Source organism: Hyperolius riggenbachi, chromosome 6, assembly GCF_040937935.1.
Source record: "Hyperolius riggenbachi isolate aHypRig1 chromosome 6, aHypRig1.pri, whole genome shotgun sequence".
Lineage (NCBI taxonomy): Eukaryota > Metazoa > Chordata > Amphibia > Anura > Hyperoliidae > Hyperolius > Hyperolius riggenbachi.
This window is the reverse complement of record NC_090651.1, coordinates 361,330,230-361,474,408: the sequence shown is the minus strand read 5'-3', so window position 1 is coordinate 361,474,408 and position 144,179 is coordinate 361,330,230. Positions and strand designations below refer to the sequence as shown.

Genomic DNA, 144,179 nt, shown 5'->3' with positions numbered 1-144,179 from the left:
TTTGACTGGCGAAACCTCACCGTCAACGCCTCCCCTTGCTTCCACACATTTTCCACCGAAATTCCGCCTTTCAATTTACAATTATCTCTAACCAATTCCCCAATTCGCATGGCCCCGTAAAACGCCAACGAAAAAGCCAGTTTAAATAACAATACTTCGAAACCCGAAAAGCAGACGTGATCTAACTGTCTAAACAATGCCCCCAGAATTTCCCAAGAAACCGGTCATCTGTGATCCCTCTTAACTGAACCCTTCCTTAACCCCTTTAACGCTTGTCGCACAGCAAAAGTTTTAGTGAAATCCCCCCATTCCATTAACTTTGCCAGAAAAGAGCTCTGCCAGCCTCTTTGCAATGCTCGCGTGCGATGCCCTTTCCTCTAACCATGTACCCATAAGCCAGAGCATCAAATCCTTCCGACCGACTTCCGAGTCCGAAAGGTAAAGAGCTCCCCTCCAATAGAACCACATACTCCATACCTTTTGATATACCTCCCATGTTGACAATGAGACCGAACGTCTAATATATTGCCACAAACCATCTAAATTAGCCTCCACAGGTATTCCAGGCACGTGTCTCCCACCGCTCGAGCCTCTGGTGCCAACTCCCAGAAGCGGACCCACTGTGAACGAGAAAGTGAATCTGCTATGCCGTTAGCCACACCAGGAATATGCACTGCTGATACATTCAAATTAAACTGCAAACATAACGAACCGAGGAAGGAGCTTTATCACTGGCAGCGACGAAGCCGACGTGTTGAATCAGAATCAGAAACTTTATTTCGCCAAGCACGACTGGGTCGTGCCCGGAATTTGGCTTGGCACGTACAGGGTACTGATACACACAGGGGTGCCTCTAGCCATTTTGTCACTCCAGGCGAGAAAATCTGTGGCGCCCCCCCAAAGTGCCCTTCCATGCAAATAATCGTAATGCAGCAGCGTTTCACCAGGAAATAAACATAATGCGGCAGTGTTTCATCAGAAAATTTGCAATGAGGGCAGTGTTTCACCAGAAAATACACATAATGTAAGACTGCAGATTAGATTATTAGAAGCCGCAAGCTTGTTCATCAGCTGGGGACACAACATCTGGCAGGGGGGGTGATCACGGTCCCCCCCGAACAGCACTCATGACCGTCTGGTCGGCCTGGCACCCTATGAAATGGGTCAGAAGGAGGCACAAAGGGGGACAGAAAGAGTCACAGGGGGACTAAAGGAGGCACACAGGGACAGAAGGAGGCACAAAGGGGCACAGAAGGAGGCACAGGGAGACAGAGGAAGGCGCAGGGGACAGAGGTGGCCCATGGGGACTGAAGAGGCACATGGAGACAGAAGGAGGCACAAAGGGATATAGAAGGAGGCACAGGAGGACAGAAGGAGGCACAGTGGGACTAAAGGAGGAACAGGGAGGCAGAGGTAGCACAAGGGGACAAATAAAGGCAAAGGAGACAGAAGGAGGCACAGGGGACAGAAGGAGGCAGAGATGGCACAAATATGAAAGAAGGATGCACAAGGCACAGAGGTGTCAGCTGCCTGCAACTTACGCTAAGTAGATGCAGCAGAAGCAAGTAATAGAACACCCACAGGGGTGTGGCTTAATTTTGGGTGGGGCTTAATTTAGGGGTGGGGCTTAATCCAGCAACATGGCGCCCCCCCAGGACCAATGGCACTCCAGGCAATGGCCTGTACTGCCTATGCCTAGAGGCGCCCCTGGATACACAATATAGTTACAGATAAAGGACAGGACATGCAGTAGGAACAGAACATTTACAGATTACCGAACATTATATAACCTTTATGCAGAGGGAGACAATGTGGCATAAGTTACAATACAAAAAAAACAGAACGGTATGCTTGAGATGGAGCGCCGTCTATGCGCAGAGTGCTTCAGTGCGTCATGGTATTGTGGGGTGGGGATGGGCATTCCCATGGAGAGAGTTCAGGAGGTTGACAGCCGAGGGAAAGAAGCTGTTCTTGTGTCTTGAGGTCCTGGTGTAGATGGATCGGAACCGGGGCTTCCGGCTCGAGGGGAGCTGATGATTAAAGAAGCGGTAGCCTGGGTGCGAGGGGTCGTTTGCGATCTTTAAAGCTCTGGTGTTTAGCCTGGAGGGGTAGAGGAGGTCCAGAGTGGTAAGGGATCTCCCGATGATCCTCTCCGCAGATCTGATGACCCTCTGCAGTTTAAACCTGTCGCTGGCGGGGGAGCTGGCGTACCAGACCAGGATGGACGAGCATAGGACGGATTAGATTGTGGTTGAGTAGAAGTTTGTCAGAAGTTTTTGGACCACACCGAAATTTTTCAGTGTTGATTGCCGAAACTACCGCCATGTTGTCTGAGCGAAAGCGAATTGCCAGATTCTGCAATATCGGGCCCCATACGGCCACCGCCACCAGCACTGGGAATAATTCCAAGAACGCCAAGTTCCTGACCAAGTCAGTTCCCTGCCAAGTATCCAGCCACCTTGAAGCGCACCATCTGCCCTGAAAATAGGACCCAAAGCCCCCCGAACCTGACGCGTCAGTGAACAATTTCAACTGATCGTTGTTTACCACCAGGGCTAACAAATAGGCCAGACTGTTGTATTGAGAAAAAAATCCGCCCACACCCCCAGATCATCGCGTAATTCCCGAGTGACCCGGATGAAATGATGCAGTTCCCTCACACCGCTTGGTGCCAGAGCTAAACGCCTACAAAAAACTCTTCCCATCTGTATAACTCAACAGGCAAAATTCAATTTTCCAAGAAGCGACTGTAACTGCTGCAGCGTTACTTTTTTTGCCCCTCTGACTGACAGTACCATTTGGACCAAATCCTGCAACTTGTCAGCGGGCAGGCAACAAAGGCGTTGCTCTGCGTCAATCTCGATACCAAGGAACTTCATCCCCGACCCGGGACCCTCGTTTTTTTCAGCCGCCAATGGCACCCCGAACTCTCCAAAAGTGGTCTGAATTTCATGCAAAACCAGAGCACACAATCGCGAACGCGCTGGTACCACCCAGAAAAAGTCATCAAGGTAATGCGTAATAGAGGAGAAACCACACTTCTCCTTAATTACCCATTCCAAAAATGTGCTAGAGGTTTCGAACCTAGAGTTGAGCTGAAATTTTCGTAATTTCGCATTACTATAATTACGCATGCGAAATTTGCGATTACGATGCGAAATTAGCGTAGCGAAATTGCCATTAAAATCGTAATTGAAAATACCGTAAGCGTAATTTTCAATGCGAAATTTCGCGTTTCGTTCATGCCGTAATTTCGCATTAAACGCTACCGTAATTTCGCGTTAAACCGTAACGCTCCGTATAATATAAAAAAGCCGCCGACTTTAAGGGTTAATAGCAAAGCCCCCTTAAATGCTAAGAGCCTCAAATTTGGAGAATATATTAAGGAGATCAGGAGGAATAAGAGGAAAAATTTTTTTTTCAAAAAGACCTTATAGTTTTTGAGAAAATCGATGTTAAAGTTTCAAAGTAAAAATGTATACATTTAAAAACCCGCCGACTTTAACGGTTAATAGCAAAGCCTGCTTAAAGTTTAGGAACACCAAATTCCTAGGGTATATTAAGGGGATCAGTGGGAATAAGAGGAAAAAATTTTTTTCAAAAACACCTTATAGTTTTTGAGAAAATCGATTTTTTAAGTTTCAAGGGCAAAAATGTCTTTTAAATGCGGAAAATGTCAGTTTTTTTTGCACAGGTAACAATAGTGTATTATTTTCATAGATTCCCCCAAGTGGGAAGAGTTTTACTTACTTCGTTCTGAGTGTGGGAAATATAAAAAAAAAACGACGTGGGGTCCCCCCTCCCAGACCTCTTTAACCCCTTGTCCTCCATGCAGGCTGGGATAGCCAGAATGCAGAGCACCGGCCGCGTGGGGCTCCGCACCCTGACTATACCAGCCCGCATGGTCCATGGATTGGGGGGTCTCGGAAGGGGAGGGGCAGCCAAGCTTTCCCCTCCCCCTCCGAGCCCTTGTCCAATCCAAGGACAAGGGGCTCTTCTCCACCTCCGATGGGCGGTGGAGGTGGAGGCCGCGATTTCCTGGGTGGGGGGTTCATGGTGGAATCTGGGAGCCCCCTTTAAAAAGGGGTCCCCCAGATGCCCACCCCCCTCCCAGGAGAAATGAGTATAGAGGTACTTGTAGTACCCCTTACCCATTTCCTTTAAGAGTTAAAAGTAAATAAACACACAAACACATAGAAAAAGTATTTTAATTGAACAAAAAACATAACCACGAAAAAAGTCCTTTAATATTCTTAATTAACCATTAATACTTACCTGTCCCTTTAAATAAATGATCCCACGCAATATCCTCGGAAATGTTCTATCAGTTACAATGTAACAAAGTTATTACAATATAACAACTTTGTTACATTGTAACTACGCCGCACCCGACGTCACTCACCGCCGCCGCCGCCGCCGCGTCTGCGCTGCAGGACCCGACAGAGCTCTGAGCTATAGCTCAGAGCTCTCAAAAGCATCTTTGTATTTGGGCTCCAAGGAGCCCCATTGGTCCTTAGCAGACCAATGGGGTTCCTTCTGATTTGAAGGAACCCCATTGGTCTGCTAAGGACCAATGGGGCTCCTTGGAGCCCAAATACAAAGATGCTTCTCAGAGCTCTGAGCTATATAGCTCAGAGCTCTGTCGGGTCCGTGCAGGACGCTAAGTCCCCGCCGGCTCCGCTGTCCTCCCCGCCTCTCCCACATGTCACCCACATGTCACCCACATGTGGGTGACATGTGGGTGACAGATGTGGGCGGGGTGGACAGCGGGAGCTGCGGGGACTTAGCGTCCTGCACGGACGCGTATGCGGCGGCTGAGCGGCGAGTGGCGTCGGGTGCGGCGTAGTTACAATGTAACAAAGTTGTTACATAATAACTTTGTTACATTGTAACTGATAGAACATTTCCGAGGATATTGCGTGGGATCATTTATTTAAAGGGACAGGTAAGTATTAATGGTTAATTAAGAATATTAAAGGACTTTTTTCGTGGTTATGTTTTTTGTTCAATTAAAATACTTTTTCTATGTGTTTGTGTGTTTATTTACTTTTAACTCTTAAAGGAAATGGGTAAGGGGTACTACAAGTACCTCTATACTCATTTCTCCTGGGAGGGGGGTGGGCATCTGGGGGACCCCTTTTTAAAGGGGACTCCCAGATTCCACCATGAACCCCCCACCCAGGAAATCGCGGCCTCCACCTCCACCGCCCATCGGAGGTGGAGAAGAGCCCCTTGTCCTTGGATTGGACAAGGGCTCGGAGGGGGAGGGGAAAGCTTGGCTGCCCCTCCCCTTCCGAGACCCCCCAATCCATGGACCATGCGGGCTGGTATAGTCAGGGTGCGGAGCCCCACGCGGCCGGTGCTCCGCATTCTGGCTATCCCAGCCTGCATAGGGGACAAGGGGTTAAAGAGGTCTGGGAGGGGGGACCCCACGTCGTTTTTTTTTTATATTTCCCACACTCAGAACGAAGTAAGTAAAACTCTTCCCACTTGGGGGAATCTATGAAAATAATACACTATTGTTACCTGTGCAAAAAAAACTGACATTTTCCGCATTTAAAAGACATTTTCGCCCTTGAAACTTAAAAATCGATTTTCTCAAAAACTATAAGGTCTTTTTGAAAAAAAATTTTTTCCTCTTATTCCCACTGATCCCCTTAATATACCCTGGGAATTTGGTGTTCCTAAACTTTAAGCAGGCTTTGCTATTAACCGTTAAAGTCGGCGGGTTTTTAAATGTTTACATTTTTCCTTTGAAACTTTAACATCGATTTTCTCAAAAACTATAAGGTCTTTTTGAAAAAAAAAATTTTCCTCTTATTCCTCCTGATCTCCTTAATATATTCTCCAAATTTGAGGCTCTTAGCATTTAAGGGGGCTTTGCTATTAACCCTTAAAGTCGGCGGCTTTTTTATATTATACGGAGCGTTACGGTTTAACGCGAAATTACGGTAGCGTTTAATGCGAAATTACGGCATGATACGACTGTAATGCGAAAATTACGCGAAAATTACGCTTACGCGAAATTTCGCGAAATCCTTCTTCATTACGATTATGTACTTACGGCCATAATCGTAATTACACTAATTACGCGAAATTTCGTAAAATCGTAATTAGGTCATTACGCTCATCTCTATTCGAACCATGAACAGGAAATGGAACATCCCATGGGTAAGCAGCAGTCCACATAGAATGCCCCGTCAAAATAACATCCATGAACAGGAAATGGAACATCCCATGGGTAAGCAGCGGTCCACATAGAGTGCCCCATCAAAATAACATCCTAACAACCTCATGCTCTCCGGGTGCACCGGAAGCAGCCGAAACGCAGATTCAATATCTGTCTTCGTCATGAGAGCCCCTGGACCAGCTTCCCTTACCATATCGAGCGCCACATCAAAAGAAGCATAAGACACTGATGACAGCCTCTTGTCAATCCCGTTATTCACTGACTCACCTTTTGGGAAAGATAAATGATGAATTAACCTGAACTTGCCCCTTTCTTTTTTGGGGACAACCCCCAAAGGGGAGACCAATAAATCCTCAAAAGGTGAGTCAACAAAAGGGCCCACCATCCTGCCCAACAAAACTTCCTTGGCCAATTTTTTCCTTTCCACCTCCTGGTGCATCCTAGCTGACTTCAGATTTTTTTTTTCTTAACCGCCCGATACTGCACTCCGAATGGGATCCTGAAACTGTCAGTAAAGCCTTCCCTAATCAACCGCACAGCCTCCCGATCCCCATACCTATCTAACCAGGGATCCATCGCCTCTACTCTCACCGGGGTCGTCCCTCTTACCAGAGCGGTCGATTGATCTTTGCATACCGGGGGGCCCCTTTCCTTTCTTAAAACACTTTGCGACCGGGTGTAATCCCCCACAAAAAGAGCACTCATGCTTAAATCTACAATTGCCTCCCCATCTGCATGTGGAATCATTGAAGGACCAACAAAGGCCCTTTTTACCTGTGGAGGCAGCCCCTGACCCTGCAGAGGCACCGCTGGTGGGAAAAGGGGGAACCCCAGAGGATGTGGAGTAAGAACTCCCTTTACCACTCATCACCCTAAGCCAGATGCCAATATCCTTATGGTGCCAGTCAAGATCTGGCTGCACCGACATCCTCTGACAAAATTGCTCATCATACCGTAACCAAGCTAAACCCCCGTCAACCCTGTGGGCCTCCCAGATGGCATCTAAGTAACAAAACAGAGGTGTACACTTCTCAGGGAACTTTTCCCCCAACACAATGCCCAGGATAGTAAAGGCTTGAAGCCAGTTCCCGAAGGTCCTAGGAATAAGCCTGAACCTCCTCCTATCTTCATCCTCTTCCTTTCTGTGCTTCTTCCCCTTGACCCATCCAGTGGCGTAACAATAGGCCCTGCAGCCCCTGCGCCCGCAGTACACATTGGACTTTGGGCTCCTTAGCGCAGTTAAGGTGCAAAAAAGTGCTACACATGTGGTATCGCCGTACTCAGGAGAAGTAGTATAATGTGTTTTGGGGTGTATTTTTACACATACCCATGCTGAGTGGGAGAAATCTCTCTGTAAATGGACAATTGTGTGTAAAAAAAATCAAACAATTGTCATTTACAGAGATATTTCTCCCACCCAGCATGGGTATGTGTAAAAATACACCCCAAAACACATTATACTACTTCTCCTGAGTACGGCGGTACCACATGTGTGGCACTTTTTTACACCCTAAGTGCGCTAAGGGGCCCAAAGTCCAATGAGTACCTTTAGGATTTCACAGGCAATTTTGCGACATTTGGTTTCAAGACTACTCCTCACGGTTTAGGGCCCCTAAAATGCCAGGGCAGTATAGGAACCCCACAAATGACCCCATTCTAGAAAGAAGACACCCCAAGGTATTCTGTTAGGAGTATGGTGAGTTCATAGAAGATTTTATTTTTTGTCACAAGTTAGCGGAAAATGACACTTTGTGAAAAAAACTATTAAAATCAATTTCCGCTAACTTGTGACAAAAAATAAAATCTTCTATGAACTCACCATACTCCTAACAGAATACCTTGGGGTGTCTTCTTTCTAAAATGGGGTCATTAGTGGGGTTCCTATACTGCCCTGGCATTTTAGGGGCCCTAAACCGTGAGGAGTAGTCTTGAAACAAAAATGACCTGTGAAACCCTAAAGGTACTCATTGGACTTTGGGCCCCTTAGCGCAGTTAGGGTGCAAAAAACTGCCACACATGTGGTATCGCGGTACTCAGGAGAAGTAGTATAATGTATTTTGGGGTGTATTTGTACACATACCTATGCTGAGTGGGAGAAATATCTCTGTAAATGGACAATTGTGTGTAAAAAAAAATATCAAAAATTGTCATTTACAGAGATATTTCTCCCACCCAGCATGGGTATATGTAAAAATACACCCCAAAACACATTATACTACTTCTCCTGAGTACGGCAATACCACATGTATGGCGCTTTTTTTGCAGCATAACTGCGCTAAGGGGCCCAAAGTCCAATGAGCACCTTTAGGCTTTACAGGGGTGCTTACAATTAGGCACCCCCCAAAATGCAAGGACAGTAAACACACCGCACAAATTACCCCATTTTGGAAAGTAGACACTTCAAGGTATTCAGAGAGGAGCATAGTGAGTCCGTGGCAGATTTCATTTTTTTTTTGTCGCAAGTTAGCAGAAATGGAAACTTTTTTTTTTCTTTTTTGTCACAAAGTGTCATTTTCCGCTAACTTGTGACAAAAAATAAAATCTTCTATGAACTCACTATGCCTCTCAGTGAATACTTTGGGATGTCTTCTTTCCAAAATGGGGTCATTTGGGGGGTATTTATACTATCCTGGAATTCTAGCCCCTCATGAAACATGACAGGTGGTCAGAAAAGTCATAGATGCTTCAAAATGGGAAAATTCACTTTTTGCACCATAGTTTGTAAACGCTATAACTTTTACCCAAACGAATCAGTATAGGCTGAATGGGTTTTTTTTATTAAAACATGTTTGTCCACATTTTTCGTGCTGCATGTATACAGAAATTGTACTTTATTTGAAAAATGTCAGCACAGAAAGTTAAAAAAATCATTTTTTTGACAAAATTCATGTCTTTTTTGATGAATATAATAAAAAGTAAAAATCGCAGCAGCAATCAAATAGCACCAAAAGAAAGCTTTATTAGTGACAAGAAAAGGAGCCAAAATTCATTTAGGTGGTAATTTGTATGAGCGTGCAATAAACCGTGAAAGCTGCAGTGGTCTGAATGGAAAAAAAGGGTCTGGTCCTTAAGGGGGGTAAAGCCCACGGTCCTCAAGTGGTTAATAAATGTGATTGCTGCTATTCAGACAGTCTTTCGTGTCTGCTTTATGGAAGTAAGTCCACCACTTCCTCCCAGCAAATTTTAAAGTTTTTATCCACTTTTACCCTGCTGGTGCCTCTGTTCTCCTACTGCTACCACTTTGTATTGGTCTTTCATGTGGAATTCCAATAAAATTGATTCATGTTTGTGGCAGTAATCTGACAAAATGTGGAAAACTTCAAGGGGGCCGAATACTTTTGCAAGCCACTGTATTTGTGTGCTAGGCACTGTACATACACATGTCTATCTCATCATGTCACATGTCACTTCGGGTATCCTTTAAAGTTTACGTCAGCCATTTCGCCGCAGGCACTTATTCTCATCCTTCCGGAAACCAGTTAGGCCATTGTATCCGAGTTAATGGGAGAATACATCAACGTACGTTTTCACTGTTTCATAATTTACCTATTGAACAAACAAAGTTTCAGTGCACAACAGTGTAGTGTATATCTATATATATAAAATCGGATGTATGTGTGTGTGTGTGTATGTGCCGCGATCACGCAAAAACGGCTTGACCGATTTGAACGAAACTTGGTACACAGATCCCTTACTACCTGGGATGATATGTTCTGGGGGTCTTGCGGCCCCCCTGCACATGTGGGCGGAGCTACAAACAGCTAATCAGATTCCACCCATTCAAGTCAATGGAAAAAATGTAAAAGGCTGCCATTCTCACAGTAATCAAGCCAGAGTCCCCACACTTGGCACAGTTGGTCACTTGGTGACCGAGGTTACAAATCCAGGAAAAGTGGGCGGAGCATAAAACAGCAAATCAAATTTCAGCTGTTCATTTTACATCGTAAAATGTAAACTGCAGCCATTCTTAGACTGTTAATCACAGGGTTCTCAAACTTGGCACACTTGGTCACTGGGTGAATGCGATTAAGATTCAAGAAAATGGGTGGAGCCTACAACAGCCAATCAAAATTCACCTATTGATTTTCAAGGGGAATATTTAAACTGCTGCTATTCTTACACTTTTAATGGCAGAGACTTCAAACTTGCTACAGTCAGTCAGTGGGTGACTGGGGTCCAAATTCACTAAAGGGGCGGTGCCACATACAGCCAATCAGATTTCCTTGGTGGATAAACTGCTTCAAATCACACATTTTTGATGCCAGTAACCTGAAAACTCACACACTTGGTCACTGGGTGACTGTGTGTCAAGGTTACAAAAAGTGGGCGGAGCTAAAAACAAATTTCACTGGAAAATATCAACTGCAGCCATTCTTACACCGTTAATAGCAGGGTTCTCAAACTTTGCACAGTTGGTCATTGGGTGACAGATTAGGATTTTGGAAGGTGGGTGGAGCCTACAACAGCCAATAAAAATTCACCTTTTGATTTTCAAAGGGAATGTTTCATCTGCTACCATTCTCTTATAGTGGTAATAGCAGATGCCTCAAACCTGGTACAGTTGGTCACTGGGTGATTAGGGTCCAAATTCAGGAAGGGGGCGGAGCCACAAACAGCCAGATTTGTTTATTTTTCAATGGGAATATACAAAGTATTGATACCAAGGACCCCAAAGCTGATAAACTTGATGATTGAGTGACTGTATGTCATGGTTAGAAAAAGTGGGCGGTGCCAACAACTTCATTTTTTACATTGCAGGGTTCCCAAACTTTACACAATTGGCCACTGGGTGACTGGGATGAATATTCAGAAATGTGGGTGGAGCCTACAACAGCCAATCAAAATGTACCTATTGATTTTCAAGGGGAATATTCACATTGCTACCATTCTTACACTGTTAGTGGCAGAGGCCTCAAACCTGATACAGTCAGTCATTGGGTGACTGGGGTCCAAATTCACTAAAGGGGTGGAGCCACAAACAGCCAATCAGATTTGTTAGATTGATTTCAGCCATTCTGTTATTGGCAGGGTTCTCAAACGTGACACAGTTGGCCACTGGGTGACTGGGACTAATATTCAGAAAAGTGGGTGGAGCCTACAGCAGCCAATCAAAATTCACCTTTTGATTTTCAAGGGGAATATTTACATTGCTGCCATTCATGCACTCTTAATGGCAGAGGCCTAACATCTGCTACAGTCAGTCACTGGGAGACTGGGGTTTAAATTCTGATGGTAGCGGGCCAAAAACAGCCAATCAGATTTGTTTAATTTCAATGGTAAAATGCAACTTTTTGATGCCAAAGACCCCAAAGCTCATAAACTTGGTCATTAACTGACTGTATGTCAAGATTAGAAATAGTGGGCGGAGCCAAAAACAACTAACTTTTTACATGGGGAAATGTAAACTGCAGCTTTTCTTACACTGTTAATGGCAAGGTTCTCAAACTTCACACAGTTGGTCACTGGGTGACTAGGATTAATATTTGGAAAAGTAGGTGGAGCCTACAAGAGACAATCAAAATTCACCTATTGATTTTCAAGGGGAATATTGAAACTGCAGCCATTCTCACACTGTTAATGGCAGAGGCCTCAAACCTGCTACAGTCGGGCGTTAAGTGTTTGGGGTTCAAATTCAGTAAAGGGGCGGAGCCAAAAACAGCCAGATTTCTTAGCTGGATAAACTGCTTCCATTAGCACAATTTTGATGCCAGGAACCCAAAAGCTCACAAACTTGGTCATTGAGTAGTGACTGTGTGTCAAGGTTACAAAAAGTGGGTGGAGTTAAAAACAGAATTTTCTGGGAAACTGCAGCCCTTTTTCACAGTTAATGGCAGGGTTCTCAAACTTAGCATAGCTGGTTACTGGGTGACTGGGATTAATATTCAGAAAAGTGGGTGGAGCCTAAAAATGCCAATCAAAAATCACATGTCACTTTTCAAGGAGAATATTAAAATTGCTGCCATTCTTGCACTGTTAATGGCACAAGCCTCAAACCTGGTACAGTTGGTCATTGGGTCACTGAGGTTCAAATTCAGAAAAGGGACAGAACCACAAACAGTTAATCAGATTTGTTTCATTTCATGGGAAAATACAAATTATTGATGCCAAGGACCCCAAAACTCACAAACTTGGGCATTGAGTAGTGACTTTGTGTCCAGGTTACAAAAAGTGGGCGGAGCCAAAAACAAATTTCACTGGGAAAGTGAAACTGTAGCCATTCTTACACTGTTTATTTCAGGATTCCCAATCTTTGCCCTGATGGTCACTGAGTGACTGAGATTAATATTCAGGGAAGTGGGTGGAGCCTATAATAGCCAATCAAAATTCACCTGTTGATTTTCAAGTGGAATATTTAAATTGTTGCCATTTTTACACTGTTAATAGCAGATGCCTCAAACCTGCTACAGTTGGTCATTGGGTGACTGGGGTTCAAATGCTGGAGAGGGGTGAGCCACAAACAGCCTATCTGATTTGTTTAATTTCTATGGGAATATACAAATTATTGATGCAAAGGATCCCAAAGCTCACAAACTTGGTCATTGAGTGTTTGTGTGTTAGGGTTAGAAAGTGGGCGGAGTCCACAGAGGATTGGCGTACAGCCCACGTTTTCCCATTATTTAAGAAGGGCAAAAAATCTGATCCAGGAAATTATAGACCTGTAAGCTTAACATCAGTTGTATGCAAACTATTTGAGAGGTTACTAAGAGATACTATACATGACTTCATAGTAGAAAATAATCTTATTTCTCAGCATCAACATGGGTTTACTAAAGACAGGTCCTGTTTGACTAACATGCCCAGCTTTTATGAGGTAGTGAATGCTAATATGGATATTGGGAATGCTGTAGATGTGATATACTTGGACTTTGCAAAGGCCTTCGACACTGTTCCCCACAGAAGTCTGGTGCAAAAGTTGAGGATGCAAGGACTGGGGAAGAGTTTGTGTGCATGGATAGGGAACTGGCTAATGGACAGAAAACAAAGAGTTGTGGTCAATGGATCGTACTCAAAATGGGAGACTGTTAGCAGTGGGGTCCCACAGGGGTCTGTACTGGGTCCAGTGCTCTTCAATTTATTTATTAATGACCTAGTAGATGCAGTAGTGAGCAATGTTGCTATTTTTGCAGATGATACAAAATTGTGCAGAATCATCAACTCTCAGGAAGATAGTGTCATATTGCAACAGGATCTGGATAGGATGGCTATATGGGCACATACATGGCAGATGAAATTCAATGTTGACAAATGTAAAGTCATGCATTTTGGTCGTACCAATGGTCTAGCACCATACAAAATAAATGGGATACAGTTGGGAACATCAAACTTGGAGAAGGACTTAGGAGTACTCATCGACAACAAGTTAAATAATCGTACTCAATGCCAAGCCGCTGCAGCTAAAGCGAACAAAATTTTGGGATGCATTAAAAGGGAAATAAAAACTCGAGATGCTAGCATAATATTGCCCCTGTTTAACTCTCTAGTAAGGCCACATCTGGAATATGGAATTCAGTTCTGGGCACCACATTACAAAAAAGATATTGCAGTTTTAGAGCAGGTGCAGAGACGAGCTACAAAATTGATACGTGGGATGGAAGGTCTCGCTTACCAAGAAAGGTTAGATAAACTGGGTTTATTTAGTCTAGAGAAAAGACGCCTTAGAGGAGATCTAATTAACATGTATAAATACATTAGAGGGCAATATAATAGCTTGGCGGATGAGCTTTTTGTCCCTAGGCCTTCTCAAAGGACTAGAGGACATGAGCTGCGCATGGAGGAAAAACGTTTTAGCCATTTATTTAGGAAAGGGTTCTTTACAGTAAGAGTGGTTAAGATGTGGAATGCATTGTCACAGGAAGTCGTTATGGCAAACTCTATACCTGCATTTAAAGGGGGCTTAGATGCTTTCCTTGCGTTGAAAGACATCCATGGCTACAATTACTAGGTTATGCCTAATGATGTTGATCCAGGGATTTTATCTGATTGCCATCTGGAGTCAGGAAGGAATTTTTCCCATTTGGGGCTAATTGGACCATGCCTGGTGGGGGTTTTTTCGCCTTCCTCTGGATCAACAGGGGTATGTGGGGGACGGGCTGGAGTTGTACTTTGTACTAGTTGAACTCAATGGACGTATGTCTTTTTTCAACCAAAATAACTATGTAACTATGTAACACCAGTCAAATACATACACAGGCAACGCCGGGTCATCAGTGGCTGGAAACAAATACAAATTTCACTGGGAAAATGTAAACTGCAGCAATTCTGTTAATGGCAGGGTTTTTAAACGTTGCACAGTTGGTCACTGGGTGACTGGGATTAATATTCAGAAAAGTGGGTGGAGCCTACAAAAGTGAATCAAACTTCACCTATTGCTTTTCAAAGGGAATATTTAATTGCTACGATTCTTGCACTGTTAATGGCACAGGCCTCAAACCTGGTACAGTTGGTTATTGGGTGACTGGGGTTCAAATTCAGAAAAGGGGGTGGAGCCACACACAGCCAATTAGATTTGTTTAATTTCAATGCAAATTATTGGTGCCGAACAATGCAAAGCTCACAAACTTGGTCAGTGAGTAATTGTGTGTTAGGGTTAGAAAAAGTAGGTGGAGCCAACACCAGCTAAATACATACCCGGGCAACCCTGGGCAATCAGCTAGTACTACATAAAAGCAATAGTGTGCTTCCACCATTTGCGGCAATGTCTGGTGCTTGGACAGCTTTGTTTATCTTGCACCATCTTGTAGACAAAGGGCTTGATTCACAAAGCGGTGCGAACTGTTAGCACGCATGTGAAAACCCCCTTAGCACGTCTAAACGAGCTTTTTGCGCGCAAAACTTAATGCGCATAAAACTTTACGTGCGCACTGCACAGAGCGCAGGGCGATCCGCGCGAAGTGCCCATTAAAGCCTGTGGGACTTAGCACGCGCATAGGACTTTGCGCGCGCAAAACTTTGTGCGCGGTACTTAGCGCGCGATCTGATTCAGAAATTCGGTGCTAACCTGCTTAGCACGTCTAAAGACTTTAGACGTGCTAAGTAGGTTAGCACCGCTTTGTGAATCAAGCCCAATGTCTGATGTTTAAACAGCTGTATGTGTAAAGGCCCATACACACGTCGGATTTCCGCGAACGACGGGTCTTTTGAACGGCCCGTCGTTCGCCCGCTAAATCGGGCGTGTGTACAGACTATCGTTCGCTTGATAAGAGTGAGTTTGAGCGATCTGCCCGGTGGATCGCTCAAACTCACTCTTATCAAGCGAACGACAGTCTGTACACACGCCCGATTTAGCGGGCGAACGACGGAACGACGGGACGTTCAAACGACCCGTCGTTCGCGGAAATCCGACGTGTGTATGGGCCTTAAGCGTAGCGCCCTCATTGCTTTGTTCTGTTGTCAGCCATGGTTCCATCCCACAGCAGACTGTCCCTCCACTTTGCTTTGAAAAGCACTAGCAGTGTTTATCTTCCACCATTTTGTAGACAATATGTCTGGCGCTTAACCACTTCAGCACCACAGGGTTTTTTTGCTTAAAAACCAGAGCAATTTACACATTTCAGCGCTCCTCCAGTTCATTCACCAATAACTTTATTGCTACTCATCAGATGTAAATGATCTATATCTTGTTTTTTTTGCCACAAATTATGCTTTGTGAGGGTGATATTTGCTTTTAGTAATTATGTTATTATAGCTGATTGCCCGGCGTTGCCCAGGTATGTATTTGGCTGGTGTTGGCTCCACCTACTTTTTCTAACCCTAACACACACTTACTCACTGACCAAGTTTGTGAGCTTTGCATTGTTTGGCACCAATAATTTGCATTGAAATTAAACAAATCTAATTGGCTGTGTGTGGCTCCACCCCCTTTTCTGAATTTGAACCCCAGTCACCCAATAACCAACTGTACCAGGTTTGAGGCCTGTGCCATTAACAGTGCAAGAATCGTAGCAATTAAATATTCCCCTTGAAAAGCAATAGGTGAAGTTTGATTCACTTTTGTAGGCTCCGCCCACTTTTCTGAATATTAATCCCAGTCACCCAGTGACCAACTGTGCAACATTTAAAAACCCTGCCATTAACAGAATTGCTGCAGTTTACATTTTCCCAGTGAAATTTGTATTTGTCTCCAGCCACTGATGACCCGGCGTTACCTGTGTATGTATTTGACTGGTGTTGGCTCCGCCCACTTTCTAACCCTAACACACAAACACTCAATGACCAAGTTTGTGAGCTTTGGGATCCTTGGCATCAATAATTTGTATATTCCCATAGAAATTAAACAAATCAGATAGGCTGTTTGTGGCTCCACCCCTCTCCAGCATTTGAACCCCAGTCACCCAATGACCAACTGTAGCAGGTTTGAGGCATCTGCTATTAACAGTGTAAAAATGGCAACAATTTAAATATTCCACTTGAAAATCAACAGGTGAATTTTGATTGGCTATTATAGGCTCCACCCACTTCCCTGAATATTAATCTCAGTCACTCAGTGACCATCAGGGCAAAGATTGGGAATCCTGAAATAAACAGTGTAAGAATGGCTACAGTTTCACTTTCCCAGTGAAATTTGTTTTTGGCTCCGCCCACTTTTTGTAACCTGGACACAAAGTCACTACTCAATGCCCAAGTTTGTGAGTTTTGGGGTCCTTGGCATCAATAATTTGTATTTTCCCATGAAATGAAACAAATCTGTATAACTGTTTGTGGTTCTGTCCCTTTTCTGAATTTGAACCTCAGTGACCCAATGACCAACTGTACCAGGTTTGAGGCTTGTGCCATTAACAGTGCAAGAATGGCAGCAATTTTAATATTCTCCTTGAAAAGTGACATGTGATTTTTGATTGGCATTTTTAGGCTCCACCCACTTTTCTGAATATTAATCCCAGTCACCCAGTAACCAGCTATGCTAAGTTTGAGAACCCTGCCATTAACTGTGAAGAAGGGCTGCAGTTTCCCAGAAAATGTTGTTTTTAACTCCACCCACTTTTTGTAACCTTGACACACAGTCACTACTCAATGACCAAGTTTGTGAGCTTTTGGGTTCCTGGCATCAAAATTGTGCTAATGGAAGCAGTTTATCCAGCAAAAAAATCTGGCTGTTTTTGGCTCCGCCCCTTTACTGAATTTGAACCCCAAACACTTAACGCCCGACTGTAGCAGGTTTAAGGCCTCTGCCATTAACAGTGTGAGAATGGCTGCAGTTTCAATATTCCCCTTGAAAATCAATAGGTGAATTTTGATTGGCTCTTGTAGGCTCCACCTACTTTTCCAAATATTAATCCTAGTCACCCAGTGACCAACTGTGTGAAGTTTGAGAACCTTGCCATTAACAGTGTAAGAAAAGCTGCAGTTTACATTTCCCCATGTAAAAAGTTAGTTGTTTTTGGCTCCGCCCACTATTTCTAATCTTGACATACAGTCAGTTAATGACCAAGTTTATGAGCTTTGGGGTCTTTGGCATCAAAAAGTTGCATTTTACCATTGAAATTAAACAAATCTGATTGGCTGTTTTTGGCCCGCTACCATCAGAATTTAAACCCCAGTCTCCCAGTGACTGTAGCAGATGTTAGGCCTCTGCCATTAAGAGTGCATGAATGGCAGCAATGTAAATATTCCCCTTGAAAATCAAAAGGTGAATTTTGATTGGCTGCTGTAGGCTCCACCCACTTTTCTGAATATTAGTCCCAGTCACCCAGTGGCCAACTGTGTCACGTTTGAGAACCCTGCCAATAACAGAATGGCTGAAATCAATCTAACAAATCTGATTGGCTGTTTGTGGCTCCACCCCTTTAGTGAATTTGGACCCCAGTCACCCAATGACTGATTGTATCTGCCTCTGCCACTAACAGTGTAAGAATGGTAGCAATGTGAATATTCCCCTTGAAAATCAATAGGTACATTTTGATTGGCTGTTGTAGGCTCCACCCACATTTCTGAATATTCATCCCAGTCACCCAGTGGCCAATTGTGTAAAGTTTGGGAACCCTGCAATGTAAAAAATGAAGTTGTTGGCACCGCCCACTTTTTCTAACCATGACATACAGTCACTCAATCATCAAGTTTATCAGCTTTGGGGTCCTTGGTATCAATACTTTGTATATTCCCATTGAAAAATAAACAAATCTGGCTGTTTGTGGCTCCGCCCCCTTCCTGAATTTGGACCCTAATCACCCAGTGACCAACTGTACCAGGTTTGAGGCATCTGCTATTACCACTATAAGAGAATGGTAGCAGATGAAACATTCCCTTTGAAAATCAAAAGGTGAATTTTTATTGGCTGTTGTAGGCTCCACCCACCTTCCAAAATCCTAATCTGTCACCCAATGACCAACTGTGCAAAGTTTGAGAACCCTGCTATTAACGGTGTAAGAATGGCTGCAGTTGATATTTTCCAGTGAAATTTGTTTTTAGCTCCGCCCACTTTTTGTAACCTTGACACACAGTCACCCAGTGACCAAGTGTGTGAGTTTTCAGGTTACTGGCATCAAAAATGTGTGATTTGAAGCAGTTTATCCACCAAGGAAATCTGATTGGCTGTATGTGGCCCCGCCCCTTTAGTGAATTTGGACCCCAGTCACCCACTGACTGACTGTAGCAAGTTTGAAGTCTCTGCCATTAAAAGTGTAAGAATAGCAGCAGTTTAAATATTCCCCTTGAAAATCAATAGGTGAATTTTGATTGGCTGTTGTAGGCTCCACCCATTTTCTTGAATCTTAATCGCATTCACCCAGTGACCAAGTGTGCCAAGTTTGAGAACCCTGTGATTAACAGTCTAAGAATGGCTGCAGTTTACATTTTACGATGTAAAATGAACGGCTGAAATTTGATTTGATGTTTTATGCTCCGCCCACTTTTCCTGGATTTGTAACCTCGGTCACCAAGTGACCAACTGTGCCAAGTGTGGGGACTCTGGCTTGATTACTGTGAGAATGGCAGCCTTTTACATTTTTTCCATTGACTTGAATGGGTGGAATCTGATTAGCTGTTTGTAGCTCCGCCCACATGTGCAGGGGGGCCGCAAGACCCCCAGAACATATCATCCCAGGTAGTAAGGGATCTGTGTACCAAGTTTCGTTCAAATCGGTCAAGCTGTTTTTGCGTGATCGCGGCACACACACACACACACACACACACACACGCACGCACGCACGCACGCACGCACGCACACACACACACACACACACATACATCCGATTTTATATATATAGATCTGTGCATTTTAAAGGGAAAAATGAGGAAAAAAAAGAAAAAATACACTATTTCTCCATTTCCATCCACTATAGTTTTCAAATAAACAATGTTACCATAGGTAAAACCCACACATTGTATTTGCTAATTTGTCCTGGTTATCTCAACATTTAAATAATGTTCCTAGTACAATGCATGGCGATAATATATTAGTTTTTGGTTTGTGTTTTTTGTTTTCTCATTGTACTCTATCAGTAATTAAAAGCCCTTATCTTTATGATTAACAGTAATACACTCTCATGGCATACATATTTTAAAAGCTAAGTCCCTAGGGTAACTATGTATTCTCTTTTCAATGCTGTCACTTTTGTTTTGTTTTTTTACAAGTATTTATTTAGGGGTATAGAGTACATGAAAATAACAGTTTTATTGCTTTTTATTCAGTTTTCCGGTAAAAAAAAATCACATGACTTAGCCCTCAGTTGTCAAACAACACAAAATCTATTCTCTCACTTGTCACGGTTAAAATGATACCCTATATACATAATCAGATAGCTTATTGGGCATACAGCACACTGTTTACCACAAGTACGCCTATCTACTCCCCTGAGCTTCAGATGAAGTTTTGTGGGGAGTAGATAAGCGTAGCAAGGGAGGTGAAGTGGTTAAACACATTGAACCCTCATTGTATTGTTGCTTTGTTCTGTTATCAGCCATTGTTCCATTGTTCCATTCCACAGAAAACAATGGTGTTTGAATAGTTGTCACCTTGAGTTGGTACAGTATATGTTTGTGCTTCCAGAAAAGCAAATAAACTGAGATTTAAATGGAGTTTATCATTATTATTATTATTATTATTTATTGTATTTATAAAGCACCAATCTATTACACAGCGCTGGACAATAAATAGGGATACATACATTGCAACAAGGGGTGACAGACAGAGAGGTAGGAAACGGTTATACAACATAGCACAAGGTTATACATACAATCAGGGTATAAAATGCGTTTACAGAGACCCGGCAAAACAAGTACGAGTTAGTCCATGGGAAGGGTGTCATTGCTGGGGTAGTAAAATTAAGAAGGAAATTTAAGAAGATGGAATAAGTACATTTAAGAAGGACACACTAGACTAGGGGGGAGGCCCTGCCAAGGCTTACAATCTAAAGGAAGGGGGGGGGGGGGGGCACATAAGGTAGGACTGTGGAAAAGGTGATTGACTGAGAGAGTTAGAGTGTGGTAGATGTGGGGTAGGCCATTTTAACCACTTGCCGACCGAACACTCATACCGTGCGGCGGCAAAGTGGTAGCTGGAGGACCAGCGACGCACATCTGCGTCGTCAGGTGCCTCCCTAATTAATCAGGAAAGGCCGCTCGCGCGAGCGGCCGTTTCCCGTTAGATCACGGAGCGGGTCTCCGTGAATAGCCAGCAAGCCGCTGATCGCGGCTGGCAGACTAAATGTAAACGCAGGAGACGTTTTTCTCCTTTGTTTACATTGAACGGCGCTGCTGCGCAGCAGCGCCGTAAGGCAGATCAGCGATCCCCGGCAAATCAGCGGCCGGGGATCGCTATCATGTGACAGAGGACATCCTGTCACAGGCTGCACAGGACGGATAGCGTCCTGTGCAGCCCCGATCACCAGGGGTGAGAGGAAGGAGAGGGAGGGGGGGAATTTCGCCGCGGAGGGGGCTTTGAGGTGCCCCCCACCCCGCAACATGCCAGCCGGCAGGAGCAATCAGACCCCCCCTGCACATCATCAGCATAGGGGGGAAAAAGGGGGGGGCGCGATCTGATCGCTCTGCATGCAACCTGATCTGTGCTGGGGGCTGCAGAGCCCACCCAGCACAGATCATAAAAAAACACGCTGGTCCTTAAGGGGGGTAAAGGCTGAGTCCTCAAGGGGTTAAAGAAATGTGTTTTGAGGGCTTGCCTGAAGGTGTTGAAGGAAGGAGCGAGTCTGAGGGGGAGTGGAAGGGAGTTCCATAGGGTGGGGGCAGCTCTTGAGAAGTCTTGTAAGTGTGCATGGGAATGAGAAATGCGTGGGGAGGTCAGGTGGAGATCATTGAAGGACTGGAGGGGACGGGCAGGTATATATCTGTTGACAAGCTCAGAAATGTAGGTTGGGCAGGTCTTGTGCACAGATTTGTAGGTAAGACACAAAACCTTATCAGTAATTTAATTTAGTGTGGAATGTCTGAACATGTGGATTTCAACTTGTTTTTGCTGTTGCGTCTTTCATCACATTTGTAAGTGCACAGTACATGGTTTGTTTAGCCACTTAATGTGTTTGTCTCTTTTTTGTTTCTACAGTTCCCTCAAACCGCTGCAGAGGGGCAGTTGGTGGCGGAAGATTTTAACACCATGTAGAACTTCCCGAACTGTGGTGGGGCGTTAGATGGGAAACATGTGAGCATCAATCCCCCCCCCCAACAGTGGCTCATATTTTTACAATTATTATAAGGGGTTCTTCAGTGTCGTCATGATGGCCTTAGTGAACACCTGGTATGAATTCCTGATGGTTGATGTCGGCAAAAATGGGTGAATCTCCGATAGTGGCGTCATGGAGGATACAGAGTTTAATAGGCGCCTCAAAAACAACTAACTGTGTTTACCAACCAATGCAGAAACTGTTGAAAATATGAATTTTGTCTTTGTGGCAGACGAGGCGTTTGCGTTGGGGGAACACCTGGTTAAGCCATACCCACAATGCGGCCTGGATAGGGAAAAAAGGATTTTCAATTACAGCCTCTCCAGAGCCAGGCGTGTGTTGGAAAATGCTTTTCGGATTTTAGCTCGACGCTTTTGCATTTTCTTGTCCTCTATCAATCTCGAACCCAGCAAAGTTAAGTTAATAGTTTTGGCCGCTTGCACACTGCATAATTTTCTACATCGACAAACTCCACTGCATTATTGTCCACCAACCGTGGTCAGGGCAGCCATCAGGGGGGGACAACTGACACTGCATTGAGGGGCCCAGGGCCTCTGGGGGCCCTGGTCCCTCCCAAAGCGCTGGAAGGGCCGCATGTGCTGGCTGCGGGCCTGTGGCTTTCCAGCACTGAGAGAAGAGTGACAGCGCAGATGAGTGAGCCCGCTAGAGCAGATTTTCTATACTGGGGCACCACCTATATCTGGCTACTGGCTACCTATACTGGGCCACCACCTAGACCTGGCTACCTATACTGGGGCTGGAACCACCTATACCTGGCTACCTATATGGTGGCAGCACCTATACCTGGCTACCTTTACTGAGGGCACCACCTGTACCTGGCTACCTACACTGGGGCACCACCTATACTTGGCTACTTATACTGGGACGCCTATAGCTTGCTACCTATACTGGGGGCACCTGTACCTGGCTAACCTATACTGGTGCACCTCCCATACCAGGTTAGCTATACTGGGGAAAAACTATACCAGGCTACCTATACCGGGGTATCACCTATAGTAGAATACCTATACTGGGGCACCTGTATCGTGCTGACCTAATCTGGGGCACCAGCTATACCTGGCTACCTATACTGGGGGCACCTATGCCTGGATACCTATACTAGGGGCACCTATACCTGGCTAGAGCAGGGGAACAAGCTGAGACAGAAGGGGACAAGAGGTAACACAGGGGAATAAAAGAGGCACAGGGGTAACAGAGACGGACAAAAGAGGCACAGGGAGAAAAGAGATGAGACGGGAACATGAGGTCACACAGAAGGACACAAAAGAGGCACAAAGGGAGGTGAGACAGAGGGGGACAAAAGAGGCACAGGAAGAAAAGAGGGGACAAAAGAAAACGGATAAAGGATAAAAATGGACCTACAAGTCCCTATCTCATTTGTTAACCGGGGACTATCTGTATTTTGCTTGTATTTGGTTCCACCCACAAATGCAATGGTCACATTTTTCACCGCAGCGCACTTCGTACACTGACACGCGGGTGGGATGGCTAGTGGGCGGGCACAGCAACCAGTGGGTGGGCTCGGAGGGGCCCAGGCCTGATGATGTGTGATGGGCTCCAAAATTTCTGATGGCAGCCCTGCTGATCCTCTGCTTCTAGCCATGAACCCCCGGAACAAGCATGCAGCAAATCAGGTGTTTTGTAAAATTTTGTAATCTGACAAGATTAGCAGCATTGTTGTTGAGAGACATGTCTGCAACCAAATGGGGCAGCAGGGGTGCCAGGGAACTGGTATGAGAATGTGAAGTGAATAAATATACCTCTTTTTAGCAGGTATTTCACTTCAGCATGAATGCCCTACCTGAAAGGCTGCATCCCCGCAGCTACACAAGCAGGGGCGGCGCCAGGGGGGTGCAAGGGGGTGCTCGAGCACCCCCTAGAATTGTCCAAGCACCCCCAAAGCACCCCCTGGAGTGAACTGACTTCAGGCGTCTAAAAGACGCCAAGTCAGTTGACAGCGGCAGCCCGAAGCAGCAGAGCAGGGCTACGGTAAGATGGCCGCCCGGAGCCCTGTTCGGGCGGCCATTTTCCCGTAGCCCTGCTCTCTGCATGCAGGCAGGAAGTCTCGTCGTGACGTCGGGAAGGAAGAGGATCGTGGGCGCGCGGGCGCTGCGCGCCACAATGAGGTCGGGACTCGGGACAGGAGGTCGGGAAAGAAGGTCTTCTGGCTGTAGGTGAGTAAATGGGTTTTTCTTTTCTTTTTCAGGTGATGCTGATTGTGCATATTGGGGTCATATCTGCTACGGATTGTGCATATTGGGGTCATATCTGCTACGGATTGTGCATATTGGGGTCATATCTGCTACGGATTGTGCATATTGGGGTCATATCTGCTACGGATTGTGCATATTGGGGTCATTTCTGCTACCGATTGTGCATATTGGGGTCATTTCTGCTACCGATTGTGCATATTGGGGTCATTTCTGCTACCGATTGTGCATATTGGGGTCATTTCTGCTACCGATTGTGCATATTGGGGTCATATCTGCTACCGATTGTGCATATTGGGGTCATATCTGCTACCGATTGTGCATATTGGGGTCATATCTGCTACCGATTGTGCATATTGGGGTCATATCTGCTACCGATTGTGCATATTGGGGTCATATCTGCTACCGATTGTGCATATTGGGGTCATATCTGCTACCGATTGTGCATATTGGGGCCATATCTGATAACGATTGTGCATATTGGGGCCATATCTGATAACGATTGTGCATATTGGGGCCATATCTGCTACCGATTGTGCATATTGGGACCATATCTGCTACCGATTGTGCATATTGGGGCCATATCTGCTACCGATTGTGCATATTGGGACCATATCTGCTACCGATTGTGCATATTGGGGCCATATCTGCTACCGATTGTGCATATTGGGGCCATATCTGCTACCGATTGTGCATATTGGGGCCATATCTGCTACCGATTGTGCATATTGGGGTCATATCTGCTACCGATTGTGCATATTGGGGTCATATCTGCTACCGATTGTGCATATTGGGGTCATATCTGCTACCGATTGTGCATATTGGGGTCATATCTGCTACCGATTGTGCATATTGGGGTCATATCTGCTACCGATTGTGCATATTGGGGTCATATCTGCTACCGATTGTGCATATTGGGGTCATATCTGCTACGGATTGTGCATATTGGGGTCATATCTGCTACGGATTGTGCATATTGGGGTCATATCTGCTACGGATTGTGCATATTGGGGTCATATCTGCTACGGATTGTGCATATTGGGGTCATATCTGCTACAGATTGTGCATATTGGGGTCATATCTGCTACGGATTGTGCATATTGGGGTCATATCTGCTACGGATTGTGCATATTGGGGTCATTTCTGCTACCGATTGTGCATATTGGGGTCATTTCTGCTACCGATTGTGCATATTGGGGTCATTTCTGCTACCGATTGTGCATATTGGGGTCATTTCTGCTACCGATTGTGCATATTGGGGTCATTTCTGCTACCGATTGTGCATATTGGGGTCATATCTGCTACCGATTGTGCATATTGGGGTCATATCTGCTACCGATTGTGCATATTGGGGTCATATCTGCTACCGATTGTGCATATTGGGGTCATATCTGCTACCGATTGTGCATATTGGGGTCATATCTGCTACCGATTGTGCATATTGGGGCCATATCTGATAACGATTGTGCATATTGGGGCCATATCTGATAACGATTGTGCATATTGGGGCCATATCTGATAACGATTGTGCATATTGGGGCCATATCTGCTACCGATTGTGCATATTGGGACCATATCTGCTACCGATTGTGCATATTGGGGCCATATCTGCTACCGATTGTGCATATTGGGGCCATATCTGCTACCGATTGTGCATATTGGGGCCATATCTGCTACCGATTGTGCATATTGGGGCCATATCTGCTACCGATTGTGCATATTGGGGCCATATCTGCTACCGATTGTGCATATTGGGGTCATATCTGCTACCGATTGTGCATATTGGGGTCATATCTGCTACCGATTGTGCATATTGGGGTCATATCTGCTACCGATTGTGCATATTGGGGTCATATCTGCTACCGATTGTGCATATTGGGGTCATATCTGCTACCGATTGTGCATATTGGGGTCATATCTGCTACCGATTGTGCATATTGGAGCCATATCTGATAACGATTGTGCATATTGGGGTCATTGGACGTTTTTTTGTTAAAATCTGCTCACATTACGTGTATTTTCTTGAGAAAACCTGCACAATTATGTGAATTTTCTGGGAAAAGGGTCACCAAAACTTGGGCCCTCTGTCTTTGCGTTGCACTTTTAAAGGGAACCCGAGGTGAGAATAATATTGAGGCTGCCATATTTATCTCCCTTTAAGCAATACCAGTTGCCTGGCTGCCGTGCTGGTCCTCTGCCTCTTATTCTTTCAACCATAGACCCTGAACAAGCATGCAGCAGGTCAGGGGTTTCTGACAATATTGTCAGAACTGACAAGATTAGCTGCATGGCTTGTTTCTGGTGTAATTCAGTTCACTACTACAGCCAAATAGATCAGCAGGGCTGCCAGGCAACTAGTATTGTTTAAAAGGAAATAAATATGGCAGCCACCATATCACTCTCACCCTGGGTTCACTTTAAATTACAGTTAGCCCCGCCCTCATCCGGTCATGACAACGCCCATCTTTCGCCGCGGCGCGCTTCGCGCGCCGCAGGTTGTAGCCACACCCATTTTTTGCCGCGGCGCGCGAACGTCAGCTCCCCCGGAAATTGGTCCAGCACCTGCATAGCACCCCCTAAAAAAATTTCCTGGAGCCGCCACTGTACACAAGCAATTAATTACCCCCCCCCCCGATCAAAATTAAACGACTTGGCAAAGTAACAGACTCTGCTGCACTGGGGGGGCCAGAGCTGTGTGCAGTAGCTCTGCCTCCAGACGCATCATTACCTCTCCCCGCCCCTCTCAGTGAAAGACGAATGAGAGTTCCGCGCAGATTGACGCGACTGGAGGCAGAGCTACTGCGCACAGCTCTTCCTCCTCCAAAAAGTACCGCATGATTTTTCACCTTTTCGGTTGTATTAATTGCTTGGTTACCCGTGGGGGTGTGACATTTCAGGTTGGGCATTGGCAGGGCCGCCATCAGAATTTTCTGGGCCCCATACTTGGCAAACCTACAGGGGCCCCCCTCACACCAAATAACAATCTGATAGGTAGATTGTATGAGGCAGAGCCACGGTATGTGGGGCCGTGACAGTTAATAATGGCGCACAGCGCCAGGGGAATACAAAGGGCGCCCCATAGACTTACATTATATAACGCTATTTAGCGTTATAAGTGTTAAAAAATGGCGCAGGCAGTGTGCCTTACACTTATAACGCTAAATAGCGTTATAATTGTTCAAGAATGCAGCGGGGGTCGGGGGAGGAGAGAGTCAGCGGGACACTGGAGGGCATAGGCAGCGGGGAGGATGTGTGCAGAAGCATACGTTACCTTGTCCCGGCCGCCGATCGCTCCTTCCCTCCGCTCCTGCACTTCTTCCATTCGTTTACTGTAGTCCTGCAGCCGACCAATCACCATGTGGCTTCAGTCTCCGCATGCTGATTGGCCGGCTGCGGGACTACAGCAAACGAATGGAAGGAGCGGAGGGAAGGAGCGATCACTGGCCCAGGATAAGGTAACGTATGCTTCTGCATACATCCGCTGCCTATGCCCTCTAGTCTCCCGCTGCCTCTCTCCCCCAGCCCTGCATGTTTATCATGGCGCACCTCTCTGCAATCAATGTAGCATAAAACGAAATTTACCGTTTTATTGTATTTACATTAAAACGGTAAATAGCGTTTTATGATACATTTATCGGCAGAACGGTGCGCCATTTTTCTCCCTGCGCCATTTTCGGATGGACCCATGTGGGGCAGAGTCAAAGCAACTTGCCTGTCGCCCATAACACCCTCCCCCCTGCATTGATGGGTGTTCACCAATCACACAGAAGGGAAGAGGAAGATGACCACACAACTCCTGTTATGCCATGGTAGAATTGCCAGTAGAGGCTCGAGTGGCACTGCCACTGTTTGGGCCCCAGACCCTTCCTGGGCCCCATACTGCTGTCCCTCTTGTACCCCCCTGATGGCTGCTCTGTGCCAGGTAATAAGGTCATAAATATGGCAGCCTCAATATATAGTTGTGTTGATGATGTGTGAACACAGCAGTACCAGCTACCTGGCTATCCTGAGCCACAGCCCCTGAAGGAAGTACATTCCTTCGAATTTCCGTTCGTTTATAATCCAACACTCCCTCTGCCAATGACTCCTCCTGCTGAGTCCTCCCACTGTAGATTACAAGTTGATTGTGGGTGGGTCTATGGAATTGCCTTATCGACTGTTATATCGAACTATTCGATTGAAAATCCATGGAAAAAGCAAACAAATGCTCGATTATGGACATTTCGATTGATTATTTCCAACATGTTCGATCGGGTTTTCGAACGAAAAAATATTCGATTTTTTTTCAGAGATTCGATCGATTAATTACACTTTTCACTATGTTTTCTCATTGATTCGATCGAATCTATCCATCGAATAGGAAATCAAGGTGAAAATTGTATGGTGTGTAACCAGCATTAGAGCAGAGTTCCCCAACCCTGTCCTCGAGGCCCACCAACAGTACTTGTTTTGCAGAAAACCACAAACGTGCACAGGTGAGGTATTCAGTGTCTCAGCAGAGCTGATTAACTACCTCTCTGGTTTTCCACAAAACATGCAGTGTTGGTGGGCCCTGAGGACAGGTTTGGGGAACACTGAGAACGGGCGTGTCCATTAGATGCAGCTGGTTTAGTGTCCCATAAACAAGTATTAACGACTTAAAGAGAGTCTGAAGCGAGAATAAATCTCGCTTCAGACCTCATATATAGCAGGGGCACGTGTGCCCCTGCTAAACCGCCGCTATCCCGCGGCTTAACGGGGGTCCCTTGACCCCCAAATCCCCCTCCGTGCAGCGGGGGAGTGCTTCCTGGTTGGGGCAGGGCTAACGGCCGCAGCCCTGCCCCACGCGCGTCTGTCAGCGCGTATCTCCGCCTCTCCCCCGCCCCTCTCAGTCTTCCTTCACTGAGAGGGGCGGGGGAGAGGCGGCGATGCGCGGCTGATAGACGCGAATGGAGGCAGGGCTGCAGCCGTTAGCCCTGCCTCCAGGAGCGACCAAGCCTGCGACCAAATGTCGCAGTGGGGGGTTTGGGGTTGAAGGGACCCCCGTTTAGCGGCGCGTATGCAGCGGTTTAGCAGGGGCACACGTGCCCCTGCTAACTATGAGCTCTGAAGCGAGATTTATTCTCGCTTCAGAGTCTCTTTAAGGACTGCAGCATTTTTCTATGATCTGTGCTGCGTGGGCTCTTCAGCCCCCAGCACAGATTAGTTTTCAGGCAGGGTGATCAGACTTCCCCCCCTTTTTTTCCCACTAGGGGGATGTCCTGCTGGGGGGGTCTGATCTCCTCAAAGCCCCCCTCCGCAGCGCTATTCTGCCCTCCCTCTCCATCCCTCCTCACTATGGGCGGTACAGGACAGCGATCCGTCCTGCACCGCCTCAGGTAGGATTCAGCCAGAGGCCGGGGATCACCGATCTCCTTTGCCGTACGATGTAAACACAGGGGATTTCTTCCCTGGGCGTTTACATTTAGCCTGCGAGCATGAAAGTAATGGCTATATGATAGACCTAACAAGATAATGATTGACCTAAATGAACAGATGTATCCTAAATTAACAGATTCATATAAGAGCAATGGCTACAAAAGCTACAAAATGGCTGCTGTTGAGTATGGCAATACGAGCGGTTGGAGGGAGACCCTGGCGGGCCCCTCTGGTCCAGAGATTCCAGTGCGGTTCTGCATCCCCTATTGCTGTGCCACTGGAAAAATAATGATACAATAAGCCTAATTAAAGAATGCCGGTATTCAATCAGATAACGCTACCAATCGGATCTTGTAAGCCAAGTTTTGGTTCATGTACAATGAGAACATCTCTATGTGCATTTATTACAGGATTACTACACAAACACTAGACCATCTTTGTTGGCCATAGCAGGGTTCCTCACCATTATGCAGATACCATGTCAGGTTTTCTTAGTATGAGTGGGCACCAGTCCTTGTCCCCCAAACAACTTACATTTTAGAGTGGACAGCATTTCTTTTGGGGGAGGAAGGCTTTGGCTAAAGAAATTAACCCCCATATTGCAAAGATTTAAAGGCAACTTAGCACCTATTTTACAAAACATATACAAAAGAACCTCCCCAAGTGAGGGTCATAAATAGAGTGGGCCTTGTGTATTACTTACCTTGGGGGCACAGATCCCTAGCCCCCCATCTTTATTAGGTCCTCCATCTCCTCCAGGAAGAACCTCAGATGACGCAGTTTCAAGCTCCCGTGGCAGTGTTATGCTGGGATATGCTGGGATATGTATATGAATACATCTCCTGGCCCGGAAATGTACACACATCTAAGGAGTACATTTCCCAACATGCATTATGGCAGCCGGGAAATTGTAACAAGCGGGAAGGGTGGGCATAATTTTCAACACGTCTGAGTTTCTCTCGCTCAACCTCCTTAGCGGGAAGCCCAAGTCAGGCTCGGGCCAGAAATCCACAGCTCAGAGCGGTAACCCCAAGCTAGATTCGGGGTAGCCGCTGGGAGGCAATGATGAACAGCGCAGCGTGGCAGCGTTTCTAACCTTCCCCGGGATCCAGACGCTGGCAGCCATTCTTCTTCTGGTCCTCAGAGACTCTCAATCCCACCGGTGAGATTTCCATCTGTCCTCATGACAACAGATGGCGATCTCACTATATGGGAAGAACGCCACCCGGTGGATGGAGGGAGAATTGCAGCACTGTACCCAGGGGAGGTGAGTAAGTGCTGGGCGATGCAGATCTCTGTAGTGGTATGATTTTTTTTCCCCCTGCTTTTAGACCCTAAAATCTGGAAGTAATCATACCACTAGGGAGGTTAAAGGCCAACAATGACCTGCTACAAAGAATAACTATAGACCATAATACCCATTCATCAGTCCAAACAATCAACCACAAATGACTGCAAGAAAACAATAATGAGTAAATGGATAAGACCTGATGTCTGGTTTAACAAAACCGCTGCAAGAAAATCTGAGCAAAAACTGATGCAGAAGTGGATCCATTCCTGAAAGCAACCTATAGGAATCCTCGATCTAGACATGTGCTCCACTTCTTTTTCACCAGTTATACCCCAGCTAGCCCCGTTATTCCTGTGCTGGAAGTTACTACTCTATTACAGTGTTCAAAAGCCACCACTGTTATGGCGATCTGGCGGTAACAATGCCTAGCAGTATAAACACTTTAAAGGATACCCGAAGTGACATGTGACATGATGAGATAGACATGGGTATGTACAGTGCCTAGCACACAAATAACTAGGCTGTGTTCCTTTTTTTCTTTCTCTGCCTGAAAGAGTTAAATATCAGGTATGTAAGTGGCTGACTCAGTCCTGACTCAGACAGGAAGTGACTACAGTGTGACCCTCACTGATAAGAAATCCCAACTATAAAACACTCTCCTAGCAGAAATTGGCTTCTAAGAGCAGGAAAGAGATAAAAGGGGTCAATCATTTTTTTACACCAGGAAAGAGCTTCTGATTGAAGAAAAATATATTCAAAACAACCAATTTCTCATGATCATGTAATAAGTTTATTGAGGGTATCTGCACAGAACATTAAAAACACTTAAAAACAATGGCGTGGCATTGTGGGGGGGGGGCAAAAAAATCAATATATAATAATCAGGAATCAGGAATTCTTTATTTCGCCAAGCCTGACTGGGTCATGCCCGGAATTGGATTTGGCACAGTACATAATAGCTCAGGAAGAACAACGATAGGTAGTATAGAACAGCAAGAACAGAAAAGTTGACACTTAACACTATACACAGAGGACAAGTTACATCTACATTATTGTAATACGTTTGCGTTACATACTAGGCCAGTGGTTCACATTACCCGTAACAGTTCCAAAAGTCATAGAATGGCCAGTCAGTCTTAGATGGCCAGTCAGCAATTAGTTTTTGTTTGTTGATGGGAGTATGTGAAGGGAATTAAGAAGGCTGACGGCCGGGGGGAAGAAAGAGTTACTGTGTCTGGCAGTCCTTGTGGAGATGGCCCGAAGCCTCCGTCCCAGTGGGAGCTGACAAAAGTAGCGGTGGCCCGGGTAAGAGGGATCATTAGCGATCCTCAGTGCTCTCACTCTCAACCTTCTCTTGTGTAGGAGGTCAAGTGCAGGGAGAGGTCTTCCAATGACCCTCTCCGTTGCCCTGATGACCCTCTGAAGTGTGAGCCTGTCGCTGGCGGAGGTGCCGGAGTACCAGACCAGGATGGAAGAGCAGAGAATCGATTCAATGGTGGCGGAGTAGAAGCTGGTCAAGATCTCTGAGGCCATGCCGAACTTCCTCAGCTGACGAAGGAGGTAGAGTCTCTGTTGGGCTTTCCTTTGGGTGGCGGTGATGTTGGGCCTCCAGCTGAGATCACTGGAGATGGTAGTGCCCAGGAGACGGGCAAGTAAATAAGGAAGCAGACCACTCAAAACAAGGGTCTATAATCACAGTACAATCAATAATATAATTCCCAGCATGGCAGGAACATAAATCTCTGCATCACTATGTACACACAGCAAGCCAGTGACTAACAAGTGTATATACTGAAAATAAACTTGCTGATAGTAATCCATAAACCTGCATTCCCACAGCCCTACCATAAAAATGACAAATTCAGACCTCCGTAAACATACAATTCAAATAGGTGGTTGGCTGTAAGAAAGCTCGCACTGACAAAAAAATAGATAGTTACAGAATGCAAATTATAGTTACCTGCTTTCTTGCAGCCAACCACCTATTTGAATTGTATATTTACGGAGGTCTGAATTTGTCATTTTTATGGCAGGGCTGTGGGAATGCAGGTTTATGGATTACTAACAGCAAGTTTATTTTCAGTATATACACTTGTTAGTCACTGGCTTGCTGTGTGTACATAGTGATGCAGAGATTTATGTTCCTGCCATGCTGGGAATTATATTATTGATTGTACTGTGATTATAGACCCTTGTTTTGAGTGGTCTGCTTCCTTATTTACTTGTTATCATATATTGATTTTTTGCCATCCCCCCCCAATGCCACGCCATTGTTTTTAAGTGTTTTTAATGTTCTGTGCAGATGTCCTCAATAAACCTATTACTTGTTCATTAGAAATTGGTTGTTTTGAATATATTTTTCTTCAATCAGAAGCTCTTTCCTTGTGTAAAAAATGTTATGCTATACTTCTGTTGAGGCACGTATCATGGTGCTATTTATTAGACCCAAATATATTCTTTGGTTTAGTAAAAAGGGTCAATAATTCATACATTTTAGCTCTGACATACTTCAATGAATGTGTCATTGAGCAAAAACAATAAAACAGTTAAAACTTAAGAAGTAGATTTAAAAATAAAATAAAACTGTGGATTATGTCAAAAAGTCATTTTTAGGAGAAGGAAGATAGATACAATCGTTTATTTCATTCGTTTATTTTTGCTTCGGGTGTCTTTTAACATCCAGTGGTTGTAGTTATTAGGTGTAACGATCGGTGTCAGCACACAGAGAGAGTCTGATTATTGGTGATCTGCAGTATCACCAAGAATACAGATATATACCTGATTATTGATGATTTGCAGAATCACCAATAATACAGATATAGTACTAACCTCTGGACACACATATATATATATATATATATATATATATATATATATATATATATATATATATATATATATATCGTGAGTGTTTGGTGTAACAGTATGGGCCTGATTCGCAAAGCGGTGTTAACAGTTAGCACGCTGGTGAAAAGCCCTTTATCACGCCTAAACTCAGTTTAGGCATGATACGTTTAGGTGTGATAAGTTTAGGTGTGATAAGTTTAGGTGTGATAAGTTTAGGCATGCTAAGTTTAAGCACCAACTGGGTTAGCACCGCAGTGCACAGCTGATCAAAAGTTTTGCGCTAGCAAAGTTTGGTGCACTTCGCATAGAGTTTAATGGCGCTGCTTTGCGTGCGGGACTTTGCGTGCGATCTAAACTTATCTAAACTTAGCATGCCTAAACTTATCATGCCTAAACTTATTACGCCTAAACTTATCACGCCTAAACTGGCTTTTCACCAGCGTGGTGCAATGGTTATCACGCCTAAAGTCTCTAACTGGGTTAGCACCGCTTTGTGAATCGAGCCCCTATGACTTTGAGTGGCCCACCTGATGAGCAGGTGATCCTAGGCAGTATGGGCAATATTGCTCTTAGAGAATACAGAAACCTTCCAGCAGCCTGAGACTTTCCAAGGGGAGGAGTCAGGCTGAAAGTAGGAAGGACCAGTAAGTGAGTGACACCTGAAGGTGGATGTCACTGACTGATCTGGAGACTATCTCTTAAAGGGGAGAGATAGCTCTCGAGGTCGAGCAAGCCAGGTCGGCAACACATGGACAGACAAAGTACGAAGACAGAGAGCTGATTCGGTATCCAAGGCAGGCAGGGTTTGGCAACGGAATATCAGATATGCGTGGTACCGAATCAGAAAGCAGAGGGATAGTCAGGAAAGCAAAAGGTCATAACAGATATCAAACAATGCCTAGTCTTGGGCGTGAGGTCCGTGGTCTCTACACCCTGGAACTAGTCTTATGTATAACAGAATGAACACAAGTTCCCTAGTCTTGGGTGTGAGGTGCGTGGTCTCTACACCATGGAACTAGTCTGATGTATAACAGAATGATAACACAAGTTCCCTAGTCTTGGGTGTGAGGTCTGTGGTCTCTACACCCTGGAATTAGTCTGAAGTATAACAGAATGATAACACAAGTTCCCTAGTCTTGGGTGTGAGGTCCATGGTCTCTACACCCTGGAACTAGTCTGAAGTATAACAGAATGATAACACAAGTTCCCTAGTCTTGGGTGTGAGGTCCATGGTCTCTACACCCTGGAACTAGTCTGAAGTATAACAGAATGATAATACAAGTTCCCTAGTCTTGGGTGTGAGGTCCGTGGTCTCTACACCCTGGAACTAGTCTGAAGTATAACAGAATGATAACACAAGTAATCTGGCTCAGTGTGAATTCCCAGGTCCTCCTGGTTCAAACACACTGTTGGATCTGACTAAGGTCTGAGTGCTTCCACGTAGTGTTCGCAACGGCAGACAACCAGCAACTTGCAAGCAAGCTGTATATATAGTTGCAGGACTCTGCCGCCCCACCCGAGCCACTCAGCCAATCAGGAGTCCAGCAGGAATCAGCTGATCGTCCTGATCAGCTGATACATCTCCTGCTGGTATAAAGGTCCTGACTTCTGGTGCGCGCGAGCGTAGCTCTCCATCCATCTGAGTGAACTAACAGACCCAGCCACACCAAACGCACGCTGCTGCGTGCAAACTGCCGCATTGGACGCGGAAACAGCCGCCTTGCTGCCAGTACATGCGGCGGCTTTTCCGCGATCTCTTACATTAGGTAGACATTAGGTAGACAGGCCAACACAAGTTTAGGCACCAATGCACACATTTTGTTTTAACCCATTAGCAGCTTCAATAGAGTTATCTCCTTTGAGATAAGCGCACAGCTTTTGACCTCAGTGGGTAGAACTTGTTGTGCTGTAAATTCTTGGGATGCTTTGATCTCTCCCTGCTAACAGGAAATATAGAAACTGAAAGCAGAAGTCTTACACTGCCCCCTAGTGACAAGTGCCATTAATACACATTACAGCAGTACTAATAAGAAGCAAGGAAATGTAACATGTAAGAAATAAAGAAAAAATGTACTAAAATAAATTGGCCTGGGGCACTTGCAAGCCTCTAAATACATACATTTTACTTGGAAAGGTTCATACTTGAACTTAAAATTATGTTTCTGTGATTTATTTTAAGAAAATAATGAATAGTGTGTGTGTGTGTGTGTGTGTGTGTGTGTGTGTGTGTGTGTGTGTGTGTGTGTGTGTGTGTGTGTGTGTGTGTGTGTGTGTGTGTGTGTGTGTGTGTGTGTGTTAACCCCCATGGCAGTCTGATTCTTTCCAGATTTTAGGGTCTAAAAGCCGTGCAAATTTTTTTGCATGCTTTTAGACCCTGAAACCGGGAAGGTATCATGCTGCCAGAGAACCTGCAGCAGCCCCAGCATTTACTCACTTCCCTGTGATCTAGCACTGCAGTTCTCCCTCCGTCCTCTGGGTGGCGATGTAACCCAGAAGTGAGATCACTGTCTGTCGTCATGATGACAAACGGCGATCTCACCCGAGGGATGCAGAGACTCAGAGGACAGGAAGAAGAATGACTGCCGGCATCTGGATCCCCGGGAGGTGAGTTAAAACACCCGCTATGCTCTGCACAGTTCTGCCGGCAGCTACCACGCTCGGGGTCACCGCTCCTGGCTTGTTTTTTCCACCCCGAACCTGACTCGTAATAACCACCAAGGAGGTTAACATATAAAGTCATGGAAAAAAGAATATGCACCAAAGGCTTTATGTATCCGGACAAACAAACATTTAGTCTTTTACTGGTTGTAAAATTAGGTTTATACAGCCTTGGATGAATATCAGCACATGACATGTCACACTGTGTCATTATTTGTTTAACAAAGGCTAAGTCAAAAGGCAGATGCAGAGTGTGAGAAATTAAACACACCTTTACAGGTGGCCATAAATCAGACGACTCGGCGACTATTCCATTTGATCGACCAATGATATGGTCAATTTCCAGGCGAGATCGGTCGCATTAATTGGCTGTACGTGCTGCAAGATGTCAGGCCAACGTGGTCAGTCGAGTGTGCATTGGTACTGGCGATCAATATCAGGAGGAACAACGAAGCCCCCTACGCTGCCCCCCCCAATGCTCAATACTCCCACCCACCCCCCATTACCCCCGGGTGCCTAGTGCGCTATGCATTACATGTCCACGAACCACGCTAGCTCCGTGCTGACTCTGGGCACTGTCCTCCGTCCATACACGCGCTCCACCTGGTTGCCGGCGTACACGTGGACACTTGAGTGATGTCCCCACCCACGTTATTCCGGCAACCATGTGAGGCGCGTGTATGGACAGAGGACCTAGCCTGGAGGCAGTGGTGGACAAGCAACGGACGTGGACAGGGAATGTATAGTGCACTGGGGGGCACGATAACCATTAGGGGGGACAGTGTATGACTGGCGAGGCGGTAGATGCAGAGGAAAGACATTAACAATGATCTAAGACAGTGCTGGGCCGAAATTACGCATTAGCGTAATTACGCATCGTAATTCACTATAAATGCACCGTAAGCGTTACGTGTAAGGTTACGGTATTACGCGTAATTAATTACGCGTAGACCGTGGGTTACGTTTTACGCGTAACAAATTACGCGTAAGACAGTAAACTCCCATTGAAATTACACAGTCTGCCGTAATCGCGTAATATTACGCTCCTGTATAATATAAAAAAGCCGCCGACTTTAAGGGTTAATAGCAAAGCCCCCTTAAGTGCTAAGAGCCTCAAATTTGGAGAATATATTAAGGAGATCAGAAGGAATAAGAGGAAAAAAAATTTTTTCAAAAAGACTTTATAGTTTTTGAGAAAATCGATGTTAAAGTTTCAAAGGAAAAATAGATACATTTAAAAACCCGCCGACTTTAACGGTTAATAGCAAAGCCTGCTTAAAATTTAGGAACACCAAATTCCCAGGGTATATTAAGGGGATCAGTGGGAATAAGAGGAAAAATTTTTTTTTCAAAAAGACCTTATAGTTTTTGAGAAAATCGATTTTTAAGTTTCAAGGGCAAAAATGTCTTTTAAATGCGGAAAATGTCAGTTTTTTTTGCACAGGTAACAATAGTGTATTATTTTCATAGATTCCCCCAAGTGGGAAGAGTTTTACTTACTTCGTTCTGAGTGTGGGAAATATTAAAAAAAAAACGACGTGGGGTCCCCCCTCCCAGACCTCTTTAACCCCTTGTCCCCCATGCAGACTGGGATAGCCAGAATGCGGAGCACCGGCCGCGTGGGGCTCCGCACCCTGACTATACCAGCCCGCATGGTCCATGGATTGGGGGGTCTCGGAAGGGGAGGGGCAGCCAAGCTTTCCCCTCCCCCTCCGAGCCCTTGTCCAATCCAAGGACAAGGGGCTCTTCTCCACCTCCGATGGGCGGTGGAGGTGGAGGCCGCGATTTCCTGGGGGGGAGGTTCATGGTGGCATCTGGGAGTCCCCTTTAAAAAGGGGTCCCCCAGATGCCCACCCCCCCTCCCAGGAGAAATGAGTATAGAGGTACTTGTACCCCTTACCCATTTCCTTTAAGAGTTAAAAGTAAATAAACACACAGACACTTTGAAAAAGTATTTTAATTGAACAAAAAACATAACCACGAAAAAAGTCCTTTAATATTCTTAATTAACCATTAATACTTACCTGTCCCTTTAAAAGCCAGTTCCCACGCAATATCCTCGGAAATATACTAATCAGTTACAATGTAACAAAGCTATTACAATGTAACAACTTTGTTACTTTGTAACACCACCGCACCCGACGTCACTCGCCGCCACCGCCGCGTCTGCGCTGACCCGACAGAGCTCTGAGCTATATAGCTCAGAGCTCCCTAAGCATCTTTGTATTTGGGCTCCAAGGAGCCCCATTGGTCCTTCCTTAGCAGACCAATGGGGTTCCTTTAAATCAGAAGGAACCCCATTGGTCTGCTAAGGACCAATGGGGCTCCTTGGAGCCCAAATACAAAGATGCTAAGAGAGCTCTGAGCTATATAGCTCAGAGCTCTGTCGGGTCAGTGCGGGACGCTAAGTCCCCGCCGCCTCCCGCTGTCCTCCCCGCCTCTTCCACATGTCACCCACATGTCACCCACATGTGGGTGACATGTGGGTGACAGATGTGGGCGGGGCTGACAGCGGGAGGCGGCGGGGACTTAGCGTCCCGCACTGACCCGACAGAGCTCTGAGCTATATAGCTCAGAGCTCTCTTAGCATCTTTGTATTTGGGCTCCAAGGAGCCCCATTGGTCCTTAGCAGACCAATGGGGTTCCTTCTGATTTAAAGGAACCCCATTGGTCTGCTAAGGACCAATGGGGCTCCTTGGAGCCCAAATACAAAGATGCTTAGGGAGCTCTGAGCTATATAGCTCAGAGCTCTGTCGGGTCAGCGCAGACGCGGCGGTGGCGGCGAGTGACGTCGGGTGCGGTGGTGTTACAAAGTAACAAAGTTGTTACATTGTAATAGCTTTGTTACATTGTAACTGATTAGTATATTTCCGAGGATATTGCGTGGGAACTGGCTTTTAAAGGGACAGGTAAGTATTAATGGTTAATTAAGAATATTAAAGGACTTTTTTCGTGGTTATGTTTTTTGTTCAATTAAAATACTTTTTCAAAGTGTCTGTGTGTTTATTTACTTTTAACTCTTAAAGGAAATGGGTAAGGGGTACAAGTACCTCTATACTCATTTCTCCTGGGAGGGGGGGTGGGCATCTGGGGGACCCCTTTTTAAAGGGGACTCCCAGATGCCACCATGAACCTCCCCCCCAGGAAATCGCGGCCTCCACCTCCACCGCCCATCGGAGGTGGAGAAGAGCCCCTTGTCCTTGGATTGGACAAGGGCTCGGAGGGGGAGGGGAAAGCTTGGCTGCCCCTCCCCTTCCGAGACCCCCCAATCCATGGACCATGCGGGCTGGTATAGTCAGGGTGCGGAGCCCTACGCGGCCGGTGCTCCGCATTCTGGCTATCCCAGTCTGCATGGGGGACAAGGGGTTAAAGAGGTCTGGGAGGGGGGACCCCACGTCGTTTTTTTTTTAATATTTCCCACACTCAGAACGAAGTAAGTAAAACTCTTCCCACTTGGGGGAATCTATGAAAATAAAACACTATTGTTACCTGTGCAAAAAAAACTGACATTTTCCGCATTTAAAAGACATTTTTGCCCTTGAAACTTAAAAATCGATTTTCTCAAAAACTATAAGGTCTTTTTGAAAAAAAAAATTTTCCTCTTATTCCCACTGATCCCCTTAATATACCCTGGGAATTTGGTGTTTCTAAATTTTAAGCAGGCTTTGCTATTAACCGTTAAAGTCGGCGGGTTTTTAAATGTATCTATTTTTCCTTTGAAACTTTAACATCGATTTTCTCAAAAACTATAAGGTCTTTTTGAAAAAAAAATTTTCCCTCTTATTCCTTCTGATCTCCTTAATATATTCTCCAAATTTGAGGCTCTTAGCTCTTAAGGGGGCTTTGCTATTAACCCTTAAAGTCGGCGGCTACCTAACATTGATCCATGCGTCAACTTTTCCGCTTGGCAGCATGACCTTACGCATTAATTGCTAGTAGGAATTTACGCGTAAGCCTATAACGTAACAACTTGAATTACGGTATTCTTACGCGTAATTGCGTAAGGGCAATGCGTAATTACAGACATGTACCGAAATTGAATGTCTATGCCGTAAGCGTAATTTCGTAATGCGTAATAGCGTAAAATTACGCGTAATGATCCGTAAGCGTAGCTTTTTCCATTACGATCAGCACTGATCTAAGACAAGTAATTGTTGCTGCCCATTTGTCTGGAAAGGGTTATATGGTCATTATAAATCCTTAGGAGTCCATCAGTCTACATTGAGGATGGGTGGCGCCTGATGATGGAAAGGCGGCCCACTCCCCTCCCTGAGTGTCTCCCTCCTTCCCTATGCAGAGTCCTGATGAGAGTGAGAGGTTACTCACCCAGCTCTCGGCATTCCACTGGCAAGATCTCCCTTCAATCAGGGAAACCTCATGCCACCTAATACTGAGGTTCCTCTAGCTACCTAATAGTTGGATAAACCTCTAGCTACCTATAATGGGCAAGGGTAGTAAGGAAAGAGTGACAGCTGGGACAACCAGCACATTTGTGGTGTGGTTTGCTGGGGGTTTGTAGACTCATGGAGGGCGACGCCTAAAGTGCCAGGACATGTGTGCCTATCTCCTGTGAGTAAAATCCGGACCTGCTCCTCCCTGCAGTCTGTCAGCTCCCTCAATGCCTCCTCTGTCCCCTCCAGTACAAAAGAGCGTTAGACTCCGTGACACACTCCTCTTTATCTATCATAGGATGTTCTGTGATTTCTGCAATTAAAAAATATTCCCTAAACTCCTGTCATTTATAGTCTCCCTCCTAGCCAGTAATAATCCTACAAAAGGTTCTCTATCCGGTATAAGGAACTACTACCTAATTATGACCCTCTAATTTGCAAATACTCCCAACATTTGGGTAAGAGACCATAAAGATGACATCATGACTGAATCCGTCAATAAACTCCCCAAACGTAACACCCTTTGGAAACAATATGTGAAGATATTCACTAGATGCCCCCCTTCCCCTCCCCCCCCCCCCCTTGCTGGAATTGCAAAACAGAATTAGGGACTTTCCTACACATGTTGGGAGTGTCCTAAATGACAAAGGTTTTGGTCAGAAGCAGAGCATTGGTTAACTATGCAATGCCGTCACTGCATGAAGGGTAATCTTCAAATAGTCCAGACCACATGGGGCTCGGCACTAGTGTTGGGCGAAAATCTAGATGTTCGGGTTCGGGCCGAACAGGCCGAACATGGCCGCGATGTTCGGGTGTTCGACCCGAACTCCGAACATAATGGAAGTCAATGGGGACCCGAACTTTTGTGCTTTGTAAAGCCTCCTTACATGCTACATACCCCAAATTTACAGGGTATGTGCACCTTGGGAGTGGGTACAAGAGGAAAATTTTTTTTAGCAAAAAGAGCTTATAGTTTTTGAGAAAATCGATTTTAAAGTTTCAAAGGGAAAACTGTCTTTTAAATGCGGGAAATGTCTGTTTTCTTTGCACAGGTAACATGCTTTTTGTCGGCATGCAGTCATAAATGTAATACATATAAGAGGTTCCAGGAAAAGGGACCGGTAACGCTAACCCAGCAGCAGCACACGTGATGGAACAGGAGGAGGGTGGCGCAGGAGGAGAAGGCCACGCTTTGAGACACAACAACCCAGGCCTTGCATGAGGACAAGAAGCGTGCGGATAGCATGCTTTGTACCGCCATGCAGTCATAAATGTAATAAAAATAAGTGGTTCAATAAACAGGGACCACGCGGCAACGCTAACCCAGCAGCAGCAGACGTGATGGAACAGGAGGAGGCGCAGGAGGAGAAGGCCACGCTTTGTGAGACACAACAACCCAGGCCTTGCATGAGGTACCGCCATGCAGTCATAAATGTAATAAAGATAAGTGGTTCAATAAACAGGGACCACGCGGCAACGCTAACCCAGCAGCAGCAGACGTGATGGAACAGGAGGAGGCGCAGGAGGAGAAGGCCACGCTTTGTGAGACACAACAACCCAGGCCTTGCATGAGGACAAGAAGCGTGCGGATAGCATGCTTTGTACCGCCATGCAGTCATAAATGTAATAAAGATAAGAGGTTCCATAAACAGGGACCGGCAACGCTAACCCAGCAGCAGCAGCAGCACACGTGATGGAACAGGAGCAGGCGCAGGAGGAGAAGGCCATGCTTTTTGAGACACAACAACCCAGGCCTTGCATGAGGACAAAAAGCGTGCGGATATAGCAGCAATGCTTTTTGCCGCCATGCAGTCATAAATGTAATACAGATGAGAGGTTCAATAAACAGGGACCGGAAACGCTACACCATCCCAGATGTTCATTGGTCATGTTACTTGGTTGGGGTCCTGGAGTGTTGCGTAGTCATTTCCAATCCAGGATTGATTCATTTTAATTTGAGTCAGACGGTCTGCATTTTCTGTGGAGAGGCGGATACGCCGATCTGTGACGATGCCTCCGGCAGCACTGAAACAGCGTTCCGACATAACGCTGGCTGCCGGGCAAGCCAGCACCTCTATTGCGTACATTGCCAGTTCGTGCCAGGTGTCTAGCTTCGATACCCAATAGTTGAAGGGTGCAGATGGATTGTTCGACACAGCTACGTCATCTGACATGTAGTCCTTGACCATCTTCTCCAGGCGATCGGTGTTGGAGGTGGATCTGCACGCTTGCTGTTCAGTGGGCTGCTGCTGCATGGGTGTCAGAAAATTTTCCCACTCCAAGGACACTGCCGATACCATTCCCTTTTGGGCACTAGCTGCGGCTTGCGTTGTTTGCTGCCCTCCTGGTCGTCCTGGGTTTGCGGAAGTCAGTCTGTCGGCGTACAACTGGCTAGAGGAGGGTATTGGATGTCAATCTCCTCTCTAAAGTCTCCACAAGGGCCTGCTGGTATTCTTCCATTTTGACCTGTCTGACTCTTTCTTCAAGCAGTTTTGGAACATTGTGTTTGTACCGTGGATCCAGAAGGGTATAAACCCAGATATTGGTGTTGTCCAGAATGCGCACAATGCGTGGGTCGCGTTCAATGCACTCTAGCATGAATTGAGCCATGTGTGCCAGAGTCCTACCAGAATCCTCATCATCCTCTTGTGAGCGTTGTGATAGTTGTTGTGATGCATCATAGTTGTCACCTTCCTCCTGGTCTGCTTCTGCTGACCATTCGCGCTGAATAGTGGAAGTCCAACGTGCACCGCTCTGGCCCTCGTCAGTGGTGGCATGAAATTCCTGCTCCAACTCCAGCTGTTTCTCCTCCTCTTCTTCGTCATAGCTGCTGGGGCCAGCGTTCCCTGAGGCGGATGGCCTGATGTTGGTACCATCACGCTGATCGTTTTCTCCTTCAGATTCCCCCAGTTGCATCATGACAGCTGTTTCCTTGATTTTCAACATTGACCTCTTCAGTAAACACAGCAGTGGTATGGTAATGCTGACTGAAGAGTTGTCACTGCTCACAAGCAACGTGGATTGCTCAAAATTTTGGAGGACTTGGCAGAGGTCCAACATGTTGGCCCAATCGGATCCACAGAAGCTTGGCAGCTGTCCGGATGCGCCTCGGTACTGCGCCGTCATGTACTGGACCACTGCACTCTTCTGCTCACAAAAGCGTGCTAGCATGTGCAGCGTAGAATTTCAGCGCGTAGGGACATCACACAGCAAGCGATGGTGGGGGAGATTGAAGCACTCCTGCATCTTGGCGAGTGCCCCCGAAGCAGTACTGGAAGTTCTACAATGTTTGGCCACTCGACGCACCTTCAACAGAAGATCGGCCACGCCTGGGTATGTCCTCAGGAACCGCTGAACTACTAGGTTCATCACGTGCGCCAGGCAAGGGATGTGTGTCAGCTTAGCCAACCTTAAAGCGCGAATGAGATTACTCCCATTATCACACACAACCATGCCCGGTTTCAGGTCCAGCGGTGCCAGCCACAAATCCGTCTGTTCCTTTATTCCCTTCCAAATTTCCTCCCCTGTGTGCTGCTTATCCCCAAGGCAGATCAGCTTCAGCAACGCTTGCTGACGCATGCCAACAGCTGTGCTGCACTGCTTCCACGATCCTACTGCTGCTGGGTTAGCGTTTCCGGATGAGGTACAGCTTTGAGATGCGTTGGAGGAGAAGGAGTCAGAGAGGTAGGTGCTGCTGTTGTTATCCAGTGGGAGGGACGGCGGTGCAGCTGTTTGCGGCGTGGGCAACACCCGCGCCGTAGCAGGTGAGGAATCGCTGCCAGGCTCCACAAGGTTCACCCAGTGCGCGGTAAGGGAGATGTATCGACCCTGTCCGAACGCACTCGTCCAAGTGTCAGTGGTGAGGTGAACCTTGCAGGCAACGGCATTCTTCAAGCTTCGGGTTATTTTGCTGACCACGTGCTCATGCAACTCAGGCACTGCAGAGCGCGCAAAGTGGTAGCGGCTGGGAACCACGTAACGTGGGATGGCCACTGACATCATGCCCTTGAAGCTGTTTGTCTCCACCACTCGATATGGCAGCATTTCGCAGGCCAGAAGCTTGGCTATGCTGGCTGTTACTGCTACGGCCCGGGGGTCATTTGCTGGCAATTTCCTCTTGCGCTCAAACATCTCCGACACAGACAACTGAACCGTAGCGCTGCACACGGAAGGGCTGTTGGTTGTTGTGTTTGATGAACACTGGGAGACCTCAAGAGCACTACTCCGGAAAGTGACAGTGTCAGCGTCGTCTGATGTTTGTGAATGTTGTGAACCACGCAATGGCTGGGCTACTGCTGCTGCTGAGGCGGGTCTGGTGGTGAGTCTGGTGAACCCAAGGGAGGCAGTGTTGCTGGTACCCTGTCCTGCCGCGTTTGCCCACAGAGTGGGATGTTTGGATAGCATGTGGCGGCTCATGCTGGTGGTGGAGAGGTTGTTAATACTTTTCCCCCTGCTCAGGCGGGTCTTGCACACCTTGCAAATCGCCATGGTAACATCCTCAGTGCAGTCTTTAAAGAAAGCCCAGACTTTGGAGCACCTGCCTCCTTGCTGGCGATTTCTGTTTGCTCCTCTTTTGCCTCTCACTTGAACTTCCACGCTTGTGGTGCCTGAAATTGCGCGCCGCCTACCTTGTGGCACAAGGCGAACTCGTGCAGCAGTGGGTTCTTCAACAGACTCATCTGTGCTGCTGCTACGACGGCGATGTTCTCGTTCACAAACAAAATCTGGGTCTATGTCCACATTGTCCATACCCTCCTCTTCCATCTCCTCAAACTCGTCATATGTCATTGTGGGGGGCCGCCGCCGTGGAGTAGAGCTCCCCAGAACAACCTCTGCGCAGCTCACTCCAACGTCGTCTTCCAGATCTTGTCGGCCGACCTCCTGCAATTGCAACCCCTCCTGCCCAACTTGCTCTGGGATTTGGGTTTCCGAGTCCTCCTCGGACTCGCCTTGTATTTCAGTGCGCGGTGCATTTCCCACAGTTAATGGTTGTGAATCCGGGCACAACATTTCTGGCTGTTCCTCCATTGACCTTTGAAAGGTGGAAGTTTGTTGGGCTGGGAATAGCTCCTGCGAATACCCCATTGTGTCCTGAGGTAATTCATCGGACTGGTTATCTGGCAGTTGTGTGCGTGGTGTCGCTGCCGGTTGTGTCAGCTTTGTACCCACTGGCTCCTTGTAACTGGCTGAGGACTCGGACCTCGTGCGTGATGTGCTGGTGCTGCTTAACCCACTGCTGGACGCTTGAGAGGTCATCCAAGTAATTATCTGGTCCTGTTCTTTTGGATCTGTGAGGGTTGTTGTCCTGGACAACATGGGCGGTATTGAGTGGGTTTTCTTGGGTGCTCCCCTGTGGCCTGTATGTGAACCGTCAGGGGAAACACCTCTTCCCTTGCCCCTTCCTCTTTCACCGGATTTCTTCCTCATTTCACTTATCCTTACAGTACACGCTGACTGGCAGCAGTACAGTGGCAGTACAGAAATGCTATACAGTACCACTATTCCCAGCAGCGACACGGAGCACAATGCTATACAGTGGCGGGTGAGCGGTGTACCACTATTCCCAGCAGCGACACAGAGCACAATGCTATACAGTGGCAGGTGAGCGGTGTCCTACTGTTCCCAGGCCCAGCAGACACAGAGTGGAAGTAAACACAATGCTATATAGTCTGGCTGAGCGGTGTACACAGAGTGGCAGTACACACAATACTATATAGTCTGGCTGAGCGGTGTACACAGAGTGGCAGTACACACAATGCTATATAGTCTGGCTGACCCGTGTACACAGAGTGTCAGTAAACAATGCTATATATAGCGTGGCTGAGCGAGGTACACAGTGGCAGTACACACAATGCTATATAGTCAGGCTGAGCCGTGTACACAGAGTGTCAGTAAACAATGGTATATAGTCTGGCTGAGCGGTGTACACAGAGTGGCAGTAAACACAATGCTATATATAGCGTGGCTGAGCGAGGTGCACAGTGGCAGTACACACAATGCTATATAGTCAGGCTAAGCCGTGTACACAGAGTGTCAGAAAACACAATGCTATATATAGCGTGGCTGAGCGAGGTGCACAGTGGCAGTACACACAATGCTATATAGTCAGGCTAAGCCGTGTACACAGAGTGTCAGAAAACACAATGCTATATATAGCGTGGCTGAGCGAGGTGCACAGTGGCAGTACACACAATGCTATATAGTCAGGCTAAGCCGTGTACACAGAGTGTCAGAAAACACAATGCTATATATAGCGTGGCTGAGCGAGGTACACAGTGGCAGTACACACAATGCTATATAGCCAGGCTAAGCCGTGTACACAGAGTGTCAGAAAACACAATGCTATATATAGCGTGGCTAAGCGAGGTACACAGTGGCAGTAAACAATGCTATATATATAGTGTGGCTGAGCGAGCGGTGTACTACTGTTCCCAGCAGCGACACACAATGACTGGGGGGGACCCTGGCTAGCGTGGCTGGAGAGCGAACTACCCTGCCTGCCTACCCAAAGCTAAACCCACAGAGAAATGGCGGAGATATGACGTGGTTCGGGTATTTATTTACCCGAACCACGTGACCGTTCGGCCAATCAGAGCGCGTTCGGGCCCGAACCACGTGACCCGTTCGGCCAATCACAGCGCTAGCCGAACGTTCGGGGAACGTTCGGCCATGCGCTCTTAGTTCGGCCATGTGGCCGAACGGTTTGGCCGAGCACCGTCAGGTGTTCGGCCGAACTCGAACATCACCCGAACAGGGTGATGTTCTGCAGAACCCGAACAGTGGCGAACACTGTTCGCCCAACACTACTCTGCACCCTGGGCTATACTAGCTTGCATGATCCATTTTATGGTGGGCTCTGGAAGAGTGGGGCGGACAAGGGGCTCATCCCCGCCATGAACCCCATGCTCTGAATTCTGGTTGTAACAGCCTGCATGGGTGACAAAGGGTTGAAGATGCTTAGGAGGGGGGACCCCACAATGGGCCTGATTCACAAAGCGGTGCTAACAGTTAGCACACTGGTGAAAAGCCCTTTATCACGCCTAAACTCAGTTTAGGCATGATACATTTAGGTGTGATAAGTTTAGGCGTGATAAGTTTAGGTGTGATAAGTTTAGGTGTGATAAGTTTAGGTGTGATAAGTTTAGGCGTTATAAGTTTAAGCGCCAACTGGGTTAGCACCGCAGTGCACAGCTGATCAAAAGTTTTGCGCTAGCAAAGTCTGGTGCACTTCGCACAGAGTTTAATGGCGCTGCTTTGCGTGCGGGACTTTGCGCGCGATCTAAACTTATCTAAACTTATCACGCCTAAACTTATCATGCCTAAACTTATCATGCCTAAACTTATCACGCCTAAACTGGCTTTTCACCAGCGTGGTGCAATGGTTATCACGCCTAAAGTCTTTTACTGGGTTAGCACCGCTTTGTGAATCGAGCTCAATGTATGTTTTCTGAACCTGAAGGGGAAAAAAAGAGCCCAAATGGGTACTTACCCCAGTGGATGGAAGCCTCTGGAAACCCAGAAGCTTCCCCCTGTCCCCCTTGCCTGCACTGATCCGGTGCTAGGAACCCCCGAACCTCTTTGACAAGGCCTTGTTGAAGAGCTTGTCTGTGAATTAGCACAGGTACTCGCACCTGCGCCTGTACCATGGAAGCGGACTACTAATGTTCTATTTATTATCCAAACTACACATACAATTCGTCATCACATAATTTTTTTTCTGCTTCAGATTCGTTTTCAGTGGCAATCCACACAGTGAGAAGTGGTAGAGAGCCGACTCTTCAGGTCATCTGCAGTACATTCAAAGCTGATTAGGGATAAACACACATTTCTCATAGACGTAATTACGCATTGAAATTTGCAATTACAATGAGAAACTGTAATTTTCAGGGGATAATCTTAATGAATTTCGTCTGGAATTGTATCCATTTGTAATTTTGCGTAATTTTTTTGCATAATTTTGTGCCGACAGTTAATAGCAAAGCCCTCGTTCATGGTGTTAGCTACCAAAATTGCTATGTTAGGGAGAATAGTGGATACAAGTCAAAAAATAATTTTTCAAAAAGACCTTGTAGTTTTTGAGAAAATCGAGTTTAAAAATGCAAAGAAAAATGCTTTTAAAACTCAGAAAAATTACATTACATTACTCTTTTTCTTTGCAATTTTAAAATCGATTTTCTTAAAAACGACAAGGTCTTTTTGAAAAATTATTTTCTTAAAAACTACAAAGTCTCTTTGTAAAATACATTTTTTGACTTTTACCCACTATTCTCATTACCAAATGTAGCAATTTTGGTAGCAATAGCGTGTATGGTGGCTTTGCCGCTAAAGTGGGCACAAGATTACAGGAAAATTAGCCACAAATTAAGCAAAATCACAAATGATTACAATTACATTAATTTTGATTTTAATCACATTAACTATGATTTTTAATTACATTAATTATGAAATTAATTAATTTCCTGAAATTTTGCATTACGATTACGATGCATAATTGCGAATTACGATGCGTAATTATGCATAGGCGTAATTTCTGTCGGCTCCCATGCAAATGACAAAGATTTCATGGGCGTTGATTGACAGACCACATATACATTCAGCGAGGCATAAGGCTCCCTGCACACTGCATGCGATTCCGATTCCGATTTCTAATCGGTTTTTACATCCGATTCCGATTTTTAATCTTTACTGCATGCTGCGTTTTTTGATCCGTTTTTCTGTTGAATGTATTCAGGGAAAATCGGATTTGCAGTGTGCAAGGAGCCTAAGATAGGTTCAGTACCACAAAAGCTACCAAAAAACGGATGTGGGAGGCTAGGGAATTTTGACGGGGAGGAAACTCGAGTTCAGAAGAATTGCTTGAAGGAGGAAGGTGTTTCTGTGCCTGGAGGTTTTGGTGGGAAATGTTCTGTACCGGCTGCCTGATGGGAGAAAAAATAAGTAACAATTTCCAGGGTGGGAGGGGTTGTTCATTATTCTGGTGGCCCTGGTCCTAGGTCTTGATATGTGGAGGAGGTCCAATGAAGGCAAGGGTGTCCCGGTGATCCTGTCCACAACGTTGAAGACTCTTGGAAATTTTTACTACCTTATGACTATCTTTGTGAGCCTGCTCTACAGTCTCTTTTCTATCCTCTACATTTCTCTACATTGACAGTTGACAGCTGTATGCCTTGACGTGACATGAGTAGAAACTTAGTGCCATGAATTAAGGTCGGTGAAAACTGCATTCCTTGATCTAAACTCAACCTTCTCAGAAACTGCATAATGAGACTTAAAGCTGATCCAAGATGAAAAAGTAACTATAACAAGTAACGTTTCTATATAACTTATCTAAAGTTCAGATACGGTAGTAAACAAGGAAGGATGTCCCGCTGTACTGTTGTAAGGGCAAAAGGATTTCTCCAACTTTATTTAACACATCAGCAAATACACAGAAAACAGCTCACGCGTATCGGAGCTCTACATGGCTCCTTAATTACAGCTCAGCTATGATTAAGGAGCCATGCACAGCTCCGGTACGCGTGAGCTGTTTTCTGTGTATTTGCTGATGTGTTAAATAAAGTTGGAGCAAACCTTTTACCCTAACAATGGTGCAGCGGGACATCCTTCCTTGTTTACTGCCAGAATTGATGCTTTGGGATCCCAGGCTCCCGTTGCTTATGCTGGTGGTTGCAGTGATCCATCTTTTCACCGCTAAAGTTTAGATAGTTTACACAGCAAATATAGCTGCAAACAGCTTCAATAGTTTATGATTATTTATCCCTGTGATGCAATGAGGGCAGCCATGTTCTGCTTGTCACAGGCTGAGGGCTGGAGATGCTATCAGCTTGCCTGTGTGTAATGTGACAAATTCAGTCCCCTCTCCTCCTCCCTCCTCCCCTCTGCCTCTGAAATCTCTGGCTAGTAACCTCCTCCTGCCCAGACTGAGCTCCCATAAGCCCTTGCTACTGCCAAGGCACTCTAAAAAGCTGTGGGTGAGGCTTTATATTTAGTTTATAGGGAATTAGAGTATTAAAACAAACAAAAAAAAAGTATTTGGCTTGAGGAATGCCCTATAAACTATATGAAAGGAACGCAATTATACAATGAGTAAAAGTTTATCTCTGATCCACTTTAAGGTGGGTAAAAACTGCACAGCTACATCCAATATGGGTAAAAACTGTATGTTGTCACCTAAGGTGGGTAGAAACTACATGTAGTGATCTAAGATGGCTAAAAATGCACGCCTTGAACTATGGGGAATAAAAGCCACATGCCTTAAAGGGAACCTGAAGTAAGAGTGATATGGAGGCTGGCATATGTATATTTCATAATTGCAGCTGCCCAGCAGTCCTGCCTACCTAGCCTCTGCCACTAATACTTTCAGCCATACACCCTGAACAAGCATGCAGATCAGGTGCTCTGGCTGAAGTTTGACTTGATTAGCTGAATGTTTTGCTTCAGGTGTGTGATTCAGACACTACTGCAGCCAAAGAGATCAGTAGGACTACCGGGCAACTAGTGTCTATTGATTGGGTCACAAATCTGCTCAGTCCCGAATCGTCTTACTAGCACAATAGAAGTAGTGGAACAGACTGTAATTGGGCTAGGCCAGACATGGGCAAACTTGGCCCTCCAGCTGTTAAGAAACTACAAGTCCCACAATGCATTGCAGGAGTCTGACAGCCACAGTCATGACTCATAAAGGCAAATGCATTGTGGGACTTGTAGTTCCGTAACGGAGGGCCGAGTTTGCCCATACCTGGGCTAGGCATCCAAAATGAACTGCTGTTCATAACGACTTTGCCTGATCTAAGTCAAATATTACTTTATAGCAATCAGTTCACTCCTTACAAGTATGTTTGTTTTGTTGTAGCTTGTTCCAGCAATGTATAATCTCCTCAGGGCTCAGCTCATGAGCGGTCACAATCTGGTTGTATTTACAATCTGAGTATTCAACATTCCCATGATTGAAATCACTGTCCTTTGGTGGTGCCACGGGTTCCATTCCAAGCTTCTTAAGGCAAAGGCCTACAAAAACATCCTCTAGATAAAGCCACCTAACAGTTGGTGAGATCATCACTATCTTGCAAGCCAGGTCTGCTGAGAAAACATAGCCTGTCCCGGAGCAAAACAAGGGATAGCTTTCTTCTGGATATTCCTCTGGAGACACATACCACTTAATGCCCTTGTCACGGTAAGGTGCAAAACCAACCATTAAATCACCTGTAAAATAATTCTGTCTCCTTGGTTGGTCTGGTTTCAGGACTGTCTTGATTAAATATTCCGTATTGACAAACATGTCACTGTCAGTTTTCATCACATAGGAAGCCTTTGGACAATACGTGGCTACCCAGTGTAAGCCCATGAGGACTTTGGTGGTCAGGTTTCTGTAGGTATCCAAATAATCCTGCTGAATAATATCATGGTATTCCTGACTTTCCCTCAGAAGATCCTGTTGGTCCTCATTAGTAAAGTGAACGTCCTTTCCTAACAAAAACAGGCGTAGTATCTTCACCCCAGGTACAAAGTCCTCCTGTCCCCAAGCTTGCCTAATGGCCTGTCTGGCTTCTTTCTGCCTTCTCTCCACAGTAATAAGTAAGGCCAGAAACGGTACTTCTCCTTGACATTTATTAGGCTCATTGATGATATAGTCATATATGTGGAGGGTTTTTTGAGGTTCTGCAAGAGAGTCATTATCTGGCTGAGAAGTTCTACTAAGAGATGAATTTTCGACTGTAGTCCGTGTTTTATAATGGCTGTGATCATCTTCCATAGCTAACTGGTTTTCTCCAAGATTCCGAGCGACAACAGAAAATACATTGTAGACTCGGAGATTGGTGCTAACCAAACTAACTGGAGACAAAGGACTATAAACAATGGTCAAAAGGGTCAATATCAAAAAAAGTGAGAATAGTTTTAAAATCCTTTTGTTGGGCAAATTGCAGATGGCTATTTTCAGCAAAGGCATGGCGAGTTACTCATCAAAGGTGCTTCAGATGCTGCTAGATGCTGTCCTTCTGCATACTGGCAGTGTCTTCATTTTTTAGGCGAGTGCTCTGAAACACACATTAAAATGAGAGAAGAGATTAATACTGCAATCCCAAGCATACAAAGTAATAGAAAATGTGATTTCACGCTCACCATAATTTGTATCTGAAACTATAATTTGTGAAATTTTCATTCACCAATTTCGAAATTCTAAGTCAGGCCTGGGCAATGTTTACACAACCTGGGCCGCATTCTTAAAATCCCCCCTCCCCCCTTGTAAAATTGCGCGCGGGCAGCTGGGAATTTGAAACTGACTTCGCTCATGGAAGTCTGGCATCCAGGGCCAGATTTACCATGAGGCACTATAGGCTCGTGCCTACAGGCGCCTGATGATGGAAAGGTGTCTCACTTCCCTCCCCACGTGCCCCTTCCCTCCTTCCCTATGCAGAGTCACGAGCAGAGCATAAGGTTACTCACCCTGCTCTCGGCATTCCACTGGTGAGATCTCCCTTCAGTCTTAATACCCAATACGGAAGGAGGGTACCTCTGGCTACATAATGCTAAGTGACACCTGTAGCTACCTATGGCCATAAAGGGAAGTAAGGGAGACGTGACAGCTGGGACAGCCAGCACACTTGTGGTACGGTTTGGTGGGGGTTTGTAGATTCATGGAGGGCGATGTCCAGGGTGCCAGGACATCTGTGTAAATGTAAATTCGGGCCTGCTGGCGTCCATGGAAGTCCATCGCAACAGGACGTCATATGATGGCTGGCGCTTCCTGACAGTGTAACAGCGCATGTGGACCGGATATGGTACGTCTTTTGCCCAGTGCTGTTCTAGGCCGTGAAAGAGAAATAAAATTGCTTTCTTTACTTTAAAAAGTACTATTAACATATCATTTCTGTTCAAATGTAGAGATGGCCCGAACCTCCAATTTTAGGTTTGCGAACCGAGTTCTCGAACCTCCGCAAACGTTCGCGAACTTGCGAACTTTTGTGAACCGCAATAGACTTCAATGGGGAGGCGAACTTTGAAAACTAGAAACATTTATGCTGGCCACAAAAATTGATGGAAAAGATGTTTCAAGGGGTCTAACATCTGAGTTTTTGCATGGATGAGTGGGATAGATGCCAAAAGTCCCGGGGAAAAATCTGGATTTGATGCAAAGCAGCTTTTTAAGGGCAGAAATCACATTGAATGCTAAATTGTATGCCTAAAGTGCTTTAAAACATCTTGCATGTGTATACATCATGCAACACGGGAGTCAAGATCTGACTCAAGGTTCCTACAAATGTTCTCGAGTGGTGTCGTAGTTCACACCACCTTGTTGTCACAGGTCTACTAAAAGACTACTACATCCTTTATTTGCAATACTTATAGGTTTTAAAATATATGTTGGAGCATAGATTGCAGACCAAAGCGGGTGTCTTTGCCTATCCCCCCCACAGTTCACTGTCAGAATGTGCAAACAGTTAGCTGGTATGAGCGCACAAGCTGTGGGGTGTGGCTAACCCTGAAGACTTTGGTTGCACAGCACTATTATTTCTTTTATAAAATCAAAACAGTATTGTGTGGGGTGTACAATTGAACCACCCTGCAGCAAGTGCAATAGATATGCAAAAAAGCTGTCCAGAATGCTCAAATATGGCAGCTCTTTGCATCTACAGAGTCGCTGCAGGTCTCCCTCACACAATTACTGAAAACAAGGCAGGGGAATAGTACAAGGATTAGGGAGTGCAATACATACAGTATATACACTGCTAACAGTGCTCAACATGTTTCATCTTAAACAGATTTCGTCAGGAGCAAGATAAAGTGCAAAAATAATAAATAGAGAACCCCCAACCACCACCAAAGTATCCCCCAGCATCACACGGCTCAAGTCAGAGCTGAAGTGCCCATCTATACAATGGGTTTAAATATGTTGTGGAGGCTGGGACTGACCTACCCCTTCCAGGCGACGCCCTCACACATCTCCGCCCATTCCCATTAGCTCATGCAGGGATGTTAACTGTGAGTGTGCTGGCTGGCTTTTAGCCCAAACCTGTGCCACGTATAATTCAATTGGTGCTGGCTACACACTGCTGTATGTGATTAAACGCCAGTAGTCTCAGCTGTTAGCGGCCGTCACGTACCGCTGATGAACTTACGACTCCATGTGACGTCACTTCCACGTTGCCTCGGCAACGCGTACACATGGTCGGGTTCAATGCGTACAAAAGTATGCGTCCCGCTCTGGCGGTTGCATGGTAATGAGAAGCTTTTGCCCGTGATCAGGCTAATGCTACCAATTGGATGTGGCGGATTGTTTACAAATGTGCGCCTCGTTTAGATCGCTAGGACTACACATACCCTATGGGTGCACTACAGATGGAGTGTAGTAATATTACTCTGGCCCTAAACATGCATATCTATGCATGGTGTGCGACCACATCGTCTCATGTACCTGTATTTATATAACTGTGGAAAAATCTCTCCATGCAATGTGAATGCACAACATAAACAGCAAAGTGCAATACTCATGCATATTCCCACCACTGTGGACGCGACCACATCGCATTTAGTCTAAACCTGCACCCTGTATAATTCACATGGCACTGGCTACACAATGCTGTATGTGATTAGACGCCAGTAGTCTCACCTGTTAGCGGCTGTCACGTACCGCTGCTGAACTACCGATTCCATGTGGCGTCACTTCCGCGTTGCCTCGGCAACGCGTACACACGGTCGGGTTCAATGCGTACATATGTATGCGGCCCGCTATGGCAATTACCATGATAATGAGAAGCTTTTGCCCGTAATCAGGCTAATGCTACCAATTGGATGTGGCGGATTGTGTACAAATGTGCGCCTCGTTTAGATCGCTAGGACTACACATATCCTGTGGGTGCACTACAGATGGAGTGTAGCAGCATGCATATGCATGCATGTTGTGCGACCACATCATCTCATGTACCTGAGACGATGTAGTCATACAACATGCATGCATATGCATGCTGCTACACTCCATCTGTTGCCGAGGCAACGCGGAAGTGACGCCACATGGAATCGGTAGTTCAGCAGCGGTACGTGACAGCCGCTAACAGGTGAAACTACTGGCGTTTAATCACATACAGCAGTGTGTAGCCAGTGCCATGTGAATTATACATGGCACAGGTTTGGGCTAAAAGCCAGCCAGCACACTCACAGTTAACATCCCTGCATGAGCTAATGGGAATGGGCGGAGATGTGTGAGGGTGTCGCCTGGAAGGGGTAGGTCAGTCCCAGCCTCCACAACATATTTAAACCCATTATATAGATGGGCACTTCAGCTCTGACTTCAGCCGTGTGATGCTGGGGGGATACTTTGGTGGTGGTTGGGGGTTCTCTATTTATTATTTTTGCACTTTATCTTGCTCCTGACGAAATCTGTTTAAGATGAAACATGTCGAGCACTGTTAGCACTGTATATATGTATTGCACTCCCTAATCCTTGTACTATTCCCCTGGCTTGTTTTCAGTAATTGTGTGAGGGATAGAGTTGGGCCGAATGGTTCGCCTGCGAACGGTTCCATGCGAACTTCAGTGGTTCGCGTTCGGGTCCCGCAGGCGAACTTTTGCGGAAGTTCGGTTCGCCCCATAATGCACCATGAGGGTCAACTTTGACCCTCTACATCACAGTCAGCAGGCCCAGTGTAGCCAATTACGCTACACTAGCCCCTGGAGCCACTCCCCCCCTAATAAAAGGCAGGCAGCGGCGGCCATTACGCTCACTTGTGTGCCTGCGTTAGTGAGAGTAGGGCGAGCTGCTGCAGACTGTCTCTCATAGGGAAAAATTAGTTAGGCTTAGCTTGTTCCTGGCTGCATACCTGTTCTGTTGCATACCTGTACTGTGATCCCACCACTGCATATCTGTTCAGTGAACCCACCACTGCATACCTGTTCAGTGAACCTGCCACTGCATACCTGTTCTGTGAACCCACCACTGCATACCTGTTGTGTTCAGTGAACCCGCCACTGTATACCTGTTCAGTGAACCTGCCACTGCATACCTGTTCTGTTCAGTGAACCCGCCACTGCATACCTGTTCTGTTCAGTGAACCTGCCACTGTATACCTGTTCTGTTCAGCGAACCCACCACTGCATACCTGTTCAGTGAACCTGCCACTGCATACCTGTTCTGTGAACCCACCACTGCATACCTGTTCTGTGAACCCACCACTGCATACCTGTTCAGTGAACCCACCACTGCATACCTGTTCTGTGAACCCACCACTGCATACTTGTTCAGTGAACCCACCACTGCATACCTGTTCAGTGAACCTGCCACTGCATACCTGTTCTGTGAACCCGCCACTGTATACCTGTTCTGTTCAGTGAACCCACCACTGCATACCTGTTCTGTTCAGTGAACCCGCCACTGCATACCTGTTCTGTTCAGTGAACCCGCCACTGCATACCTGTTCTCGCCATGGTGCGCACCAGTCCAGCACGGCCGTCACTACACAAACAGCTGTTTGCGGTGCGTTACACGGTGAGTTTGGTGTGTCAGTGTGAAGCAGTACCTTAATTACACTACCTGATTGATGTATGCACATGCAAGATGTTTTAAAGCACTTTAGGCCTGTCATTTAGCATTCAATGTGATTTCTGCCCTTAAAACGCTGCTTTGCGTCAAATCCAGATTTTTCCCGGAGACTTTTGGCGTGTATCCCACTCCGCCATGCCCCCCTCCAGGTGTTAGACCCCTTGAAACATCTTTTCCATCACTTTTGTGGCCAGCATAATTTTTTTTTTTTCAAAGTTTGCATCCCCATTGAAGTCTATTGCGGTTCGCGAACTTTTACGCGAACCGAACCTTACGCGGAAGTTCACGAACCCGGTTCGCGAACCTAAAATCGGAGGTTCGGCCCCACTCTAGTGAGGGAGACCTGCAGCGACTCTGTAGATGCAAAAAGCTGCCATATTTGAGCATTCTGGACAGCTTTTTTGCATATCTATTGCACTTGCATAAGCCGCTGCAGGGTGGTTCAATTGTACACCCCACACAATACTGTTTTGATTTTATAAAAGAAATAATAGTGCTGTGCAACCAAAGTCTTCAGGGTTAGCCACACCCCACAGCTTGTGCGCTCATACCAGCTAACTGTTTGCACATTCTGACAGTGAACTGTGGGGGGGATAGGCAAAGACACCCGCTTTGGTCTGCAATCTATGCACCAACATATATTTTAAAACCTATAAGTATTGTAAATAAAGGATGTAGTAGTCTTTTAGTAGACCTGTGACAACAAGGTGGTGTGAACTACGACACCACTTGAGCACATTTGTAGGAACCTTGAGTCAGATCTTGACTCCCGTGTTGCATGATTCATTTTTCCTGTACGAATACCGGCCTTGTTTATGTGTATACATCAATCAGGGAGTGTAATTAGTGTACTGCTTCACACTGACACACCAAACTCACTGTGTAACGCACCGCAAAACAGCTGTTTGTGTTGTAACGGCCGTGCTGGACTAGTGCGCACCATGGCCATAGGCAGGCGATAGCGGTTTTCAAGCCCATATGGTCGCCAGGCTGAGGTAGCTCAATCACAGAACAACAGTGATTGTCCAGCTGATCGAATTTGGTCTGTCCACAATGAAGCAGCGACCTTATTATCTTTGGTGTGCCACCCCCGAGACACTCATATAGCCGGCGGTCATTGCTTCATTGTGATACGCAAGCCCCTTCACCGAGGCAAGGTATTGATCATGAAGGGGAATTGACACATGTACATCCCTTTTGTTTTGTTGTTCCAGCCGCAGTGCAGCCAGAAAAATTAGGCAGGCATGTACTCGCACCAGAAAAATTACTATGGTGGACCCTGTTGGTGGTGGCGGAGAAGGCAAGCGGTCTGCAGGCAGAGATGCTGTGTGGGGACTTAGTCTTGGGGCAGGCAGCCAGCAGTCACACGGCGTGCAGGCAGAGATGCTGTGTGTGGGGACTGACTTAGTCTTCGGGCAAGCCTGAGCGTGCTTTGTGTAACGATTGTGGGATATCTCCGTGTTCAGCGCACAAAGATGTGCGCTGACACTGCGGAGGTCCTCCACAAGTGTGTCAAGATACTAGAACCCAGCTTTTGGTGTAAGCACCAGTAGAGGGAAATTCCTGTCGGCAGATGGCGCTGGGGAGTGCAGAGGAACCAATCCTCTGTACCTCCACAAATGCCAGACAGGAATTGTACGAAGCGCAGAACGCAATCGCAAGAGAAGCGATTGCGAATGAGAACGAGCAAAGGTACAGGTTGTATGTGTGTGCGCCAATCCAGTCGCCACCCCGCGACCGCGCACACACAACACCAGGTGCGAAACAGAAACGCAACCGCCAAGAACGGCGATTGCCAGAAGTGACACAAGGCAGATCAGAACAGAATACGAGGATAGCAAAGGCACAGCAAATCATACAATGAGAAGATACGGAAAATAATAAACGCTAGCTAACCGCGAACACCGCACTCATTCGCAACAGTGCACGCGGTTATGCGCGGTCTCCACGTGATAAGCACAATAGAGACAAGCACGCCTAACTAACCATCAACAGACAAACACGAAACAAAGAACGTGAACGCTTGCTTAACGGTTACCTCATCGAGCCTACAGCAAGCGCCCGTATCAGACAAGACAGACAAACGAGAAACAGGAACTAGGCAGAAAGGATCCACCGCTCTTCCGCCAGAGCAAGTGGGATCCAAGCAGGGACACAGATCAGAAAGATCCACAGCCGCTAACGCTAGCGGCTAGTGCGATCTAAACAAGACAGATCAGATGAGGTAGCTGGTAGCAACCGCTGCTCCAGCTTACACTCCAGGAACTAGATCAGAAGGATCCACAGCCGCTACCGCTAGAGGCTAGTGCGATCCAAACAAGACAGAGCGATTCGCTATCAACCGCCGCTGGCGACAGCGCAATCGCGACAGACAAGACAGGACAGAATAGGCAGTACAAATTATACACAAACTGACTGCACTAACTAGGAATGCAAGGAGCACTCCCCAAGAATTAACTATACTAAGATAGCAGTGGCTGACACTGCAGGTGAGTCCAGCAGGAACAAACCTCTATGAGCAGCGAAGCATTGTGGGACACACATAGTACTTATAGTACACGCCTCCAATGAATGTGGCCAGGCAATTTGCATGACAACGTATGCAAATTCCTCAGCAAGCACAAGCTGCAAAACTGACAGAAGGTCTTCTTTCCAGAGTCCTGCAGCATGCAGACCTGAATGATGATCAAAAGGCCTGCGCAGGCCTGAATGATGATCAAAAAGCCTGCGCAGGCAGCCGAGCGGATCGTTACAGTACCCCGCCTGCATCTGAGTACGCTGGTAACCGAGGCACACTTGGGCTTTCTGGGTCACAGAGCACACTGGGGTACACCAGCACAGGAGACACCTCAGTACATGTCGGGGAACTGCCAACCTCAGAGTCCGGCACGACAAGACTAAAACCAGTATCGGACAGAGAATCATTATGAGTGGAGGTCACAGGCACTGGACTTTCACAAGAAGACTTGGATACAAATTCAGAAATTTCTGTGGCAATAATATCATCATTGACTACATATGAGTGAAGCTCCATCAGAGCTGAAAAGGTAGCCAGCAAGGCAGCAATGCCTACGGAAGAGGGTAACACCTCAGAAGGACTTGGGGGGCAGGAGACATCTCCTACAAGTTCTGCACCCTTTGAGAAGAACTCGGAGACCTCCAGAACATCAAACAAGACCTCAGGAACATCATTTTTCAAGTTTTCTCGGAAGGATTCTGAACTATCCATGTTACAGGGCAAAACTGGAACTTTATTTTGTGAACAGGGCAGATGTCCCAGGAATGGTTCCACCATAACCTGAGACTGGATCTCATCATCATGAGGGGAATGTACAGGTGTATTTACTGGAACACACACTGACTCCCTAACTTCATTCTCACTGTACCCAGAATTCTGTGTGGCAGTCAAACTAGCTTGTAACTCCAAAACTGCAGAGAAACAGGTGAGTATAGTGGCAATACCTAGACGAGCCTCTAGGGACACTGCAGGAGACTCTAAACAAGGCCATCTTAACTCATCCAGAGTACAGGGTGCAGAATCAGCACTTTCCTCAGAACAAGAAAGGGACTCACAAATGTCAGTGTGATTGGACATTGTATTGTTATTCATGGTACAGGGCAGGCTCAGAGAAACTTTCTCTGGACCCAGCAAAGATGTTTCAGAGTCAGATTCGCAAAACCGAAGCGCTGTCTCACTCTTAGATTCGGCTAACAATGTCAAATCCGAGGAGCCAGAACGCAAAGCCTGCGAATCCAAGATCACTTTAGGTTGTGAAACTGACGCTTTCATAGCGCAAATCTCCGCGATCTGCGGAGCAGACTGCAAGGCATCTAGGGTCGAAACACTGGAGCAATTGTCCCCAGGCAACGGGCCCTTACAGGTGTGAACAGGGTGAGACAGAGACTCATCTGCAGAAGAAATAGCGACATCAACAGAATAAACTTTATTAGGCATATTAATTTCACTTTTGATGCTGCATAGTTTAGGAATTTTTCCCATAGCAGGATCATAGATGGAAGATCTTAAAGATCTGTTCTTAGATGACAAGGAATCCCACATCTCTTTGAGAAAACTGGCACATTCATGTTGATCACAATCTGCAGGAACATCTGAGAAACAGGCATTACATCGCATAGATTCAAACTTCACGCAATCAGGAGAGAATCTTTCAAGATTTGCACAGGAATCAACCACAGTAGTGCACCCATTCATGTCAGGTCGCACAATATCTAGACTACATGCTTTACCCCAGAAAGGCAGGAACAATCATCCGATAACGATGTCTCTTTATTGAAGTCAATTGATTGGTGTGTGTGCAATTCATCCAAAATCGTCTGCCACACGAGTCACCGGATTCACAAAACATTCGTCACACTCATCAGAGTCAATCAAAGCGTACACCGAATCAAGACAAGCATAAAGAATCTCTGCGCTTTTTGCGATGTAAAAATCGCAAAACGCCTTCCAATCAATCTCGAACTCCTCAATTAATGCTCCAATATCCCATGGAGCAAATGGGGGTTCAAACAACTCGGTTTCCAAGAAACCCTCATAAGGGTTGGGGTCAGGAACATGCAAAGACTTTCTTACTCCTTTAATATAGAAAATAATTCTGCCTATCAAAGGATCCACAAATGCCCTTTCTTGGGGTAATGAAACCTGAGACTGAGAAATTTCAGACTTTACAGAAACAATTTTTTTATTTGTAGTTGCTATGGGCAACGGATTTTTCAGCTGAGAAGTCTTCCTTTTTTTCCTGCTTTTAGTCCTTGCTGCTTTAGGTGGCTGCTGTTTAGACACAGGGGAATAGTTACTGCATTCATTTTCAAACTGAATGGTTTTGCATGAAGTAGGTAGAGCAGCTGACTCATTAGCAACTACACACTCATACAGGGCAGGTGGCAAGCAAGGCAACTAAAACCAGTAGGAGAATGTAAATGTAAGAAACCGATACAGATTATCATTCCAAGAATTGTCTTGCAAGATTTCATGAGCCCATACAAACAGATCATCTTTCAAAAGCACATAAGCTAATTGGAGAGCAGACGTGGACGGATCAGTAATTTGAAAAGTAGGATTCAGACAAAATTTTACGCATTCAGAGAGAAAATCCTCTTTCGTCTCTGAATTTAATATTTTGAAACTCTTAAAGACACAGGAACCATACTCAGCAAAATCGTACAAATCAGAAATTCCCTCTACACTGGGGTTTTGGGTTTGGCTGCTCATAATGTAACGATTGTGGGATATCTCCGTGTTCAGCGCACAAAGATGTGCGCTGACACTGCGGAGGTCCTCCACAAGCGTGTCAAGATACTAGAACCCAGCTTTTGGTGTAAGCACCAGTAGAGGGAAATTCCTGTCGGCAGATGGCGCTGGGGAGTGCAGAGGAACCAATCCTCTGTACCTCCACAAATGCCAGACAGGAATTGTACGAAGCGCAGAACGCAATCGCAAGAGAAGCGATTGCGAATGAGAACGAGCAAAGGGACAGGTTGTATGTGTGTGCGCCAATCCAGTCGCCACCCCGCGACCGCGCACACACAACACCAGGTGCGAAACAGAAACGCAACCTCCAAGAACGGCGATTGCCAGAAGTGACACAAGGCAGATCAGAACAGAATACGAGGATAGCAAAGGCACAGCAAATCATACAATGAGAAGATACGGAAAATAATAAACGCTAGCTAACCGCGAACACCGCACTCATTCGCAACAGTGCACGCGGTTATGCGCGGTCTCCACGTGATAAGCACAATAGAGACAAGCACGCCTAACTAACCATCAACAGACAAACACGAAACAAAGAACGTGAACGCTTGCTTAACGGTTACCTCATCGAGCCTACAGCAAGCGCCCGTATCAGACAAGACAGACAAACGAGAAACAGGAACTAGGCAGAAAGGATCCACCGCTCTTCCGCCAGAGCAAGTGTGATCCAAGCAGGGACACAGATCAGAAAGATCCACAGCCGCTAACGCTAGCGGCTAGTGCGATCTAAACAAGACAGATCAGATGAGGTAGCTGGTAGCAACCGCTGCTCCAGCTTACACTCCAGGAACTAGATCAGAAGGATCCACAGCCGCTACCGCTAGAGGCTAGTGCGATCCAAACAAGACAGAGCGATTCGCTATCAACCGCCGCTGGCGACAGCGCAATCGCGACAGACAAGACAGGACAAAATAGGCAGTACAAATTATACACAAACTGACTGCACTAACTAGGAATGCAAGGAGCACTCCCCAAGAATTAACTATACTAAGATAGCAGTGGCTGACACTCCAGGTGAGTCCAGCAGGAACAAACCTCTATGAGCAGCGAAGCATTGTGGGACACACATAGTACTTATAGTACACGCCTCCAATGAATGTGGCCAGGCAATTTGCATGACAACGTATGCAAATTCCTCAGCAAGCACAAGCTGCAAAACTGACAGAAGGTCTTCTTTCCAGAGTCCTGCAGCATGCAGACCTGAATGATGATCAAAAGGCTGCCTGCCTGCGCAGGCAGCCGAGCGGATCGTTACACTTTGCAGACCAGGCATCCGTGGTCAGATGGACCCTTGACCCAACGCTGTGTGCCAGAGATGTCACCACTTGCCTTTCAACATCACGGTACAGTTTAGGTATCGCCTTTTTTGAGAAAAAATTGTGGCCTGGTATCTTTCACTGTGGTGTGTGGCTTTGCTTTTGTGTGCTGCTTTTCCTCAGGTGGTCATCCCATTGCAATTTGTGCTTTGTAATCATGTGCCTTCGTAAGGTAGTTGTCCCTACGCAGGTCTTGGTCTTTCCACGGCTCAATTTTCGGTGGCAGAGAGTACAGATGGCATTGCTCTCAATTTAATTCAGACACACAAAAAAATGTCCACACCGCCGAGCCCTGGGGTGATGGCACGTTGGTGGAGGCGGCCAACTGAGTGTTAAGTGGGGTGCCAGAATCAGAGCAGGAGGAGGAAGATATGTCACGCTTCCGTGCATAAGCTGAGAAAGATGAGGTGTTCTGTGTTAAATAGTCAACTACGTCCTGACAATATTGGGGGTTGATGGCACGTGCCTTCTTTTGAACACTGTACTTTGGTCGAGGGCCGCACAAAATCACGACAGCGCAACCTTGAACAGACCTGCTAGGTGGCCTGCCTCTGGCTTTGCCTTTTGTTTTGTCCATATTGGGGGGGTGAAGTGAAAGGTATGCACTGACTTGACTAATACAATGTATGGTTACACAGGTGCAGTGAACAGGTATGCAGTGACTGCTGGTACAACAATGTGCGGTTACACAGGTGCAGTGAACAGGTTGTAGTGAGTGGTATTACAAATGTGCAGCTGCCTGTCACACACACACACACACAGGCACACTGAACAGGTGCAATGACTGGTGGTATTAACAATGCGTGCGCTCATGTAGGTATAGGTAGGTAGGTGCACTGAACAGTGAATAGGTGCAGTGATTGGGATTATAAAATGTGCAGCTGCCTGTCACACACACAGGCAGTCACTGAATGTGCTGGGCCTGGCAGTGGCACAGTATGAATTAGGGCTGGTTCACAGGGACGTCTGCGCGGCGTCGCGTTTGATGACGTGCGGTGGCTGCGCAATCAGGCTTTCAGCAGCCTTCGCATTGCGTTCGGATGCGGTTGCGTTTTTTCTTCCCTTGGGGGACATTACCCGTCGCGGTTGGCCGCCCCTGGTAGCTACATGTAGCTTCCAGAGGCACCTCGAACGCAAGCAAAAATTGGGACCAGAACGCCGCGTTCGTGTAAACGTGTGAAGCAAAAGCTCGGTGCAAACGCTCCCATTCACTTGAATGGGAGCGTTTAACGTGACGTTCCAAACGCTTTCGGTAAACACTCTGCAAGCGTCCGTCTGAACCAGCCCTTAAGGTGCCAAAGGCCAGCTGCGACTGACTGACAGGGCTGTATATAATGCAAGTGGGCCACAAAAAACAAAAAAAAAAAAAAAAATAGATCACAAGAACAACATTACCTCTCAAAAGAGCTGTTGAGGGGTGCTTCTTTAGCAATAAGAATCAGCAAGGAGCAAGCTAACAAGCCTACAAGAGCCTAACTAAGCTTTCCCTATGTGAGTCTGCAGCAGCTCTCCCTTCTCTAATTACTGCAGGCACACGAGTGAGTCCAATGCCTGACGCTGCCTGCCTTTTAGAAGGGGGGGCTCCAGAAGGGAGTGTTGGCCAATCATTGACCTCCTACCTCCATGTAGTATGAGCATTTACTTACATAATCTGTTCATAGTATTCAAAATCTGCTTACCCTTAAGCCTGGTACACACTGTCAATTAGGATTGGTCCATCACTGACCAGTTTTACCACCTCTATGTACTATGAGAGTCAACAGATATTGGGCTTGATTCACTAACCGGCACTAAGCCGGTTAGTGTGCCTTATCACTTAGTGGGCACAAACTACAGAGCTAACCATGTGCCTTATCTGCGGTTAGTGTGCCTTATCTGCAGTTTGTGATGTAGCTTTGTCCATCTGTTAGTGTGCACAAAGCTATTTAGTGTGCACAAAGCTACTTAAGGCACACTAACTCAGATAAGGCACACTAACCTCAGATAATGCACACTAACTCAGATAAGGCACACTAACCTCAGATAAGGCACACTAACTCAGATAAGGCACACTAACTCAGATAAGGCACACTAACTCAGATAAGGCACACTAACCTCAGATAATGCACACTAACTCAGATAAGGCACACTAACCTCAGATAAGGCACACTAACTCAGATAAGGCACACTAACTCAGATAAGACACACTAACCTCAGATAAGGCACACTAACCGGCTTAGCGCCGGAAAACTATTTTTTACTCCGGCACTAACACTTAGTGCCGGTTAGTGAATCAAGCCCATTGAATACTATGAACAGATTCTGTAGTTAAGCCCTCATACTACATGGGGTTTTTAAAATTGGCCAGTGATTGGCCAATCGTAATTGAAAATGTGTACCAGGCTTCATACTACATGATGGCAGTAAAATTGGCCATGGCCAATCATTGGCCAACAAATTTGATGTGTGTAGCAGGCTTAAAGAGACTCTGTAACAAAATTTTGAGCCTTATTTCTTCTGTCCTATTACTGTTCTAATGTGGTCTGTCTTACTGCAGCCTTTCCTACTTGCACTGTCTCTGTAATAAATCTTATCTCCTTTCCTCTGTCATGTCTGTCGGCTGAGGCTGGAATGTGTGGAATGTGCAGCACTGCTTGTCATTGGCAGAAGCTTTACACACCCCCTCCAAGCTCTGCATGAGTCACACAGTAAGCTAGTTCTCAGCCTATGATACTCTGGTTAGAAGCCAGTCTTTTGTTTGTAAACACTGCCTAAAACTGTTAATTACAAGCCAGGATTGCAGCAGGGAGTGGCAGAAACAGCACAGAGGGGCCCAGGAGAACATAATGAATAGAATGGTATGCTTTTTATTGTAAGAATTTTAGAGTACAGATTCTCTTTAAGGGTGCATATACAATGTTGATTGTCCAATCACTGACCAGCAGGGATGAGCAGAAACTATGCCAGTGCACATTTACGCATCGTAGTTCGCATCTACGCATCGTAGTTCGTAGGTGAAGTTTCAAAACTACGCTTACGAATTTACGCGTAGCGAAGTACCGCTACGCGTAGCTTATGCCCACTATGCGTAGTTAACAAGTGTATTGCGTAGTGAACTACGAATGCGTTACTCGCGTCTAATTTTCCGTGTGCGATTGTATGCTTATAAATTTACCCATTGGAAAGGGGAATGTACGCATAGAAGAGTTCCCGGCATACACTACGCTTCGCACTACGCGTAATTGCGTATTTTAACGTGTAGTCTACGAAATGCATACGAAACGAATATTTGATTTCGAAGCTGTAGTTTGGGGAAGCGTAATTGCGGAAAACTACGCGTAGTTCCAGCGTAGCGAAGTTGGCTGGCTACGACCATCCCTGCTGACCAGTCTTACCACTTCCATGTAGTATGAAGGCAACAAGTTTGAACAGATTCTATAATATACAATCCAGGAAACAGGTCGCTGCAACCACTGCGCCTACTGAGCTGTGACTAAGGAGCTATACCTTTATACAGCGTGGGCTGAATTGCTGTTTGTCCACAATTGCCTCAATAAAAATTGGACTTTTATCCTGAGATTGGTGCAGCTGAATTCTTATCTACTACAGATTGTGTAATAATGCACAAGAAAAACAGAGACAGGTCCTACAATCGCTAGTGCAAAAGAAAATACTGCAGGGATATCCTTTTTAGAACTGGATCTGGTGGTCTTAAAGAGACTCTGAAGTCTCCCTAAAATGAGGTTTTTATTTTAAAAACCTCATTACCATTATTGTCCGACCTAATACATGCGTCAATTCCCCTTCGTGATCGTTACCTTGCCCCTTGCTGCGGTGAAGGGGCTTGCGTATCACAATGAAGCAATGACTGCCGGCTATATGAGTGTCTCGGGGGGGGGGGGGCATACTCAAGATAATAAGGTCGTTGCTTCATTGTGGACAGACCAAATTCGATAAGCTGGACAGTCACTGTTGTTCTATCACTGAGCTACCTCAGGCTCATATGGGCCTGAAAACCGCCAAGGCCTGCACTCTCGCCATGGTGCGCACCAGTGCAGCAAGGCCGTCACTACACAAACAGCTGTTTGCGGTGCGAAGTGTGAATCAGTACACTAATTACACTCCGATTGATGTATACACATGCAAGATGTTTTAAAGCACTTTATGCCTCCAATTTAGCATTGTAATGTGATTTCTGCCCTTAAAACGCTGCTTTGCGTCACATCCAGATTTTTCCCCAGGACTTTTGGTGTGTATCTCACTCCGCCATGCACCCCTCCAGGTTTTAGACCCCTTGACATGGATGGATGAAAGTCATGACTGGATAGCCAATTTAAAAGGATACAATGTGTTCAGGAGGGATAGAACAGGGAAAAAAGGTGGAGGGGTTTGTCTCTTTGTTAAGAATTCTTTTACAGCTGTCCTCAACGATGAGATGGAGGAAGATTGCGAAGATGTGGAGTCCGTTTGGGTAAATATTCATGGTGGAAATAAAAGTTGCCAATTGCTTATTGGGGTATGCTACAGACCACCTCATATTAATGAAGCTGCAGAACTGCAATTACTACAGCAAATTGAAAAAGCGGCAAGTAAAAATGAGGTCATAGTTATGGGCGACTTCAACTTTCCAGACATTGACTGGGGTATTGAGGCTACCCATTCTGGTAAAAGCAGCAGATTTCTGGCAGCACTACAGGACAATTACTTGACTCAAATGGTAACGGAACCAACTAGGGGGAATGCGTTACTGGATCTGATCATTTCGAATAGACCAGATAATGTATCAAATGTGCAGGTTCAAGAACATTTGGGAAATAGTGATCACAACATGATAACGTTTGATCTGGTGACTGATAGGCCACGGGGCAGCGGGACCACTAAAACTATGAATTTTAGAAAAGCAAAGTTCAATCAAATCAGGCAGGCACTAAGTTTGGTGAACTGGGATAATATACTACAAGGGGAGGACACTGAAGGGAAATGGCAAGCTTTTAAACGTATTCTCAATCAATATTGTAGTATGTATATCCCATATGGAAACAAAATGTCTAGGAATAAAAAAAGGCCTCTATGGATGAATAGAAAGGTTAAAGATAAAATGAAGAGGAAAAAGAATGCCTATAAGGTCCTAAAACAGGAGGGGACCGAGGCTGCACTAAGCAATTATAAGGAGTGCAATAAAAATTGTAAAAAAGAAATTAGGCTGGCAAAGATCGAAGCTGAAAATCAAATCGCTAGGGATATCAAATCTAACCCAAAAAAGTTTTACAAGTACATCAACTCTAAAAAAAGAAAGGTTGACTGTATAGGACTCCTAAAGGATGAGGGTGGGAACTCAATGGTGGATGACCAAGGTAAGGCAGAGTTATTAAATGCTTTCTTTGCTTCTGTCTTTACAAAGGAAACAGCACTGTTGCAAATTACAGAGGCGGAAGAGTCTCAATCTTCTAACTGTAATATTAAATACTTAACGCAGGAAGAAGTAAAGGCAAGACTAAATAAATTAAAAATAGACAAGGCACCTGGCCCGGATGGCATGCATCCTCGGGTCCTAAGGGAATTAAGTTCAGTTATAGATAAACCCCTTTATCTTATCTTTTGTGACTCTCTTGCAACTGGCAGAGTCCCAGTGGATTGGCGTACAGCCCACGTTTTCCCATTATTTAAGAAGGGCAAAAAATCAGATCCAGGAAATTATAGACCTGTAAGCTTAACATCAGTTGTATGCAAACTATTTGAGGGGTTACTAAGAGATACTATACATGACTTCATAGTAGAAAATAATCTTATTTCTCAGCATCAACATGGGTTTACTAAAGACAGGTCCTGTTTGACTAACATGCTCAGCTTTTATGAGGTAGTGAATGCTAATATGGATATTGGGAATGCTGTAGATGTGATATACTTAGACTTTGCTAAGGCATTCGACACTGTTCCCCACAAAAGTCTGGTGCAAAAGATGAGGATGCAAGGACTGGGGAAGAGTCTGTGTGCTTGGATAGGGAACTGGCTAATGGACAGAAAACAAAGAGTTGTGGTCAATGGATCATACTCAAAATGGGAGACTGTTAGCAGTGGGGTCCCACAGGGGTCTGTACTGGGTCCAGTGCTCTTCAATTTATTTATTAATGACCTAGTGGATACAGTAGTGAGCAATGTTGCTATTTTTGCAGATGATACAAAATTGTGCAGAATCATCAACTCTAAGGAAGATAGTGTTATATTGCAACAGGATCTGGATAGGATGGCTATATGGGCACATACATGGCAGATGAAATTCAATGTTGACAAATGTAAAGTCATGCATTTTGGTCGTACCAATGGTCTAACACCATACAAAATAAATGGGATACAGTTGGGGACATCAAACTTGGAGAAGGACTTAGGAGTACTCATCGACAACAAGTTAAATAATCGTACTCAATGCCAAGCCGCTGCAGCTAAAGCTAACAAAATTTTGGGATGCATTAAAAGGGAAATAAAAACTCGAGATGCTAGCATAATATTGCCCCTGTTTAACTCTCTAGTAAGGCCACATCTGGAATATGGAATTCAGTTCTGGGCACCACATTACAAAAAAGATATTGCAGTTTTAGAGCAGGTGCAGAGACGAGCAACAAAATTGATACGTGGGATGGAAGGTCTCACTTACCAAGAAAGGTTAGATAAACTGGGTTTATTTAGTCTAGAGAAAAGACGCCTTAGAGGAGATCTAATTAACATGTATAAATACATCAGAGGGCAATATAATAGCTTGGCGGATGAGCTTTTTGTCCCTAGGCCTTCTCAAAGGACTAGAGGACATGATCTGCGCATGGAGGAAAAACGTTTTAGCCATTTATTTAGGAAAGGGTTCTTTACAGTAAGAGTGATTAAGATGTGGAATGCATTGCCACAGGAAGTCGTTATGGCAAACTCTATACCTGCATTTAAAGGGGGCTTAGATGCTTTCCTTGCGTTGAATGACATCCATGGCTACAATTACTAGGTAATGCCAATGATGTTAATCCAGGGATTTTATGATCAACAGGGATATGTGAGGGAGCAGGCTGGAGTTGTACTTTGTACTGGTTGAACTCGATGGACGTATGTCTTTTTTCAACCAAAGTAACTATGTAACTATGTAACTATGTAACTATGAAACATCCTTTCTATCACTTTTGTGGCCAGCATAAATGTTTGTAGTTGTCAAAGTTCACCTCCCCATTGAAGTCTATTGCGGTTCGCGAAGTTCGCGTGAACCCGAACCTAAAATCGGAGGTTTGAGCCATCAGCTGTAGGTGGTACATGTCCTTGTTTGGAAGGCCGGTGTAGAGAGCATCACAATGGTCTAGTCAAGATGTAATGAAGGCATGAACTAAGGTTGGCAGATCTTGCTCTGGGGAGATAAGGTGTTTGATTTTTGTGATGTTCTTCAGGCGAAAATAGGATGAAGTTTAAATCCCCATCAATTAGAACTCCCAGGCTAACCACATGCTCAAAGCTGTGTAGATCTGTGCCTCCTATTCCCAGTGGTGAAGACTATTGTTAATAAAGTTATTTAACATAAAATTATAGATATAAAAAAATACTGTGCAGAAAATTCTCTCAAGTTATTGAAAGCAGTGGCTTTTGAAACAGGATGATGCAATTTATTGTGTATGTAAATATGGTATCTTTATCAATATATGGTATGTATCATCCTAATTCAAAACTTCCTGCTTTTACAGGTGCCGATCATGGTACCATACTCTGCTCCTACTAAGTTAACAAAAGCACCAGTTACAAGATTGGCCATTGCATAGATTGGTGTATTGATCATAATGAGAATTTCTGGTTTTGTGAAACTTTGCCTGATTCTCGCATTTACGATTTTTTGGGGTAATCTTGATTTCCAGTAAATTTGCATAACTCTCCTGTCACTTTGTGTAATTCTTGCAATATTAATTGTAAATACATGTGTGAAATTTCCCGTTCCGATGTCTCTGTATGTGTGTTAACCTGTTGCCGCCCGCGTCACGCCAATGGGCGTGGCCGCAGCGGCAGCCCCAGGACTGCCTAACGCCAATTGGCGTAAAGTCCTGGGGCTGTGTTTTGCAGGAGATCGCGCGCAGGGTGCGCGCGCATCTCCTGCTTGGTGGGTGGAGCGGAGCTCCGCCTTCAGTCTCCGAGCGGAGGTTGGCACACGGGAGACTGTTAGACGCGGTAATCGCCGTCGATTTACACGTTCAGCACTGCGATCAGCAGCAGAGCTGTACTGGGGACAGCCGTGTGACACAGCTGTCCCCTCCTGAGCCCTCCTGGCTAGCGGGGGGAGAGAGGTAGGGAGGGAGGGGGGGTTTACAATTAATTAAAAAAAATCATTTTTGACAAAAAAAACATCAAATAAACAAACACAAATAAACAAACAAACATGGGGGGGGGGGGGGCGATCAGACCACACCAACTGAGAGCTCTGTTGGTGGGGAGAAAAGGGGGAAAGAATCACTTTTGTGCTGTGTTGTGCCGCCCTGCAGCTTGGCCTTAAAGCTGCAGTGGCCAATTTAACGAAACAAAAATCCTCATAAGCCTCAGGCCGGCTTCACACTGTATATTGGTGTTAGTGGTATGGTGCGGCAGCCGCACCGCCAACAACAGGCCTTCGGGGAATACCACGTTACTATGCAGTATTCCCCGTCTGGCATCCGTCCAAGCAGGAAGGGATGCGTGCTTGTGGTTACTTCCGGTTTTGGGCAAATGGAAGTGCACGGAAGCACATGGTAAAAAGACGCTTCCATGCATGCGCGTCTCCTCCTTCCCACCTCCTTGCACACCATGACTGGGAATGAGATATTTGGCTTCCAGGTGTTTCGAGGGTTTGTATCAGGCAGGGGGAGGAGTGAGCTCCATAGCATCCGGATTGTGGGGGGAGCCTATATATCTAGGCACCTGAGGTAACGGACGTTACCTCATTGGAAGTGAAGGCAAATCCCCCATCTTTCCTTTTTTGTAATTGAGTGAGTCATTTAGCGTTAGTTGCTTCAAGTGAAAGGAGACAATTTAATATTCCTTTAATTTGTACGTCTTCAAAGCAGTATGGAGCAAAGGGTCTTAATGTTTTATTTTGCAGTTTTATAAGTTACCTGATGTTATGTTATTATTAATTTGTTTGCTTCTTAACATGTTAGCCTTGGTTGGACAAGCTGTGTCCGATGACGTAATGTAGATCTATCAGGAATGGAATCAGTTTGGGTGGTGAGAGATTAATCCCCTGCCGACCACGTAATGCCGCTTGGCGTGAACGCGGAGGCAGCCCCAGGGTCACTCCACGCAAATTGGCGTGAAGTCCTGGGGCGGGGTTTTGCAGGAGATTGCGCGCGCCGATTTGTGTTCATCTCTGCTTGAATCTGCTTGAGCTCCGCTCCACCATCAGTCTCCCAGCGGCGATGGCCATCTATTTACTCTGTATCTGTACAGCCCTCCGGTCTACTGTAGCGCTGTACTGGGGACAGAATATATAATTATAATTATATAATCTTTTCTATATTTTTCTATATTTTTTGAACCAGGACCCTGTCCCTCCTTTAGCCCCCAGTCATGCAAAGGACAACGCTTGGATAGGTGAGTTGGACAATGTATTCTGATGTTAATTGCAGTTTGCTACTTAAACAGTAGTGGTCTCCCCACGGTTTAGAGCATGTCGACGTCACACCCAATTGCCAGGGAGAGCAATGTGGACCTCCCATAGGCGTTTAAGGTTACTATGACAACCACGGTGAGCGTAGGAACACATAGGAACAGTGCGCAGGCCCCATACGTAAGGGGGATTGTGCCAATGGATGGAAGCGGCGTGTTAGTGAGCACCGCCCCCCACGAGCGCCGCATTCTGCCCCACAACGCCGGTCGGGAGCATTGCTGGGCAACGGAGTGACGGCGTAGACCATTGGTCGCTCTCCCGGGCCTCTGTTTGGAGGGGGCGTGGCGCAAGATGACGAGGAATGCTGTGCACGGAGCCGTGAGCTGTCATTCACAGACAGCAACTGCTGCACAGCCATTGTTGACATTTGAATCCTTGTCCAATTAATCGCCTTTTACAGGAAGTGCATCATGGGGCGACTTAGTGACAGGTAAGCCTGCATATTTCAGTAGCGCTGTGCGCATTAGCATATAAGAAATGGTGAATATCAGTATTGATCAAGTGATCTTGTATGTTATATGATTTGTTTACTATGCTAAGCAGGGAGATGACATCACTGATTGGGTCACTTTTGGGGAGGGGTATTATGTATTAGTTTAGTATATAATATAAGTTCACTGTTAATGCATGTAAACAACACGCCTTGATAAAGGGGGACCCTGCGAGGCCCCCGAAACAATTGTCGGCTATTACTTTTGTGGATACGGATGGCCCAATAAAAGAGCGTGTTTCCAGAATACTCGGTGTGCTGATATATTGGAGGAATACTGGGGACTTGTGACACGGCTGTCCCCCTGGGCAACAGAGAAGTGATCCACTGTCATAGGCTGAAGCCTATGACAGCTGACCATGCTGATTGGCTGGCATGGGGAGTGATGGTGGCTTAAAAAATCATTTAAAAAATTGTGAAATTTATTGTAAAAATAAACAAATAAATATTAGTAAAAAAATAAATAAACATTGGGGGAGCGATCACAGCCCACCAACAGAAAGCTCTGTTGGCGGGCAGAAGAGGGGGGGGGGATCACTTGTGTGTTGAGTTGTGCAGCCCTGCAGCGAGCCCTTCAAGCTGCTGTGACCTAATTTGTAAAAATGGCCTGTTCACTAAGGGGGTTTAAGCCTGTGGTCCTTGAAGAGACTCTGAAGTCTTGTTTTTTTTAACTGCTTTTCTCGTATAATCCTCTTCAGCATGAATGCCCCACTTAAATTACCTCATCCCCGAGGCAAATGGGTGATTTATTACTGAGAAAACAACCTGCAAAGTTCCACGACTTTGCAGGTCGCAAATTGTGCTGCCCTGGATAGGCAGAGCTTTGAGCTGTAGCTCTGCCTTTCTGCGATCAATCTCCGCGGATCACCACCTCCTCCCTGCCCCTCACAGTAAAAGAAGACTGAGGGGCGGGGAGAGGTGGCGGTCGACAGAGATTGACTGCGGAGGAGGCAGAGCTACAGCTCAAAGCTCTGCCTGTGCAAGGAAGTAAAGCCCTGCGAGCCCGGGAGCTTTGCAGGGCTAATCCTCTGTGATAAATCATTCCTCTGTCGCGGCATGCAGCGATTCAAGTGGGGCATTCATGCTGAAGAGGATTTTATGAGTAAAGTAGGTAAAACTTCAGAGTCTCTTTAAGTGGTTTAAGTTAGGCATGGTGAAGGACTACAGGTTGGTAGGGTAAACCATGAGGAAGGAGGTTAGGAGGGACAAGAGGATTGGTTAGAGAGAGCCAATCGGTGCAGAAGTGAAAAAAAAACAACGAAAGTGGCAAGACTTAGCCAATAGTAGAATAGAATAGAGAAAAATAGAATTAAAAGGATTCCGAGGAGTGAAAAAAAAATCGGAACTTACCTGGGGCTTTCTCCAGCCCACCGTAGGTCGGGAGGTCCCCCGGCGTCCTCCTGGCTCCTCTCACAGTCCCTCAACAGAAATCACGACCAGCCGGCGTGATGACGACGAGCGTCATCGTTCAGGAGGTGTCAGCCCGACACTCGGCCCCTGTGTCACCGTTCAGGATTTCTGTGGAGGGACCGGGAGAGGAGCCAGGAGACCTCCCGACCTACGGTGGGCTGGAGAAAGCCCCAGGTAAGTTCTGATTTTGTTTCTTTTCACTCCTCGGAGTCCCTTTAAATATCAGTAACATTTCTTTGCCAATATTCTATCGTACAGAGAGCATTCACCCTTCACCTAAATGAACACGTAACCAACATACACCTGTGCAAGTATATGCACAACTTCTGAGCAAAGGAACAGTATACAGACTGAATGCAAGTAAGATTGATGAGAAATCTGCTGCTATTAACATTCATATGTCAGCCATATATCAGCGTTTAGAGTCAATGTGTTCAGGTTAATTATGATAAATAAGATACCATGAAGCCCGGGCCATTCTTTACAACTCGTCAAGGTGTTAAACATTTTCTTCAATTCAAGGAGTTGGCTTCTGCCAAACATCTGCCAAGAATCTAAAATACAAAAGCATGCCACCTTGGCATTACATATTAAAATGCACACATTCAATGCCGGGAATACACGATGCAATTTCCTGTCCGCTCAACGGGTGATCTAACAGGAAGGTGCACAGTGTGTGCATGTCCAAACTGCTCCCGATCGATAAAGGGAATCGATCGGTTTTCTGATGATAACTTTGCAAAATCGATCCCTTTCTCGATCGGAAACAGACCGGACATGTTGGAAGTAATTGCCCGATACCCGCCGATCGGACGGGAAATTGCATGGTGTGTTCCTAGCATAAGAAAAGCTTACCCCTATAAGGAGAGGAGTTAAGACACACTTGTCACAAGCCAAGTTTGTTCACCTCCAAACTGCATGTGTTGCTGCTTCTCCCCCCCCCCCCCCCCCAACACACACACATAATGAGGGAATGTCACAAGCTGTTTTTGCCCCCCTCCCCCTTCATCATCCCTACTAGATGCCTCCACTCTACATAGGGGTCAGTAATGAGCACGAATTTTGCATAATCGTAATTTTCCATCGTACTTCACGAAAAAAAAGAATTTGGGCAACATTGTAATTAATTTCATATGGAAACGTTATCAGGAACTGTAGTTTTGTCATTTTGCATAATTTTCACCTAATTTTGTGCTGAATTTAGCGGTTAATTGCAAAGCCCCAATACATGTTGTTGTCACCAGAATTGCTACGTATGTTAAAGGGAAGAGTGGGAACAAGTCAAAAACATTTTTTTTTTTTCAAAAACACTAACTTTTAAGATAATTTATTTTAAAAAAAAGGAAAGGAAAAAATATTTTGAAGTATTTTTGATGTTTTTCTGAGTTTATAAACCATTTTTCCTTTGCAGTTTTAAAATCTATTATCTCAAAAACTACAAGGTCCATTAAAAAAATTGTTTTTTGACTTGTTCACATGCTTTCCCTTAAGATACTTATCCATTTTGGGGATGATAGCATGTATGGGGGCTTTGCTGTTAACCACTTAACCTCCTTGCTGGTTATTCCGAGCTGGGCTCGGGGTAACCTGCCACAGAGGATTGCTCTGGCCCTGCTGGGCCGATTTACATAATTTTTTTAAAAAAACACGTAGCGAGTACTTTGCTTGCTGCGTGTTACCTTCAATCGCCACCGCTCACTGCCAATTCGTCGCTACCCACCGTGTTAGAGGGCCCCACCCCTCTCCCCCCCCGAGACCCCGTGCGCAGCCTGGCCAATCAGTGCCAGGCAGCGCAGAGGGGTGGATCTGGACTCCCGCTGACGTCATGACGTTGATGACATCAGTGACGTCATCGCGATCGGGGAAGCCCTAAAGGAAATCCCGTTTAGAACGGGATTTCCTTATGGGCGAGTGCGCCGGCGGCGATCGGAGGGGTGGGAGGGACGCCGCAGGGAGGGGGGCATCATGTAGGCTAGCTACATGATAAAAAAAAATTCAAAAAAACATTCCCATAGCTGCAGGGCCGCGGGAATTAGACCGGCAAGGAGGTTAAAACGGTATAAAACCCAGACATAATATTAAAGACGAAAGTAAACACAAGATAACATTATCTACACTTCGGATGCTTCCACATTTAGAGCACTGAACTTTCCAGCCCTGTGTGTAACCCTTTGAATGCTGGTCTAGTAAAAAAAAAAATGCTGGTTGTATATAATATGTGTGAGCTGTCATTCACAGACAACAACGGCTGCACAGCCATTGTTAACATTTGAATCCTTGTCCAATTAATCACCTTTTACAGGAAGAGCGTTATGGGGTGACTTAGGGACAAGTAAGCCTGCATATTTCAGTAGCGCTGTGCGCATTAGCATATAAGAAATGGTGAATATCAGTATTGATCAAGTGATCTTGTATGTTATACAATATGTTTACTATGCTTAGCAGGCAGATGACATCACTGATTGGTTCACTTTTGGGGAGGGGTATTATGGATTACCGTATTTTTTGGACTATAAGACGCTCCGGACCATAAGACGCACCTAGGTTTAGAGGAAAAAAACAGGGAAAAAAATATACTAAACCTGGTGAATCCATGGTGCAGGGGCGTCTTGTGTAACCTCTCCCCCTCCTAATCAAGGCAAGGACTGTTGGTTTGGGAAATAGAACTCATCTGCTGTTATCATGATCATTATAACCATAGATACAGTGGTGTGAAAAACTATTTGCCCCCTTCCTGATTTCTTATTCTTTTGCATGTTTGTCACACTTAAATGTTTCTGCTCATCAAAAACCGTTAACTATTAGTCAAAGATAACATAATTGAACACAAAATGCAGTTTTAAATGATTGGTTTTTATTAGTTAGTGAAAAAAAAACCTCAAAACCTACATGGCCCTGTGTGAAAAAGAAATTGCCTCCTGAACCTAATAACTGGTTGGGCCACCCTTAGCAGCAATAACTGCAATCAAGCGTTTGCGATAACTTGCAACAAGTCTTTTACAGCGCTCTGGAGGAATTTTGGCCCACTCATCTTTGCAGAATTGTTGTAATTCAGCTTTATTTGAGGGTTTTCTAGCATGAACCACCTTTTTAAGGTCATGCCACAACATCTCAATAGGATTCAGGTCAGGACTTTGACTAGGCCACTCCAAAGTCTTCATTTTGTTTTTCTTCAGCCATTCAGAGGTGGATTTTCTGGTGTGTTTTGGGTCATTGTCCTGCTGCAGCACCCAAGATCGCTTCAGCTTGAGTTGACAAACAGATGGCCGGACATTCTCCTTCAGGATTTTTTGGTAGACAGTAGAATTCATGGTTCCATCTATCACAGCAAGCCTTCCAGGTCCTGAAGCAGCAAAACAACCCCAGACCATCACACTACCACCACCATATTTTACTGTTGGTATGATCTTCTTTTGCTGAAATGATGTGTGACTTCTACGCCAGATGTAACAGGACACGCACCTTCCAAAAATTTCAACTTTTGTCTCGTCGGTCCACAAGGTATTTTCCCAAAAGTTTTGGCAATCATTGAGATGTTTTTTTTAGCAAAATTGAGACAAGCCTTAATGTTCTTTTTGCTTAAAAGTGGTTTGCGCCTTGGATATCTGCCATGCAGGCCGTTTTTGCCCAGTCTCTTTCTTATGGTGGAGTCGTGAACACTGACCTCAATTGAGGCAAGTGAGGCCTGCAGTTCTTTAGATGTTGTCCTGGGGTCTTTTGTGGCCTCTCGGATGAGTTTTCTCTGCGCTCTTGGGGTAATTTTGGTCGGCCGGCCAATCCTGGGAAGGTTCATCATTGTTCCATGTTTTTGCCATTTGTGGATAATGGCTCTCACTGTGGTTCGCTGGAGTCCCAAAGCTTTAGAAATGGCTTTATAACCTTTACCAGACTGATATATCTCAGTTACAGTACTTTTGTTCTCATTTGTTCCTGATTTTCTTTGGATCTTGGCATGATGTCTAGCTTTTGAGGTGCTTTTGGTCTACTTCTCTGTGTCAGATAGCTCCTATTTAAGTGATTTCTTGATTGAAACAGGTGTGGCAGTAATCAGGCCTGGGGGTGACTACAGAAATTGAACTCAGGTGTGATAAACCACAGTTAAGTTATTTTTTAACAAGGGGGGCAATCACTTTTTCAAACAGGGCCATGTAGATTTGGAGTTTTTTTCTCACTAAATAATAAAAACCATCATTTAAAACTGCATTTTGTGTTCAGTTATGTTATCTTTGACTAATAGTTAATGGTTTTTGATGAGCCAAAACATTTAAGTGTGACAAACATGCAAAAGAATAAGAAATCAAGGGGGCAAATAGTTTTTCACACCACTGTAGATTGTCACCAGGATAGGTTATAAGGTGGTTTGCATTATAGGTTCAGTTAGACAATGCTTAGGGGGACTGGTTAGCTAGGTATTGTCAAAACAGGAGGTTAGTTTTCGCCTTTAGAAAGAAGGGTAGAGGCTTGGATTAGTGTCTTTTGCTACAGCACTGTCCGTGTCCCCCTCCCCCCCCCCCCCCCCCCCACACGCGCCGACAGGTCACGCAGTGAGAAGATGCCAGCGAAGATGCAGGAAGTGACCAGACTGGGCATGAAACGCGCCAACTAGAGAGGTAAACAGTGCAATCTGCAAGGCTACACATACCAGTACATCACCGCTGGGAGATCCGAACTATTAATATCGGCGCGCATTTATCACTGCTGGGGGCCGCGGGCAGCTAATCTCGCCACACATTTATCACTGCTGGGGGCCACCGGCAGCTAATCTTGCCGCACATACATTATTGCTGGGACAGAGAGACAGTGTGGAAAGAACGGGTCACCTTGCGCCAGACCGAAATATGTAGTATTCGGACCATAAGACGCACAGACTTCCCCCCCCCTTTTGGGGGGAGAAAAAGTGCGTCTTATGGTCCAAAAAATACGGTAGTTTAGTATATAATATAAGTTCACTGTTCATGCATGTAAACAACACGCCTTGATAAAGGGGGACCCTGCGAGGCCCCCGAAACAATTGTCGGCTATTACTTTTGTGGATATTGATGGCCCAATAAAAGAGCATGTTTCAAAAATACTCGGTGTGCTGATAAATTGGAGGAATACTGGGGACAGTCTTGTGACACGGCTGTCCCCCTGGGCGGCAGAGAAGCGATCCACTGTCATAGGCTGAAGCCTATGACAGCTGACCATGCTGATTGGCTGGCATGGGGAGTGATGGTGGCTTAAAAAAAATAATCAAAAAAATTGTGAAATTTATTGTAAAAATAAACAAATAAATATTAGTAAAAAAATAAATCAACATTATGGGAGCGATCACAGCCCACCAACAGAAAGCTCTGTTGGTGGCCAGAAAAGGGGGGGGGGGGGGTCACTTGTGTGCTGAGTTGTGCAGCCCTGCAGCGAGCCCTTAAAGCTGCTGTGGCCTAATTTGTAAAAATGGCCTGTTCACTAGGGGTGTTGTCCTTAAAGAGACTCTGAAGTCTTGTTTTTTAACTGCTTTTCTTATATAATCCTCTTCAGCATGAATGCCCCATTTGATTCACCGCATCCCCGAGGCAGATGGGTGATTTATTACTGAGAAAACAACCTGCAAAGTTCCACGACTTTGCAGGTCGCAAATTGTGCTGCCAACGAAAAACCACGCACCGCCAAGCCAGTATATGTCGCACACCATTAGCATGGAAAAGAGTTCATTGCCATACACATATTGCGAAAATTAGAAAATATTTTATTAAATAGTAAAAAAATTGTTAAAGCTAGTATTAGCATATATCAGTGAGTGCCAAGCCAACCGTGGAGTGCACCTGCATCACCCATCCCATCATGGATAGGAAAACCCTCGCCATATATATTTTTTAGACCATAGTGGTGCTCCACAAAGCCTCCTGTAAATAACGTGAGGTATCCTGAGTCCTCCCAGCTGGGATTTGACCAGGTAAACAAATAATACTCTCACAGAGGCAAAAACATTTTTAGGGACCAATATGATCATAAATATATTGCCGCCAGCTCAAATTGCACATAAAAATGTCATTACAATTATTACATATATTGCTAGGGCCTATTAAAGCCTATAGGATTCGACCAGCTAAGGGCCTACTATACATTTGCAGACCATAAACAGAGCTCAAATGTCCATAGACAAAAACTGTGGTACCATCAAAAAAAAAAGGTTGTAAGCATGCTTTCTAAAAAATTTGCCACAAAATGGATATAGGATTCCAGATCTATAGCAGAGACTGCACTTTGAATTGCATAACAGATATCTTCGTTGCAACAGTTGTGTTAATAGTAGCCACCATCTAGTTAGACCTCCTTATCTTTAAAAAGCCATCTGTATAGTCCTCATGGTTCACAGCATATATAATGTAGGTATATCATCTGCATCATGCATATAAAAGATTGTTCTCAGTCCTATTGATAGGAATAGTATTTAGTAGCAAAGCACTTGTCCACCTGTCCACTCGCAACAGGGGCTTCTGCAGAGATAAATGTCCATAGACATTGAGATTGAGATAATACTTAGCAGCTTTATGCTGCGCTGTACGTCTCCATAGCTGTTTTACTGGGCCCAGACTGCTTCAGAAGTTCAGCAATGTAGTTGTCACGCTGGCATGGCGGCTTGGCGTGCGGATGTGTTTGTGAGTCGCGCTAATGCATTTCGCCCCGCCCCCGGAGCTTCGTCAGAACGTGTATCACGTAATTCCGCATAGGATCCGTATTTATAGCCGAAAAAGCGTGACGTCTGGAGCATATCACCATCTAGTGGTCGGTTGAGTACACACACATATTTTTCCCATCATGGGGATTTAGCACCATCTTGAGGGGATATTTCTTATTGCATTTCTGCTCAGAAGTAAAGTTCCATTGATGTTATTTTACACCATCTTGTGGCTATATGTTTCTTTGCCTATAAAATTCAGAAATTCATTCCTAGCTTATTTAATAGGCCCATATACTCCCTACGTTGGTACATATATATCATCCCAGGTACACTCATACGACATGAACTCATTGCTACTAACCATAAATTAGGTAAATTACCCCTTTTCCATCCGTCACTTATATTTATTAACATATCAATCAATTTTTCAACTATAAATAGTCTTAATGGAGGGGATCATTAGGCTGGGGCAACCCTATACTCCCGCCCATCTCCCCTCTTCGCCCCCCCCCCCCCCCCCCCAGGAAAGCCAAGAGCCCCCAACTCCAAAGACGAACAACAGCACATAGAACCAGAACATAAAAAATTATATATACACATCATAATAAATAGCGGACCCCTACTGTAGGAACACTTTTAAATTCAGGTCTGTATTTAGGCCTTTTGGGCTCAATGTATCTAGAACATAGATCCAATAACTTTCCTTTTTATATAATTGTACATCTGTGTTCATATATCTCGTACTAGGATTTAAATGGTAGATAGCCTTCACCTTTAGATTAGAGGGATCTGAGTTATGATGCTCTAAGAAATGCAGAGCAACTGGAGTTTTTTCTTTTTCTGCATTTTCCTCTTTCCCTGCATCAGTTATATTTCTTACATGTTCCTGGATACGTGATCTCATTTCTCGTTTAGCGTTTCCTATATAAAATTTCCCACATGGGCAAGTCAACTGATATATCACGTTTTTGGTTTTACAGGTCATTGCATGTCAAATATCATATGTTTTTGTTCCTGCTGAATTCGTGAATTTATCAGTGACCTCAATCAATGAGCATATGGAACAATCATTGCATTTATACATTCCATTTTTTCGTTTAAAAAATTGATAACCTGAATTATTTTTAAACTCAGAAGCCGTCAGTAAGTCGGATAGGTTTTTGTTCTGTCTTGCTGTAAGCACAGGTCTGGGTCCCACTATTTTTGCTAATCTCTTGTCCTTTTCTAGTATGGGCCAGAATCTGTGCAGGGTATCTTTTAGTCTCCCCCAGTGTGGGCCGTAAGTCGTAATTAGTCTCGGTGAGGAACTACAGTTGTCTCTGTTCTTTTTAGTCAATAACGTGTTTCTGTCAGTTTTCAATGCTCTGTACAGTGCAGACTTTAACAATTTATGGGGATCAGTGGTGCTCAGCAGAGCTCGAATATTCGAGTAGCTCGAATATTCGAGCTCTTTTTCAGCTATTCGAGCTCGGTCGGTATTCGAGCTCCGAATAGCTGCAGCTATTCGAATGGGCTATTCGAGTAAACGCGAATAGCCCATTCACTATTCGAGCTATTCGAGCAAACGGCGCTATTCGAGCTCGAATACCGAGCTCGAATAGCGTCATAGCCCAGATTGATGTCCTTAGAGCCAATCAGAGGGCTCCCAGGCCCTCTGACGGCAGCCAATCACAGAGGGGGACCCTGGCCAGCCCCTACCCTATAAATAGCGGCCGCCATGTTCCGTTTCTCCGTCCTTGCCTGAGACTTGCATAGAGAGAGAGTTGCTCCTTTGTGCTTTGGCTTAGCAAGAGCTCTATTGTGGTCATTTACCTAGCGTTTTTGCTCACATACACCTCCTATACACACCTATATTGTTGTTAGTTAGATAGACATTGTATTTTAGTTAGTAGCTTTTGTGTTACATAGAGACAGGCCAGCTGCTGCTGCAGGCTTACAGCTTTAGGCCTCAGGGCCTTGCCTGTGTGGGCAGCTGTCCTCCTGTCCTCTGTTAGTTTATTTCTCATTAGTATTAGACAGTATTAGACAGTATTAGATAGTATTAGACAGTATTTCTGCTGTCCTTTACTACTTAGTGATTGTATTTTGTATTGTAGTTATATACTGTAACTGTACTAGGACACTCACTGACTGTCACTGTTCATAGGCTAGCTCCTGCGTGTGCTTGCACTCACTGTCTGTGTACACACACTCTATTTCCTTTTGAATAGTTATATACTGTAACTGTACTAGGACACTCACTGTCACTGTTCATAGGCTACTAGCTCCTGCGTGTGTGTGTGCACTCACTGTCTGTGTACTGTACACACACTCTATTTCCTTCTGAATAGTTATATACTATAACTGTACTAGGACACTCACTGACTGTCACTGTTCATAGGCTAGCTCCTGCGTGTGCTTGCACTCACTGTCTGTGTACACACACTCTATTTCCTTCTGAATAGTTATATACTGTAACTGTACTAGGACACTCACTGTCACTGTTCATAGGCTACTAGCTCCTGCGTGTGTGTGTGCACTCACTGTCTGTGTACTGTACACACACTCTATTTCCTTCTGAATAGTTATATACTGTAACTGTACTAGGACACTCACTGACTGTCACTGTTCATAGGCTAGCTCCTGCGTGTGCTTGCACTCACTGTCTGTGTACACACACTCTATTTCCTTCTGAATAGTTATATACTGTAACTGTACTAGGACACTCACTGTCACTGTTCATAGGCTACTAGCTCCTGCGTGTGTGTGTGCACTCACTGTCTGTGTACTGTACACACACTGTATTTCCTTCTGAATAGTTATATACTGTAACTGTACTAGGACACTCACTGACTGTCACTGTTCATAGGCTAGCTCCTGCGTGTGCTTGCACTCACTGTCTGTGTACACACACTCTATTTCCTTCTGAATAGTTATATACTGTAACTGTACTAGGACACTCACTGTCACTGTTCATAGGCTACTAGCTCCTGCGTGTGTGTGTGCACTCACTGTCTGTGTACTGTACACACACTCTATTTCCTTCTGAATAGTTATATACTGTAACTGTACTAGGACACTCACTGACTGTCACTGTTCATAGGCTAGCTCCTGCGTGTGCGTGCACTCACTGTCTGTGTACTGTACACACACTCTATTTCCTTCTGAATAGTTATATACTGTAACTGTACTAGGACACTCACTGTCACTGTTCATAGGCTACTAGCTCCTGCGTGTGTGTGTGCACTCACTGTCTGTGTACTGTACACACACTCTATTTCCTTCTGATTACTGATTGATTATTGTAAATTCTACTTCCTGACAGTTACTACTTACTTACTGTAGTAGGGACACTCACTCAGTCACTGTTCATAGGCTAGCTCCTGCACGTGTGTGTGCGCGTGCGTGCACTCACTGTCTGTAGTGTACACACACTCTATTTCCTTGTGATTACTACTGATTATTGTAACTTCTAGTTGTACTTCCTGACTGTTACTACTTACTTACTGTACTAGGGACACTCACTCACTCTCTGTTCATAGGCCAGCTCCTGCGCGTGTTTACTACTTACTTACTGTACTAGGGAGTCGGGACACTCACTCAGTCACCTCACCCACCAACCCACTCCATTAAAGTACCCCACTTTTCACCCGCCCTTTTCAAAAACTTTTGTGTTTACGCCCAAAACATCGAAGATGTCTGGAAGTGGCAGCCAGCGCGGTTTGGGCAAGGGGAAGGGCAGCAAGGGAATCAGGAGGAGAGGGAGCAGCATTGTGGCAAGCCGCGGGCGCGGCCGCGCCACCATGCACAGTTCCGCAGCAGCAGCAGCAGCGTCAGTGGCTAACATTCCTCCCATAGCCACTGGCCGTGGACGCCTTGGGCGCCGCCCAGCAGGAGCATCTGCAACTCACGCTGCAGAGACACAGCAGCAGCAGCAGCGTGTAGCACCTGCTCCGATTTTCCTCCAGCCGGGTCGGAAACGTCCCATTGAGGAAAAGGATGCAGACACTGTGGTGCAACTGATGACGGAGGATGAGCAGCCCGCCATCAGCTCTGCATCCGAGGCCTCCACCCTCACCACCACCACCACCACCACCCCTGTTCGCAGCAGCCGCCCAGCAGGGCCTGGGGAGGAGGCCAGTTCACCGTCAGTCGCCGACCTGTCATTCAGCAGTCTTTTGACCCCAGGCATGATGCGTCAATTGTCTGCTGTTGTTGGCGATTTGGAGGAGGAGATGCTGATGGGCACTTTGGGGGATGAGGGATTGGACAGCAAGACTGTGGCGACAGTCAAGCAGCCCATCCATGCATCAGGAGAGGAGTTTGGGGGGTCATCATCCCAGCAGGACATGTTTCAGGAGGGGGAGGCTGATGATGACACGGTGACAGACAGAGACTGGGTGCCACCACCTCCAGGGGATGTCGTCCTCAGCAGCTCTGAGGAGGAGGAGGAGGATGCGCTTGTGGGCCTTGCAAGGAGGCGCATCATTGCAAGCATTGGCAGCAGTAGGCAGGTCCCACAGCCTGCTGGTGTCTCAGGCTCAGCAGCAGCAGCAGCAGCATCTGCCAGTACCACCACCAGCCGCACCCAAGCCCCCCCCCCAACCACCACAGGGAGACAGGCAGCAGCGGTTCCATGCCGTAGGGGGTCGTTTTTGTCACCAATCTGGCGTTTTTTCACGATGCCCACAGTGTACAGCAAGTACGCCACTTGCAACCACTGTCAGCGGAAGTTGAGCAGAGGTGCAGACCCCTTAAAGTTCAGCACCAGCTCGCTCATCAACCACCTTGCTGCGAAACATTTCCACCAGCATGAGGAGTTCCAGAGGCTGAAGGCATCTGGTGCTGGCAGTGGCACCACACCCATCACTGCACAGCCTTCAGCAGCAGCACAAGCAGCAACAGCAGCCACCCGCCCTCCTGCTCCTCCAGCAGCACCAGCAGGAGTGCGGAAACGCACTGCTCCTCCCCCCTCTGCAACTCCTGCCGCCGACACTGAGGCCTGTTCTGGCAGCCAGTCCTCAGTGGCCTCCTCCGCTGTGTCTGCTGATTCCCGTGCCAGCAAAAGGCCACGCCAGAGCCTTTTGAGCGAGTCCTTCCAGGGGGTGGTTAGGGCTCTGCCTCCCAGCAGCCGTCGCGTGCGGCAGCTGAACGGCTTGCTGGCACGGGCCATGTGCTCCCAACTCCTGCCGTACACGCTTGTGCAGGAGGGGAGCGACATGCGTGCGCTGCTTGCTTGCGCAGCCCCAGACTGGCAGCTCCCCAGCAGACACTTCTTCTCCCGCAAGGCCATTCCTGCACTGCACCGCTTTGTGATGGCCAATGTGGAGCGAGGGCTGGAGCACGCGGTTGGTGAAAGGGTCCACGTCACCATGGACTCCTGGAGCAGCCGCTTCGGGACAGGCCGCTACTTGTCTTTCACTGTCCACTGGGTCAGCTTGGTGGAAGGGGGTGAGGATGGGAGAGCAGCAGCGGGCACAGCAGCAGCAACACAGTGGGTGGTGCCCCCCCGCAGGGTCAGGGGAACTGCAGCAGGTTCCTCCGATCCTCTGCCATCCTCCGGCACACCTGGCCAAACCCCCCGCCTCAGCAGCAGCGTGAAGGCCCGCCACTGCCAAGCGCTGCTGCACTTTGTCAGCCTTGGGAAGACCAAGCTGACGGCAACCCATGTGTTGGCCAAACTCCAGGAGCAGGAGAGGATTTGGCTGACCCCCAGAGGCCTCAGAGTCGGAGAGGTGGTGGCCGACAATGGGGCCAATCTGGTTGCCGCAATAGACAGGGGAAACCTGACCCACATCCCCTGTCTTGCCCACGTGCTGAACCTGGTGGTGCAAAAGTTCTTGCGCACCTACCAGGGGATGGGCAAACTGCTGGAAACGGCAAGGAACGTTGTGCGTCACTTCCGGCGCTCGGCTGTAGCCTGTGCGAGCCTGGAAGACGTGCAAAAGGAGCTGGAGCTGCCACGCCATCGGCTGATCCTTGACCTTCCGACTCGCTGGAACTCCACCCTGGCGATGTTGGAGCATCTGGTTGAACAGAAGCACGCTGTCAACCAGTACCTTGCCCTGGCCACTGTTTCCGCCGCTCGGAGAAGGGACAAGACCAGCAACATCCCGTCCATCGTCCCCGATGATGACTGGAGGCACATGCAGCAGGTGTGCTTAGTGCTGGCTCCCTTTCTGCAGGCCACTAACATGGTGAGCAGGGACCATGCTATGGTCTGCGAGTGGGTGCCCCTGGTTTGTCTGCTGAACAGGGCCCTCGATGCTTTGCTGGAACAGGGAGCGGCAGCCTTGGACCAGCAGGAGCGGCAAGCAGCTGCACAGTCCACCTCTGATGGGGAGGAGGAGGAGGACTTGGTGGAGGTCCCTGACCTTGCTGCTGATGAGGGGGATCAGCACAGCGCAGCTGAGTTGGTGCGGGGGTGGAGAGAGGATGAGGCGGCAGAGGAGGAGGATGAGGAGGACAGCACTGCCGTCGATGTGCCAGCACACGAGGCCCGCCTCTTCCCAATGGCAGCGCACATGCTGGCGTGCCTGCGCAAGGACCACAGGGTGATCCAGATGAAGCAGAGGGAGGACATCTGGATCAGCATGATGTTGGACCCACGCCTCAAGGGGAAGTTGAGCCAGTTCCTGCCGCCTGCAGGAGGAGACCCAGCGCAACAAATAAGGAGCTTGCAGCAGGCCCTTGTTGAGCGCTTGGAGGAAGCCTTCCCCCAGCCTTCCACCCCCACTGCCCAGCAGCCAGCACAGAGGCAGCAGCAGGTGCCTGCATCCAGCAGCAAGCGCCCCACAGACCTGCTGTCTCTCAGCCACGAGCTCTACAGGACTGTAGAGGCTCCGGCAGCAGTGACTAGAGAGGAGGTGCATGATGCAGCAGCATCCTCCTCCGGTCACAGCCAGCGCCTGACCCGCATGGTGGCTGACTACATGGGGTCCTACAGCGGGCTTGACAGCGATGCCCCTGTTGATCCCATGGAGTATTGGGTCAAGCGCCTGGAGATCTGGAGCGAGCTGGCGCAGTACGCCCTGGAAGTGCTGTCCTGCCCCCCTTCCAGCGTGCTGTCCGAGCGCTGCTTCAGTGCAGCTGGTGGCGTGGTCACCGAGAAACGCTCACGTCTGTCTCACAAGTCTGTGGACAGACTGACATTTCTCAAGATGAACCAGGCGTGGGTGGAAGGCGAGTTCCTGGCCCCTGTTGTCGGCGAGAGGGGGACATGAACTGGCTGCCGGAACTTAGAACCATCGTTAATGTGCCTTACCACCCTTTACCACCTCCTGGCTCCTGCTCACTAAGCCAGCCTGGTTCACTTTAACTATTACGTCGCCTGCAGCCACACATTTTACAACTACAGTGGGCTGCTGTGTACTGCCCTTCTGCTGTCTGTCTGTGTTTCCCACTGCCAGGGTACACAGATTTACCTTCTGCTGCCACTCTGCCACCAGCTATTACGTCAAAAAATAGCTATATCTGTGTAATTGGTTGTAAAACCAAAACTACAAAACCATTAAAAAAAAAAAAAGGTTTAATTTTTCTGAGGTGCCCGGGTTGAAAACTGTGTTGTCCCAGTTGTGTTTTGGACACGATGTGGGCTGCACGACCGCTGTCTGGGACCTCCTGTTGTGTTTATTTACAGCCCTGGTATCACCCGCTAGGTACCAGGGCTATTATGTCATGCTGCCTGCCTGCTGCCACACTCACACTACTCCTCCATTCCTCCTGCTGCTGCTGCTGTCTGTCTGTGTTTCCCACTGCCAGGGTACACAGAAATACATTCTGCTGCCACTCTGCCACCAGCTATTACGTCAAACAATAGCTGCTCACATTACTCCTCCATTCCTCCTGCTGCTGCTGCTGTCTGTCTGTGTTTCCCACTGCCAGGGTACACAGATTTACCTTCTGCTGCCACTCTGCCACCAGCTATTACGTCAAAAAATAGCTATATCTGTGTAATTGGTTGTAAAACCAAAACTACAAAACCATTAAAAAAAAAAAAAGGTTTAATTTTTCTGAGGTGCCCGGGTTGAAAACTGTGTTGTCCCAGTTGTGTATTGGACACGATGTGGGCTGCACGACCGCTGTCTGGGACCTCCTGTTGTGTTTATTTACAGCCCTGGTATCACCCGCTAGGTACCAGGGCTATTATGTCACGCTGCCTGCCTGCTGCCACACTCACACTACTCCTCCATTCCTCCTGCTGCTGCTGCTGTCTGTCTGTGTTTCCCACTGCCAGGGTACACAGAATTACATTCTGCTGCCACTCTGCCACCAGCTATTACGTCAAACAATAGCTGCTCACATTACTCCTCCATTCCTCCTGCTGCTGCTGCTGTCGGTCTGTGTTTCCCACTGCCAGGGTACACAGAATTACATTCTGCTGCCACTCTGCCACCAGCTATTACGTCAAAAAATAGCTATATATCTGTGTAATTTGTTTTACAAACAAAACCAAAAAACCATAAAAAAAAGGTTTAATTTTTCTGAGGTGCCCGGGTTGAAAACTGTGTTGTCCCAGTTGTGTATTGGACACGATGTGGGCTGCACGACCGCTGTCTGGGACCTCCTGTTGTGTTTATTTACAGCCCTGGTATCACCCGCTAGGTACCAGGGCTATTATGTCACGCTGCCTGCCTGCTGCCACACTCACACTACTCCTCCATTCCTCCTGCTGCTGCTGCTGTCTGTCTGTGTTTCCCACTGCCAGGGTACACAGAATTACATTCTGCTGCCACTCTGCCACCAGCTATTACGTCAAACAATAGCTGCTCACATTACTCCTCCATTCCTCCTGCTGCTGCTGCTGTCGGTCTGTGTTTCCCACTGCCAGGGTACACAGAATTACATTCTGCTGCCACTCTGCCACCAGCTATTACGTCAAAAAATAGCTATATATCTGTGTAATTTGTTTTACAAACAAAACCAAAAAACCATAAAAAAAAAAAAAGGTTTAATTTTTCAGAGGTGCCCGGGTTGAAAACTGTGTTGTCCCAGTTGTGTATTGGACACGATGTGGGCTGCACGACCGCTGTCTGGGACCTCCTGTTGTGTTTATTTACAGCCCTGGTATCACCCGCTAGGTACCAGGGCTATTATGTCACGCTGCCTGCCTCATTGACTGCCTGCTGCCACACACTCATCCTCCTCCTCCTGCTGCTGAATTTTCCTCCTGCTGTCTGTGTGTTTCCACTGCCAGGGAGCACATACAATGGCGCTTCCAACATGCGTGCGCCACCAGCTATTTGTTACGCTCAAAAATAGCTGCATTTCTTTAAAAAAAAAATGAAAAGAGAAATAAGTGAAGAAGAAGAAGACGATATAGAAAAAGAAGGAGAAGAAGAAGAAGGAGAAGAAGAAGAAGAAGAAGAAGGAGAAGAAGAAGAAGAAGAAGATGAAGGAGATGAAGAAGAAGAAGAAGAAGATGAAGAAGATGAAGAAGATGATGAAGAAGAAGAAGAAGATGAAGAAGAAGAAGATGAAGATGAAGAAGATGAAGAAGAAGAAGATGAAGAAGATGAAGAAGAAGAAGATGGAGAAGATGAAGAAGAAGAAGATGAAGAAGATGAAGAAGAAGAAGATGAAGAAGATGATGAAGAAGAAGAAGAAGATGAAGAAGAAGAAGAAGAAGAAGAAGAAGATGAAGAAGAAGAAGATGAAGAAGATGAAGAAGAAGATGAAGAAGATGAAGAAGAAGAAGATGAAGAAGAAGAAGATGAAGAAGAAGAAGAAGAAGATGATGATGAAGAAGATGAAGAAGATGATGAAGAAGAAGATGAAGAAGAAGAAGAAGAAGAAGACAATATAGAAGAAGAAGAAGATATAGAAGAAGATATAGAAGAAGAAGAAGATATAGAAGAAGAAGAAGATATAGAAGATGAAGAAGAAGAAGAAGAAGAAGAAGAAGAAGTATATACAGTACTGAACAAAATTCTGGACACAACTTCTCTTTTCACCCTTTTTTTTTTAAAGGAACATCCCCACATAATCACTTGCTGTTGTTACTTGGAAAAAAAGATGTTTCTTGCATCATTCACCCTCAAAACAAGTGTTGGAAGCTATTTAAGGCCTATAAGTCGAGGTAATCAACTTGTTACCTTCTTTTTTAATAATCACATCTAAAAATGCAATAGTTTGTTGATGCATTTTGTATGTCAGATAGATATTGTAATTGTTAACATTCAAAGCATGTATAAATTGTTCCAAGTCGCTTTGACTCCCTGTCCATAACATAAATATGTCATCCACATAGTGGGGCCATAGGGGGACGTGCTCCCAGAAGCGCGAGTCCCCATAGACCATCTCCTCCTCCCATGCGCCCAAATGGAGACATGCATATGCCGGAGAGCACGCTGCCCCCATGGCCACGCCTCTTTTTTGTCTGTAGCATTTTCCATCAAACGAGAAAAAGTTAGTATTCAAAATAAATTTTAACAATTGTCCTACAAAATCGTTATGGGCATCCTCACATGGATAATACTTATACAGGAATTTCTCTACTGCCCTCAAGCCCACCTCGTTAGGAATAGAGGTAAATAATGATTCAACATCTAAGCCTACCAGCAGAGCTCCCTCTGGAACATAAACATTATGTAATTTCTCCAACATTTGCATAGTATCTAGTACAAATGAGGGCAGTCTTTCTACCATAGGTTTGAGTTTTTGGTTTACATATTGCGCTGCTTTCTCAGTTGGTGCATTAATTGCAGCAATTATTGGCCGGCCTGGGGGTCTTGAGATATCTTTATGGATTTTGGGTTGCATGTAGAGCACAGGCACCACAAATTGATCCACAAGCAATGCTTTGTATTCCCGCTCAGTGAGGATATTATCTAGATATCCCCACTGTAGTTTCTTATTTAGGTTTTCCTTAAGACTGGTGAAGGGATTTGCTAATACGCGCTCGTAACATTCATTGTCACTGAGCTGTCGCATAGCCTCGTCCAGGTACATCTCCCGCGGCCACAGCACTATATTTCCTCCCTTATCACTACTAGAGTTGGGCCGAACGGTTCGCCGGCGAACGTGGTTCGCGCGAACGTAGGTGGTTCGCGTGCGGGTACCGCACGCGAACCTTTTGCGGAAGAAGTTCGGTTCGCCCCATAATGCACTGAGGGTCAACTTTGACCCTCTACATCACAGTCAGCAGGCCCAGTGTAGCCAATTAGGCTACACTAGCCCCTGGAGCCCCACCCCCCCTTATATAAGGCAGGCAGCGGCGGCCATTACGGCCACTCGTGTGCCTGCATTAGTGAGAGTAGGGCGAGCTGCTGCAGTCTCTCATATAGGGAAAGATTAGTTAGGCTTAACTTCTTCCTGGCTGCATACCTGTTCTGTTCAGTGAGCCCTCAGCCCACTGCATACCTGTACTGTGATCCTGCCACTGCATACCTGTTCAGTGATCCTGCCACTGCATACCTGTTCAGTGATCCTGCCACTGCATACCTGTTCTGTTCAGTGAGCCCTCAGCCCACTGCATACCTGTACTGTGATCCTGCCACTCCATACCTGTTCAGTGATCCTGCCACTGCATACCTGTTCTGTTCAGTGAGCCCTCAGCCCACTGCATACCTGTACTGTGATCCTGCCACTCCATACCTGTTCAGTGATCCTGCCGGCTGCCACTGCATACCTGTTCAGTGATCCTGCCACTGCATACCTGTTCTGTGAACCCGCCACTGTATACCTGTTCTGTTCAGTGGACCCGCCACTGTATACCTGTTCTGTGAACCCGCCACTGTATACCTGTTCTGTTCAGTGGACCCACCACTGTATACCTGTTCTGTTCAGTGGACCCGCCACTGTATACCTGTTCTGTTCAGTGGATTTTTCTGGCTGCACTGAGGGCAGCTGCAACAACAAAAGAAAAGGCATGTACATGCGCCCATTCCCCTTCGTGATCATTACCTTGCCGTGGTGAAGGGGCTTGCGTATCACAATGAAGCAATGACCGGCGCCTAGATGAGTGTCTCGGGGGGCACACAAAAGATAATAAGGTCGTTGCTTCATTGTGGTCAGACCAAGTTTGATCAGCTGGACAGTCACTGTTCTGTCATTCAGCTACATCAGCCAGGCCGACCATATGGGCTGTAAAGCCACCAAAACCTGCACTCTCGCCATGGTGCGCACCAGTCCAGCACGGCCGTCACTACACAAACAGCTGTTTGCGGTGCGTTACACGGTGAGTTTGGTGTGTCAGTGTGAAGCAGTACCTTAATTACACTACCTGATTGATGTATACACATGCAAGATGTTTTAAAGCACTTTAGGCCTGTCATTTAGCATTCAATGTGATTTCTGCCCTTAAAACGCTGCTTTGCGTCAAATCCAGATTTTTCCCGGGGACTTTTGGCGTGTATCCCACTCCGCCATGCCCCCCTCCAGGTGTTAGACCCCTTGAAACATCTTTTCCATCACTTTTGTGGCCAGCATAATTATTTTTTTTTCAAAGTTCGCATCCCCATTGAAGTCTATTGCGGTTCGCGAACTTTAACGCGAACCGAACGTTCCGCGAAACCTAAAATCGGAGGTTCGGCCCAACTCTAATCACTACGTTTGATAATTATATCTTTCTGATTCTGTAATTTTTTTAGGGACTGTCTTTCGCCATATGTTAGGTTATCATATTCTAAGGCCATTTCACCCCATGATGTAATTTCACTCATTAAGCATTCATTAAAAATTGATATGTATTTATTTTGCTGAATAGAGGGCATAAAAACTGATTTGGGACGCATATCCGTATGTAATGGTAATTTTGGTTCGTGTGAGCCCATCTCCTCTTCCTATGAACACAGATGTACAATTATATAAAAAGGAAAGTTTATTGGATCTATGTTCTAGATACATTGAGCCCAAAAGGCCTAAATACAGACCTGAATTTAAATGTGTTCCTATAGTAGGGGACCGCTACTTACTATGATGTGTATATATAATTTTTTATGTTCTGGTTCTATGTGCTGTTGTTCGTCTTTGGAGTTCGGGGCTCTTGGCTCTCCTGGGGGGGGGGGGGGCGAAGAGGGGAGATGGGCGGGAGTATAGGGTTGCCCCAGCCTAATGATCCCCTCCATTAAGACTATTTATAGTTGAAAAATTGATTGATATTTAAATAAATATAAGTGACGGATGGAAAAGGGGTAATTTACCTAATTTATGGTTAGTAGCAATGAGTTCATGTGGTATGAGTGTACCTGGGATGATATATATGTACCAACATAGGGAGTATATGGGCCTATTAAATAAGCTAGGAATAATTTTCTGAATTTTATAGGCAAAGAAACATATAGCCACAAGATGGTGTAAAATAACATCAATGGAACTTTACTTCTGAGCAGAAATGCAATAAGAAATATCCCCACAAGATGGTGCTAAATTCCCATGATGGGAAAAATATGTGTGTGTACTCAACCGACCACTAGATGGTGATATGCTCCAGACGTCACGCTTTTTCGGCTATAAATACGGATCCTATGCGGAATTACGTGATACACGTTCTGACGAAGCTCTGGGGGCGGGGCGAAATGCATTAGCGTGACTCACAAACACATCCGCACGCCAAGCCGCCATGCCAGCGTGACAACTACATTGCTGAACTTCTGAAGCAGTCTGGGCCCAGTAAAACAGCTATGGAGACGTAGAGCGCAGCATAAAGCTGCTAAGTATTATCTCAATCTCAATGTCTATGGACATTTATCTCTGCAGAAGCCCCTGTTGCGAGTGGACAGGTGGACAAGTGCTTTGCTACTAAATACTATTCCTATCAATAGGACTGAGAACAATCTTTTATATGCATGATGCAGATGATATACCTACATTATATATGCTGTGAACCATGAGGACTATACAGATGGCTTTTTAAAGATAAGGAGGTCTAACTAGATGGTGGCTACTAATAACACAACTGTTGCAACGAAGATATCTGTTATGCAATTCAAAGTGCAGTCTCTGCTATAGATCTGGAATCCTATATCCATTTTGTGGCACATTTTTTAGAAAGCAGGCTTACAACCTTTTTTTTGATGGTACCACAGTTTTTGTCTATGAACATTTGAGCTCTGTTTATGGTCTGCAAATGTATAGTAGGCCTTTAGCTGGTCGAATCCTATAGGCTTTAATAGGCCCTAGCAATATATGTAATAATTGTAATGACATTTTTATGTGCAATTTGAGCTGGCGGCAATATATTTATGATCATATTGGTCCCTAAAAATGTTTTTGCCTCTGTGAGAGTATTATTTGTTTACCTGGTCAAATCCCAGCTGGGAGGACTCAGGATACCTCACGTTATTTACAGGAGGCTTTGTGGAGCACCACTATGGTCTAAAAAATATATATGGCGAGGGTTTTCCTATCCATGATGGGATGGGTGATGCAGGTGCACTCCACGGTTGGCTTGGCACTCACTGATATATGCTAATACTAGCTTTAACAATTTTTTTACTATTTAATAAAATATTTTCTAATTTTCGCAATATGTGTATGGCAATGAACTTTTTTCCATGCTAATGGTGTGCGACATATACTGGCTTGGCGGTGCGTGGTTTTTCGTTGGTGGTCTGGTGTTGCCAGTGTCTGCACCTGTTTTCTGATATTCTATTGCAAGCAGGATCATACCTGAATTGAATTTGATATAATAGAGTTTTTGACGCAAATTGTGCTGCCCTGGATAGGCAGAGCTTTGAGCTGTAGCTCTGCCTCTCTGCAATCAATCTCCGCGGATCTCCACCTCCTTCCCGCCCCTCACAGTAAAAGAAGACTGAAGGGCGGGGAGAGGTGGCGATCGGCAGAGATTAACTGCGGAGGAGGCAGAGCTACAGCTCAAAGCTCTGCCTCTGCAAGGAAGTAAAGCCCTGCGAGCCTGGGAGCTTTGCAGGGCTAATCCTCTGTAATAAATCATTCATATGTCGCGGCATGCAGCGATTCAAGTGGGGCATTCATGCTGAAGAGGATTTTATGAGAAAAGTAGGTAAAAAAAGAGACTTCAGAGTCTCTTTAAGTGGTTTAAGTTAGGCATGGTGAAGGACTACAGGTTGGTACGGTAAACCATGAAACCATGAGGAAGGAGATTAAGAGGTACAAGAGGTTTGGTTAGAGAGAGCCAATCGGTGCAGAAGTGAAAAAAAAAAAACAACGAAAGTGGCAAGAGTTAGCCAATAGTAGAATAGAATAGAGAAAAATAGAATTAAAGAGACTCAGAGGAGTGAAAAAAAACAAAATCGGAACTTACCTGGGGCTTTCTCCAACCCACCGTAGGTCGGGAGGTCTCCCGGTGTCCTCCTGGCTCCTCTCACAGTCCCTCAGCAGAAATCACGACTGGCCGGTGTGATGACGACTAGTGTCATCGTTCAGGAAGTGTCAGCCCGACACTCGGCCCCTGTGTCACCGGTCATGATTTCTGGGGAGGGACCGGGAGAGGAGGCAGGAGGACGCCGGGGGACCTCCCAACCTACGGTGGCCCAGGGAAAGCCCCAAGTAAGTTGTGATTTTCTTTCTTTTCACTCCTCGGAGTCCCTTTAAATATCAGTAACATTTCTTTGCCAATATTCTATCGTACAGAGAGCATTCACCCTTCACCTAAATGAACACGTATCCAACATACACCTGTGCAGGTATACGCACAACTTCTGAGCAAAGGAACAGTATACAGACTGAATGCAAGTAAGATTGATGAGAAATCTGCTGCTATTAACATTCATATGTCAACCATATATCAGCGTTTAGAGTCAGCGTGTTCAGGTTAATTATGATAAATAAGATACCATGAAGCCCGGGCCATTCTTTACAACTCGTCAAGGTGTTAAACGTTTTCTTCAATCCAAGGAGTTGGCTTCTGCCAAACATCTGCCAAAAATCTACAATACAAAAGCATGCCACCTTGGCGTTATATCATTCTAATATTAAAATGCACACATTAAATGCATACACGATGCAATTTCCAGGAAGGTGCACAGTGTGTGCATGTCCAAACTGCTCCCGATCGATAAAGGGATCAGTTTTCTGATGATAACTTCACAAAATCGATCCCTTTCTCGATCGGAAACAGATCGGATATGTTGGAAATAATTGCCCGATACCCACCGATCGGACGGGAAATTGCATGGTGTGTTCCTAGCAAGAAAAGCTTACCCCTATAAGGAGAGGAGTTAAGACACACTTGTCACAAGCCAAGTTTGTTCACCTCCAAACTGCATGTGTTGCTGCTTCTCCCCCCCCCCCCCCCAACACACACACACACAAAATGAGGGAATGTCACAAGCTGTTTTTGCCCCCCTCCCTTCATCATCCCGGCTAGATGCCTCCACTCTTCATAGGGGTCAGTAATGAGCACGAATTTTGCATAATCGTAATTTTGCATCGTACGTCACAAAAAACAACAACATTTGGGCAAAATTGTAATTAATTTCATATGGAAACATTATCAGGAACTGTAGTTTTGTCATTTTGCATAATTTTCACCTAATTTTGTGCTGAATTTAGCGGTTAATTACAAAGCCCCCATACATAATGTTGTCACCAGAATTGCTACGTATGTTAAAGTGACTCTGTAACAAAAATTACAACGTTTTTTCTACCTTCCTACAAGTTCCTAAACCTATTCTAATGTGATCTGGCTTGCTGCAGCTCTTTCTACTATAACCATCTCTGTAATAAATCAATGTATCTTTCCCCTGTCAGACTTGTCGGCCTGTGTCTGGAAGGCTGCCAAGTTCTTCAGTGTTGAACTGTTCCTCTATGCACACTCCAGTGTGTGTTTTATTTACATAAGCCAGCAGCTTCTCTGCTCTTATCAGTGATAGAAGAGAGCTGGATAAAAATCCTCCTCTGGAGGCTGTGAAAGGAGCTTGTCTGTCACATACTAAGGAATTAACGACATAGGCAGAGCTGTCTGCAGGAAGCCTGTAATGTTCAGTGCATGAGAGAAGCTGGGGACAGAAGGTAAACACACACAAGTGATCTCTTGAGATTCAGAAGTAAGGCTGTATACAGCCTGCTTGTGTATGGATGTATTTTCTATGTGTGAACATACTGTACATCAACCTACTTCCTGTTTTGGTGGCCATTTTGTTTGTTTATAAACAAACTTTTTAAAACAGTTTTTGACTACTTTTAATGCGGCGGGGAGCGGCGAAATTGTGACAGAGGGTAATAGGAGATGTCCCCTAACGCACTGGTATGTTTACTTTTGTGCGATTTTAACAATACAGATTCTCTTTAAAGGGAAGAGTGGGAACAAGTCAAAAACATTTTTTTTTTTCAAACAGACAGGACAGGTAATCCTGCATATTTCAGTAGCGCTGTGCGCATTAGCATATAAGAAATGGTGAATATCAGTATTGATCAAGTGATCTTGTATGTTATATGATATGTTTACTATGCTAAGCAGGGAGATGACATCACTGATTGGGTCACTTTTGGGGAGGGGTATTATGGATTAGTTTAGTATATAATATAAGTTCACTGTTAATGCATGTAAACAACACGCCTTGATAAAGGGGGACCCTGTGAGGCCCCCAAAACAATTGTCGGCTATTACTTTTGTGGATACGGATGGCCCAATAAAAGAGCGTGTTTCCAGAATACTCGGTGTGCTGATATATTGGAGGAATACTGGGGACTTGTGACACGGCTGTCCCCCTGGGCGGCAGAGAAGCGATCCACTGTCATAGGCTGAAGCCTATGACAGCTGACCATGCTGATTGGCTGGCATGGGGAGTGATGGCGGCTTAAAAAAAATTAGAAAATTGCGAAATTTCTTGTAAAAATAAACAAATAAATATTAGTAAAAAAATAAACAAACATTGGAGGAGCGATCACAGCCCACCAACAGAAATCTCTGTTGGTGGGCAGAAAAGGGGGGGGGGAGTCACTTGTGTGCTGAGTTGTGCAGCCCTGCAGCAAGCCCTTAAAGCTGCTGTGGCCTAATTTGTAAAAATGGCCTGTTCAGCCTGTGGTCCTTAACCACTTTAGAATCCTTGGTACGCATATCCACGCCCCTTTAAACTTCACGTGCGGATCAGGGACGTAGATATGCGTACTGCTGCCTTACCGTCGCGTTCACGATCCCCGCACTGTTTTCCGCCGATCCATCATCGCAGCCCCCTCCATCTGTGATCAGGATGTGAGAATCTTTTGATTCTCAATCCCGATCACTGGTTCCGTGTCTCCGGAGAGCTTGTTAACGTCCCATAAGCTCTCAAACCCAACGTGTTCGGCTGTGTTCTATTAATAGAAATACACGGTCTCAATAGCATCATCTTGTGGCCAAAAAGTAAAATACACCTATTTATGCCACTATACTGTTTTCCATAGAAAGTTTATTATTATTTTTTTGTATTATTACTTTTAACCCCTTCCATCCCTGCCCCACAGATACAGAAATAAAACACTTGTTAAAAAAAATTTAAAAAAAAATTACAGTTAATTTTTTTACATAAATAGTCACCTTAGGGACTTTTGTAATACGGATGTCATGAGAGTATATTTTTTCAAAAAAAGTTCTTGTAATAAGTGAAAAAGTATTAAAAATCCCTAAATGGAAAAATGCTCCTTCATTTCCAGATAAAATATTATCACCATACATTGTACTAGGGACACAATTTAAACGTTGTAATAAACCAGACAAATGGGCAAATAAGATGTGTGGGTTTTATGTACCAAAGCCCATTTTATTTTAAAACTATAATGGCTAAAAAACTGAGAAATAATCATTTTTTTTCTTTTTTTTTTCCTTATTATTCACTTTACAATGCATATAAAATAAAATAATTCAGAGCAAAAACTACCACCCAAAGAAAGCATAATGTGTGGCGAAAAAAACAATATATAGATCATTTCAGTGTGATAAGTAACAATAAAGTTATCGCTGAATGAATGGGAGGAGCGCTGAAATGTGAAAGTTGTTTTGGTTTTTAAGGGGAAAAACCTGTGATCCTGAAGTGGTTAAAGAGAACCTGTACTGAGTAAAATTATTTAAAATAAACAAATGAGGTAACTTTAATGAACATTAAATAGCTACCATGCCATCAGTTCCTCTCAGAAGCTAACCATTTTCTTCTGACAATGATCCCTTCCAGTGCTGACAAAATTTTGTCAGAACTGAAATATATCAGTTGCTCTCAGTTATATATCAGTTGCTGTCAGTTATAGCTGGGAGGAGAACTGAGGTGTCCATGTTTCCCTATGGCTCAAGTGGGCGATGTTACAGTTTAACAGTGTGCTGACCAGAAAGCTGTTATGGGGTAATGGCCATTTTCAAAATGGAGGACGGAGAATTCCATTGATCACAGTGGACTAACAGGACGCAGGGGAGGAAAAAGAAATTGAGGAGTAGACTACACAGGAGGGAAGTATGACTAGTGTATGCTTATTTTGACTTTTAATTTTCACTTCAGGTTTTCTTTAAAGAGACTCTGAAGTCTTGTTTTTTAACTGCTTTTCTCATATAATCCTCTTTAGCATGAATGCCCCACTTGAATTACCGCATCCCCGAGGCAAATGGGTGATTTATTACTGAGAAAACGACCTGCAAAGTTCCACGACTTTGCAGGTCGCAAATTGTGCTGCCCTGGATAGGCAGAGCTTTGAGCTGTAGCTCTGCCTCTCTGCAATCAATCTCCGCAGATCACCACCTCCTCCCTGCCCCTCACAGTAAAAGAAGACTGAGGGGCGGGGAGAGGTGGCGATCGGCAGAGATTAACTGCGGAGGAGGCAGAGCTACAGCTCAAAGCTCTGCCTCTGCAAGGAAGTAAAGCCCTGCGAGCCCGGTGGCTTTGCAGGGCTAATCCTCTGTAATAAATCATTTATATGTCGCGGCATGCAGCGATTCAAGTGGGGCATTCATGCTGAAGAGGATTTTATGAGAAAAGTAGGTAAAAAAAAGAGACTTCAGAGTCTCTTTAAAGAGACTCTGTAACAAACTTTTCAGCCTTAGTTCTTCTATCCTATAAGTTCCTTTGCCTGTTCTAATGTGGTCTGGCTTACTGCAGCCTTTCCTAATTGCACAGTGGCTGTGTTATCTCTGTTATATGATCTAATCTGTTTTCTTCTGTCGGCACAGTCAGGCTAAAGCTGGAATGTGTGGAATGTGCAGGGCTGCTTGTGATTGGTAGAAGCTATACACACACCCTCCAGGCCCCCTGCAGGCTCTGTATGACACACACTCTGCTTATGTGAGCCTATCAGAAGCTAGTTAGTTTGTTTGTAAACGCTGCCTAAATGTAAGGCTTGGTGGTGTATTCTCCACAGTCAGCATGCAACGCATGAGCTGGCGTGGAGGAGGTACACACACTAGCACAAGGAAACAGGCTATCCCTAGTATAGTGGAGGGGAGGACTGACTCCAATAGGAGATTGTGGCGCACAGAGCCGGTGCAGATCTGACAGCCACAAACAATGCTTTCGTTATAACGTCTCAGCGCAAAGTAGCGCTGAGCGCATAAACCAGAACTGAGGAGATCAGGGCAGGTAGACAGAATGAACGCTTGCTAGCTAGCGGCTACTTAGCGACAGCAAGCGTCCAAAACAAGACAGACTGGAATGAGGCAGCCAATGCGATTGCAGCGATGGCGTGCCTCACAAAGACAGGACAGGATAGTCAGGAAGTAGCAGGATCAAGATAGATGAACGTAACACAGACAAATATACAATAAGTATGTTTTCCTAGCGTATTACAATTACAGCTATCAATGAAACTATTTGTAACGTCTGACTAACATATGTATATATCGGCAATGAACCGACATATGACATAAGCAGGAACGCTGACTAGCACTGGAGCAATACAGGGAACAAGGCTCAGAAGGATTCGCTATCTCTTCGCAGAGATGAACGCAATCCACAAACGGTAACAGGACAGGATTCAGAAGGATTCGTTATCTCTTCGCAGAGATGAACGCAATCCACAAACGGTAACAGGACAGGATTCAGAAGGATTCGTTATCTCCTCGCAGAGATGAACGCAATCCACGAACAGGACCAGGAGCAGGATACTAGCTCAGCACGGGTGCTCACGATACGCGCAAACTACCAAAACGTGCTGGAAAGCTGACTAACTGCACACAGGATATAAACAGTTCGTGTACGTATACATCAGCGACACTGATGTATCAACGTAACACGAATACAAGGAAAATAATAAACGTGCTGGTATGCATATATATGGGCAATGAACCAATATATGTTGCAAAACCAGCAAAGTATCTTTAGAACAAGAAACACGATCGGGGCTGAAGCGACAGCAAGGCAGGCTTAAACTGAAGCTATGAAAACCCGAGGAGTCCTGCAGGAAGCAGATCTTTATACTGAGGTCATCCAATGGGAGCAGACATGCAGATTCCCACACAGGTGAATGGTAATCAGTCACAAGCTGACAGCAGGGAAAGGCAGACAAAGCTATGCAGCTTGCATGGAAAGAGATCAGAACTGCCTGAGCTGCAGCACTACTACTTCCAGCAATATCTGCTGCAGCAGCGATCATTACACTAAAACTGTTAATTACAAGTAGTGTTGGGCGAACAGTGTTCGCCACTGTCCGGGTTCTGCAGAACATCACCCTGTTCGGGTGATGTTCGAGTTCGGCCGAACACCTGATGGTGTTCGGCCAAACCGTACGGCCACATGGCCGAAATAAGAGCGCATGGCCGAACGTTCTCCGAACGTTCGGCTAGCGCTGTGATTGGCCGAACGGGTCACGTGGTTCGGACCCGAACACGCTCTGATTGGCCGAACTGTCACGTGGTTCGGGTAAATAAATACCCGAACCACGTCATATCTCCGCCATTTGTCTGTGGGTTTAGCTTTGGGTAGGCAGGCAGGGTAGTTCGCGCTCCAGCCACGCTAGCCAGGGTCCCCCCAGTCATTGTGTCGCTGCTGGGAATAGTAGTACACCGCTCGCTCAGCCACACTATATAGCATTCTGTTTACTGCCACTCTGTGTACCTCGCTCAGCCACACTATATAGCATTCTGTTTACTGCCACTCTGTGTCTGCTGGGAATAGTAGTACACCGCTCGCTCAGCCACACTATATAGCATTCTGTTTACTGCCACTCTGTGTACCTCGCTCAGCCACACTATATAGCATTCTGTTTACTGCCACTCTGTGTCTGCTGGGAATAGTAGTACACCGCTCGCTCAGCCACACTATATAGCATTTTGTTTACTGCCACTCTGTGTACCTCGCTCAGCCACACTATATAGCATTATTGTGTTTACTGCCACTCTGTGTCTGCTGGGAATAGTAGTACACCGCTCGCTCAGCCACACTATATAGCATTCTGTTTACTGCCACTCTGTGTACCTCACTCAGCCACACTATATAGCATTATTGTGTTTACTGCCACTTTGTGTCTGCTGGGAATAGTAGTACACCGCTCGCTCAGCCACACTATATAGCATTGTGTTTACTGCCACTCTGTGTCTGCTGGGAACAGTAGTACACCGCTCGCTCAGCCACACTATATAGCATTGTGTTTACTGCCACTCTGTGTACACCGCTCACCCAGCACACTATATAGCATTGTGTTTACTGCCACTCTGTGTCTGCTGGGAACAGTAGTACACCGCTCGCTCAGCCACACTATATAGCATTGTGTTTACTGCCACTCTGTGTACACCGCTCACCCAGCACACTATATAGCATTGTGTTTACTGCCACTCTGTGTCTGCTGGGAACAGTAGTACACCGCTCGCTCAGCCACACTATATAGCATTGTGTTTACTGCCACTCTGTGTACACCGCTCACCCAGTACACTATATAGCCTTGTGTTTACTGCCACTCTGTGTCTGCTGGAAACAGTAGTACACCGCTCGCTCAGCCACACTATATAGCATTGTGTTTACTGCCACTCTGTGTACACCGCTCACCCAGCACACTATATAGCATTGTGTACTCTGCCAGTCAGTGTGTATATTGCTGGGATCAGTAATACTCCACTCAACGTCAACCACTATATGAGCTCACCACGAGTTCCTCAGAGACCTCCGCTGTGAGCAGCACTCCCAACAACAGCAACAGCCAACGCCCCACGCAAGCTATAACATCCACCCCAGCAGCCAGTGGTCAGCAGCAGCCCTCCCCGGAGGAGAACGTTGTGTCCATCGGTCCGGCGCCAGAGCGATTATTGAGGGCTGCCATTGAGGAGATGATGGGGCCTGATGTGGAGGAGGAGGTCGGGCTCAGGCCAGCATCCCAAGTTAATGTTGAGGACGATGAGTGGTCTGTGTCTGGGGATGTTGGGGTGGCAGAGGTGGTGGGTGGGTCAGACTCAGGAGAAGAGTTGTATGATGAGGATGATGATCGGGACCATCTGTATGTGCCTCAGAGTCCGACCCCGGAAAACATGTTGTATCGTGTGTTTAGGTACTAAAATCTGCGTTCCCACTTCCCAGTACTGCCCGGGTCCACGGATCCATATAATTTTTTGGGCAGCACTATCAAACTGTGGTACTATGAGTGAGTTGCCATGGTCCTTCTGTGCTGTCACACTCACCGTCTGTCTGCAGATGGATTGTTCAACACAGCTACGCCATCTGACATGTAGTCCTTGACCATCTTCTCCAGGCGATTGGTGTTGGAGGACGTGGAACTGCCCGATTACTGTTCTGTGGGCTGCTGCATGGGTGTCAGAAAATGTTCCCACTCCAAGGACACTGCCAATACCATTCCCTTTTGGGCACTAGCAGCAGCTTGTGTTCTTTGCTGCCCTCCTGGTCCTCCTGGGTTTGCTGAAGTCAGTCTGTCGGCGTAAAACTGGCTAGAGAAGGAGGAGGATGTCAATCTCCTCTCTAAAGTCTCCATCCTCAAGGGCCTGCTGGAATTGTTTCATTTTTGACCTGTCTGACACTTTCTTCAATCAGTTTTTTAACATTGTGTTTGTATAAACTGGGTATAAACCCAGTAATTGGTGTTGTCCAGAATAATGAATAATAATGAATAGTGAATAATGCGCGGGCCGCGTTTAATGCAGTCTAGCATGAATTGAGCCATGTGTGCCAGAGAGTCCTGCCAGACTCCTCTGTCTTCATGTTCTTGTGAGCGTTGTGATTGTTGTGATGCACCATATTCGTCACCAGCATCACTTTCTTCCTCTTCTGCTGTCCATTCCCGCTAAATTGTGGAAGTCCAACGTGCACCGCTCTGTCCCTCGGCAGTGGGGGCATCCAATTCCTGCTCCAACTCCAGCTGTTCCTCGTCCTGTTCTTTGTCATAGCTGGGACCAGCGTTTCCTGAGGCAGGTTGCCTGATGTTGGTATCATCACGCTGATCGTTTTCATCTTCAGATTCCCCCACTTGCATCATGCCAGCGGTTTCCATCTTCAACATTGATTTCTTCAGTAAACACAGCAGTGGTATTGTAATGCTGACTGTAGAGTTGTCACTGCTCAGTCACGCAACGTGGATTGCTCAAAATTTTGGAGGACTTGGCAGAGATCCAACATGGTGGCCCAATCAGATCCACAGAAGCTTGGTAGCTAGCTGCTGGAATGCGCCTCGGCACTGCGCAAAAGAGTGCTAGCATGTGCAGCGTAGAATTCCAGCGCGTAGGGAGGGACATCACCCAGCGAGCGATGGTGCGCTACATTGAAGCGCTCCTGCATCTCTTGGTGAGTCCTTCAGAAGCGGTACTGGACTTTAAAAAATGTTTGTTTTTTTTCCTTCAACAGAAGATCTGCCAAGTTGGAGTGAGGAGAACGCCGCCGACTCCGACACCAAGCTGAACCCCGGCGAACTCCAAGCAGAGGACCTTCAGGAACCCTCAAGGCTTTGAGCAAGCTGAGGAGGATCAGCAGTCCCGACGAGACCTCTCCTCATATGTGACTGTGTGCAGTGGAGTAGAGCTCCCCAGAACAACCTCTCACTTGTCACTTTGTCACTGGTCACTTTGTCACTTTGTCACTTTGTCATTTTGTCACTTTGTCACTTGTCACTTTGTCACTTGTCACTTATCACTTTGTCACTTGTCACTTTGTCATTTTGTCACTTTGTCAGTCACTTTGTCACTTTGTCACTGGTCACTTTGTCACTTTTCACTTTGTCACTTTTCACTTTGTCACTTGTCACTTGGTCACTTGTCACTTGGTCACTTGGTCACTTGGTCACTTGTCCAGATGATCTCGGTACACCTCCTGCGATTCAAATTCCTGCACACATTGCTCTGGGATTTGGGTGTGATGAATGATGCATCTAACTGGCCACCGGAGGCAATTAAGGCCTTCAAAACATGGAAAGCAGCTTTCTGTTCCGCCCCCATTTTGCGTCATGTTGAGTTGTTGACGTCATGTTCATCCTCGGCCTCGCCTTGCGAGGTGCATTTTCCACAGAAAAAGGTTGTGAATCCGGGCACAACATTTGTGGCTGTTCCATTGACCTTTCACAGGTAGAAGATTGTGGGGGTGGGAATAGCTCCTCCGAATAGCCCATTGTGTCCTGAAAACTACTCATTGCATTGCTTTGCGCACGCATTTTTTTTGTCCTCATGCAAGGCCTGAGTTGCGCCTGAAAGCGTGGCCTTCTCCTCCTGCGCCTCCTCCTCCTGTTCCATCACGTGTGCTGCTGCTGCTGCTGGGTTAGCGTTACCGGTCCCTTTTCTTGGAACCTCTTCTCTGTATTACATTTATGACTGCATGGCGACAAAAACCATGTTACCTGTGCAAAGAAACATGACATTTTCCACATTTAAAAGACAGTTTTTCCTTTGAAACTTTACAATCAATTTTCTCAAAAACTATAAGCTCTTTTTCAAATATTTTTTTCCCTCTTGTACCCACTCCCAAGGTGCACATACCCTGCATGTATGTAGCATGTAAGGAAGCTTTACAAAGCACGAAAGTTCGGGTCCCCATTGACTTCCATTATGTTCGGAGTTCGGCGCGAACACCCGAACATCGCGGCGATGTTCGGCGAACGTTCGCGAACCCGAACATCTAGGTGTTCGCCCAACACTAATTACAAGCCAGGTTTGCAGCAGAGAGTGGCAGAAACAGCACAGAGGGGCCCAGGAGAACATAATGAATAGAATGGTATGCTTTTTGCTGTAAAAATGTTAGAGTACAGATTCTCTTTAACCACTTCAGCACCACAGGGTTTTTTGCTTAAAAACCCAGTGCTGGGCCGAAATTACACATTAGCGTAATTACGCATCGTAATTCACTACAAATGCACCGTAAGCGTTACGTGTAAGGTTACGGTATTACGCGTAATTAATTACGCGTAGACCGTAGGGTTACGTTTTACGCGTAACAAATTACGCGTAAGACAGTAAACTCCCATTGAAATTACACAGTCTGCCGTAATCGTGTAATATTACGCTCCCGTATAATATAAAAAAGCCGCCGACTTTAAGGGTTAATAGCAAAGCCCCCTTAAATGCTAAGAGCCTCAAATTTGGAGAATATATTAAGGAGATCAGAAGGAATAAGAGGAAAAAATTTTTTTTCAAAAAGACCTTATAGTTTTTGAGAAAATCGATGTTAAAGTTTCAAAGGAAAAATATATACATTTAAAAACCCGCCGACTTTAACGGTTAATAGCAAAGCCTGCTTAAAATTTAGGAACACCAAATTCACAGGGTATATTAAGGGGATCAGTGGGAATAAGAGGAAAACATTTTTTTTCAAAAAGACCATATAGTTTTTGAGAAAATCGATTTTTAAGTTTCAAGGGCGAAAATGTCTTTTAAATGCGGAAAATGTCAGTTTTTTTTGCACAGGTAACAATAGTGTTTTATTTTCATAAATTCCCCCAAGTGGGAAGAGTTTTACTTACTTCGTTCTGAGTGTGGGAAATATAAAAAAAAAACAACGTGGGGTCCCCCCTCCCAGACCTCTTTAACCCCTTGTCCCCCATGCAGACTGGGATAGCCAGAATGCGGAGCACCGGCCGCGTGGGGCTCCGCACCCTGACTATACCAGCCCGCATGGTCCATGGATTGGGGGGTCTCGGAAGGGGAGGGGCAGCCAAGCTTTCCCCTCCCCCTCCGAGCCCTTGTCCAATCCAAGGACAAGGGGCTCTTCTCCACCTCCGATGGGCGGTGGAGGTGGAGGCCGCGATTTCCTGGGGAGGGGTTCATGGTGGCATCTGGGAGTCCCCTTTAAAAAGGGGTCCCCCAGATGCCCACCCCCCTCCCAGGAGAAATGAGTATAGAGGTACTTGTAGTACCCCTTACCCATTTCCTTTAAGAGTTAAAAGTAAATAAACACACAAACACACAGAAAAAGTATTTTAATTGAACAAAAAACATAACCACGAAAAAAGTCCTTTAATATTCTTAATTAACCATTAATACTTACCTGTCCCTTTAAAAGCCAGTTCCCACGCAATATCCTTGGAAATATACTAATCAGTTACAATGTAACAAAGTTATTACAATGTAACAACTTTGTTACATTGTAACTACCCCGCACACGACGTCACTCACCGCCGCCGCCGCCTCCCCGTCTGTGCTGCAGGACCCGACAGAGCTCTGAGCTATAGCTCAGAGCTCTCTAAGCATCTTTGTATTTGGGCTCCAAGGAGCCCCATTGGTCCTTAGCAGACCAATGGGGTTCCTTCTGATTTGAAGGAACCCCATTGGTCTGCTAAGGACCAATGGGGCTCCTTGGAGCCCAAATACAAAGATGCTTTCGAGAGCTCTGAGCTAATATAGCTCAGAGCTCTGTCGGGTGAAGGGACGCTAAGTCCCCGCCGGCTCCGCTGCCCTCCCCGCCTCTCCCACATGTCACCTATATACATGCTGGCACCCATGGGTGCCAGCATGTATATGGGTGACAGGTGTGGGCGGAGTGGACGGCGGGAGCCGGCGGGGACTTAGAGTGTATGCGGCGGCCTGCGGGTGAGCGGTGAGTGACGTCGGGTGCGGTGGTGTTACAAAGTAACAAAGTTGTTACATTGTAATAACTCTGTTACATTGTAACTGATTAGTATATTTCCGAGGATATTGCGTGGGAACTGGCTTTTAAAGGGACAGGTAAGTATTAATGGTTAATTAAGAATATTAAAGGACTTTTTTCGTGGTTATGTTTTTTGTTCAATTAAAATACTTTTTCTGTGTGTTTGTGTAGAGATGCTCGGATGTGCCTCATCCACGAATTCGGAAATCCGCGTGGTTGCAAAAAAAAATCCGCATTCGGCCCCGCCGCATGCGGATTTTCGTCCGCGTCCACGCAACCACGCGGATTTTTTCCCGTGAATGGCGTAATCACGCGCGGATTCACGCCCGGAGGCGGATTTTCTTTTAACGTTAATAACAAAGCCCCCATACATGCTACAGTCCCCCAAATAGCATGGATTATCGAGGTGATAAGGGGCAACATAACTTCAACATAAAAAATTCCCCCCAAAAAAATTTTTCTAGAGAAAATGGATTTTAAAGTGAAATCAACACTTTAAATGGGACTATTAATTGGTAATAAGTGGTTTTAAAAAGGGATATACGCGTTAAGCAGTCAAAGAGGTGAAGGCGAGTTCCAATGGCACTTGGCGGCGAAGGTACCGCTGGAGGAGGATGAGTGGCTGACGGCAAAAAGGCTCCAGAGAGGTTTTTGTAATTTTTTTTTTTATTTTTTTTTTTTTTGCAGCAATTAGCAATGACATCGCAGCAGAGTTGTCAGTGGACACGGGCAGTGTGAACGCAGAGTGCAGTGGTGGTAGCGACTGAGTCAGGAGAAGGACTATGCGGGCGGTCAGTTCAGCAGCACAGAAGGACCACGGCAACATACTGGTGGTAGTAGTAGCAGCACAGCGTCATAGTGCTGGCCAAAAAATTAAATGCACCCGGTGACCCGGGCAGTGTGAACGCAGAGTGTAGTAGCGACTGAGTCAGGAGGACAAAGCGGGCGGTCAGTTCAGCAGCAGCAGCACAGTAGTAATAGCACAGCGTCATAGTGCTGGCCAAAAAATTAAATGCACCCGGCGACCCGGGCAGTGTGAACGCAGAGTGTAGTAGCGACTGAGTCAGGAGGACAAAGCGGGCGGTCAGTTCAGCAGCAGCAGCACAGTAGTAGTAGCACAGCGTCATAGTGCTGGCCAAAAAATTAAATGCACCCGGTGACCCGGGCAGTGTGAACGCAGAGTGTAGTAGCGACTGAGTCAGGAGGACAAAGCGGGCGGTCAGTTCAGCAGCAGCAGCAGCAGCAGCACAGTAGTAGTAGCACAGCGTCATAGTGCTGGCCAAAAAATTAAATGCACCCGGCGACCCGGGCAGTGTGAACGCAGAGTGTAGTAGCGACTGAGTCAGGAGGACAAAGCGGGCGGTCAGTTCAGCAGCAGCAGCACAGTAGTAGTAGCACAGCGTCATAGTGCTGGCCAAAAAATGAAATGCACCCGGTGACCCGGGCAGTGTGAACGCAGAGTGTAGTAGCGACTGAGTCAGGAGGACAAAGCGGGCGGTCAGTTCAGCAGCTCAGAAGGAGGACCATGGCAACTTACTGGTAGTAGTACCATAACACCAAAAAATTAACCAAGGTAGGCACTAGGCAGGTAGTAAATGTCTTTATAAAGGCAGGCATAGTTAACAACAGCACATGCAGCAGCCACTTCATGTCCCCCTGTGTCCGACAATAGGGGCCAGAAACTCACCTTCCACCCAAGCCTGGTTGATTTTCAGGAAGGTGAGTTTGTCCACAGAGGCGTGGGAGAGCCGAGAGCGCTTCTCTGTGACCACGCCACCGGCCGCACTAAAGCATCTCTCTGAGAGGACACTGGAAGGAGGGCAGGATAGGAGTTCCAGGGCGTACTGGGAAAGCTCGCTCCAGATGTCCAGTCTCTTGACCCAGTACTCCAAGGGGTCCACGGGGCTGTCGGTGTCATTGAGCCCGCTGGATGACCCCATATAGTCAGACACCATGGTGGTCAGTCGTTGCTTGTGCTGGTTGGTGGTGGATGCTGTGGCGGGCACCTCTGTTCTGGGCTGCTGCACTGCATACAGGCTCTTGCTTAGGCTCTTCAGGTCTCCGGGGCGCCAGTTGCTGCTGCTGCTGCTGCTGGTGGTTGTTGTTGTGCTGCTAGTGGCAATGGCAGGCACCTCTTGCTGGCTTGGCAGAGCAGTTACAGTGGGGGTGGAAGGCTGGGGGAATGCTTCCAGTAGTCTGCGCACAAGGGCCTCCTTCAACTCCCTTGTGCGTTGCTCGGTGGTGGATGGCGTCATTAAGTCTCCCAGCTTCCCCTTCAGACGGGGATCAAGCATCAAGGTAATCCAGATGTCCTCCCTTGAACGCATCTGGATCACCCGGGGGTCCCTGCGAAGGCAGCGCAACATGTGCACAGCCATGGGAAACAAGTGGGCCCTGCCAGCAAGATCTTCCTCGTCCTCGCCATTGTCCCATAACGCATGCCTGTCCTCTTCCTGTGCCATGTCGTTGTCCTCCTCAAACCGCCATCCACGTACAACGCCTGCTGCACTCTGCTCCTCCTCCTCCTCCTCATTCAGGTTAGGGACCTCCAACTCTTCCACTACCTGCTGTGAGCCCTCCTCTGAGCTGGACTGTGCTGCCATCTGCTCCTGTTCTTCCAACTGCCTCAGGGCTTCATCCCCACGCTCAATTAAATTGTCCATTGCCTGCTCCAGTAGACAAACCAAGGGCACCCACTGGCACACAGAGGCCCGCTCCTCACTGACCATCTTGGTTGCCTCCAGGAAGGGACTCAGCACCAGGCATACTTGCTGCATCAGTGTCCACTGAGTGGCAGTAATCATGGGGACTTGCTGGTTGCTGGGGACACTTGGGTCTAGCATGTAGGCCCTAAGAGCCAGCCTGTGCTGACACAGCCGCTCCAACATGGCCAGAGTCGAATTCCAGCGAACTGGCATGTCGATGATCATCCGGTGTTGTGGCCTTCCATACTGCTGCTGTAAGGTGGACAAGAGTGCAGAGGCAGTGGCTGACAGGCGGAAAAAGCGTACCACCGCCCGGGCATCCTGCAGCAGCTCGCTCATCCCCTGGTAGGTGCGCAAGAAGCGCTGCACCACAAGATTGAGCACGTGGGCCAAGCAGGGGATGTGCTGGAGGTTTCCCTGCTGCACTGCTGCCACCAGGTTGGCCCCGTTATCGGCTGCCACATACCCCACTTCCAGGCCTCTGGGGGTCAGCCACCTCCGCTCCTGCTTCCTGAGGGCGGCCAGGACGTTGGTGGCCGTAAGCCTCTCCTTCCCCAGGGTCACCAATTTTAAAAGGGCTTGGCAGTGCCGAGGCTTGGCGCTGCTGCTGCCGAGGCGGGCTTGCTTTCCGGGTGCTGAGGGAGTGTCGTGACAGGACCCTTCTGCATCCCCCCTGATCCCGCGTGGTGGCACCACTAGCTGGGCTGATGCGCTCTTGTCCTCCCTCCCTTCCATCAGTGTCACCCAGTGGGCCGTAAAGGACAGGTAGCGACCTGTCCCAAATCTGCTACTCCACGAGTCCATGGTCACGTGGACCCGCTTGCCCACAGAGTAGTCCAGGGAACGGGCCACGTTTTCCACCGCAAACTTGTGGAGTGCTGGGATCGCGCTCCTGCTGAAATAGTGGCGACTGGGGACTTGCCACTCGGGGATGCCAAATTGGAGCAGCGTCCGCATGGCGCTCCCCTCCTGCACCAGGGAGTAGGAAAGCAGCTGTGATGCCATGGCCCGGGCCAGCAAGCCATTTAGTTTGCGGATCCGCCTGTGGCTTGGAGGCAGAGGCTTGGTCAGACCCTGAAAGGTGTCGCTCAGCAGGGTCTGACGACGCTGGGATGCAGGGGAGACAGAGGAGAGAGACGAACACTGGCTGCCAGCCTCAATGTCTGTGTCCTGAGCAGCCGAGGTGGAAGAGCGCTTGCGTGCTACTACTGCTGCTGCTGTGGGGGATTCACGACCCTGAGGGAGGGAGGATGCTGCTGCGCTGGTGGGCCTTCTGCTCTCAGGAACCCCTGCCAGCAGTGCCTGCTTCCTCTTAAAGTCCGCATACTCGCGGCAGTGGCGGCTTCTCAGGTGGCCCTGGAGGGATGAGGTACCCATCTTGCTCAGACTTTTCCCACGGCTCAATCTTTTGCTGCATAACCTGCACACCGCATACCTTTTGTCATCAGTACATTCCTCAAAGCAATCCCACACTGGTGACTTTAATTTACTGCGGCCCCCACTAGCAGAGGGTGCAGCGGAGCAATGTGTGGTAGTAGTTGCCGGGGGTTGCATGGTGGTGGTGCCGGCTGAAGCAGTGTCCTGTCTACTTCCTCCACGCCCACTGCTGCCGATGCCCCTGCCCCTGCCTGACATATGGCGATATCCTTGCCTAGGCCGAGGTGACTCGTCATCCTGCTCTGACCATTCTTCCACGGATTCAGCAGGCTGCACATAGTTAGGGTCCACAACGTCATCATCAGCAGCATCATCATAATCCAGCTCTTCCTCTGACTCCCCCGCCTCCTCTTCTGTCCCTACATCCCCAGACACAGACCCCTCTTCTTCATCACCAGAACTCAACAACGCTTGTGATTGTGGCCCGATCTCAATCTCTGCCACATCAGTCCCCAGTAAGTCCTGTGCTTCTTGCATCAGCAGGTTCCCAGATGCCGGACTGAGGGACAGAACGCTGTCATCCTGGGAGGGCTGCTGACCAGTGGGTGCTGGGGTGGATGTCACAACAAGCGTGGGATGTTGGCTGCTGCTGCTACTGCTTGGAGTGGTGCTCACAGTAGAGGTCTGGGAGGAAGTCATGATGTCCATGAGTACGCCAGGTTCCATTTGCTCAACCACCACACGGGGACCAGAAACTTTAAAATATTTGGACAATGGCGTCCGCTGACTCGGCCCAGGCTTTGCTGCCCCCTTTTCTGCTGCATCACGACCACGTACAGCTGGGCGTCCTCTCCCTGGACGTGGAGCAGTCCCAGAAGTGGCTGAGGCAATTGAACTCCCTTTCCTCTCACCCCGCGAAACCCTGCCAGACATGTTGCTAGTAATGAATCACTGGATGCAGTGGGCACAGTACAAGGTCACTGAAGGATGCAGTGGGCACAGCACAAGGTCACTGAAGGATGCAGTGGCCACAGTACAAGGTCACTGAAGGATGCAGTGGGCACAGCAGTGGGCACTGGATATACAACTAGGTCACTGAAGGATGCAGTGGCCACAGTACAAGGTCACTGAAGGATGCAGTGGGCACAGCAGTGGGCACTGGATATACAACTAGGTCACTGAAGGATGCAGTGGGCACAGTACAAGGTCACTGAAGGATGCAGTGGGCACAGTACAAGGTCACTGAAGGATGCAGTGGGCACAGTACAAGGTCACTGAAGGATGCAGTGGCCACAGTACAAGGTCACTGAAGAATGCAGTGGGCACAGCAGTGGGCACTGGATATACAACTAGGTCACTGAAGGATGCAGTGGGCACAGTACAAGGTCACTGAAGGATGCAGTGGGCACAGCAGTGGGCACTGGATATACAACTAGGTCACTGAAGGATGCAGTGGCCACAGTACAAGGTCACTGAAGGATGCAGTGGGCACAGCAGTGGGCACTGGATATACAACTAGGTCACTGAAGGATGCAGTGGGCACACAAGGATGTCACACTGTGTAATGAGATGCTCATATGCCAGCGAGCGAGCGAGCAGTGGGCACTGGGCACGGCACAAGGTCACTGACAGAATGAATGAACAGCGCTGGCAGAGAGTGGCGGCGCTGGCGGTGTGACTGGCTGCCTGCAAATAGTACAAGTGTATAACTGTCACTGGAATATACAAGTGAACACTGCAGCTGCACTAACCTGCCTGCCTGCACTCTACACACAGATAATCCCCACTCCCACTACACTGCAGCACTGAACCTGCCTGCACAGCACTACACACAGTTAAATAATCACTAGACTCCCACACTCCCACTACACTACACTGACTACAACTAACTACAGCAATCACTCACTGACTAGCTAACTGTGTACAGTATAAGAGCAGTGTTAGCAAAAAAAACGCTTTGTTTTTAACACAATAAATGCACTTGCTCAAACAACAATGGCCTGGAGATAATCCTCTCAGCACCACAGTCTAGTAGCAAGGACAGAGCTTTTCCACCATGGCCGCCGCTTTATATTCAGGAGGGGAGGGCATAGCTCCCCTCCTGTGATTGGTTGCTAGGGCCTGGCTGGGGCACTCTGATTGGCCTGCAATGTGTCACTTCCGCATAGTTTGACGCATTTCCGCAAACCACGACTTCAGCCCCGGGTTTCACGAGCGTGAATGCGGATTTCTGTCCGCATTCACGCGAAGCCGAAGTAGATTTTCGTGGTTGAAAATCTATTCACGGCTTAGCGTGTCCGAGGCGGAATGCGTCAAAATGGTCGTGAATCCACGCGTAAGCGTGATCACGACCTGGCGGTGAGCACCACTGTGTTTGTGTGTTTATTTACTTTTAACTCTTAAAGGAAATGGGTAAGGGGTACTACAAGTACCTCTATACTCATTTCTCCTGGGAGGGGGGTGGGCATCTGGGGGACCCCTTTTTAAAGGGGACTCCCAGATGCCACCATGAACCCCTGCCCAGGAAATCGCGGCCTCCACCTCCACCGCCCATCGGAGGTGGAGAAGAGCCCCTTGTCCTTGGATTGGACAAGGGCTCGGAGGGGGAGGGGAAAGCTTGGCTGCCCCTCCCCTTCCGAGACCCCCCAATCCATGGACCATGCGGGCTGGTATAGTCAGGGTGCGGAGCCCCACGCGGCCGGTGCTCCGCATTCTGGCTATCCCAGTCTGCATGGGGGACAAGGGGTTAAAGAGGTCTGGGAGGGGGGACCCCACGTCGTTTTTTTTTTATATTTCCCACACTCAGAACGAAGTAAGTAAAACTCTTCCCACTTGGGGGAATCTATGAAAATAAAACACTATTGTTACCTGTGCAAAAAAAAACTGACATTTTCCGCATTTAAAAGACATTTTCGCCCTTGAAACTTAAAAATCGATTTTCTCAAAAACTATAAGGTCTTTTTGAAAAAAAATTTTCCTCTTATTCCCACTGATCCCCTTAATATACCCTGTGAATTTGGTGTTCCTAAATTCTAAGCAGGCTTTGCTATTAACCGTTAAAGTCGGCGGGTTTTTAAATGTATATATTTTTCCTTTGAAACTTTAACATCGATTTTCTCAAAAACTATAAGGTCTTTTTGAAAAAAAAAATTTTCCTCTTATTCCTTCTGATCTCCTTAATATATTCTCCAAATTTGAGGCTCTTAGCACTTAAGGGAGCTTTGCTATTAACCCTTAAAGTCGGCGGCTACCTAACATTGATCCATGCGTCAACTTTTCCGCTTGGCAGCATGACCTTACGCATTAATTGCTAGCAGGATTTTACGTGTAAGCCTATAACGTAATAAGAAGAATTACGGTATACTTACGCGTAATTGCGTAAGTGCTATGCGTAATTATAGACATGTACCGAAATTGAATGTCTATGCCGTAAGCGTAATTTCGTAATGCGTAATAGCGTAAAATTACGCGTAATGATCCGTAAGCGTAGCTTTCTCCATTACGACCAGCACTGTAAAAACCAGAGCAATTTTCACATTTCAGCGCTCCTCCCATTCATTCACCAATAACTTTATTGCTACTCATCAGATGTAAATGATCTATATCTTGTTTTTTTTGCCACAAATTATGCTTTGTGAGGGTGATATTTGCTTTTAGTAATTATGCTATTATCTGTGCATTTTAAAGGGAAAAATGAGAAAAAAAAGAAAAAATACACTATTTCTCCATTTCCATGCACTATAGTTTTCAAATAAACAATGTTACCATAGGTAAAACCCACACATTGTATTTGCTAATTTGTCCTGGTTATCTCAACATTTAAATAATGTTCCTAGTGACAATGTATGGCGATAATATATTAGTTTCTGGTTTGTGTTTTTTGTTTTCTCATTGTACTCTATCAGTAATTAAAAGCCCTTATCTTCATGATTAACAGTAATACACTCTCATGGCATACATATTTTAAAAGCTAAGTCCCTAGGGTAACTATGTATTCTCTTTTCAATGCTGTCACTTTTGTTGTTTTTTTACAAGTATTTATTTAGGGGTATAGAGTACATGAAAATAACAGTTTTATTGCTTTTCATTCAGTTTTCCCGTAAAAAAAAATCACATGACTTAGCCCTCAGTTGTCAAACAACACAAAATCTATTCTCTCACTTGTCACGGTTAAAATGATACCCTATATACATAATCAGATAGCTTATTGGGCATACAGCACACTGTTTACCACAAGTACGCCTATCTACTCCCCTGAGCTTCAAGTAAAGTTTTGTGGGGAGTAGATAAGCATAGCAAGGGAGGTAAAGTGGTTAAAGGGAAGGTTCAGGGAGGGAGGTAAAAAAATAAAAATCAATATCCACTTACCTGGGGCTTCCTCCAGCCCGTGGCAGGCAGGAGGTGCCCTCGCCGCCGCTCCGCAGGCTCCCGGTGGTCTCTGGTGGCCGATCCGACCTGGCCAGGCCGGCTGCCAGGTCGGGCTCTGCTGCGCTCCAAGGCCTGGCACTTCTGCGTCCCACGCGGGCGCGCTGACGTCATCGGATGTCCGCCGGGCTGTACTGCGCAGGCGCAGTAGTTCTGCGCATGCGCAGTACAGCCCGGCGGACGTCCGATGACGTCAGCGCGCCTGCGTGGGACGCAGAAGTGCCAGGCCTTGGAGCGCAGCAGAGCCCCGACCTGGCAGCCGGCCAGGCCAGGTCGGGTCGGCCACCGGAGACCACCGGGAGCCTGCGGAGCGGCGGCGAGGGCACCTCCTGCCTGCCACGGGCTGAAGGAAGCTCCAGGTAAGTGGATATTGATTTTTATTTTTTTACCTCCCTCCCTGAACCTTCCCTTTAAGTGGTTTAAGTTAGGCATGGTGAAGGACTACAGGTTGGTACGGTAAACCATGGGGAAGGAGATTAGGAGGGTCAGTAGGACTGGTTAGACAGAGCCAATCGGTGCAGAAGTGAAAAAAAAAAACAACGAAAGTGGCAAGACTTAGCCAATCTATATATATAAAATCGGATGTGTGTGTGTGTGTGTGTGTGTGTGTGTGTGTGTGTGTGTGCCGCGATCACGCAAAAACGCCTTGACCGATTTGTACGAAACTTGGTATACAGATCCCTTACTACCTGGGATGATATGTTCTGGGGGTCTCGCGGCCCCCCTGCACACGTGGGCGGAGCTACAAACAGCCAATCAGATTTCACCCATTAAAGTCAATGGAAAAAATGGAAAAGGCTGCCATTTTCACAGTAATCAAGCCAGAGTCCCCACACTTGGCACAGTTGGTCACTTGTTGACCGAGGTTACGAATCCAGGAAAAGTGGGAGGAGCATAACACAGCCAATCAAATTTCAGCCATTCATTTTAAATGGTAAAATGTAAACTGCAGCCATTCTTAGACTGTTAATCGCAGGGTTCTCAAACTTGCCACAGTTGATCACTGGGTGAATGTGATTAAGTTTCAAGAAAATGGGAGGAGCCTACAACAGCCAATCAAAATTAACCTATTGATTTCCAAGGGGAATATTTAAACTGCTGCTATTCTTACACTGTTAATGGCAGAGGCTTCAAACTTGCTACAGTTGGTCATTGGGTGACTGGGGTCCAAATTCACTAAAAGGGCGGGGCCACCTACAGCCAATCAGATTTCATTGGTGGATAAACTGCTTCCATTCACACATTTTTGAGGGGGCTTTGAGGTTAATATTCAGAAAAGTGGGTGAGGCCTACAAAAGTGAATTAAACTTCACCTATTGCTTTTCAAGGGGAATATTTAATTGCTACCATTCTTGCACTGTTAATGGCACAGGCCTCAAACCTGGTACAGTTGGTCATTGGGTGACTGGGGTTCAAATTCAGAAAAGGGTGTGGAGCCACAAACAGCCAATCAGATTTTTTAATTTCAATGCAAATTATTGATACCAAAGACCGCAAAGCTCACAAACTTGGTCATTGAGTAATTTTGTGTTAGGGCTAGAAAAAATGGGCGGAGCCAACACTAGCCAAATACATACCTGGGCAACGCCGGGCAATCAGCTAGTCTATATATATAAAATCGGATGTGTGTATGTATGTGCGTGTGTATGTATGTATGTATGTGCCGCGATCACGCGAAAACGCCTTGACCGTTTTGAACGAAACTTGGTATACAGATCCCTTACTACCTGGGATGATATGTTCTGGGGGTCTCGTGGCCCCCCTGCACACGTGGGCGGAGCTACAAACAGCCAATCATGTTTCACCCATTCAAGTCAATGGAAAAAATGGAAAAGGCTGCCATTCTCACAGTAATCAAGCCAGAGTCCCCACACTTGGCACAGTTGGTCACTTGGTGACCGAGGTTACGAATCCAGGAAAAGTGGGAGGAGCATAACACAGCCAATCAAATTTCAGCCATTCATTTTAAATGGTGAAATGTAAACTGCAGCCATTCTTTGACTGTTAATCGCAGGGTTCTCAAACTTGCCACAGTTGATCACAGGGTGAATGCGATTAAGTTTCAAGAAAATGGGAGGAGCCTACAACAGCCAATCAAAATTAACCTATTGATTTCCAAGGGGAATATTTAAACTGCTGCTATTCTTACACTGTTAATGGCAGAGGCTTCAAACTTACTACAGTTGGTCATTGGGTGACTGGGGTCCAAATTCACTAAAAGGGCGGGGCCACCTACAGCCAATCAGATTTCCTTGGTGGATAAACTGCTTCCATTCACACATTTTTGATGCCGGGAACCTGACAGCTCACAAACTTGGTCACTGGGTGACTGTGTGTCAAGGTTACAAAAAGTGGGCGGAGCTGAAAACTAATTTCACTGGAAAATATAAACTGCAGCCATTCTTACACTGTTAATGGCAGGGCTCTCAAACTTTGCACAGTTGGTCACTGGGTGAATGAGATTAAGATTTTGGAAGGTGGGTGCAGTCTACAACAGCCAATAAAAATTCACCTTTTGATTTTCAACGGAACTATTTAAGCTGCTACCATTGTTATACTGTTAATAGCAAATGCCTCAAACCTGATACAGTCAGTCATTGGGTGACTGGGGTTCAAATTCAGAAAGGGGGCGGAGCCACAAACAGCCATATTTGTTTATTTTTCAATGGGAATATACAAAGTATTGATACCAAGGACCCCAAAGCTGATAAATTTGATAACTGAGTGACTGTATGTCAAGGTTAGAAAAACAAAAGTTTGCTTTCCTAAAACAGAAAGAATTTGCGATAATTCAGGTTGGAGTGAGCTTGAGATGTCTCCCAGAGCAACACTGCTGAATATATGCAAATTAACCATTGTACCCTTAGAAGCTAAACACACCTCCAGAACCACTGGATTGCAATGATGTGTCAGCTTGTTAATTTGTACAGAGCCATAATAATCCAACATGCATACAGACTGTTTCGGACTGCTTGATCCTCATCAGTGCATGGCATGGATTAATTTGGCTCTATGGAGTAGGGCTTGTGAATCCGAGAGGCACAGACTAACCAGCAAGCTCATGGTGACCCAGAACTCATTGGAGTGTGTAAGGGACTACAATGGTCCTAAAAGCCCCCTTACTAAGATGTTAAGAAAAACAAAAGTTTGCTTTCCTAAAACAGAAAGAATTTGCGATAATTCAGGTTGGAGTGAGCTTGAGATGTCTCCCAGAGCAACACTGCTGAATATATGCAAATTAACCATTGTACCCTTAGAAGCTTAGAAGGTTAGAAAAAGTGGCCGGTGCCAACAACTAAATTTTTCACATGGCAGGGTTCCCAAACTTTACACAATTAGCCACTGGGTGACTGGGATGAATATTCAGAAATGTGGGTGGGGCCTACAGCGCCAATCAAAATTGACCTATTGATTTTCAAGAGGAATTTTTACATTGCTACCATTCTTACACTGTTAATGGCAGAGGCCTCAAACCTGATACAGTCAGTCATTGGGTGACTGGGGTCCAAATTCACTAAAGCCACAAACAGCCAATCAGATTTGTTAGATTGATTTCAGCCGGTCTCTTATTGGCAGGGTTCTCAAACGTGACACAGTTGGCCACTAGGTGACTGGGACTAATATTCAGGAAAGTGGGTGGAGCCTACAGCAGCCAATTAAAATTCACCTTTTGATTTTCAAGGGGAATATTTACATTGCTGCCATTCATACACTCTTAATGGCAGAGGCCTCAAATTTGGTACAGTCAGTCACTGGGAGACTGGGGTTTAAATTCTGAAGGGAGCGGGCCAAATACAGCCAATCAGATTTGTTTAATTTCAATGGTAAAATGCAACTTATTTATGCCAAGGACCCCAAAGCTCATAAACTTGGTCATTGAGTGACTGTATGTTAACCACTTGCCGACCGCGCACTCATAACGCGCGTCGGCAAAATGGTAGCTGCAGGACCAGCGACGCACATCAGCGTCGCCGGCTGCAGGCTAATTAATCAGGAAGCAGCCGCTCGCGCAAGCAGCTGCTTCCTGTCAATTCACGGCGGGGGGCTCCGTGAATAGCCTGCGGGCCGCCGATCGCGGCTCGCAGACTAAATATAAACACAAGCGGAAATAATCCGCTTTGTTTACATTTGTACAACGCTGCTAACAGTAGCAGCGTTGTAACAGATCAGCGATCCCCGGCCAATCAGCGGCCGGGGATCGCTGTCACATGACAGGCAGGAGCCTGTTAGAGGCTGCACAGGACAGATCCGTTCCTGTGCAGCCTCCGATCTCCGGGGCAGGGAGGGAGGAGAGGGAGAGGGGGAATCCTGCAGTGGAGGGGGCTTTGAGGTGCCCCCCCCACCAGCCACACGCAGGCAGGAGCAATCAGACCCCCCCAGCACATCATCCCCCTAGTGGGGAAAAAAGGGGGGCAATCTGGTCGCTCTGCCTAACGGTTGATCTGTGCTGGGGGCTGTAGAGCCCACCCAGCACAGATCTCTGTAAACAGCGCTGGTCCTTAAGGGGGGGTAAAGGCTGGATCCTCAAGTGGTTAAGGTTAGAAATAGTGGGCGGAGCCAAAAACAACTAACTTTTTACATTGGAAAATATAAACTGCAGCTTTTCTTACACTGGTAATGGCAGGGTTCTCAAACTTCACACAGTTGGTCACTGGGTGACTGGGATTAATATTCAGAAAAGTAGGTGGAGCCTACAAGAGCCAATCAAAATTCACCTATTGATTTTCAAGGGGAATATTGAAACTGCAGTCATTCTTACACTGTTAGTGGCAGAGGCCTCAAACCTGCTACAGTCGGTCATTAAGTGCCTGGGGTTCAAATTCAGTAAAGGGGCGGAGCCAAACACTGTCAATCAGATTTCTTTGCTGGATAAACTGCTTCCATTAGCAGAATTTTGATATCAGGAACCCAAAAGCTCACAAACTTGATCATTGAGTGACTGTGTGTCAAGGTTACAAAAACTGGGTGGAGTCAAAGACAGATTTTTCAGGGAAGTTGTAAACTGCAGCCTTTCCTCACTGTTAATGGCAGGGTTCTCAAACTCTGCACAGCTGGTTACTGGGTGACTGGGATTAATATTCAGAAAAGTGGGTGGAGCCTAAAAATGCCAATCAAAAATCACTTATCGCTTTTCAAGGAGAATATTAAAATTGCTGCCATTCTTGCACTGTTAATGGCACAAACCTCAAACCTAGTACTGTTGGTCATTGGGTCACTGGGGTTCAAATTCAGAAAACGGTGTGGAGCCACAAACAGCCAATCAGATTTTTTAATTTCAATGCAAATTATTGATACCAAAGACAGCAAAGCTCACAAACTTGGTCATTAAGTAATTGTGTGTTAGGGCTAGAAAAAATGGGCGGAGCCAACACCAGCCAAATACATACCCGGGAAACGCAGGGCAATCAGCTAGTAGTAGAATAGAATAGAGAAAAATAGAATTGAAGGAACTCCGAGGAGTGAAAAAAAACAAAATCGGAACTTACCTGGGGCTTTCTCCAGCCCACTGTAGGTCTGGAGGTCCCCCGGCGTCCTCCTGGCTCCTCTCACAGTCCCTCAGCAGAAATCACGACTGGCCGGTGTGATGACGACGAGTGTCATCGTTCAGGAAGTGTTAGCCCGACACTCGGCCCCTGTGTCACCGTTCAGGATTTCTGTGGAGGGACCGCGAGAGGAGCCAGGAGGACGCCAGGGGACCTCCCGACCTACGGTGGCCCAGAGAAAGCCCCAGGTAAGTTCTGATTTTGTTTCTTTTCACTCCTCGGAGTCCCTTTAAATATCAGTAACATTTCTTTGCCAATATTCTATCGTACAGAGAGCATTCACCCTTCACTTAAATGAACACGTAACCAACATACACCTGTGCAAGTATATGCACAACTTCTGAGCAAAGGAACAGTATACAGACTGAATGCAAGTAAGATTGATGTGAAATCTGCTGCTATTAACATTCATATGTCAGCCATATATCAGCGTTTAGAGTCAGCGTGTTCAGGTTAATTATGATAAATAAGATACCATGAAGCCCGGGCCATTCTTTACAACTCGTCAAGGTGTTAAACGTTTTCTTCAATTCAAGGAGTTGGCTTCTGCCAAACATCTGCCAAAAATCTACAATACAAAAGCATGCCACCTTGGCGTTATATCATTTTAATATTAAAATGCACACATTAAATCCCGGGAATACACGATGCAATTTCCTGTCCGATCAACGGGTGATCTAACAGGAAGGTGCAAAGTGTGTACATGTCCAAACTGCTCCCGATTGATAAAGGGAATCGGTTTTCTAATGTTAACTTCTCAAAATTGATCCCTTTCTCGATCGGAAACAGACCGGACATGTTGGAAGTAATTGCCCGATACCCGCCCATCGGACGGGAAATTGCATGGTGTGTTCCTAGCATAAGAAAAGCTTACCCCTATAAGGAGAGGAGTTAAGACACACTTGTCACCAGCCAATATTGTTCACCTCCAAACTGCATGTTTTACTGCCTCCCCTCCCCCCTCCAACACACACACATAATGAGGGAATGTCACAAGCGGTTTTTGAACCCCCTTCCCCCTTCATCATCCCTACTAGATGCCTCCACTCTTCATAGGGGTCAGTAATGAGCACAAATTTTGCATAATAGTAATTTTGTATCGTACTTCACAAAAAAAAAAAAAAAAAGAGCAAAATTGTAATTAATTTCATATGGAAACGTTATCAGGAACTGTAGTTTTGTCATTTTGCATAATTTTCACCTAATTTTGTGCTGAATTTAGCGGTTAATTGCAAAGCCCCAATACATGTTGTTGTCACCAGAATTGCTACGTATGTTAAGTTTTTTGCTTTGTGAGCTGACTTTGCATTTTATTAATAACTGGTTTTATTCATTATGTATTGAAGGCAGAAATGCTTTGAGTCTCTGTCTGTGTCCAGGAGCTTCTGCACAGTCAGAGAACGTGTCACATTCCTCACTTGATACATTTCAGCAAACACGAGATAACATTATCTACACTTTGGATGCTTCCACATTTAGAGCACTGAACTTTCCAGCCCTGTGTGTAACCCTTTGAATGCTGGTCTAGTAAAAAAAATGCTGTTTGTATATAATATGCTGTAAATAATTTTTTAGAGCAAAGAAGAAATGCTGGGTTTCATTCCGCTTTAAGTTGGCACAAAATTAAGCGTAATTACACAAAATTACAAATGCATTACCAAAATCATTTCAATGCCCAAATTGTAATGATGCATGGCTGTAATTGCGAAAAATTATGCCAAATTTCATGTAATCATAATTAGCAGTTTACGATCATCACTAACGTTTCCCTAGATGTGCGCATTTTAACATTAAAACGATAAGGTGGTATGACTTTTTGTTTTATGTTTTTGCAGTTTGCCGGTTCTGTCTGCTGCTTTCCTCCTGGGCTTTGAACATTGTCCAGTATGGACTTTTCAATTGCAGAACATTGTACTGAAGATTTACAAAAAGTCATAGGTGGCTACGAAAAATCGTAGCCAATAGTCAGATGTGTGTTCAGTGGCCGCCAACCCCTAACCTATGAGCAGGGATGCTCATTGCGAGACGAGTCATTTTTTGCGACATTTGCCACGAGGTCGTAATCGGCATTAGTGATCGGTTTTCAATCGCGAATGCCAATCACCAAATGCACTCGTGATTGCACTCGTTACCCAACTCGTGATCACTAGTCGGTATTCGCGATTAAAAATCAGCTGACTTTAACAAATAATAGCAAAGCCCCCTTACAAGCCAGAAACACCAAATTTCCCACGTATGTTAAAGGATACCCAAAGTGACAAGTGACATGATGAGATTGACATGTGTATGTACAGTGCCGAGCACACAAATAACTTTGCTTAGGAACTATGTTCCTTTTTTTCTTTCTCTGCCTGAAAGAGTTAAATATCAGGTATGTAAGTGGCTGACTCAATCCTGACTCAGACAGGAAGTGACTACAGTGTGACCCTCACTGATAAGAAATTCCCCTTTTTATCTCTTTCTTGCTCTCAGAAGCCATTTTCTGCTAGGAAAGTGTTTCATAGTTGGAATTTCTTATCAGTGAGGGTCACGCTGTAGTCACTTCCTGTCTGAGTCAGGATTGAGTCAGTTACTTACATACCTGATATTTAACTCTTTCAGGCAGAGAAAGAAAAAAAGGAACACAGCCTTGTTATTAGTGTGCTAGGCACTGTACATACACATGTCTATCTCATCATGTCACATGTCACTTCGGGTATCCTTTAGGAAGAACAGTGGGAAGAAGAGGGAATTTTTTTTTAAAAAGACCTTATAGTTATAGAAGTTATAGAGGAAAATAGTATACATTTCAATGAGATAAATGACAGTTAATGTATTTACTGCATTTAGGGATCAGTGAATAATGGCGCACAGCGCCTATGCATAAAAATGGCGCCGCATTAAAAAGATACGCTTATCGCTATTTATCGTTAGTACTGCATAATAATGGCGCACAGGGAAAAAAGAAGAAAAACGGCACACACTAACGTTATTTATCAATAGTGGCACACACTAACGTTATTTATCAATAGTGGCACACACTAACGTTATTTATCAATAGCGCCCTACGTAAGCCAAACTGCAGACGTTATTTAACTGCAAAACGGGGAATGGATTTAATGTATCACTGTCAAGGTTAGGGTTAGGCACCTAGGGGTCTTTAGGTTAGGCACCACCAGGGGGGGTCTTAGGGTTAGGTACCAATCAGGGGGGGTCTTAGGGTTAGGCACCAATCAGGGGGATCTTAGGGTTAGGCACCAATCGGGGATCTTAGGGTTAGGCACCACCAGGGGGGTCTTAGGGTTAGGCACCACCAGGGGGGGTCTTAGGGTTAGGCAACACCAGGGGGGTCTTAGGGTTAGGCAACACCAGGGGGGGTCTTAGGGTTAGGCAACACCAGGGGGGGTCTTAGGGTTAGGCAACACCAGGGGGGGTCTTAGGGTTAGGCACCACCAGGGGGGGTCTTAGGGTTAGGCACCACCAGGGGGGGTCTTAGGGTTAGGCACCACCAGGGGGGTTTAGGGGTTAGGGATAGGTACAGAGAGGGTTCTGTGTGTTAACGGTAAACAACAATAAGGCTTTAACGTTAAATAACAATAAGGCTTTAACGTTAAATAGCGATAAGCAGCAAACGGATTAGCGGCAACACCGTGCGCCATTATTCACAGGCGCCATTTTCAGATGGATGCCTGCATTTAAATGTATAATTTTTTCCTTTGAAACTTTGAAATCGATTTTCTCAAAAACTATATGGTCTTTTTAAAAAAACAAAACAAAACATTTTTGCTCTTGTTTCCACTGTTCTTTTTAACATACTGTATCTGGCAAATTTGGTGTTCCTAGCATGTAAGGGGGCTTTGCTATTGACCATTAAAATCGGCGGATTTTTAATCACGAATACCACGGGTTGTTCTGTTAAATACATGTGGGTTTTGAACTCAAAACCGCACTGGAGTCGGACATCCCTTTCTACTCGTGATCGTGATCACAAGTCAAATCGTAAGTGGGTGGAGTTGAATTTGTGATCACTTTAATTCATGATTGGGGGTATCCGAGCACCACTACCCGTGAGCAATCCGCCGGGGGATCAACTACCCCCGCGACGGCCGATCGCATTGTCTGCCCCGCTCCCCCCGCCTGCAGCGTGATGACACGCTCTGCTGTCCCTCTGCCGACATATAAAGCTATGCTCCCCGAAAACAGGAGGCAGTTCAGGTCCGAAGTGGGAAGACGAGAAAACCCTGCAGTAATTCTATAAACGATTCTCACTTCACAGCTTTTAACTATTGCTACGATAACATCAGTAGGAGAATATTTACTTACAGGATCTTCTGTGTATTTGGCAGGTCCTCAGTGAAGTGAGTGAAATGAGATGTGGAAGAGGATATAATAATTAAGGAATGCTGTAAGAGGGTGGAGTCAGCAGCTCAAGGGCTTTAACCCTTTTTTGTCCATCTCAGGTGAAAAGTCATCTAGAAAAGAGGTAACGTTATCCACACATTGGACTAGATTCACAAAAGGGTACTAACTGACTTAGCACGCCTAAAAGCCCTTTAGCACGCCAAAAGCCCTTTAGGGCGCGCAAGTGTAGCACTACCCGTAGCGTGCGAAATGTCGCACCAGTTGCGCCGAAAACGTTGCACCGGGAAACGTCGCACAATGCGCCGTTCCGGGCACACCCGGTGCAACGTTTTAGGTGCTTAGCACCCTAGTTAGCATGCCCAAAGCTTTTAGGCATGCTGAGTTAGCACCTTTTTGTGAATCAAGCCCATTACTCGCTATATGGGCAGATTGACCAGGACAGCGATCCCTCCCTGATTAAATCTGATGAATGGTGGCCACTAATGATCCAATCTTTTTCATGCAATCTTATCATTTCTATGTAATATAAGGTAACTGCCTTAATTATCCATTCATTATATTTACTCAATATACCCTTATACTACATGGATCACTCAATCAATATACCCTTATACTACATAGATCACTCAATATACCCTTATACTACATAGATCACTCAATCAATATACCCTTATACTACATAGATCACTCAATATACCCTTATACTACATGGATCACTCAATATACCCTTATACTACATAGATCACTCAATATACCCTTATACTACATGGATCACTCAATATACCCTTATACTACATAGATCACTTAACATACCCTTATACTACATAGGTCACTCAATATACCCTTATACTACATAGATCACTCAATATACCCTTATACTACATAGATCACTCAACATACCCTTATACTACATAGATCACTCAATCAATATACCCTTATACTACATAGATCACTCAATATACCCTTATACTACATAGATCACTCAATATACCCTTATACTACATAGATCACTCAATCAATATACCCTTATAGCACATAGATCACTCAATATACCCTTATACTACATAGATCACTCAATATACCCTTATACTACATAGATCACTCAATCAATATACCCTTATACTACATAGATCACTCAATATACCCTTATACTACATAGATCACTCAATCAATATACCCTTATACTACATAGAACACTCAATCAATATACCCTTATACTACATAGATCACTCAATATACCCTTATACTACATAGATCACTCAATATACCCTTATACTACATAGATCACTCAATATACCCTTATACTACATAGATCACTCAATCAATATACCCTTATACTACATAGATCACTCAATCAATATACCCTTATACTACATAGATCGCTCAATCAATATACCCTTATACTACATAGATCACTCAATATACCCTTATACTACATAGATCACTCAATATACCCTTATACTACATAGATCACTCAATATACCCTTATACTACATAGATCACTCAATATACCCTTATACTACATAGATGTGAGAAAACGCGGAAAAGCCGCCGCAAGTACTCAGAGTAAGGCGGCTGATTCCACGTTCAACATGACAGCTTGCGCGCATGGGCCTGCATCCACAAGCCTGACGGAGCGTGGAGAAACCGCCGCATGCCCAGTGAACACGGCGGCGGATTCCGCGTCCGACGCAGAGGTTTGCACGCATGAGCTTGCCACTAGCAGTATGGCCGAACGTGGGGGAACCGCGGCATGCTCTGACAGCGGTACGGCTGGCCACGCGTTCAAACCAACAGATGCATTACAACACATGTCTGGTGTGGCTGGCTGGGACTGATAGTCCACACAGGTTCAGAATGACGCGCGCGCGCGCTGAGAGGCAGAGCCTTTATAGCTGTCAGAAGGGTGTCAGCTGATCCAGCCGACCAACTTGTGTGGTCCACTGACAACCCGTTCCGGGCGGGCCTCGTCCTACATCGCCGTTTCATAGACGATATTCTATGTGTATGGGAGGGTTCAGAGGAGGAATTAATGAGATACGTGGAATACCTGAATGACAACCAATTGGGTCTATCCTTTACTATGGAGAGCAACCCCCATAAGATACATTTTTTGGACCTAGAGATTAGAGTCGATTCTGATACTGCCAACATTAGCACAGTGAATTATTTTAAGCCCACCGATAGAAATGGGTATCTTGATTACCATAGTGCCCACCACAAGCCGTGGCTAAAAAATGTGCCATTCGGCCAATTTAAACGATTGCGCCGAAACTGCACCAATGATGATGATTTCAATCGTCAATCAAAAGTATTGAAATCAAGATTTTTGGAAAAACATTATCCCCTTCCCTTGGTAGAGTCTGCCCAGGAGAGGGCCTTTGCCCTCTCACAACACGATTGTTTATTGCCCAAAGATTCTAGGAAGGGAAAGAATCTAGAAACAGCGAATCCAATCACCAATCGTCTGCCCATTATTGTCGATTTTTCTGGACAGGCTGGAGAATGTAAACATATTTTTGAAAAATATTGGCCAGTTCTACTGAGTGATCCAGTACTTAAACAAACCCTCCCCCCGAGACCCCAATTGGTCTTTAGGAGGGGTAAGACCATCAGGGGCTATGTAGCGCCAAGTAGATTGCCAATGAACAGGAATCCAGTCCACAATGAGAATCAGGCGAAGTTGGGGTGTTATTCATGTAAGTCCACACGGTGTCTCAGTTGCAAAACTATTAACGATGGTGCAGTTACCTTCCAAACCAATGGTTCAATACAATATCCGATTAAAAGTCGCGTAGACTGCCAAAGTGCATTTGTAATATACTTACTAACATGCCCCTGCAACCTGGCCTATGTAGGCCGCACTACCCAAAAATTCCAAACCAGACTTAATAAACACAGATTTAATGTTACCAAGGGGGAGCCAAAACATGGGGTGTCTAACCATTGTAATTTAGTGCACAATGGGAACTTTGACGTTCTGAGGGCCACCATAATAGAACAAGTGCATCATTCCAATAAGTATGAGAGATATCGCATGCTTTGTAGGCGGGAGTCCTTTTGGATCTTGAAATTGGGGATATTGGAGCCGGGGGGTCTGAATAAGTGCCTTGAGGAGATGAGCCACCTACAACCCACTTTGCAATAGTATTGGAGTGTGACAAAGAATGGTATATCTGCCTCGCAGTCCCCACGCTAGGTGGGGACTGTGAGACATAGGGCTTGATTCGCAGGGGGGTGCTGGCTTGTGGCGCGGCCGTTTTTTCGCGCGGGTTTTCGCGTTCGCGCGCGGTTGGGCGTTTTCGCACGGGGTCGTTGTCGTGTTCGCGCGCGGGCGCGGATCTTCATGCGGGATCGTTGCCGTTTTCGCGCGGGGGTTCGCGTTTGCGCGCGGGGGCGGTGGCTGTTTCGCGCGGGGCGTCTGGTTGCGCGCGGGCGCGGAGATTCGCGCGGGGATGCCGGGGATTCGCGCGGGGACGGCCGCGCTGGGGGTGGGCGCTCTTTTGTGAACCGGGCCCCCAGACTCATATGTATGTTCATATAGGTTAACTGTACATGCGCACTTTGATGTGTGTATGTATGTTATAAATTGATAATTGTCCCTTTGGGTCCTAGTTCGAACCCATGAATCCTTATTATGGGTTTTTGATGGCTCTGTATTGTCACGTTATATTTTGGAGAATGTGGGAGTTCAAACTGCAGTGGGAACTTTTATGTTTTACTTCTGGTCCTTGCTAGATTTCCTCCACTATGCACTGGGTGACTGATTACCTGCCTTACTATCTTAGTGCATGCATAGTAACTAACAGACTTTCCTTTCCTTTCTACTAAGGGTACTAAGGTAGTTTTGGATCTATTAGGATCATTAGGATCCCTTGAGGTCATTTCCCAGGCTAAGCTGATTGGCTATCATGTAGGATGTATGCTGTATAAAGGATTGTGCTTGTCAATTGTAAATGTAAGACTTGAGAAAGCGGAGGATGTTCCTCCGGGAAACGCGTTGTCATTTTAATAAACCTTTATTTTATAGTCCCATATGTATTTTGTGCCATATTGTAACACTGTGGCCAGTCTATTCCCCTGCCTCTATTTTCACCATTCACGGATAATTGGACGCTGCTCACCACGCCCTCCAGCGTGTGTTTGAACAGACGTCCTCGCTACCATCGCAAGGAGGTCTGGAGCTGGTGACGTCGCCTCTGCCCTGTCTCTGCCTTGCTGCCACGGAGAGCCCGGTCCCCGGCTGCCTAAGAGGGACGCATGCGAATCGCGGCTGAGTACGCTGTACCGGCCACACTAATACTAGGTGAGACCTTTCCTAGTGTTAATTGACCTATCATTGCTGGAAATCTCAGAGCGCTCCTCTCTTTTTTACATATTCCTCTAGTGATTAACATGGGAGCAGCCGAGTGATTGTCGGGTGGCCAGATCGCACCTTGAGGGGCTCACTACCCCAGAACTTTTTACTTATACTACATAGATCACTCAATATACCCTTATACTACATAGAACACTCAATCAATATGCCCGTATACTACATAGATCACTCAATATACCCTTATACTACATAGATCACTCAATATACCCTTATACTACATAGATCACTCAATATACCCTTATACTACATAGATCACTCAATATACCCTTATACTACATAGATCACTCAATCGATATACCCTTATACTACATAGATCACTCAATATACCCTTATACTACATAGATCACTTAATATACCCTTATACTACATAGATCACTCAATCAATATACCCTTATACTACATAGATCACTCAATCAATATACCCTTATACTACATAGATCACTCAATCAATATACCCTTATACTACATAGATCACTCAATCAATATACCCTTATACTACATAGATCGCTCAATCAATATACCCTTATACTACATAGATCACTCAATATACCCTTATACTACATAGATCACTCAATATACCCTTATACTACATAGATGTGAGAAAACGCGGAAAAGCCGCCGCAAGTATTCAGAGTAAGGCGGCTGATTCCACGTTCAACATGACAGCTTGCGCGCATGGGCCTGCATCCACAAGCCTGACGGAGCGCGGAGAAACCGCCGCATGCCCAGTGAACATGGTGGCGGATTCCGCGTCCGACGCAGAGGTTTGCACGCATGAGCTTGCCACTAGCAGTATGGCCGAACGTGGGGGAACCGCGGCATGCTCTGACAGCGGTACGGCTGGCCACGCGTTCAAACCAACAGATGCATTACAACACATGTCTGGTGTGGCTGGGACTGATAGTCCACACAGGTTCAGAATGACGCGCGCGCGCGCTGAGAGGCAGAGCCTTTATAGCTGTCAATAGGGTGTCAGCTGATCCAGCCGATCAGCTGACAATTCTATCAGGTTTAATTGGTCCAGCACTTAGGGGAGGCGCTGGAGAGCGCTGGTGTATATATACTGGGTGCTGGTCATTTCTTTGGTGTCTGGCGTTGCGATCACTACGTGGTAGCACTCAGACCTTGTCAGTATCTGTGATATATTATCTGTGTATTTATCTAGACCAGTTCCTAGGTGTTGATGATCAAGGACCTCACACCTCAGTCTAGGGAAAACTGTATATTATCTGTGTTATTATCTAGACCAGTTCCTAGGTGTTGATGATCAGGGACCTCACACCTCAGACTAGGAATTAGTTACCATCTAGTTATTCTCAGACTAGTTCCAGGGTGTTGATGATCAAGGAGCTCACACCCAAGACTAGGCATTGTTGATTATTTGTTATGACCCTCTGCTTTCCTGACTACTCTTCTGATCTCTGATTAGGTACTTCGCTATATCTGATACTCTGTTACTGAACTCTGCTTGTCTTAGGATTCCGCATCTGTCTCCTGTCTCTGTCCCTGATCTGTCTGTCTGTTGCCGACCCGGCTTGTCCGACCTCGAGAGCTATCTCCTCAGTCTAGAGATAGCTCACAGACCTGGGAGTGACATCCTTCCTTGGTGTCACTCACACTCTGTCCTTCCTCCTCTTAGTCTGACCCCTCCCTCGGGAGAGGCTCAAGCTTGCGGAAGGAACGTGTTTCTGTACAGTACTCCTTACTGTTGGGCACCTGCTCCTCAGGTGCATTACTCAAAGTATTTCTGTTACACCAAACACTCTCATTACTCAGGTGTCCAGAGGTTAGAGATATATCTGATTATCGGTGATACTGCAGATCATCAATAATCGGGTATATATCTGTATTCTCTGTGATACTGCAGATCACCGGTAATCAGATCCTCTCTGTGTTACACCGATCGTTACTGAACGCCAGACCAAAATGCAAATGGACACACACACCGACCGTCTGGGCGCACTTGCCACTTCGGTGGATACCATCAACCAAGTGCTGGGTAGTCACCAGTACTGTTGGGCGAACAGTGTTCGCCACTGTTCGGGTTCTGCAGAACATCACCCTGTTCGGGTGATGTTCGAGTTCGGCCGAACACCTGGTGGTGTTCGGCCAAACTGTTCGGGTTCGCCCGAACTGCTGAATGCCCGGCCGAACAGGGCCCCTGTTCGGCCGAATACGGCCCCCCTATGGGGTCGCAGGCATAAGGGGGGAGCATGCCCCGATCGCGGGGGGGGGGGGGTCGGAAATTCCCCCCACCCCCTCCGCTAGCGCTCCCCCCTCTGCCCGCTTCCCCATACAAAAGTTTGACGAAAGTAAAATAGTACCGGTGGTGGTGGCTGGCTGCTGCAGTGGCTGGCTGGCACTATGAAGTGACTGAGGAGGAGGAGGAGGAGTAGGACGCGTTGAAGGAGGCCGGGCAGCGGGCGGTTCAGCGGTAGTACCCTTGTGGTACTTCCGCCCTTTCTCTGACCTCACGTCCTCACAGAATAAACACCAAAAGAGCCACCTTAATAACATTGCCTAGGATGTAATCAACCACTGACATCAAAAGAGAAAAGCCATCCATATGGCAAACAGCATGTAATCAATGACACAATTATCTCAAACTGTCATAGAGATGTAATCTTTATTAATGGAGAACAATTCTTATAAAAACAATTAAAAACACCAAGTTCAGCACATGTGGACATAATGATACACTGTAATATGAATTGTAATACATAAATCTCACAATGACCAATACAAAAATATATGAACCTGGGGTCTAACGGAAAGAATATGAATATAATCACCTGGGCCACAAAAACCAATGTCCTAACAAACACACATGGGGAGTAATAACCCACTCAAGGTAAATGATGTAGTAATCTATAAGTGTAATGAACATGTATGGACAAGGAAGTTGGAGCCCAGAACCTCCGTAAAACTAGTACAGTATGAAGACTATCTTACCAGAAAGATACCCCAGGGAATAAACGTCCACCGTGCTGTCCCTCACATGTATCGCAGCTGGACTGCTGCTTCTTCAGAGGATAACAGAGTACAAATGCACTCTCCATTAAATACAGGCACCGCCGCCGCTACCGCCCTGGCTCTCTGCGTGACGTGGCCACGTCATGCTAACGCGCTGGCGTAGCGCGTCATCACGTGACGCGCTAGTCCAATCGCGTCCTATCTAGTTACGCAATCTTGCACGCAAGGACGCATAAAGCGTCCACTGCGTACATAACAATACACGCATGACGCATGGAACGCATCTCCACGTGATACGTATATCCAATAGGAATAAGGCGGATGCATACGAGCAGGTGTCAGCAAATGTATATAAACAAAAGAAAAAAAGAGAGAGAAAAAAGAAAATAAATACAAGGAATTGCTACGGAGAATTATAAAGCATATCTAGATTTAGCACCATAGGTATAATATTAAGGCACGGAAAGGAGAGATATATTTGTTTTGGTTATAATATATAGAAGGAGGTAAAACCCATTCATGTCTACAACAGTGTCGCCCCCCTGAGGATACTACGTATATAAAAATTAGCAGCATACCTAAAGTAAATAATTGGATATAAACAAGTTTGAATACATAAAACTAAAGTGCTACTCGTGGAATTCTGCTAAGAGAAAGAGCATAGTGCAATATGAGTATATATATCTATATAGTATTACACAAATACATAAAACTAATGTGCCAATCGTGCATCTCTGCTGAGAGAAAGTGCATGGTGCTGCATAAATATGCGCATGTACAAAAAATACACACATAAATACGTGAACCACCAAACACACACATATCTATATATATAAAATCGGATGTATGTGTGTGTGTGTGTGTGTGTGTATGTGTGTGTGTGTGTATGTGCCGCGATCACTCGAAAACCCCTTGACCGATTTGAACGAAACTTGGTATACAGGTTCCTTACTACCTGGGATGATAGGTTCTGGGGGTCTCGCGGCCCCCCTGCCCACCTGGGCGGAGCTACAAACAGCAAATCAGATTCCACCCATTCAAGTCAATGGAAAAAATGTAAAAGGCTGCCATTCTCACAGTAATCAAGCCAGAGTCCCCACACTTGGCACAGTTGGTCACTTGGTGACCGAGGTTACAAATCCAGGAAAAGCGGGTGGAGCATAAAACAGCCAATCAAAATTCAGCCATTCCTTTTAAATGGGAAAAAATGCAGCCATTCTTACACTGTTAATCGCAGGGTTCTCAAACTTGCCACACTTCGCCACTGGGTGAATAAGATTAAGATTTTGGAAAGTGGGTGGAGCCTACAACAGCCAATCAAAATTCACCTATTGCGTTTAAAGGGGAATATTTAAACTGCTGCCATTCTTACACTGTTTATGGCAGAGGCTTCAGACTTGCTGCAGTCAGTCATTAGGTGACTGGGGTCCAAATTCACTAAAGGGGCGGGGCCACAAACAGCCAATCAGATTTCTTTGCTGGATAAACTGCTTCCATTCACACAATTTTGATGCCAGGAACCTGAAAGCTCACAAAATTGGTCATTGAGTGACTGTGTGACAAGGTTACACAAAGTGGGTGGAGCCAAAAACACATTTTACTGGGAAAATATAAACTGCAGCCATTCTTACACTGTTAATGGCAGGGTTGTCAAACTTTGCACAGTTGGTCATTGAGTGAATGTGATTAAGATTTTGGGAAGTGGGTAGAGCCTACAACAGCCAATCAAAATTCAACTTTTGATTGTCAAAGGGAATATTTAAACTGCAACCATTCTTATACTGTTAATAGCAGATGCCTCAAACCTGGTACAGCTGGGCACTGGGTGACTGGGGTTCAAATTCAGAAAGGGGCGGAGCCACAAACAGCCAATCAGATATACAAAGTATTGATACCAAGGATCCCAAAGCTGATAAACTTGGTAATTGAGTGACTATATGTCAAGGTTACAAAAAGTGGGCGGTGCCAGAAACTTAATTTTTTACATGGCAGGGTTCCCAAACTTGATACAATTGGCCACTGGGTGCCTGGGATTATTATTCAGAAATGTGGGTGGAGCCTACAACAGCCAATCAAAATTCAGCTATTGATTTTCATGGGGAATATTTACATTGCTACCATTCTTACACTGTTAATGGCAGAGGCCTCAAACCTGATACAGTCAGTAATTGGGTGACTGGGGACCAAATTCACTAAAGGCGGTGGAGCCACAAACAGCCAATCAGATTTGTTAGATTGATTTCAGCCATTCTGTTATTGGCAGGGTTCTCAAACTTGACACAGTTGGCCACTGGGTGACTAGGATTAATATTTAGGAAAGTGGGTGGAGTGTACAGCAGCCAATCAAAATTCATCTTTTGATTTTCAAGGGGAATATTTACATTGCTGCCATTCTTGCACTGTTAATGGCACAGATTATTATACAGAAAAGTGGGTGGAGCCTAAAAAAAACAATCAAAATTCACCTGTTGATTTTCAAAGGGAATATTAAAATTGCTGCCATTCTTGCACTGTTAATGGCACAAGCCTCAAACCTGGTACAGTTGATCATTGGGTCACTGGGGTTCAAATTCAGAAAAGGGGATAGAGGAGGCATGGGCAAACTTGGCCCTCCAGCTGTTGAGGAACTACAAGTCCCACAATGCATTGCAGGAGTCTGACAGCCACAGTCATGACTCATAAAGGCAAATGCATTGTGGGATTTGTAGTTCCTTAACAGCTGGAGGGCCAAGTTTGCCCATGCCTGTGATAGAGCCACAAACAGCCAATCAGATGTTTCATTTCACTGGGAAAATACAAATTATTGATGCCAAGGACCCAAAGCTTACAAACATGGTCATTGAGTGACTGTGTGTCCAGTTTACAAAAAGTGGGCGGAGCCAAAAACAAATTTCAATGGGAAAATGTAAACTGCAGCCCTTCTTCACTGTTAATGGCAGGGATCTCAAACTTTGCCAAGATGGTCACTGGGTGACTGAGATTAATATTCAGGGAAGTGGGTGGAGCCTATAATAGCCAAAATAGCCAAAATAGTCAAAATTCACCTGTTGATTTATAAAAAAGGAATATTTAAATTGCTGCCATTTTTACACTGGTATTAGCAGATCAGAGCAGTTTCTAGGCTAAATTTCACCCAGGGCGAGGGTGTAAAAATCGCCCCCCACCCCACCCCCATGGAGCCAGGCATAGGTGCCTGCAGTACAGGTTGAACAGGTTAGCTACGTAGGTGCCTCCAGTATAGGGTAGCCTGCATAGTTGCCCCCAGTGTAGGTTAGATAGGTAGGTGCCTGCTTTATAGGTTATCTACGTTGGTGCCTCCAGTATAGGGTAGCCCGTATAGTTGCCACCAGTGTGGGTTAGATAGGTAGGTGCCCCCAGTATAGTTTAGATAGGTAGGTGCCCGCAGTATAGGTTAGATAGGTAGGTTCCCGCAGTATAGGTTCGATAGGTAGGTTCCCCCAGTATGGGTTAGATCGGTAGGTTCCCCCAGTATAGGTTCAATAGGTAGGTTCCCCCAGTATAGGTTAGATAGGTAGGTCCCCCCAGTATGGGTTAGATAGGTAGGTTCCTGCAGTTTAGGATAGTTAGGTAGGTTCCCGCAGTATAGCTTGGCTAGGTAGGTTCCCGCAGTATAGGTTAGTTAGGTAAGTTCCCGCAGTATAGGATAGTTAGGTAGGTTCCCACAGTATAGCTTGGCTAGGTAGGTTTTCGCAGTATAGGTTAGTTAGGTAGGTTCCCGCAGTATAGGTTAGTTAGGTAGGTTCCCGCAGTATAGGTTAGTTAGGTAGGTTCCCGCAGTATAGGATAGTTAGGTAGGTTCCTACAGTATAGCTTGGCTAGGTAGGTTCCCGCAGTATAGGTTAGTTAGGTAGGTTCCCGCAGTATAGGTTAGTTAGGTAGGTTCCCGCAGTATAGGTTAGTTAGGTAGGTTCCCGCAGTATAGGTTAGTTAGGTAGGTTCCCGCAGTATAGGTTAGTTAGGTAGGTAGGTTCCTGCAGTGTAGGATAAATAGGTAGGTTCCTGCAGTTTAGGTTAGTTAGGTAGGTTCCCACAGTTTAGGTTAGTTGGTATGGGCGGTATGAGTTGGGCGCAGGAGCGGGGGGAGCGAACATAATAGTAATAACTCACCTGCTTCCGCCGAACCCGCGCTGCTTCAATGTCCTTCCTTTCCCGGCATCTATCTCATTAGTCACAGTGCTTCCTGTGATGACATGCGGTATGTCATCACAGGGGGCGCTGTTACCAGGCGACGGACGCCGGGAGAGGAAAGATATTGAAACTGCGGGGAACGGATGAAGAAGGTGAGTTATAACTATTATGTCCGTTCCCCCGCTCCGGCGCCCCCCCTCCTGCCGCACAATAAAGCACCCCGGGCGATTGCACGTATCACACACCCATAGAAACGGGGCTGTAGCAGATGCCTCAAACCTGCTATAGTTGGTCATTGGGTGACTGGGGTTCAAATGTTGGAGAGGAGTGCAGCCACAGACAGCCAATCTGATTTGTTTAATTTCTATGGGAATATACAAATTATTGATGCCAAAGACCCCGAAGTTCACAAACTTGGTCATTGAGTGTTCGTGCATTAGGGTTAGAAAAAGTGGGCGGAGCCAAAACCGGTCAAATACATACACAGGCAGTTCCACGTCATTAGTGGGTGGAGACAAATGCAAATTTCACTGGGAAAATGTAAACTGCAGCCATACTTACACTGTTAATGGTAGGGTTCTCAAACTTTGCACAGTTGGTCACTGGGTGACTGGGTTAAATATTCAGAAAAGTGGGTGGAGCCTACAAAAGTGAATCAAACTTCACCTATTGCTTCTCAAGGGGAATATTTAATTGCTGCCATTCTTGCACTGTTAATGGCACAGGCCTCAAACCTGCTACAGTTGGTCATTGGGTGACTGGGGTTCAAATTCAGAAAAGGGGTGGAGCCACAAACAGCCAATCAGATTTTTTTCATTTCAATGCAAATTATTGTTTCCAAAGACCGCAAAGCTCACAAACTTGGTCATTGAGTAATTGTGTGTTAGGGTTAGAAAAAGTGGGCGGAGCCAACACTAGCCAAATACATACCCGGGCAACGCCGGGCAATCAGCTAGTGAATGTATATAAAAAACAACAATACAAAACAAAGAACTCCTAAAAGGGGTCTTAATCCAGTGAAGTCCCGGAAGGGATCTTGATCCAAGTAAAGTCGTGCATCCAATAAAGATGGTCCATAGAGAATAGATGCGAGACACCTACAAAATACATATGTAAGTACAGTGTATGAGTCATGTGCAAGAAACAATGCATTGCTGAGTGCCCGTGTGAAGTGCAAGAGAACAGTAAGAGCGGTATTTGCCAGTACTCACTTCCGGCAAAACCGCAATGTGTGAACACACAAAAAAAAATATATATATAAAAGATCCATATAGTGAAAAAGTGTATAAGTATGAATGTGCCATAAAGAACCAAAAACAATCCAGTGCATATCATGAAAATCATTGATGCCATTACTCACTCTGGCAACAATAATCTATATATATAAAATCGGATGTATGTGTGTGTGTGTGTGTGTGTGTGTGTGTGTGTGTGTGTGTGTGTGTGTGTATGTGTGTGTGTGTGTATGTGCCGCGATCACTCGAAAACCCCTTGACCGATTTGAACGAAACTTGGTATACAGGTTCCTTACTACCTGGGATGATAGGTTCTGGGGGTCTCGCGGCCCCCCTGCCCACCTGGGCGGAGCTACAAACAGCAAATCAGATTCCACCCATTCAAGTCAATGGAAAAAATGTAAAAGGCTGCCATTCTCACAGTAATCAAGCCAGAGTCCCCACACTTGGCACAGTTGGTCACTTGGTGACCGAGGTTACAAATCCAGGAAAAGCGGGTGGAGCATAAAACAGCCAATCAAAATTCAGCCATTCCTTTTAAATGGGAAAAAATGCAGCCATTCTTACACTGTTAATCGCAGGGTTCTCAAACTTGCCACACTTCGCCACTGGGTGAATAAGATTAAGATTTTGGAAAGTGGGTGGAGCCTACAACAGCCAATCAAAATTCACCTATTGCGTTTAAAGGGGAATATTTAAACTGCTGCCATTCTTACACTGTTTATGGCAGAGGCTTCAGACTTGCTGCAGTCAGTCATTAGGTGACTGGGGTCCAAATTCACTAAAGGGGCGGGGCCACAAACAGCCAATCAGATTTCTTTGCTGGATAAACTGCTTCCATTCACACAATTTTGATGCCAGGAACCTGAAAGCTCACAAAATTGGTCATTGAGTGACTGTGTGACAAGGTTACACAAAGTGGGTGGAGCCAAAAACACATTTTACTGGGAAAATATAAACTGCAGCCATTCTTACACTGTTAATGGCAGGGTTGTCAAACTTTGCACAGTTGGTCATTGAGTGAATGTGATTAAGATTTTGGGAAGTGGGTAGAGCCTACAACAGCCAATCAAAATTCAACTTTTGATTGTCAAAGGGAATATTTAAACTGCAACCATTCTTATACTGTTAATAGCAGATGCCTCAAACCTGGTACAGCTGGGCACTGGGTGACTGGGGTTCAAATTCAGAAAGGGGCGGAGCCACAAACAGCCAATCAGATATACAAAGTATTGATACCAAGGATCCCAAAGCTGATAAACTTGGTAATTGAGTGACTATATGTCAAGGTTACAAAAAGTGGGCGGTGCCAGAAACTTAATTTTTTACATGGCAGGGTTCCCAAACTTGATACAATTGGCCACTGGGTGCCTGGGATTATTATTCAGAAATGTGGGTGGAGCCTACAACAGCCAATCAAAATTCAGCTATTGATTTTCATGGGGAATATTTACATTGCTACCATTCTTACACTGTTAATGGCAGAGGCCTCAAACCTGATACAGTCAGTAATTGGGTGACTGGGGACCAAATTCACTAAAGGCGGTGGAGCCACAAACAGCCAATCAGATTTGTTAGATTGATTTCAGCCATTCTGTTATTGGCAGGGTTCTCAAACTTGACACAGTTGGCCACTGGGTGACTAGGATTAATATTTAGGAAAGTGGGTGGAGTGTACAGCAGCCAATCAAAATTCATCTTTTGATTTTCAAGGGGAATATTTACATTGCTGCCATTCTTGCACTGTTAATGGCACAGATTATTATACAGAAAAGTGGGTGGAGCCTAAAAAAAACAATCAAAATTCACCTGTTGATTTTCAAAGGGAATATTAAAATTGCTGCCATTCTTGCACTGTTAATGGCACAAGCCTCAAACCTGGTACAGTTGATCATTGGGTCACTGGGGTTCAAATTCAGAAAAGGGGATAGAGGAGGCATGGGCAAACTTGGCCCTCCAGCTGTTGAGGAACTACAAGTCCCACAATGCATTGCAGGAGTCTGACAGCCACAGTCATGACTCATAAAGGCAAATGCATTGTGGGATTTGTAGTTCCTTAACAGCTGGAGGGCCAAGTTTGCCCATGCCTGTGATAGAGCCACAAACAGCCAATCAGATGTTTCATTTCACTGGGAAAATACAAATTATTGATGCCAAGGACCCAAAGCTTACAAACATGGTCATTGAGTGACTGTGTGTCCAGTTTACAAAAAGTGGGCGGAGCCAAAAACAAATTTCAATGGGAAAATGTAAACTGCAGCCCTTCTTCACTGTTAATGGCAGGGATCTCAAACTTTGCCAAGATGGTCACTGGGTGACTGAGATTAATATTCAGGGAAGTGGGTGGAGCCTATAATAGCCAAAATAGCCAAAATAGTCAAAATTCACCTGTTGATTTATAAAAAAGGAATATTTAAATTGCTGCCATTTTTACACTGGTATTAGCAGATCAGAGCAGTTTCTAGGCTAAATTTCACCCAGGGCGAGGGTGTAAAAATCGCCCCCCACCCCACCCCCATGGAGCCAGGCATAGGTGCCTGCAGTACAGGTTGAACAGGTTAGCTACGTAGGTGCCTCCAGTATAGGGTAGCCTGCATAGTTGCCCCCAGTGTAGGTTAGATAGGTAGGTGCCTGCTTTATAGGTTATCTACGTTGGTGCCTCCAGTATAGGGTAGCCCGTATAGTTGCCACCAGTGTGGGTTAGATAGGTAGGTGCCCCCAGTATAGTTTAGATAGGTAGGTGCCCGCAGTATAGGTTAGATAGGTAGGTTCCCGCAGTATAGGTTCGATAGGTAGGTTCCCCCAGTATGGGTTAGATCGGTAGGTTCCCCCAGTATAGGTTCAATAGGTAGGTTCCCCCAGTATAGGTTAGATAGGTAGGTCCCCCCAGTATGGGTTAGATAGGTAGGTTCCTGCAGTTTAGGATAGTTAGGTAGGTTCCCGCAGTATAGCTTGGCTAGGTAGGTTCCCGCAGTATAGGTTAGTTAGGTAAGTTCCCGCAGTATAGGATAGTTAGGTAGGTTCCCACAGTATAGCTTGGCTAGGTAGGTTCTCGCAGTATAGGTTAGTTAGGTAGGTTCCCGCAGTATAGGTTAGTTAGGTAGGTTCCCGCAGTATAGGTTAGTTAGGTAGGTTCCCGCAGTATAGGATAGTTAGGTAGGTTCCTACAGTATAGCTTGGCTAGGTAGGTTCCCGCAGTATAGGTTAGTTAGGTAGGTTCCCGCAGTATAGGTTAGTTAGGTAGGTTCCCGCAGTAT

At 46.0% G+C, this 144,179-nt stretch overlaps 1 protein-coding gene across 1 annotated transcript; it reads right to left on the bottom strand.

Annotated features, from left to right (window-relative positions):
• Window positions 1-51,435: 51,435 nt before the first annotated feature.
• On the bottom strand, window positions 51,436-128,261 carry LOC137522265 (beta-1,3-galactosyltransferase 2-like). Its single transcript, XM_068242294.1, has 5 exons — window positions 128,149-128,261; window positions 124,322-124,414; window positions 97,668-97,760; window positions 75,734-75,826; window positions 51,436-52,651 (listed from the first exon to the last, which is right to left on the bottom strand). Exon 5 carries the CDS (start codon window positions 52,561-52,563, stop codon window positions 51,436-51,438), a length of 1,128 nt encoding a protein of 375 aa, XP_068098395.1. The 5' UTR covers window positions 52,564-52,651; window positions 75,734-75,826; window positions 97,668-97,760; window positions 124,322-124,414; window positions 128,149-128,261.
• Window positions 128,262-144,179: the final 15,918 nt, after the last annotated feature.

Excerpts from the sequence above, each read along its gene's own strand:
- LOC137522265 (XM_068242294.1), bottom strand. The coding sequence starts at position 52,563 with ATGCCTTTGCTGAAAATAGCCATCTGCAATTTGCCCAACAAAAGGATT.